The following is a 134,145-nucleotide window of genomic DNA, read 5'->3' as shown; positions in this document are numbered from 1 at the left end:
ATGAGGTCGTAAACTATGCGAAATCAGGCAGGTGACGCGCCGATGGAGGCTTTTTACTTCATAACACATGTTCGAAAAGTGAGTAATTAAATCATTGAACCCGAGTGGCACCTGTTAACTGAACCTGACAACGAAACCATCTGCGCAAAACATTTGAGGACGAACACGCCGGATAAATGGAAGTTGTAAACGTCCATTGAATGAAAGAGATTGTGACAGCCGTGACGCTTCACACAAAGAGCACGACGAACAATGCAGTCGGTGAAAAAGGAAAAAAAAACAACAACAAAAAATCATTGTTTTTTTTTTTTTTCATTTTGACAAAGAAAAGTGGTTGGGACGATCTGTCAAATGTAAATAAAACAAACTGTGTTGATATCCAGTGAGAATCTCCCTGCTTTGGGACGTCGCTTGGTGGTGGGCTTGACTGTGTGGAGTTTGCATGTTTCCCCCCTTGAGGTTGACTTTATTGCAACTTTATTTAAAAAGAATTACTTGCTTGTCCCTTAATTTTCAATCAGCATGCATGTATTTTATATTTCTGACAGCCTGTTTGGCCTCTCGTCAATATATTGATTTAGTTATTATATCGCATTGCTTGAGTTGTACTCAGGCACAAGTAAAAGGACAGTTGTTCAAAGGTACTTAAGTAAAAGTACATTTCTCCAAAACTACTGAAAGTTTCAGTTACTAGTTTAATTGTATTGTCAATAGCAGGGCTTTGATTGACTTTATCCAATACATTTTTATTTAGAAAGAACTTAAAAACACCCACAGAGAGTACCGCAGATAAAATAAATAGCACAGTCAAATCCATAAAGAAGACAAAAGGTAGAGAATCTATTCAAATGAGCAGCTTCCATATAATAATATCAGCATCGTAGGTGTGTTTTTAGATTTATAATTGTATCTGTCTATAGCACGTTCCGCCAAGAAAGCATTATACAATAGAAAACAAACGTGGAAATCAAAAGAATAAAGCTATTGGCTGCAAATGTGTCAATCAAAAGGTTTGAATATGAATTAATTCAATAATGGTTTGTGATTTTTAAAAGTCGAAGTAGTTTCACAGCAGATCATTTAGATTGTAGTTCACTATAGTAAAATCACATGTTTGGGGGAAAAAATATCACAGCAGCAACTTCTTTGTCTCTTAAATTGTAATTTTGCTCAGATTTGTTGGCCAAAAAGTTACAGTTACTCCCTCTTCACAACAAACCACGACGCCGCCTTCCGGGATATCCAGCACGCCGCTGGCTACACTGGTGTTGTCACTCGTCAGTCAGCTGTCACTTAACATCTTGATCTGCTAAATTAAAACACAGAGGAAAGACTGAGGAGATTTTTTTTCCCGTTGAGGGTGAAGCAGCTTTTTTTTTTTAAACATTTTATCAAGATAACAGATATTCAAATGCTTCATATTTCACGGCTCTTGAGGGAAATCCTGGCAGTATGCAGGAACCGAGCACATCAAGGATTGTTGGAGCTCTGCTGCCGGCACGTGCACACACACACACGCACACACACACACACACACACACACACACACACACACACACACACACACACACACACACACACACACACGCACACACACACGCACATTACCTGGGGGGTCTGAGCTCCCCCTCTATAGGCCTTCACCCCACATGCTCATCTCAATTAATCACCCAACAAAACAGATGTCAGGAACAAAGGAACGATCTCCAGGCCTGTGGGGTAAAAGGGGGAGGAGGAGGAGGAGGAGGGGGAGGAGGAGGAGGACGAGGAGGGGACGAAGACAAGTGGAGGGAGGAGGGACGGCGGGAGGAATAGGTAAGCAGGGGGAAAGGAAGTACCAGTGCATCTCGAGCCGGGTGGGTTGTGTTCGACGCAGGTAACGGGAGACTGCAGGGGCAGTTTAGAGTGGGATGTGTTGGCAGTTTATTTGCTGCGAGTTCTGCGATACTGCTACTGTACCATCCAGGATGAAAGTGTAAAAGAGTTAAGGGAGCGAGAGAGAGAGAGAGAGAGAGAGAGAGAGAGAGAGAGAGAGAGAGAGAGAGAGAGAGAGAGAGAGAGAAGAAGAAGAAGAAGTCACGATGTAAGAGGGGGAGAGAGCGAGGGATGGTGAGAGTGAGAAAAACAACAAAGCCCCCAGAGATGAAAGACGGTCTACAAAACAATGGATACCAAATAATGCTCCGCGGTGTGCAGAAATAGAGCAAAGATTGAAAACCTGCCAAGATAAAGACAAACCCCCCGCTTTTGAACTGTCACTTCGCCGCGATACTGTCAGGAAACAAATGGCAATCTTGACAGGTTTCAGCTGCTTTGAAAAGAGACCGAATCATATTTTATTCACAAATGCATATTTTATGGCTTTCATACCAAAGATCGTAACCTGTTGTTAAAGCACTGAATTTTTGAATCTCGTGCTAAATTATTGACATCTACATAATGTACAGGCAGGGGGGGAGGGAGGAGGGAGGGAGGGAGGGGAGGGGTGGGGACACAGGAAATAAGAAGGCAAATGAGAGCTGAAGGAAATAACGAAGCCATCCACATTTTTTTTATTACAAAACAGGACTGGTTGTTTTAACATTTTTTTTTAACATGGATTCAGTCTGGAAGCCTGAACGGCACAAAGGGCGGTCATCAGTCTGCAGGCGTAATCTGTTTTCTTCTCCCTATACCGTCCGGCCGTTCTCCTGCAGCAGCAGTCCTCTGGTTCCTCCCTCTGTGTGCCTGTGGACAGTGAGACTTACAGCTCACATCAATAACGGGCAGATAACAGCGCCGGTCCTCAGTCTTCAAGCGCAGCCTTAAATCACATCGGCCCCGGGGAGGAGTAAATGAAGAGAGAGAGGAGGGTAGAGAGAGAGGGAGAGAGGGGAGAAAGCTTAGCACTTATGAGGTGCACAGCGACGACAACAACAACAACAGTGCAATACACACAAAAATTTACAAGACCACATCAATTTATGCGGCATTAAAAAAAAAAACAAAAAAAACCAAGGCTTTGGTGTTTTAAGTGAGAGTTCCTACACGGAGCAACACGCCGAGGGAGGAGAGGGAAGGAGCCATGAAGACGGCGAGGGAGTGTTTTTATGAGTGTGTTGTATGTATTTGCATATGTGTCACCGCATGTCTTCAGGCCCATTTTTTTTCCCCCCTTGTTTGTTTGTGCAAGGGCAGCACATTAAGGAGCCGCAGCACACAACATGAAACAAGATCTTAATGATACATTTCATCCCACCGACTCACACGGTCCCTGGTGATGACCGCATAGCTGGAGAGCTCAACAGGAACTCAACGTATCTCATGTCTCATTTGACATGTTTGTTTGTTTTGTTTTGTTTTTACTTTCAATAACATTGAATATTCTTTTGGCAATCAAATCAGATCTGCTTCACATTCATACATCATGTTTGTTTTTTTGTTTTTTGTTTGTTAAGTACAAGAGATCTTCAGCCGGGGCCTTGGACGACCATCGTGTTTTCCACCGCACACAAAAAAGTGCAGGGGCGGAACGGAGCCTTAATAAACGAAGGATGGAAGAAACACAAGCGGTTGTGAGTTTGAATCTTCGCCACGGCTTTCTGTTTTGGAAGTTTCTCCAGTTTCCTCTCACGGTCCAAAAACATGCTCGTTGAGCTTGTGTGCCCGACCACGATTATTCTGGTATAGTGGTCGAGCGGCTCCGACTTCATCTCTTTTGCTTCAGTAAACTGATGAATGTGAATATTTGGATCAAGCAGCTCCAGATAAAGTAAACCGTTCAGTGGTGGTATTTACCAGCGCCAGGGGAGATCTGGGGGGGTCGAGCCTCTAACTCGCACAGCTGTTATCACAATATCTTATAATAGGAAAAAGATTAGGTAGACTGGTATTTATCCATAATTTACTACTTGACACGAGGGGGGGATTCAACTGCTGGTTTTGTGAGGGAGACTCATCCTTCCACACTTTGAGAACCCCTGACTTCATATCTATTTCTACTAATACTACTTCTAAACCATCTTGTTTTTCATTGTTTGTCATTTTTGAGTTGACAAGATTGTGTTATTCAACGTGAAAATGCTTATTATTTACTGCAGTGACTTGCGGAGCGGCTCCTCTGTCCGTATTCTCTCAGATTTCGTTTGAAGAGCGTACATGCTGAATTAGAGCGAACTGAAATGAGCAAACATGAGATATTGCCTCTCGCGTGCAGAGTCTGTCACGTCATTTTTTTAAGAAGCTCACTGTCAGGTGCATCAAATGTCCCCACTGAGTGTGTGAGTTACACCTGAATCCCGCCGTGGCCATGATGCAGGTGATGGGCAGTCACAGGAAAAAGAAAAAGATAAGGAAAAAAAAAACCGGGAAAGAAATCCATTTTCCTCAGTGTGTTGGCATCTCGGCGGGATCTATCTTTGTCCGCTCCTCTTTCTTTATTGCTGTTGCTTATTCTTCTCATCTCCTACTCTCTACATAGAACGCTGTGAATTGTTGAGCCCAGAGCAAATGATTCATTTCCACCACTCCAGACAACATATTGTCTCCTTTAGGTTGTGTCTCTTTTACTTTCCTTGCGTCACATCACATTTCTGTTTGAAATGACTTATTTAGGCTCATTGGAGGAAACAGGTTGCCCACACGTAATGAGAAAATGTGCTTGTATATTTGCTTATCCGGCAGATTCTGAGAACTTTATCATTTATTCAGCATTTTGGTATCCGCAGCAACATGACGTGCACCATTGCTGAGAAATCGCTGGACTTACATTCATCCACCCATCTTCTGCACTGCCTCTTAGCTGTTTTGTTGTTGCATCCACTTGTTGTCACAGTGCGTTGTTTATTTCAAAAGTCAGTCACACCAACCGCTGGTTCCAAATCTTTTAGTCTTTGGGGTCCCTCCTCCAGATGAGCTCGGAGAAAGACTTGCCAAAGCGTCACAGTGACCCACACGCTTACCTTGAGACAAAGGGGCCATCGTGTTTTTATTGACATTGTCCACACCTTTTTTATGTTGAATATAGCACCGGTTTCTTTTTACAGCATTTTATAACCAAGGAAATAAAAAAATAAACAACCTGTTTCACAGAAAGCAGTCTCCAGCAGAACCATGCTGCAAGGTGACGTCCATCCGCCTTGGGGGGGGGGGGGGGGGGTCGTACAGTAAACAATCAACACAATGCAGGCCGATGGGACCAGGACCTGCAGTTCAGAGATAGTGGCCAGGAGGCGGCCAAGAGAGGGCAGAGGAGAGGAAAAAGCAGCGGCTCCAGAGAGGCAGGCACCAAGTTAAATTCATGCAGCGGTGGCATACAGTGAGAGGTGCAGAGAGGTGCTGAGTGCAATAAAGAGGACTCCAGAAGCCTAAAACATAAAGCAGCCTAACTAAGAGTCTGAAATAGGATTAAAAAAAAAAAAAAAAACACTGTAAAAATCTATATATTGGGACCCCTTCAGGTTTCAAGCACCAGTGTGAATCTCCCCTGGGTACCTCCCCCCCCCCCATGCAGAGGTAAACGTGACCCACCAGACCACAAGGTGCACCGGATATCCGCGAGAAAGCGTAACGGAACTTTCACTATTCGCCTTTACTTGGCTTTTCTCCTTCACTCGCCCTTCCTCCATCCCTGCTTCACCGATTTATTAATTAATTTCTAGCTCTGCCACTCAGACACTTCAACACCTCCACACTACAACCCACATCTCACTCATTTGTCTCATTTTACTCCTTTCTCTCTCTCTCTCTCTCTCTCTCTCTCTCTCTCTCTCTCTCTCTCTCTCTCTCTCTCCCTCTGTGGTTTTCACTCCTGACATAATGATTCAGCGACACTTGTCTTTTCGCTTCAGTGTCGCGCTGACAGGACGAGCGCTCACCAACATGCGCACGGTCACAGGAGGGAGTTGGAATGATGTGCGGAGTGATGGGAGGTCTACTTCAGTCCGTGCTCCACTATAAACAGAGACTGTGAGCTGAGGCCAGAGGTCAGGCGGTGTTACGGCTCTCTTTGTGCCCCCACCGTGGGGGGGGGGGGGGGGGGTCACACATCCTTCACAGACAGCTGCTGTCTGTCCGTACTGCCTCCGCGCTCTGAAGTATGGATCAGAACAGCTAAAGAGATTTAAAGGGATTACTTTACTCTCTCACTTACACACACTCACTCATAAACACATTTTTTCCTGCTGGTGTGCACACACACACACACGCACACACGCACACACACACACAATTAAGATAGAAAGGCTAATGGTCTGCCATGTTAGTGCATTATGAGAGTGTTTATTTCACTAACGACATTGTATCCTGCTCGGACCTGCTGGCCTGCGCTCAGCACCTGCTGACCCCATGTACAGGAGGGGTCATAGGTCACGGGGCAACACCCAACCACACTCCGAGATGGAGTGATCTTTTTAGGAGCCAGGGCAACACCTGTCAAACATGCACAATAGTAGTGGTAACAGTAATTATAATCGTTTTTGTTTGTTTTGCAAACAACTCATATTGCATTTCTTTTGTTCATTAGGCCATTGAATTATGTATTTGAACCTCAACAAGTTAAGCATTTTAAATTAAAACAAGTGGAATCTTCTTTAATAATAACCCCATGATCCAAAACACAAGGTCTAAAGAATCCAGCAAGTTTTTGTTGCTGTTTTTTTTTATTTGCTTTGATGTTAAAGCAACTTCATAATATGGCAGATAGATTTCACCTCTGCATCACCGATTTATCAATCTCAGGTATCTGTCATGGCTGCAGTCGAGCAAAGCCTGGTCAGTGAATTACAAGCAGCATTTAGGGAAAGATTCCTGTCACTGTCTTCTAACTAATGACAGTGATGTTTTCATCTTTCAATACCTTCTGATGGGCTACTTTTACCCCCCCTTGGCCACATGATTAACACCCCAGCCCTAATAGTGATAGCAGACTCGTCATCGTCTTATCACCTCAAGGTGCAACGATTTGTTTTTGTTGTCAAATTATAGACAAGTCCTCATTAATGTGTGTTCAATTGATTTAAAAGATGAAAGACACACACGGAGGATCACACATGCACTACTAGTGCAGAATGACATCAAACTAACATATTATGTTCCCTAGTCCCCCACCACCACCACCCGAACCCTACCCATTACACCTGAGTGAATCACAAGACCACACGTACACACACACACACACACACACACACACACACACACACACACACACACACACACACACACACACACACACACACACACACACACACTTCTTCTCAGGTTGATGGACTGCACGGCATACATGTCCTGTGAGTGACAATTATACTGACACACACACTACGCTCTGTTTGACATGTCATGTGAGTTCAGTCAGTCAGAGAATGTGGCCCTGTGTGAATGATGAACGGTCACACCTCACTAACTCCCAACACAATGACAGGAGGTCACACAGTAACTGTCTCCGGTCAGCGTCTGAGTAATGTGTGTGTGTGCGTGTGCGTGTGCGTGTGCGTGTGCGTGTGTGTGTGCATGTGCATGTGTGTGTGTGTGTGTCTGTGTGTGAAACAGTGCATATGTTAACCACAATGACAATTTATGACTCAACAGTTTCCATTGTTGTTTGAGCGGCTTTAACGAAGATCGGGCTCGGTAAGATTTCAGTTATAAAAGTTATTGTTTCAAAAGTAGTGACATCACAAACTAGTTTCATTTTTTTCCAGAAAATGACAAAGCTAATTGAAGGCTCAGTTCAATCGCTCCCCCCCTTTCCTGTCAAATATTTGTTGGTTCATTGTTTACTTATTTTTTTGCTTTGATTTTCTTGTTCCATACTAATTTTTCACTGTACACGTCTCCTCCTGGCTGCTTTTGATGACTGCGTCCAAACAGCTTTTGTTGTGACTTTCAACTGCAATGACAACTCCTTATATCCCTGAATATGAGACAAACAAAATGTAGTTTCCCCAATTAATTATGATGCATACGTTTGATTTATTCATTCAAAAATGTTTGAGACCATGGGTCTCTTAAAGCAGCTGTTTTTTTTTGTTGTTTTTTTTTGTGGAGCTTTGTTTGTTTTATTTCAAATGATTAAAAAGCAAAAGTATTGATATGTCATTTATCAAAAATGAGGGGTTTCAGGGTTTAAGGTTAGAGTGGGGCGAGATTTGGATCAGTGTTAAAGTACGATGTGTCTCCATGAAATAAATGTAATATGGCCCTCACACAATTGTGTGTGTGTGTGTGTGTGTGTGTGTGTGTGTGTGTGTGTGTGTGGTGGGCTGTCAGTGAAGATCTGGTGAGAGTGGGCTAATTGGAGTTAATTCACCATCTGTCTGTGTGAGCCAGCAGACAGGGTCATTAGCAGAGACAAGTTCAGCCACAGGGGAGGCCAAGAGGGGGGATCACCATCCCTCACTTTCACTCCTTCTGTCTTTAGTTTTCATTTCCTTCCTGTCCACCAAAACCCTTTCCGTCTCGCCCCATCCTCGAGACCATTTGATCTCATCTTGTTGTTTGAATTGACCAAATTTGTAAATAGCAGAACAAGCTTAATGGCCTTTTTTTCCCCAATTTTAATGATTCATTTGTTTTCGAATGTCTTGGGGTTTTTTTAAAGGTGTTGACAGTGCAAGCCCTCCTTTGGCTTTTCCATCTTTGTCAGACCAGCACTGCCCTCTGCTGATCGGTGGATCTTAAACACTGATAGAGAATCAATAAAGATCATTTTTATTGTTGAAAAAGGTATACTGCCGGGCCGTGTCTGAATTATCACTTTTTTTTCAGACCTGCAGCATTAAATCTTTTGTGAATTTATTATACTGAAAGAGATTATTCATTATATATATATTCTTAATTAATGTGTGCTTGGAAGGTTGGACAAAATGACAAATGTTTGTCAGCGTTTCACTCGCCTGCGCCCTTATAGCTATGAACTGTGTAAAGTAAAAAGTAAAAAAATTTAACTTGAAGATTATGAAGGCCTTGTTGATGTACTCAAAAGCAGCATTGATGCAGAGTATATGATGCTTGTTAGTCCTTGTCCAATGCATTAGACATTGCATTAGACATTGCATTAGTCCAATGCATTAGTCCAATGCCCTTCCTGACAGGAAGGGCATTGTTTAGATCAGTGTTTTTCAACCTTTTTGAGCCAAGGCGTACTTTTTTTCTTTGGAAAAATCTCGAGGCACACCACCACCCAAAAATGTTAAAATGTGAAACTCTGTAGCCTCTATTAACAATATAAAGTCATTCTCATCAAAGTTTTATCAACAGGAATCAAGTAAATACAGAAAAAAAGTATTTCCCAATTTCTTTTTCTTATTTTTACTTTAACCTGGACCTGATGGATGAAGAGCTGAGATCCTGGTTAACATTCTTCCTTTTCAAAAACTACTCCATCACTGTCACTGACACAGTACTTTGATACAAGATGGGAGCAGCTGTAGGAGGTGGTGATTATCGAGACTGACGTCTGTCAATTTCGATTTCACCGACAACGTTCTGTGCTGCCATCTATTGGCGAAGAGTATTTATGCATGATTACTCTGCAACACACTGTCTGCTGTGAGAGTAAATGTTTTTTAGAAAAAAATGTGAAATTGGATAATTTCCCACGGCACACCTGACTGTATCTCGCAGAACACCAGTGTGCCGCGGCACAGTGGTGGAAAAACACTGGTTTAGACCATGAGATTCTATGCAGGGACATGAGGATACATCTTCTGCCTTACAAGAGAGTTGCGGGGCTGAATTAACCCACAGGACTCACTTAAATACAACTCAGTGGAAAGACGATTGTACAGCCTTTTGGATTAGAAGGAGCTTTATAGCACCCTTTGGTTAAAAACCTCAAGTGAGTCCTGGTAGTCCAGCAGGACCACTCTGGATCTATTGGAGCGGTGGCGGCCCCTGCTGGAGCCTGAGCAGAATGCAATCAGCAGTGAGGAGAGGACATGGCACCCGACTGAGGTCACGATGGAGGATCAAATCTAGACTTCAGTCAGTTTTAGTATTTAGTGGCGTCTGGAAAATGTCTTCAGCAGGATCACTGCTGATTCAGGCTCAGCTTGGCATCCGGGTTGGAGTTTGGGGTCAGGGGGGTTATGGAGGAGCAGCTCAGTAGGACCCCATCCTCACTGGCGACCTTCTTTTGGTTCACAGGGGGGGGGGCAGAGAGGCCGGCCTGACCACCATATAAAACCAAATCTCTATTGCTGAAACAAGTTGCACTGCATCATTTGCTTCTACACTGTTATTCCTTTATTTATCTGGACAGATTGTTTTTTGTTGAGATATATGGCCACTGGATGTATTGTGGAATTATAATCTGCATGTATATATATATATTTTAAAAAAACACACATAATGTATTTCTGGGGCACTGGAGCAGAGCCCAGCTGATTACTGGCTGACAGTCTCCTTAGTCCTCAAACAGTCTCTTCATCTGTTATAAATAACCAAAGCACTCTTTGCAAACAAGGTAAAAAGAAGAGGGACATTATCAAAGCAAAGCAGTCGAAGCTGATATTTGTATAGATGCCGGAAATATCTTCTTTTTTTTTTTTATTTTATTTCACAGACATCAAAAATGTGCTTAAAGGCTTTTTATGCTCAGTTATACTCTCCCCAGTCCGGTGACAGGAGACAATAATCACTGTATTCTTCAACCTCATACCAACGACAACCTGGGATTTTATTTGGGGAGAGTGATAAAACATCTAGCAGATAAAACTTCATTGTAATCGGGAAAGTCTCTCATTCCCTAAATGAAGCCTGGGTCACTCTTCTTCGGAGTCTTCATTATTCTTCCATCGCAAATAGACGTCAGCGGTGAAGTTCTCTGTAAAATACAATTTCCCCACACTTGTTAGAAGGAATTAGGCAACCTGAGGTGAAGTTCAGCCGTCTCAAAGCAAATGATTCCCAATTAATGAAAAGGAATAATCCATCTATCTATACGCTGCTGCTTTATCCAGCTCATTGTTGCAGGTTGCTGGAGCCAAACCCATCTGATTTTTTGCAAAAGCAGGGAAGTCACACCCTGGAGGCCAGCAGCCAATCACAGAGCAAACACAGAATGACAGGCCGTCTGTCGCACCGACGGCATGTTTGTTTGTTTGTTTGTTTGTGTTTGTTCGTTTGTGTTCATTTCATTTCGTTTGTGCGTGTGTGTGTGTGTGTGTGTGTGTGTGTGTGTGTGTGTGTGTGTGTGTGTGTGTGTGTGTGTGTGTGTGTGTGTGTGTGTGTTGTGTTCGTTTATTTGTGTTTGTTCATTCGTGTGTGCTTCTTTGTTTGTTTGTTTGTTTGTTCGTTCATTGTTTGTGTGCATTTGTGTGTGTGTGTGTGTGTGTGTGTGTGTGTGTGTGTGTGTGTGTGTGTGTGTGTGTGTGTGTGTGTGTGTGTGTGTGTGTGTGTGTGTGTGTGTGTGTGTGTGTGTGCGTTTGTTAATTTGTTTGTGTGTTTGTTTGTTTTTAACTGTGTGCTACATCTTTACATAAATTTTTGGAAAACAACCAAAAATAAATGTAATATTATATTTGTTTACCACATGTTAAAAAAACTGTTTCTCGTCACATGCAGAAATAACTGATTCTACAAATATAATAGAAAGTTTATTTTGAAATTGCCTTTGACAATTTTGGGTTTATTTTTGATCTGACAAATTTATATCAAGTGATGAATGCATGAATTTTGAGGGTAAATTACATTTTCTCTGTATAAATAAAAAAAAAATTTAATCAATAAATGACAAGTCAGATTCGAGTGTTTAAAAATCCAAAGCATTTTCTGTCTCGTCTGACACCAAAAATGCGTCCCCATCCGCAAATCTGAGTAATCTCTGATGTGCTTCACACTAAATGTCAATTCTGTCTGTAAAATCAGAAAGTTTTGATCTGTTGCTTTTTTTCTGATTTTCCACCACATACAGCTCCTCTTTGTTCCAAACCCAGCAGAACGTCACACATATAGAACAGTTCAGTTACACAGAACACACATGTCGTTTGGCATTTCACCTCCGCTGACATGTCATTTAAACTGGAGTTTAAACACTTTGCTTCAGGGCTCTTTGACAGAACGTCATAACAAAAGTTCATTCGCTTCACTGCCAGAAAGAAAGGAACGAAGTGTGACGTAGTATCATTGCATGTACTTTATCTGGTTTTCATAGATTCTGTTGTTTGCTTATAAAACACAAGTGCCTGAGAAAAGCACAAAATTATTAACTCAAACTTTCTACTGTATATGAAAATGCTGGCTGCTATGACGAATAGATATTAAATGACTGTTTGTGAATTTAATGTTTTAACGATTTACCTGAAGTCCAAGTGGCGTCAGATTTCATTTTGTGATGGGTTAGAGTAGGGTTTGTGATGTATTTTGCATAAAGCAGCAAAGATAATATTGCTTTATAGGTACATAAACCAGAAGAGTACCGTTTATTCCATTTACTCGCAAGCCTTGGACAGTCCATGACTCGGTGCTTGCTTGAGGTTTGGGCAGCGTCTGCTTCTAATTCTCTTTGGAATAAAAAAAACAAAAAAACCTGCAGGGACACATGTGATGTAAGGCGTGCTGTGAAGGCAAAAGGAAGTGGGACCACGAGTGAGTCAGGGGGCAACAGCCAGACAGGAGCCCGAAAATATGCCAGGAATTGAAGATATTTATTGTTTCTGGGCCTCTGGCAAGCTGCTGTCAGGAGGCCCAGAGTTTCAAGCAGTGAAGGTCAAAGGTGAAGCTCAAACCACATTAACTTCTGACTACTGGGACCGGCAGAGAGTCGTGTAGCAAAACCCCCAGTGAAATACACAGTGCAAACAGACGACTGTCTAAAATACGGTTTCTTATTCTTAGGACTGACAAAATAAAAAAAAAAAGTTGTTTCTTGAACTAAAAAACAAAACAAAAAATGTGTTCAATTATTATTATTTCTTGTACTGTGAAAGTACATCTTAGCATGATTGTGCCTTATTATGCAATTGAGTGAAAGTTGAACCGATTACATCAAGGCACATGTTGTGCTTCAATTTGTGGGGGGGAGGGGGGACTGGAAAAATCAAGAAAAAACTATCAATTATTAAGTGATTAGTCACGAGATCACTTGTGATAAAGCCTCCCGGTGTCTCCTGGCGGTGGGACACAGTGAGGTGTCAACCTGGAACATCACTGTCTTCAGTGTAATGGCTCTCTGTCCATGTGTGAACCAGTTTGATGCTGTGTGTGAGCATCCAGGACCCCCCCCCACCACCACCACCACCACCACCACCACCCCAGTGCTCCCACTGTGTGTCCTCGTAGCAGCCGGAGGTGAGCAGGTCAGCGAGCGCCTCGCTGCAGTAACTCCGGGCTGCCTGCCAGTAAATACACCACTGGAGGAGAACGCCGGCGACACACGGGATTCAGACGTCTGCTGCTGGATATTTCATTCCACCACCACTTAATATCAAAACTCCAATATCAGAAACATGCAGGCATATGCAATGGCCATCTGGGTCCCTCAGTGCCTGCAACCGTGATGCACTATTGTGCATGTGGCCTGGTTATTTTTTTTTTTTTTCTTTCTTAATCTCATTTTTCACAGTGTAAATAAATGAAAGGTTTAGCTTAATTTATATCATGTCATCATAGAGTCGTGCACGGCCCTGCTGAAAGAAAAGCTGTCACACAGTCATAGTGGAAATACACACATGTGATAGTAATCGTTAAAGCTTTCAAACATAAGATCATAAGATGATACAACACCTCAAGTAAAGAATAAATATTGCACCAAGGGGATTATTTGGCATGTTGTATGTTCAAGTCAATTCAATTCAATTCAATTCAATTTAATTCATTTTAATTCAGGCCGAAATCATAAAACTATATTAAAACAAAAGGGAAATTGTAAGAAGTGTCTCTTCTATTGTACATCCAGTTTCTTATGTAAATATAATTATGTAAATATAATCTCTGAATAACTGAAATTCCTTCCTATCGGAAGAAATTCACTTACTTTTTTTTACTTTGCGTAAAACCAAGAGTACAGAGCTGCTCCACCAATTAATTTGGTCTTAAATGTGTGTTCAAACAGCGTGAGTTATGAAGTATGCTTTCCTTCGTCTGGTTTCTTTGGATCTTAAAGCTGATTATAGCTTTAGTGACAGAAATTGAAAACACAATCTGACACAATCTGTTTTTAACGTTTAGAAATCCCCCCTCTGCAGTCAGGCTGTCTCGGTTTCATGTTTATTTGCATATTCAGTTTCTCTGCACAAGGAGCCCCCTTTGTGCTGTTTACTCTTTTCGTGATTTCTTGTTTGTTTCCCCTGTGTTTATGTATGAAAGGTTACCCGATATCACACAATAACACATTTGCTCCAAATAATGATTGAATTATTCAGTACTTGTAAAATAACAGAAGTTGACGCTGCAGATTGTTGGTCCATCTTGTATTTGATCCAGGTTTCCCTTTTTCATGTTTTTTTTTTTTTTTCCAGTGACATGCTGGCTTGTGTTTTGTTTTCGGGTTTTTTCAGTATCTTAAATAGGAATAACGTGTTGTTGTTGTTTTTTTTATTCTGCGATTACTTGTATCTTATTTGTTCAGAGAAGCTGCAGTCCCGTGGCATGGCTACTGATCTAAATAAAGCATTAAGATGTAAACTGCTATTGAAGAAACAACAACAACAACAAAAAAGAACGTATAATCTATACGGTTTATAAACCAAAGACGAAAAGCAGCTGCGAAGCTGTCAAAGTGCAGCGACGCCTGTCCCTTCCTGCAGGGGGCGCTGCAGCTGAAATCCCTGAGAGCAAACGCACTTTATGGTTTATTCATTGTACAGATCCGGGATGCTGCTCGAAATGCGACCCACGGTCAAACACCCAGGCGTCTCCGCTCCCACGATCTAAGCAGACATGTCGATGAAGACGTCCGCGGCCGACGAAGTTCCGCAGCGCGTTGGCGATGTGGCGAAGTGACGGAGAATCGCTCCCGGACCTGGATTGTCGTTCCTCGGCGAGGCTCAGAAGTTCAAACCGCCGAGGCTAACGCTAGGCTAACCCACTAAGCTCCCTGGGGGTAAATATTAGCGCTTGCCGGGCTGAAGTTTCTACCGTCGACCTTCCACGCCGTCCGCACGCTCACTGGGGTTGGATGGTCGCGGTTCTGCGTGCTCGGACTCCCGGACGAGATGGGAGGTTTTGCGTCTTGTCTCACGCGGAGCTAACAGGCGGCTAACGCGGCTAGCTCGTTCTTATGTAGCTGACGTTAGCAGCGGAGCGCCGCCGGGCTAAAGACAGCAACTTTCGGCCGCTCGCGAACCGACTCCACCGGGAAGAAGCCGCCCCCACCCCCCACCTGGCCACAGCCGTCATGTCTGAGCTGGAGACACACGTATCGTGCCTTTTCCCGGAAATCCTGGCCATCATATTCAGCTACCTGGACGTCAAAGACAAAGGCAGGGTCGCCCAAGTGTGCGGCTCCTGGAGGGACGCGTCCTACCACAAGTCGGTGTGGAGGGGGGTGGAAGCCAAGCTCCACCTGCGGCGGGCCAACCCGTCCCTGTTCCCCAGCCTGCAGACCCGGGGCATCAAGAAGGTGCAGATCCTCAGCCTGCGGCGCAGCCTCAGCTACGTGATCCAGGGGATGCCGCACATCGAGAGCCTTAACCTGTGCGGATGCTTCAACCTGACGGACAACGGCCTGGGACATGCCTTCGTGCAGGACATCCCGTCCCTGCAGGTGCTCAACCTCAGCCTTTGCAAGCAGATCACCGACTCCAGCCTGGGCAGGATCGCGCAGTACCTCAAGAACCTGGAGGCGCTGGAACTCGGGGGATGCAGCAACATCACGAACACGGGCCTGCTACTGGTCGCCTGGGGCTTGCACAGACTCAAGAGCCTTAACCTGCGCAGCTGCAGACACGTGTCGGACGTGGGCATCGGCCACCTGTCGGGGATGACCCGCAGCGCCGCGGAGGGCTGCCTCTCCCTGGAGAAGCTGACCCTGCAGGACTGCCAGCGGCTGACCGACCTCTCCCTCAAGCACGTCTCCAAAGGTCTCAACAAGCTCAAAGTCCTCAACCTCAGCTTCTGCGGCGGGATCTCGGACGCGGGCATGCTCCACCTGTCGCACATGACCCACCTGCGCAGCCTCAACCTGCGCTCGTGCGACAACATCAGCGACACGGGCATCATGCACCTGGCCATGGGCTCCCTGCAGCTGTCCGGCCTCGACGTCTCCTTCTGCGACAAGATCGGCGACCAGAGCATGGCGTACATCGCGCAGGGCCTCTACCAGCTCAAGTCCCTCTCGCTGTGCTCCTGCCACATCAGCGACGACGGCATCAACCGCATGGTGAGGCAGATGAACGAACTCAAGACGCTCAACATCGGGCAGTGCGTGCGCATCACGGACAAAGGGCTGGAGCTGATCGCCGACCACCTGACCCAGCTGACGGGGATCGACCTGTACGGCTGCACCAAGATCACCAAGCGGGGCCTGGAGAGGATCACGCAGCTCCCATGCCTTAAAGTGTTAAACCTGGGACTGTGGCAGGTGACGGAGGGTGAGAGGATGAGATGAGGGCGCCGCCGCCGTCGTCGTCTTTTCCTCTCTCTTTGTGGGTGTCGCTCAGCATCCTGGGGGCCCGCATCTTAAGATCACCTTCTATACTGTGACTCGACGCCACCGGAGAGGGACTCGGCATCAATCACTGGAATCGTGTTGGCCTCCGCTGCAATCCTCCGCCCCTATTGTGACTCTTCTTTCCAGTCCTGTTCTCTCTCTCTCTCTCTCTCTCGCTCTCTCTCTCTCTCTCGCCCCCCACCCCCCCTTAAATCTCAGCCTGTGTACAGTTCCTACTGTCTAGCTACCTCAGCCATCAAGACACAGGAGTGCCTACCGTCTCTGAATACTTAGAGTAGATATTCTATTTTTATGACTCACATGGTTGAAAGGAGATTTTTGATATTTAAGTGGAATCTCTCAGCAGAATGATAAACTAGCTATTTTAACTCTTAACAGAAAGGCTGGCGTACCTTTGGATTGAAGTTTTTTGATAGAATGTTTTGTTTTGTTTATGGCTGATTTTTTTCTTTTTTACTCGTGTAAACAATTTTTTTTTCGTTTTTCTTTTGTTTTTTAATCGAATGACTTGCTGACAAAATTGTACTTCAAATTGAAGTGGGTGGATCACTCCTGTCCCTTTTTGTTCACTTGATGTATAGTTGGCTACGTTTCATATTCCTGAGGAAGTAAATTAATGTATCTGTTAAAGGTTTTTTTATTAACACGAGGCGTTGTCATGAACAGCTACCGACGTGACGATATGCAATACTTGTACAAGCGGTGTTCCTCCGCCCCCCCCCCCCCCCACCCCTTCCCCCCCCGAGACACACCTCCGCTCCAGTACGGCCAACTTCAATGGCTGGCCCTTCATCATGCTCCGGGCAAACAGTGAGGATGATGATGATGATTTATTCATTGGAGCAGGGGGAGCTGTCAGGATGATTCAGAGCTGTGGATCCGTCAGGTTCAGGTTTTGAGAAATGCTGTTTTAAACTGTTCATCAGTGTTTTTTGTTGTTTTGTTTTTTTTTCCCCACTCTTGAGGAGCTTCCACTGATACTGTCAAGAGTATTTGTTTAAAGGCCGTAATTTAAGATCGTTTTATATTCATACATTAGTGATATTTATGAATAAAGATGGCAACTCGCTTTTGGATTTTGTGCAGATTTTATTTACGCTATCTGGCTTTTGGTACGCATCTTTAATGTCACGAGGTGGAATTTAAACAGGAGGTCATTTTAACACAAGCAGAGTTCATCTGGAACGAACAGTTTTTGGATATTCACTTTATTTTACGCCGACGAGCATCTTTTTTTTTAAAAAGGGCCTGGATTGTATCATTCCCTCTGTCGGAGGAAAACTTAAAGAAACCAAATTGCTGATGATAAATTAAACACAAACTTTAACAATCATTTTCAAATCGGCTTCCCTGTTCAGTTTCCCATCGTCACCAAGTGTTTGTTTTTTTTCATCTTTTAAAAGAAATCACCACTAAAAGAAGCAAGGCTTATAATTTATTTATTTACATACATACAAAATCCAAAGAACTCACAAACATGTCTGTTTTGCTTTCTTTTTACACAAGTTTGATTCATAAACACGAACAGACAAGAAGGCAGTACATTTCTTTTACAAATGCCGAAAAGGAAACCAAAAAAGCACTATGAAGTGGACAGAAGCCCCTCAATCAGCTCTGTGTTCTGCAATAAGGAGTCGAGAAAAAGAGATGACTGGACATTAAGGCAAGGGCAGGGACACAGAGGCCAAAGTAAGGGAAATAAAACACTTACATTTTTTGATTTTTCTTCTTCTCTGAACCCGGCGGTGAACGGTCGGGGTTTTAAAAATGGAAATTAAAATTCACCTCCCATCTGGAGGTCTGACCGACAAGAAGCGGAGGAAAAACAAGCATCCAACCGACACCTTCCAACGCCAGGGTGTGTGTGTGTTTTTTTTTTTTTGTCAAGTCCACCCTTAGCGAGCTCGTCGGAAAAAATCCAAGGCGGAGGTAAATCTGTTAGAAAACACCTATTTTTAGATGGACTGAGATTTTTTTTTTTCTACAACATATTGTCACGTAACATTGTTACATCCTCATGTAACGGCGGGTGGGCCAGGATGGTCGTGAGACGTTATTTTTAATCCCATCAGGCTCAGTCTGCCTGTGACATCAACAAAAAACAAACAAAACCAAAAGAAACAAAACAGACATCGAGAGAAGAAGAGACTAAAGCGGACAACACTTGAATCTCAGGATAATACATTTACAAATATATATATCAAAAAAAAAAAAAAAGACAATTTGAAAATGAATGCAGAAAAGTACTCTCCCATCACACAGTCACGGTTTGAAAACATTTGCAGTTCACACATTATTTTGACACAAGTTTGTTTAGTTGGGTTTTTTTTGTTGTTTTGTTTTGTTTTTTTTCGACACTTCTTTCCTCGTGTTTCTGCCGAGGACACTGAACTCCACGCTCATTTCGTTCAGAGCAGGCTGTGCTCTTCAGATTCTGTGCAAACATTCAATGCATATCGATACAGTAAACATTTGATATATTCATATGTATTATATTCATTTATATATTCATCTCTATAGAACATGACTTTTCCGCGAGTTATGGCAGTACTGTCACAAACACACTTTTTGTCCTCGAAGACAAAATGAGACACAAAAGACAACTGCACTGCTTGTAACTTTTCAGATTTTTTTTTTTTTTTCTCAATGAACGCACAACACCTTCCACTTAATCACCTTTATCCAGTCACTGCACGTGTTAAATAGCACGTTATTTACAAACTGACCTAAAAAGTCAAAAATCTGCCGAAAAGTGACTTTAGTTTTCCTGTAAATGTAGATAGTGATTAAAAACCTCAGCCCTGAAGAGTTCAAAACATACAAGTGTAAGTGATTTGGGGGGGAGAAAAAAAGATATTAAAAAAACAAAAGGTGGAGGGGGGGTGGGGGGGTCATCGCTCGTCTTCCGTGGCGATTCAAGTGGAACTGAAGGTCGGGGGTTGGGCTTTAAGTAACGTCTGGAGGAACTTTGGATGAGTGTGGATGATCGGCGGATCAGATTGGAAATTCTTACATCATGCCTTTTTTAGCACCAGTATTACAGAGGAACATTGATCCCTGCGTCTAGGTCCAGTACTGATCTCTGTGCATGCTCCAAGGCCACTAGAACGTTCTCAGAAAGAAACATTTGCATACCTCATAAACAAGTGGACGTTAAAGTGTGCAAAACCATCGGGAAAAAAAATCAACACGTCACCCAACGATAAAAGCTTTGTTTGTTTTTTTTTAAAGTCCTCTCTCTCATCCATTGAGAACATTAGAACTAAACTCTGATGTTTTGATCATGAGCGCTGATCCCCCTCTAATGCCAGTGATTCCAAGCCACGCCTGACCTGACCTGAGCTCCCTGGACAGCTCAGCTCCACAACATGCTGCATTTTTCTTTCCTTTATTTATTTTTTTGGTTAAAAAGCATTATTTATTTTCTTACGCGCGTCACCGCAGCAGTTACAAAACAAGCATCCCGCGTGGCTCCGTTGAAGCAGCCTCTCTGGACTCTGCTCCTCCTCCTCCTCCACCTCCTGATGTAGCAGCTCCCCACTCCTCCCAAGGTGGAAAAAGTGCTCTCCTGTCCGATGGCGGAGATTAAAAAAAAAGTCTCCCCAGTTTTTAAAATCAGCGCGATGTGCGAGAGAGGACTCTTTTTAAGGGAGGGGGGGAAAAGAGTGAGGAGGTTACCCCGAGAAGAAGGTTGGCAGTGGACTCCCAAGACTTTGTGCAGAGGGTTTTTTTTTGCATTTCTTTTCAGATATCCTGTCTAAACACTAATATTGTTTTTTTTCTTAAAAAAAAAAAAAAGAAAAGGGCAAATACCAAATTTGCTGCGTTCACAAATGCTGACCCCCAAGTGTTCTTCCTCCATGATAAAACCTCAGTTTATCTGACGTTTGCTTTAAAAAGGGGCCACATTTAAACTGCATATTTGTGAACAGCCCAAATGTGATTTTTTTTTTTGCCCAGCCTGATGTAAGAGAAAGCTCCAGGACAGGAAAGCACTCGGGTCCTGAGAGTTTAGTTACGGGGTGGGCGAGGAGGAGAACAAGAGAGAGAGAGAGAGAGAGAGAGAGAGAGAGAGGCGAGATATCGCAGCAGCTTTCTCTCTTTCCGTCCAGGAGTCTGCTCGTCGGGGGTGGAGGTAGAGGCACCCTGGGCCCAGCCGGGTATGTGTCTGAGGTCAGGGTTGTCAGCACGACTCCTCCAGGGCGTTCACGACCTGCTCCAGGATGTCGGGGCAGTAGTCGGCGATCTGCTGGAGGACGGAGTTGGCGTACTCCTGCAGCTCTCCGCTCTCCTTCTCACACACCTCCAGCTCGCGCTCCAGCTGTAAATCAGGACGGCAGGAGTCAAGTTCCTTTTTTTTGCCAGGATTTCACAGAAGCATCAGCTTGAGATGTTCTGGTTTAAAATATAGGTGTAAAAGCGAAAGCTAAATTCTGACTCTGACTTCCTTTTGGGGGAAAAAAGTTGCAAATGACATGCTCAGTGCTCGGCGAGAGATTATTCTTAACATAGGCGACGTCTACACACCTAAAATGATAAAGATCTTGTATCTCACCGTCCGAAGGGTTTTTTTGGTTTGTTTTGGGTTTTTTTAAATCGCAGCCCACAAACCGACAGGTCCAACATAAATCAATGTCCTGGAGCTACAGTGTCTTTAACCACCTTCAAAATTAAGCTTCCGTTTCCTCGTATGAGCTGTTTTAATGTACATTTTACACATTGAACCTTCTTCAGCACAATCAAACTGTCTTTCTTCTGCCGATACCTCATTGATCTTAACGTGTGTCGGTCACCGCCGTGTCAATATCCATGCATGTCACCCTGGAGTTGTTATCCATACAAGGAAATGTTCAATATATTCAGCTTCGAAAACCTTTAGGAGTTAAACATTTAAGAATTACGAAGCCTATTGAAACGTATAACTCATTCCATAAGCGCAATCTAAAAGCATCCCTGTGTTTCATTTCCCCCCCCCCCACTAAAACCTTTTTTATTTTTTTATTTAATAATTTGAGCAGTACACAGTCTGCTCAAAAGGAGTGGGCTGAAGCAAGAAGCTTATGAGCGCCCACCCCCAAACTCAGAGCAACAAAAAGTACATTCCACACTAGAATAGAAAGAACAAAACATTAACAAAAATCAGTACTGAGTATTTCTTTTCTTTATAGGATTTCAAAGCTCAATTCTCAAGCTCCCTCTCTAGAATCGAGCTTTGATTCTGTCATAAATCAGCAACACAGAGAGAAGATGTTGAAAGGAAACGTTTGATTTCAATGCAAGATCGGCAAGGCCCGCTGTCAAGCTCATGATATTATATAACACGCGCACGCACGCACGCACGCACGCACGCACGCACACACACACAGGCCCGAGTGCCCCTTCTACCTGTTCGACGCTCATCTTCTGGAGATCCTTCTCCCAGTCTTCAGGGTCGCTGTGGTGGTAGTGAGAGGGCGGCGTGAGCTGGCTGAGGATGCTGGGGTCCCGGTCGTGACAGAGGTCTGTTAGGTGGGCGATGTAGAGCTTCAGTTTGCTGCGGTTCTGCGACAGGGCGAGAAGAGGGGGGATCATCTGCGAAAAAAGAGAAGTGAAGAATGCAGAGGGAACAGGAAGAGAAAGGAAAAAATAAAGAAGAGGAAATGTTACTTTTAACGGTCAAACTGAATTACAGAACTTCAAAAAAAAAAAACTTCAATTCACAACAAATATATCCTTGAAATCTTCATGCATGCCATGCATATGAATCTTCACCATCTCACACAGTGTACGACACAAATGTATGCTTTTCAAAGTAGAACTCATTCCATCACTGATTAAAATGAAAACTCTGCTTTGTGGCCCAAAATATAAGCAGCTTCTCGTGAGCGTCGCATGCAAAAGCTACAAAGCTTCAGATTGAGATCAATAACTACACTTTTGACATGATAGAAGAAGAAGATGCACACGCAAACCGACACAGAAGAAAAAAAAAAAAAAATCAAGTATGAACCACCACGATGGATGTTGTGACGGCGGCGAGACGAAGACAACGGGACGTGAAAGTGACAAAAGGGGACGTGACGAACGAGCGCGAGACAGAGAGGACGCATGCCAGTGATGCGACAGAGAGAGACGTGACGGCTCCCGAGGTTTTTTTCACAACGAGCTCACCCTTCTGAACAAAATGGCTGAGAGAGAGAGAGTTGTGGGGGGTGGGGGGGGTATAAGGTGGGCTATGCCCAAATACCCTCCTCGTCATCCTGTCAGCCACAACGTTAGCCGATCGCAGCGTTAGGGAGGAACATTTGGTTAGTAGATAGACAAGAAAAAGAAGTGACGAACGACGACCTTCTCAGGTCTTTCCCGCCAGCGGCCGAGGTCGAAGCGAGCGAGAGGTCGGCGACCGGGGAGACTACCTGATCTGGAGAGGGCTTGTGATTTGTGTGGTCAGGCGCGGTCTTCAGGTGGTCATCCTCGTAGTTATCGGCCATCAGCTTCATCCTGTTCTGAGTCTGGAAATCAGAGAGAGAGACAGAGAGGGATCATCTTCAGTACAAAATATATACTGTGCAAGTCGCTTTTAAATAGTTGCTATTTTAATGTTTTGTTAAAAAAACAAAAAAAACGGGTTCTTAGTCGACTTGCCCACACTTTTCCCTCACCTGCTGCTTGAGCTGCTGCACCAGTCTGTCCTTCTCCCTCTTCAGCAGGGACACCTCGTCCTGCGTCTTCTTCTTCTTGGAGGACGACAACTCCAGTAGTGCAATGTTGGCGTCCTTCTCGCTGATTGCGGCCAACAGCGCCTCCTGCCTGTGAGGTTGGGGAAGCGACACAGCAGTAGCCGTTTTTTTTTTTTTAACCCACTGGGGTGAATAACTCGATTGTCATTTATAATTCAGAGCCTAACGTCGGCCTGCCAGCTGGTGGACGCCAGAATTGGATGACATTTTACGAAAGAGCGGTAGCGATCAATAATCCGGCATCAGTGTCACCCTACTCTGTGTGTGTGTGTGTGTGTGTGTGTGTGTGTGTGTGTGTGTGTGTGTGTGTGTGTGTGTGTGTGTGTGTGTGTGTGTGTGTGTGTGTGTGTGTGTGTGTGTGTGTGTGTGTGTGTGTGTGTGTGCCTCTTACTTCATTTCCAGCACCTCCTCCAGGTGTTTCCTGCGTTCAGCTCGCAAGGTAGTGAGGTGCGCTTCTTTCTCACACAGGGACTGCTGGGTGGAGGAAAGCTTGGCCCTCATGGACTCCAGCTCCTGCTTCACCTTCTCCATGGCCCCCAGCAGCTCCTCCATCTGGGAACACACACACACACACACACACACACATAACAAATCATAGCCGATAAGTTACATTCCACCAATGACAGAATAAAAACACTGTGAGTGAACTGTTGGAGGCCGAGAGGCGGCACATAAACTGCAGGATTCGATTTCATTTTCCTGTTATTTACACAAGAGAAGCTCTGTCCTATACAAGTAAACACTTTAATCACAAATTACTGAGCAAGAGCGAATGATTCCTTCACAATCGGATGAGTTTCAGTGACATTTTGATGCATGACCAAACCATCACATGAGCATTATTTTTTTTTTTACAGCAAAAATCAGGTTAAAAAGAAAGAAAAAAAAAAAGGCTGGAAACAAAAGCAACACGTGGCCAATCCCTCCAGGAGCTTGTGGATTAATTGCAGAGAAAAAAAACCCAGTTTGTTTTGCAGCCAATTTCGTATATTAAACTGATTAATTATAGCGCTTTGGCAGGAAAGGTCTGATAACTAGTAAGAGTAAATGCGATAATAACTGCTGTGATTTCTTTTTTCCTCTCTCCTGATAACAAATCGTTGACGACCAATGTTGCAAAACAAAATCTGCAGCGATTTCCTTGTAGCTCTGACTGCAAAAGAACACGTCAGCAACTTTCTCCATCAACACAAAGCAACCGTCGCCACTCGTGTGCAAAACAGTGATGATGTTGCATGCATGACGATTTTTTATTTTTTTATTTTTTTTTTGCATTCAACAGCTGTTTAAAGGAAGAAAAAAAAAAAACTTTGCCAGATGTTTTCATTTACAAATGAAATATTGATTCGAAAGTGACAATTTTCTGGAGGGAGAGCTTCACCATGAAACACACAGTCCAACAACATGAGACTCATATCCACCACAAAACAGCCAAAACTAGATTGTGCATTTGCAGGGTTGTTGTTTTGAGACCGTGGGAACTTAAAAAAAAAAAAGAAAAAGTGTTGCTTTTATCATCGTCCACCCTCTCTGAAGGTGGGGGGGAGTGGGAGGGGGGGAGGGGGAGTTTGCTCACCGATGGGAGGTCACACATACTTGGGCTCGTACCTTGGACCACTTAATGTGGGCGAGGTTGTTGGACTCATGCATTGGTTTGAGTGAGTGCTTCTCGAGAGGCGGTGGTGTGTAGCGGGGAGGAAAAAACAAAGAGAACAAAAAAAGAAAAAAAACGACAAGCAAAGATAAAAGAGCTGAGGACGCAGAGGGAGGTTTGAGAAGAAGAAGAAGAAGAAGAAGAACAACTCAACAATGGAACAGCGAAGAAGGCGACAATAAAATCACACCGGATGAAAGGCGGCGTCTTTTTATCCGTGAGTCGACAAGTTTAGACGTGCCGCGTTACCACGGGGCCGGACTTGTTGCTTTGAATATTACTGCTTTTGTCATGCACGCATTGTGTGTGTGTGTGTGTGTGTGTGTGTGTGTGTGTGTGTGTGTGCAGGCTCCGCTACCTGTTTCTCCTGGTACGACCTAGCAGCTTCCTCCTGCGCCAGCACCATCTCTCGCTCGGCCGTGATCTGGACGCTCTCCCTCAGGGCCTCCTCCAGCTCCTCGATGCGCTCCGTCTTCTGACGCAGAGTGTCCTGCATGATAATAAATAAATAAAAAAGCATTTGCTTGAACTTAGCAAACATGGGGTTTCCCCCCCGCCCCTGCAGATTTTCCAAGCACATTTCTCACCTTCACCTGCTGGGAGTTCTCAGACATGTTGTCCTCCCTCTTCCTGGCCTCGTCCATCAGCCGGGCGTTGCGGCTCTTCTCCACCTGCTCTTTGTGCTTCAGGGTCGCCACTTTTTTCGACTGGTCTTTCGTTTGCCTGCGGGGGGGGGGTTGCAGGGAGACACAGGCTTGATACCGCATTCGGGATATAAAACTGCTCAACTGTATCTTCTCATAGGGGCGCATGGTATCGAGGCAATGCTGTTTGCATGATATAGACCAGAATGTGATGGGGAAAAAAAAGCAATTTTCATGTTTACATACGCGCTTGTGAATGTGAGCTAAAGATATAAATGACTTTATTATTAACTTTAGCTTTACACATCCTAAAAAGCAAAACTATAGATTTGAAGAGTCCAGAAATATCACAGGTATTAAAAAAAACAAAAACAAAACATGAAATGTATTAGTTGATATTTTATCATCATAAAACTAATAGACCAAAAAAAAAAAACCGTCAATGTTATTGTAATATTTAATTCGCTCCTGCATCCTTTCATGTGGTTGAGGACGATTAAAACGCGTCACTTGACTCGGGTAAATTAGGTTTATTCTTTTAAGCTACACACAAATAAAATTGCGTCTGCAGCTCTTTATTAGGTTTTTTTTGTTTGTTTCAGACAAAACCCTAAAAGAGTTGGTCTTTGATTCCCAAAAAGAAAAAAAAAACGAGTCTGAGAAACAAAGAGTTCAATATGTCAGGAGGAGACAGTCGCTCGCAGCTCCGCACACTTTGAAGAGAGGCGCGGGCGAACGGACGGAATGAAATGTGAGAGGGGAACAAAGAGAAGAAGGAAAAAAAAAAAAAGTTGTGATGTGTCAGGGGAAGAGGAAAGTTGAAATACTGACCTGGAGGCCAAACTGGCGGGACGAGAATTTTCCCAGTGTAAAGATAAGAAAGCGATAAAGAGAAGAAAAAAACAACACACTCAGACAAATGCAAAGGAGCGAGAGAAGCGTCATCTCTGCTACAACACGTTGATGCATCACCGCAAAAAAAAAACAACAACTACAAAGTTCTCCACATCAGGCTTTTTTTTTTTTTTACAGCTCGGCTGCCAAGATACCAGATGAAAGGGAGATTAGATTTTAACGGGCCAGGCCACTACGCTCCCACTTACATGGTTTCATTGATAGAAAATCTGCACCGGCAGGAGGAATCAAAGGTCACCAGTCCAACATAGTGGGTGAGTTAACAAGCAGAGGACACACACACACACACACACTGAAAAATCCTCCGGCTTCTAAGCCTTTTCTCATTGGCCGTCTTTACGACAAACACTGGTCAATGACAGGAAACAGCTTCCTTTCTTTCTTTCTTTCTTTACCTCTCCAGCTCGTTGATCTTCTTATCCTTGTCGTTCTTTTCGTTCTCCATTTCCCGGAGGATCTCCAGGAGGCGGTCGACCTCGGCCTGCGCCTTCCCGGAGTCCTCTCGGTGGCGGGCCACTTCCTGCTCCAGGTTTTTAATGCGCTCGGCCAATTCGGTGTTGGCTTGAGCTTCCAGCGCTGCGTTTTGAGCCTGCCAGAGGACGAGAAATCAGTTCAGGGCGACTGCGCGGTGACGCCATTAAAAAAAAAAAAGTGACGGATTAATTGTGGAGATAAGTAAGAGCAAATCTGCATCCAAGACCTATTAAAGGCCGCAAAAAAAAAGCACGAGGCCAAGCAATATTACAACTATGGCTATGAAAAATATCAAGAACCAAATCTTAGAATTGAGCAAATATTTCAAAAAATCCAGTTGGCATGCTCCTAAATTCGTTGTGAAACTACAATAACTGACCAACATGAAAATGTTTGCTTCACACAGCGATTTCCTTTAAAATCCAGGCAAAAAAACCCAGAGAATAATAGAATTGCTTCAGAGAACACACCAATACCTACAAATGTATGTTATTGTTTTTTTGCCGGTTTCACACAATATTGAAGTATATCGCAAATAGTCATTGTGTCTTGAGCTGACACACAACCTACCGTCAGGGAGCAAAGAACAAATTAATAAAGTTTTAAGTTGTAATTTACACACTTGCTGGTCACCGTGGTTTGAACAGGGCAAGTATTTACCAGAAGAGAAAAAAAAAACCCTGATGGAATCAATGTTACATCACATTTTACACCACAATGTCTGAAATTGTCTGAAAAAGCTGATATATCTCACTCTCTTAAGGTGGTTCTCCAGTTTCAGGCACTCCTCTTTCTTCTGCTCCAAGTTGATCTCCATACTCTTCAATTTGGAGTCTTTCTTCAGCCCTGAAGAGGCCAGAGACGACGCATGCTCCTTCAGGTCCAGCAGAGAAGTCTGTGACACACACACACACACAATTTCCATGTTAAACTGACCTAGCATCAGGCCGAAAGAAATACATGAGACCTAACACAGGCATCCATGACTCATTGATGTTAAATAAAAAGGCCCATTTCTGACGAATGATGTTTTCAGCGTATAAATAGAACCGTAGCAGACAACAGCGCTGCCAATAGTTGTGCTTCGGCGTTTCTCACCTCTCTGTCTGACAGGTCTCCCTGCAGGAGGCTCAGCTTCTCCTTCAACTCTTTCAGATCCTTCTTGTTCCGGTCGAGCTCCTCCGTCTTCTCCCGCTCGTCTCGATCCCGCTGCTCCTTCAGACGCTCGATGATGCGCTCCTGCAAGAGGAAACGACGTCAAGATGGCTCTCGCGGATGCAAACCAAACGCACCCTTCTACAAATGCCCGGCAACGCAAGCTGCAACAATTCCCCAAAAACCAGAACGACATCCTTCTTTTTTTCCCTCCATGCGGGCCCTGCCGTTTTCTTTTTACGTATACTTCAGTATGTGTAGTCGGTAAATCCGATTTTTTTGTTTTTGTTGTTGTGACGTGTATTTTCACCTTTTCCGCAAGAGACTCTTCTAGCGTTGTGAGAGCGGTGTCCGTGTTGGACGTGTCGGCCTGCAACGACTTCACCCGCTCCTTCAGGCTGCTCATCTGCTTCTCTTTGTCCCTCAGCTGCTCCTGCAGGTTCTCAATCTGCAAGCACACACAAGCAGGGGTGGGGCAAGATATTGACCTCGGCACTTCAGCAAACGGTGCAGGCGGGTCTTGCAACCCTCTCACAAAACAAAACTCGCCCCTTGAGGAACAAGCAGCCCGTTTTTCACCTTCTTCTGCAGCACGTTGACTTTGCGCTCCTTCACTTCCAGCATGTCCTTGAGGTCGTGAATTTCCCCGTTGAGGGTCCCCTTCTCCTCCGACATTTCCTGTATCTGCTTGCTCTTCTTATTGAGCGTCGCCTCCTTCTCCTCCAGGCGCAGACGCAAAGCGTCCACCTGGCGAGGGCGAGGGGATGGGGGAACGACGTTAAACAACATATGACACGCGTCCACAAAAAAACCAAAAAGACATTTGGTGATCTTTGCTTTCGATTGCAATCAATTGGTTGATTGAAATACCTGTACGCCGAGTCTGAAAGTGAATAAATACGCACCTCTGTCTGGAGGATGGCGGCACGCTGCTCCTTGGCAGTGAGGGACTCCTTGAGGACTTCAATGTGCTGCTTGCTGTCCGAGAACTGGTTGGTCAGAGTCTCCAGTTTGGTCTGCAGACCCAGCATCTCCGTGTCTTTCCTGGAGAGGTCCTGCTTCACCTGTTCCATCTGACAGGACCGGAAACATTAGACAGTGATTACACGCCACAGCCGCAGACGACGGCGAAACGACGAGTCCGGGCAACGCCGCCCGTTGCCACCCTTCACCTTGTTCTTCATGAACTTCGTGTGACTGCGGTAGACCTCCATCTGCTTCATCTCCTCCTGACGCTCCTCGCAGCTGAGAAGGCCGTTCGATTTCATCATCAGGAGCTCCTCCTCCATGTCCCGCAGATTCCGCTCCATTGAGTTGATTTTTGCGTCCTGAGTTTTGGTAAAACGCACGAAGCATGGTGTGACCAAACAGCTCACACACACACACACACACACACACACACACACACACACACACACAACTTCCACACATACCTTCATGTCAATGACGGTCTGCAGAGCCTTCGTTTTGGTGGACTCGGGGGTTCCTTCGTATCGACGGTGCAGCTCCTGCTGGATCGGACGAGAGACACATTTCAGTACGAGACGTTCCATTCCAGACAGAAGCAGGAGGTCAAGTGGCCTGACTCGGTGGGCAATACCTCTCTTAGTGCGGTTATCTCCCGGTCCCTCTGGTCCAGCAAACTCTCAAGGTGATGCCGGTGCATCTCTGCGTCAGCCAGCCTTCTGGTCCGCTCCTGGTCTTCCTCCGATGCCTTGGCGGACGGTCCTGACACGGCAAGCAAACCAACTTTACAAACACGACGAAGCAAGTACAAAAGCATTAAGTTGGGGTTTGTTTTTTTTAAACACTTCCATGTAACCTTCTCCTCTAACACCCATAAAGGTGACAGAGCCACTATAAAATATATTTCTATTCAAACGACTCTCTGCAGGGGGTCTGAATGCACCTTTGCTCTGCAGCATCTCCAGGAGTTTCTTGATGGACTCGTCCCGGGCCCCGAGGGTCTGCTTCTGCGTGTCGATCCTCAGCTCCATCTCCTCCAGGGTCTTCCTCAGCAGGAAGAGCTCTTTGGCCTGCCTCTCGTGCTCGCCGTGGAGCCGGCGGTAGTTCTCCTCCGTGGGCTCCGACGTCAGGGCCAGGTCACGGCCTTGGCTGGAAGGATCTTGCTGGAACAGCTGGTTCAGGTCCCTCTGGATCCTCAGCTCATCCTGAAGAGCCTGAACAGTCATCTGGAGATGCTGGAGACAACGAGGAAATGCATGTTTTTGAAAACCTTTTTTATTTTTGGGGGAGGAAATACAATTAACACAGAGATATATGACCCGAAATGCGTATTGATCCTGTGAACTGATAAACAGACTCCAGCCGGCCCACTTAATAGGGATGGATCCCGGCAGCATATTGTGTTACATCTTGTTAAAAAAATAAAAAAATAAAAAAATCAGCTTCTAATCATGACTAAAAATGTATAAAGGTCTTAGCTGGCAACAGGCTGGGCTTTGTGTACAGTGTTACATTTCATGCCCAGAGAAATGCAAAGTGGTGCAACACAATCAGTCCAGTATAGTATTGCATTGTGTGTGTGTGTGTGTGTGTGTGTGTGTGTGTGTGTGTGTGTGTGTGTGTGTGTGTGTGTGTGTGTGTGTGTGTGTGTGTGTGTGTGTGTGTGTGTGTGTGTGTGTGTGTGTGTGTGGCATCTGACGCCACGGACACTCGGCAGGGCTACGATGAGACAGTAACACTGCGCTCCACTCCGCTCTGCAGCAGCTGTGAGCGTTTTCAGACGACGGGAACAAAGGGAGAAGTCAGTGTCTGCCTTCGTTTCTCTCCGTCCTCCGCCTCCTCCTCCCTCCCCCCCCCTCTCCTCCCCTCCACCAGCTCGCACTATCCTCTCCTCCTCGAACACACTGTTCAGCTACCTTGCCTGCTCTCGCCTCATCTCCTCCTCCCTCTTCTGCTCTCACCTCTCTCCTCTCGCTCGCCGTCCCTTCCCGTCACCCTCTCCACCCCGTGACTAAGGCTGACTCACCGCTTGTGACTGCGCCGATCCAAAACAGAGCGGCACAAACACACACTCTCCTGCCTTTCCTTTGCACCCCCCCCCACCAATGTTCTCACTCTCTCTGCCCGAGGAGAGACAACAGTCAGGTGTCTGAGCCGAGAAAGCACAAGACAAGAGGAGATGTGATGCACCCAAACGACACTGAAAGCAAATGCCGAGTCACCATTTGTGAGGACGACCCGGCTCCACGAATCAGGACTCGTCCTCACCAAAGGTTCAAATGTACAGAAGTTGACAATAGTAACGACGACACCTTGGATCTCTCTACATTAAAAAAAAAAAATGTTTTAGGGCCAGACATCAACATTAGTGGACGTTCCATCGCATCAGTGCATTAATAAATGTGGTGTTTTATCCACGGGCGAGTAAGATGACAGTTACTTCACCCAGGTTGGGCGTTACTACACAGTCATAACAGCAGATAAATCCCCCCCCCCCCCCCCCAGTAGGGAACTCAATGTGCTGCAGCCGAAACCAACTGAAAAGTACATGTACACCCATGAAGCTGGAGCTCCATACATTGAGGGTAACGCAGTTTCTCTGAAGCTATAATCATCCAAATGCCTCAGAGGGTGTGTGTGTGTGTGTGTGTGTGGATGTGCGTGCCCATGCTTTTTTTTGCACTGCACGTGCGCCAGCGTAGGAGGCGGAGGCAGATGTCAGGAAGCAGACATCTTTAAATTAAAGCACCCACTGATTAGCCCTGCTCTCGTCAGGCATTGCTGGGAATTAGTCCAGAGTGTGATTCTGTGACTCAGCAGGGGAGAAAGCAGTAAATTACACAGGTCTGCCCATCCATTAAAGAATTGCGGTGAAACAAAGACAATTTTCTCCTCGTTAATGAAGCCTAATTTTCCCCCAAGTCCTACGACACAGTGCAAGACCTCAGTCCTATTTACCCCGTTGCGTTTGTTAAATACATACACACTTGATTAAAAATGAGAAGGGTAAGACTTGCATTATTGTATGTCGCGCAATATCAAGGGAAGGGCAATTAGCAGAACACTGACATAAAGCCACAGAAATACAATTGAAAACCTTTGTAACTGTAGAATTAGGATGAAGGAACTAATTTGGATAAACAGACGTAAACACACTGAGTAACGAAATGCTTAGTAAATACGTCATACAATTGATTTAACAAAGAGGCGCGAGGTTTCAACACTAAAATGGAAAACGTCACTAGACAGAATAAGAAAACCCAATAAAAATCTTTTTAAATGCTTTTAAAGGCGTCAGCATTAACATGGACTGTGCTTAAGGAAGCCACTTCTTTATTACCTGCGAATAAGTTCTTATCTTTCTTTAAATTTCTCCCGTGGTTGTACGGCTGAATACCTACCGCCATCTAAACGGGCTTCCTCTGCGGTCCTTTTTTCCTTGTTCACCGCATCCAGGACTTTCTCGTAAACATACAGAAATGCTAATACGGCCATTAGACGTACACGCTCTTTCATCTACTCAGCGTGAACGTATAGCTGCACATAAGAGGATTAACTAGATGTTTCAAAAAAAAAAAAAAAAAACCCTGCTCCCAACCGATGCAGAGAGAATAGAACGAGGCAGAGGGAGAAGCGCTCTCAGACGAAAAGCCGACACTTTTCAGTCGGTGGAGTTGTATTTTCCTTCTCAAAAGTACATTCGGCGAAAGGCGGCTTGGAGCATCTACTCAACTGCAGAGGAATTAAGTCGAAATGCTCAGAAACAAACGTGTTGGGGGTTTGCTTGTGGGGGTCTTTAACCCTCTTAAAGACCACACATCAATGGGAATGCTCACCTGCGCTTCATCCTGAATGACGCGGTACTGCTCCTTCCAGACGGTGATCTTGGAAACCTCGTCTTTCCTGAGCGCTCGCTCCTTCTTCAGCTCGGGGCTCCAGAAGGTCTTGATGGAGTTCATGGAAGAGCTGAGTTTGCTCTCCTTGACCTCCACCTCTCGTCGCAACATCTCGTTCTCGCGCAGAACCTGGAGAAACAAGTCGAAACAAGGATCACTTGACAACAAACCGTCATGGAAAGACTCCTTGGAAGAAGTGTGTCAATTTGCCACGTACCTCTTTCAGTTGCGACTGCAGGTCAAGGATGGTGTTGTCCCTGGCCTGCCTTAAAGAGTGGGGCACGGTGGAGGCCATGTGGTGGTCCCCGAAAGCCAGGGCGTCCCCCGCCATCATGCCCGCGGGCAGCATGGCGTTGCCGGGCACCGAGGTGGAGATGTTGGGAGTGCTCGCCGCCACCACGCCACCGCCGCCGCCGCTACCCCTCGAGCCGTACGTCACCCTCTGCCTCCCCATAGTCGTCACCGTCCCGCCGCTCTTGGGAAGGTGGTCTCCCGCCATGGCGACCTCGTTGTCGCTCAGGTACATGGGCCCCGAGGTGGCGTACGCGGCGTTGAGGGACTGGATGTTCTCCATGGAGAGGGTCTTGCCTCCCGCGCCTCCCGGCCCACCTCCACTGCCCCCGGTGCTGTTGGTGCGACGGTGTCCCATGCGGGGCGAGCGGGGAAGGCGGGGGGATCGGCCGGAGCCCTGGCCGCCGGTCCCGCCGACGTCTCTCCCGCCGCTGTGATTGGCATCCCCTCTGCCAACGGAGCGGGCGCTGCCGTACATCGTCTGGCGAGACGGGTGAAAGAAGCCCGGCGGAGAAAGTGGCCTAGCGCCCTACGTATCTCGGGACTCTCACGGAACGCCGTGTGCCGGGAGAGGAGGGGGGGGAGGGGGGTCCTGCTTCAGCTGGGCAGAGTGGGCACAATGTTCATGGTACACAAGAGGTCTGGTTCTCTGCACTTTCAGAGCCAGACGACGCCAAACAAGTGTTCCCTCTCCTGACGGGAGTGATCCAGCGCCGCGAACGCTGACATCAATCTGAAAAGAGAACACAGCCGAGCTTCAAAACCTTCGCAAACAATGGCAACACAAAAGCTGGCGTCGTAAACAAAACAGCCACTGAATGCATGTCAAGTCGGCGGAGCAGTACGAAAGCTACGTTGTTGTTTTTTTCCACAAATAGCAAGCCGAGGGTGTAAAACACTGAATTTATTTCATTAACTGTGATTTGGTCTTTGTGTCTCCTGAGCTTCTCGTCATGAACTGCTTATAGTTCCACAAATTTGATTTCGATTTATCTGCCGTTTGAGTGTAACACCGATTTGTTTTTACTCACTTGCCATCAATAAAATCTAACCAACCCAATTGGGAGGAGGAGGAGGGTGCGTGTGGTCGACTGACTTTACCTCGAATAACCCCCGCAGTTACAGACACTTTGCTCACGGTGTGAATTTTTTTTTTTTAACACGTAATACACCCTTAATACATCCGCACTGCAATACCAGCTTTAATACAAAGGTATGGAACTTTAAGAACTAAGTGGATTTAGGTCTGTCTGCCATAAAATACACGCTTTGATCGCATACATATACAATCCCACTCTGGGATATGTTTTTTTTTTTTGTAGGTCATCGTGAATTGGCTCTTTCGTTTTTTTCTCGCCGTTGTGATGAATGTATGTGTGGAGGAAAAGGGGGAAAAAAAACCTGCAGTTATTCAACTTCAGCCTGCGTGGCCTTGTTAGCAGCTAATGCTGCTAACATTCCTCTGTCCACCGCTACTCTTGCTCCCTATCCCCTTTGTGTTCCGCTATGAACAAAAAAACAACAACAAAAAACTGTGAATCTCTCAATCCTCTCCACATTGTGCTGACTCAAAGGATTAAAACTAAAAGGGGGGGGGGGGGGGGGGGATTGTACATGGTGGACATTGTTGGGAGAGAGGTGGGGAGAGAGAGGGAAAAAATATATATATCCCAGATGTAAGACCAAAAGAAATATATAAATAATAATCAAAAAGAATGGATGGATAGAGGGGAGTTCAGGCTGTGCTGTGTGAGAATCTGTGTCGTTTAACGTGGGGATTAAAGCATTTTTCCCCCCCACAACCAACAACAATCCTTGCCCGAATCCGTACAGCGTCTGCTTTTGGAGACACCCATATCAAACCATATCCATTTTCCTCCCTCCATGCTCAGCCGTTTCTCCTTCCAACCTCCGGGGTTCTTCACGTCCACACACACACACACTATTAACCTGATCAAACACACTCCTGACCTTAAACTCACCGTTACAGACGATCCATCCGATTTACGTGGACGCTGTTTTTTTTTTTTTTTTCCTTCTTCCTCGCTAACACAAAAGCCAGTGGTAATAAAATAAAAACAAAACAAAACAAGAAAATCTCTCTAAACAAACTACCTTTCCCCCGTTGTACCGCCGCAGCTCGGATCGCCACCGGCACCGAATCGTCAACCGGATGGAACGCGAGTCGCCAAAGCGGGCATCTGAGGTTTTAAAAGCAGGATACGCGTGTATCTGATGGTGCCATCTTTTCGCCAGCAGGAGCAAGCGGCTCGCGGAGAAGCCAGGGCGCCTTCAGTGACGTCAAGCCTCCGCTTTGCGCGTGCACGGCCCGCCTTCGTCCGCCACGCTTTAAATTTTAAATGCGCGGTCACGACCCGAAGGTGGAGGACGGTGCAGGAGCGCGACACCTGCATTTTTTAAATATCGGACAAAAAAAAAACAACAAAAAAAGAATTAGCTTCACTGTGAACGTTCAACTGGTGGGGGTTATGCAACATTAAAATCTGCAAGTTTGATTGTGAGTTTGTTGTTTGACCTCATGATTTTACAATATAACATCATTATTGCATTTTTTCCCCTCTCCTGAGGCGAAAATTGCTTTCATGATTCAGTGTTTTGTGTGAAATACTGTGAAAAAGCGTACCTTTGGCATTCATTTTTAGTCAGCAAACATTCCAGTAGGGGGCAGTGTTGACTTGTGAATTACGGATGGATGCAAGACGTGCAGGTTTTCTTTTCCCCAAACTTTAAAATATGGAAGTGTGAATTAATTATAGTGTATGGCCGTGGTATTTTGTTAACTACTCTTTATTGCTAGATAAAACTATGTGTTTATATTTTGGTACGTATTAACTGACACATAGTGACATATTTATCAATGAACCTTCATTGGTCATCAAAGAGGTATCTTTGGTATACTTTTAGACTGATAAAAAAAATGTTTGTATCATACCTGATTTGGTTACCCCCCAGTTATGTTTTCCTGCAAGGAGCTACCTAAAGTCCTATACTACCTATACTGGTAGTACCCTGCCTGTGTCCAATGTTAGCTGGGATCAGTTCCAGCACCCTGAACGGAATAAAATAGTATAAAGGATATAAAGAAAATCATTGTGATCATGTAAACCCAACAGGAAGTCAGCCATTCTGCATTAGGCGTGAAATGCGTGAAAAATATTCCTGCTAAGGAGTAAGTCCCGAGGCCTCAAATCTGGCCCTTCCTAATGAAAACATATCGAAATGTGACTATAATCTCAAAAAGATGTGGCTATGGCGCTACAATGAATATCTGATGAAACAAGAAGGGAAGTGCGAATGTCCATTCATAGCCATGGCGCTACAAATTGTTAGGAAGAAGTTTAAGGAATTATATTTTTACATACCACGGCTTCAAACTTTATGATGTCATCCTTGAGAATGGTGGATATATGTAGCGTGCTGAGTGAGCCACACAAAAATGTCATGACACCCAAACTCTAAACCCAACAGGAAGGCCGCCATTTGGCACTGTGATGTTCCAACAGTTGTTCTCGGTGAAAGGGGTGTCAAAATTCTTCCGCAAAAAGCCAAAGGGCATGGCCATGTCGAGCATCACGAGAATCTTTTGGTTTGCCATGAAACAGGAAGTGAAGTGGAACTCTGCTTTACATGCTGCAATGGGCCTAAAACGTTACATGCTTGATCACAAACCTCTGATCAAATCCACATGCCAATATCCATCGACATAGCGCCACCTGCTGGCAATAGGAAAGATCACGTTTTACAATTGTATGTGTTATCAAACACTACGTGACCTTATTCGCCCTAAATGTGGTGTTGTGAGTGGAAAACATGTCGATGTTGATTCACGGTAAAAATTGTGACTTTTTTGTATCCATGCACAGGTCCTGCAGCAGGCTGCATGCAGCAGACAGGCTGACAGGCGTCCTGCTGAGAAACCTGGCAGGGGGTCATTTGCATACCAACAGTGACTTTAGCTGGGGGGGGGGGGGGTATCTGGTCAAGGGCTGTGTGAGCCACACAATTACTTAACACTTAGCCCACATTTCCAATTGCATTCTGATGTGCACCAAAATTCAACGTGCACCATGTTCCAAGGGCCATGGGTGTGCGGGGGACCCATTCAACACTGCCCCTGCAAGCTTTATCATTTCAGGCTGCATTTCTTGAACGCGTGCATACTTACAAACTTGCATATATGACCACAATTGTTTTTGTATTTGTTGTTTTATCGAAATTATATACTTGAAATGTCTTAAGAATGAAGGTAAAGTTGGGTGTGATTACCTTTGTGTGTGTGTGTACACGGTGTGTCACGGTGGTGAGGTCATCGCTGAGTTGCGCAGGCGCATTAAACAAAAAGCCGTTTCTTCGTCAATCTGAAGCAAACTGCGCCGCTGTCTGATTGAAAGCGACACAGACCGCAGCGTTCGCTAAAACAAGCCGTACTCGCCTGTCACCCTTCGTAGACGTATTCTGCTTTCGTATCTGTGAGGACGGATACACGTTTGGACGTTTTATTTTTTTTTTGTTCCTTTCCGCCGTGGACCGTCGCTTGTGTTGTGGATACGCTGTCGAGGTAGGTTTCTCCCTGCCGGCTAGCCATTAGCCGAACCCGACCGACCACCGGGGAGCACCGGACGTTCGCGTCGTGTTGTAGAACACAGGCGAATTTTAGCCAATTAAAGGTGGTTTACTGAGGCCGTTGGACGTGGAGCAGCGGCTCAAATGTCCCATTATGAACTGCGTAATAACAATACGGCCGCTGCGGAGAGCGTCCAATTGAATGTTGGGACAGCCTGGAGAGGTCGGAACTGAAGTTGGCTTCTGCACGGGAGTCGAGAGGACCCACGCGATAGAAAACTTGTTTAAAATTGTTCCTCTTAAACAGGGAGCGTCGGTCTCTTCGACATAACTGAACCCTGCAATTGTGTCTGGAACGAAGACGATACGGACAAGACCATTAAATCAGATCGAGTCAATAAATCACTTCACAAACCACGAGAGGCCACTTACTGTAAGAGTAGATCTGATAAAGTTCATGGTGGGAGACTTGCCAAGTCTTTTTTTTTTTCTGGGTCCCGGGGAGGGGGGGGGGGGGGGGCAGTTACGGATGTAACTCATAGTTTATTTAAATACATTGCAAGTGTTTATATAGTCTATATAAACCGATTCACCTACACCTTTAGCTCCTCAAAGGTAATTATTATTTATGTCGGTTTCTAACGCGTGTCAATAACAACAAACGCAACAGAAGTTTGCGACAGGGTGAATATACATTACATCTTTGTATTTCTTCTATACCAGAAGTCTGCACCCTGCGGATTAGGTAATGGGGCAAAAACTGATCAAATAGCTTTTTAAAAAACTTTTTAAATGATGGGGGGGGGGGCTGCTTTAAAGAAAGAGCCAAATAGTTGGAACTGATCAAGGGTCAAAATTGTCTTAAAAATATGCATGAAACCTTTAAAATCAGGTACAAACACGGCTAAGAATGTTAAGAAATGTTTGAAATCCTAAACCGTAATTGAAACTGCATATATGCGACATAAAACAGTTCACGCTCATCACGTTTATGCCTCGTTTTAGAAGGTTGAATGTGTTTTTTCGGCTCCAATTAAAACTTAATTGTGCTCTTTTTGGTCGATAAAGGTTGCAGACCCCCCTGTTCTAAACCAAAAGAAAGTTTTGGCCTCTCGTTTTGTATATATTGCCCTTCAGTCTGCCCCTGTGCCTGTGGGACTGGAAGCCTATGAGTCGGAGGCCAACTTCAGGCGTTGGAGGCTGGAGGTGATCCGCCTCTTTGAGGCCATTAGTCCCGCCCGGCTAACCGTTCGCCAAACACGGGCAGCTCGGCTCACTTCACCCCGCGGTTAAACCGGGCCTTGGCTACCCGCTATGATGCTAATCATCCAAAATGAAACGGGCATCGATAAACTCGGAGACTAATTTCCAGGGCGAAAGAGTGGAGGTGCGTTGACAGTATCTCTACTGCAGTGGTGGCTGTCATAAACAGTGAAGCCAGAGACGGGGGCGGAACACTTTTTTTTTTTTTTTTTTTTTTTTTTTTTTTAAAGACGAGATCCGGAAATTAGTCACTGCCGGTGATCGTTTCCCTGTTTGAGGATTAGCCAGCCGCCAAGCTAACTAGCAGTGGGAGCTAGCCCGGTGCTCGTTAGCAGGCTAACAAAGAGCCGCTGCTCCTCCGCGCTTGTTACGCCGAACTCGATGTTTCCGTCCTCAAATAGCACGTAGGGACGTTTATATACCAGCCGAGGAATTGGTATGTAATAATCGTGTGTTTGTACATGCTCACACGGCCAAATCGTGCGGCCGATCGTTTAATGTAGGTCGTTATTGCGGCTAATGTTATCCGGTGTGGTTCTTTCATTATTGTTGCTGATCATGGCTGCAGCCAAAGGCTGGACAACATAGATGAATAATAAGTCACAAGCTTCACGTTGCAGGTTTGCATGATTAAAGCAGCACTTACAGAACTGCAGTAAGACAAAACTATCCCCCATGGCATTCCCATGTGGAACGTCACAGATGTTCTCCAGCTATAATTAATGAAATGTTTGTTTATACAGCTTTAATGGGTTGGGTTCAGGGCGACTATAATAATGCATTAATCTCATTATGTGTAAAACTTAAAATATATATATATATATATTATTTAATCTGTTTGCCAAAAGTGCATTTTGGATTTGTTCCACATCTCTTTTTCAGAATTATTTCATCTGTTTGTTTTATATTGTTTGGCTGGAAAATAAATACTAATTTAAAGGTGGAGATGTACTTTACATGTTATTTTCTTTGACATAATAGAGAAATCAGATTGGAGAGTGGGCTAGAGAACATGAACGTAATATACAAGCTATGTAATCTTTCAATAATTTAGTAATGAAGCACAAGGCAGCTAATTTCATTACCAATTTGTCCGTCCTTCAGATATATAGTGCGTGTAAATGGCCATAGTAATGTTATTAACTGTACTTGGAAAACCCACTGTTTTTTTTTTCTTCATATCTTGTTGACATTTGATATAAACTGTCTGAAACATATCATCATGCTTATGTTGTCTGTTTTCTCTTGCAGTGAACCGGATTGACTCCAAACGGTCCAGCCTGCCTTCTCCTGCACCAGAGTGCTCCTTGCCAGTACCTGTTGTAGGCTCTGCATGTTTGTTCCTCACCAGTGATTCCTTATGCCCGATCGAAGCAGCACCCTGTGTCTTACAGGATGGATGGTGTGGACTTAAAGACACTTGTGTATCAACATCAGCACTCTGCGTTCTGCCGTGGTGTTCAGTCTTCAGCCATTTATGAGAGAACACCTCCCATCCTACTACTTCAGTCCTCAAATTATAAATATAAAGACTGTCTCTGAGCAGCAAAAAAGACCACAACGGATTGAAGTCCTCAGTCTCTCTATCTTTCTGTCTTTTTAAAGCACATAGACCCCTCCCCCAGAAGCCTTTCTGGCCGACATGGAATTATAATTTTTTTTTTAATTTACAGATATTATACCCCCTTACTTGTGTGGGTGGTGGGATGTCGGAAAAGCCAGACGACAAAATGGTGAAGTTCTTGGCCCCCCCCCAGAAAAGTCGGAATGGTCCCAGTTCTGGTTCGGATTCAATGGTGAGCGAGGGTCGGCCGGCAGAAGTCAGCCGCCGCCATCACACCATGGATCGTGATCGATGTAACGCCGAGCATCGTTTTTTACGCCGTAGCGTCATCAGCGATTCCAATGCCACAGCGTTGGCCCTTCCTTTACCCAGCAAGATCCCCATCCCCGTACCGCAACCGGTTCAGCAACGGGAGCCTGTCCCCCAGCGCCAAACGGTTGTCAGTACACACTTACCGAAGCCCGAACCCAGTTTATCCAAGAATGAGAAGTCTGCCAACAGTGGGAGACAGAGAGAAGAGAGGAAAGACATTGAAATAGCCAAGGTGAATGTAGTGCCTTCAGAGCAAGAGCCCGCCGTCGTCCAAGATATCTGTGATGGAGAGGTGGTGGCGGCTCCCCACTTAGTAACGTGCTTAAGAACAGAATTGCCAAGTCAAGCCGGACCCGAAAGAGCCGCCGAAGTCAAGGGGCATCAGGAAGAAGAGGGCGAGGAAGACGATAAGGATTCTGCCAAGGCGCGCGCCGAGGCAGAGCAGCGAGAGGCCGAGAAGCGAGTTCAAGAGGACATCGAGGAGGCAGAGACCAAGGCAGTGGGAACCTCGCCCGATGGTCGCTTCCTGAAGTTTGATATAGAAATTGGCCGTGGCTCCTTCAAGACCGTCTACAAGGGCTTGGATACTGAGACCACTGTGGAGGTGGCATGGTGTGAGCTGCAGGTAATATTTGTTTTATAAACCTTCTCTCTAGTACAAATTCTAGTCCTTCAGACTGACTCAAGGAAGCAATTAGGATCACCGCAGTAGTACATTTTCATTTATATAGTTTTCTATTTTATGGATGAGTCAACGCAAAATGTTGAGATTGTTGTCATTTGTCCTTATTGCGCACCTCTCATCAAAACCTGGATAAAAACTTCACATTTTTCTGTGTGTAGCTTTGACGGTGGCGCCTGGTGTGACTTTTGAGTTCACTGCAAGACGTTGGCAAATTATGAGACATTGTTGGAACTTGTTTAATGGGTGGTTATAACTTTCAGTAGCACTTGAGACACAAGCACTGGCCATAAACAAGATGTGAGGTTAGACATTTAATGGGACTGGATAATGTGCAGAATAGATACTTGCATTAGGTCTTTTCCATCTCCGAGGGTTTTCTGTTGCATCAATGAATCAGTTTGCAAAACCGGGATTGTAGAAGCTAAATTGAGAAACATTTTGTTTTGCAAAAACTCATTGTTTTTTTTTTTTATTTCCCTAAAGTAATTACATCTTGTCTAAATTGTTCTAAAAGCATAAAATATTAGACTTGATTGGCCTGTCGTTTTCAGAGGCAGTAGCTGGAGCAAATTGCTTTGGTTTAGAAAATCTCAGCTTTAACTTGTTTTATTCTTGTTTTGTTAAAACTGCAGTGTAAACCTTGGAATCCCTAAAAAATAATGAGTCCTTCTGTCTGTCCCATTATAGCAGCTATAATGGCCCACGGCGGAGTTTGACCTCATTCGCCACATGAATGTGGTCTTTTACTGTCACGCTTTCACCCGGGTCCCCGAGTGCAATCGGCCTCGCCCGGCAACAGATAGAAGCACGGCTCCTCATGCACACTGGTTTTAGAACAATGTGAAGATTGCAGGCACGTGCCCCCCCCCCCCCCCCCCCCTCTCTCTCACGCAGACGGCAGCATGCGCATGCGTCATGCTTTACTGCTCTCAATGCTTGTGTGAATGCAAAATGGGTCACATTCCTCACAGAGGAATCTCCTGTGTGAAGCACAGCAGGCTGACCTGCCAAGGCCTGCTTCGAAACCATCACTCCGCCTCCCTCCTTCCTCTCTCACTCCCCCACAACCCACCCCCCACCATTGTGCTTCCAATATTTTAGAATTTGAAGTTGAGTTTACGTCACTCACAGTTTTTCCCTTTTGGATTTACTCATTTTTTTACTGAGCTCCTGATCAAGTTACTTTTTTTTTTTTTTTACTGGGTATTATAGTTGCTCCTTGTAACTTTTCAGTCCAGTAAGTTCTTGGTTTGTGAAGCCTACAAGAAGGCATGAGCCTGAAGTAAGGCTGTAACAGAGGAGTGTATCTGACCACTTCTAAAAAAGCATCAACTTGAAAAGAAAAGAAAAAAATATGGCAGTTGTCTGATTGGAAACTATGTCAAAATAGCTTCTGCATTTGAGTGGTTTTTTGTGATTCTTTTTTTTTCTCAGCAAGTCTTAAAAAGGAATTTGAAACTGAGTTGGTGGATTAAAAAAAAAAAAAATCTATAATGCTTGTTACCTACTTAATCGTGGTGATATTGGATTTCTATGGTGTCTAACTCGGTGCAAAAAGGTTGTTGGAATTCGTTTTTTGTTTTTTTCAGATTTAGAAAGGCTGTGCTTTGAGTTCATTGTTAGTTCTGTAATAGGAGCGCGTAACCAGACACCCCCCAGTCCTCCTGGAGCTGAGGCCTCAGAAGTTTCAGTGTTACAGACTAAGAGCTGAAATCCCCGTCACATGGCTCCGGCTGCTAAAGCAGTCGCATGATCCCACTGTTTCATACGTTTTGCACAACTCAAGGATTCATCTTTGGACTCCTGTTTTTTTGTATCTGCTTTCTTTTTTTCCCTTTAGCTTTATGGTTTGTTTTTTTTTTTTTTACATTTGTCATAACGGCTAAGTTCTATCTGGAGCGCTTACCACTAGTAAAATTCTTTGCATTTTCTGCTCCGGCTGCATGAAAAATTGCGATTATTTTCCTGAGAAGCAAATAAATACCGTGTGAATTAATTTCAAGGGTTGCACCGAGGAGGACGAGAGTAGAGGCTCGTCTAATTAATTTGCCTGCTTCCTGTTGATGCCAGAATCAGTGATGCACACATTAATCAGGTTTGCCACTTACTTGTACTCTGGGAATTTAATGTCAGTTTGAAAGCAGCAGCAAATCACGAGGCCGTTTGCCAACGCAACAAATCTGACAGGTTCTACCATGTGATCGTCTTTAACATCTCGTCCACAAGGTTAAAAATGTAGCGTCATGTGTCATGAGGCTCATTTCAGTATTTTTGAAAACCAGGAAGGACAGTTATCGACATGGACAAACATGTGTGAGAATCATGAGTCCACACAAGTTGTGTTGTTCTTCCCTCAACCTCGGGACAGAAAAGTTTCAGACGAGCTGGCCAATCACATGTTCAGTGTTTGGAAGGCCATCTGTCCACAAGTCGTCTTAAGAATCCTAGGCGTTCTCTCTCCCTCCTCACCCACCCATGAACCCACACATTTGTTTCACATCTCGCGTCGCAGGCATGTCTGAGCAGTAAAGTAGGTCAACTCCGCGAAGGGGAAAAAAGAGAAATGCATTTGGAGACCTCCCCCTTCCTTTGCTCACTCATCCTTTTTCAACCATGTCATCTTTCTCTCGCCTCCCTCCCCGCCTTCCTCCTCTCCAATGGCTGACTCGAGGCAGACTTTGAAAGATGAGGAAAAGGCATCCTCCTCGAGCGTTTTTTTGGGGGGGGTGGGGGGTGGGGCTCTTTCCAGCTGCCTCATGGCATTCACTGGGAGTGACGGGCCACACCAAAGTAGTACAGCACAGGGACTTGTTCTTTTTAGGATTGTTAGATTACAGGGATGACTAGTGAAAGTGGTAAATGCACGGTTTTGCCAATATATACGCTTCTACATGACGTTCGTTTCCTGGAAGGCTACGGCAAATGTCTAACCTTCACTCACTGATTTTGATGTCACAAAAAAAAAAAACGACGGTTAATTGTCCTATAACCATTTTGTCATTTTGAGCAATCTGGTTCAGTTCTTTCTTTCTGCTCAAAAAAAAACCCCAACCCCAAACATTTCCAGCAGTGATCTTTGATCTCTTCACATGATCTTTGATCTCTTCACATGTCACACCTCCTTGGGCACGCTCTGGAATTCTGCCAGCACAGAAAGGGCTTTACATGCAGCAGTTAAGTAACTGAGGATCAAAGTGTTTCGCCAGGCCTCCTTGGCTTCTCGCTATTGTTCAAAATCTGGTTGTGTGTGGCACGCAGAGCTCTATCTAGCCCTCAGTGTCAACCTCAGAGTAGGAACCTGACAGAGCCAGCCCTTGGCATGATCCCGGCTTTTTTTTTTTTTCTCTCCCTCAAGTCTAATTTTAGAGTTGTTGGGTTATTTATGATGGCCTTTGCCTAGAAGCAGTATTCTCCTCTCTGCCTAAGTGGCACTGTGGTAAACTGGCATGAGATGTGAATCAAGTGAAGTCGAAAACACCTCGGGTCATAAATGTGTTCAAATAGTAACAGACCTTGGCAACTACAGGTGGGGTTAACGTCATTGTATCTGTGTTTTGTGACTTTCTACATCTTTAAACATGTGGAATGGAGCCAAAGGACATATAAAATAATGAGGCTGGTTTGTATGGCTTTTATCGATGAGAAATAAAATTTAATTACATGTTTGGTAGTTTACTTTTTAAACCCGTTAAGATATTATCAGAATCATGGATTTCTACATATCAATACATACAAATATATTATATACCATGTTTATTGCCACACTTTTTTACTTGGTAGAATAAAAGTTGATTAAGGATGCCTTGTATCTTTCTTTATTAATTTATTTGGAGAGGAAAGAGGTAAATGCCCCAGCATTATAAACAACAATAATTTAAAAACAAACATAATGACAAGAGAGATGGAGTTTGAGTCCAAAACAAGATCCACTAAGTGAAAATAAAAAGCGTTAACTATACAGGTGTTCAGTGACGTTGTCTGTAGAACTATGCGCTTTCAAATATACTACATTTTCTCCATTATTTTCATTCGTGTTCATCAGAATTACTTTGAAGCGGTACCTCCAGTTTCCACCATGCATGGCTTCTCTTACATCTTTCAAAGACTCTTTTAGTCTCGTGTTCCACAGACGAGGGTTATGATGTATACTTTTTGCAGAGGCAGTACTTTCACTCCAGCTTCTCAGTAAAGTGACTCATGCCTACTTTGTCCCGGCACTGATTTAAATGCAGCAGCTGTTGGTGCCCCAGCGCACGCCTGGTTAGTTTGACGTCTCAACTGTCGAGAAATATGTACGCAGTCTGCAAAAGCCTTAGTTTGGGATCTATTACTTCACAGTCTGATGCCAACTTTGAACGGTTGCGATTAGCTTGGTGTGTTTGTTTATTTATGTGTCTGTTTTTGGGTAGGCGGTCTAAATTTTGGGCTGGTCTCAGGTCAGTGATTAACACCGATGGTCCGAAACAGCTGCCAGTCAAGCATGCCTTACTGCAGGCGCTTGTTTTTAGAGACTTTAAAGGGTATTCACCCAATGATACATCAACCCAATGAATGTTTTCACATGACAGTGAGGCTGATAAGTTTGAGGTCTTTGACGATCACACGGTTGTAAATTCTCCCCAGGGCCCGTTACAGGATGTTTGTGATATACGGATGTATATCATGAGGTCAGTTCGGAAGTTTGAGATGATCCTTGCGGCGTCGCATGCTCTCATCTTGAAATCTCAGGGCCTCGGAATGCAGCTGTTGATGTTTTTTTGTATGGCCGCCCTGACATGATACACAGATGGAGAAAGGGAAACCACCACCCAACCCAACAAAAAGATTAATATTCCAGAAAGTAGGTCAGTTGGTCTAACTGCACGGAGGAACTTCGTTTGCTCTCTCATCACTTTTGTGTCGCCTTTCGTTGAGTTGTGGTCGTTTCTCCTGGCTCCTAATAGCTATTCGTAACAAGGTTTACTCCATTTTTGTTTGTCTGCCCCGGGTTTCACCCCCACACACACACACCTCCTAGAAAAAAAACAAATCATAATAATCATCCCACCACCCGACACAATAGCTCAAACTATGACTGGCTAGTCTAACTTAAGGTATCCTTCAAGGCAGCCTCACAAAAGTGTAAAATTGACCCGTGCTCACAAAGGGGCTCTATTTCCTGGACAGCCTGGCTCTTGGCCAGGTCTCTGTGGATTTCACTGGAGGCCTTTGGCTGCGTGTTTTCACTGGGCTTGTCCAACAGCCGTAGTTCTGCTGCTCCGTCGCCACGCTCGTTGTTGAATGTAGGTCACAGGAGGAATCGCTCAAGTAACTTGAGACGGCTGGTTCCAGCGTGTTTAGGATATTTCTCTTAATGCACAGAACTTAACACAGACGTTGATGCCCGTCTTTATTCCTGCAGGAGCAGTCGGCGCTATCGCGTTCACATTCAATTTGGAGTGATTCATTGACAGCCCACCAGCTGCCTGATATATGTTGATATCTGAGCTTTGTTTGGAAGGGGCAGAGCATATTCTTGGACAACAACTGCACAATCTAGTTCTATAGTCATTGTTTTGTGGGATTGTGAATAATTTTGTCTGAACACAAGCACTTCAATACGTGTTTACGGGGACAGCAGTTAACTTTGCTTCAAATGCTAATGGGTGTTCTTTGAAAATCAAACGCTTAAAATGAAATTGTGCAGAAATTTCTTCTGGTGTTCTTGCGTGAATAATTTGTTTTATTAATGTGGATTAAGCCTATTTTACAGGGGAGTCGTATGTTGACTTTTCCTGTTAAAAAGATGATTAACAATAAAAAAAAAAATATATATATATATTTATTAGGCGTTATGTTTTGTGCTATACTCATGATCTAAGCTGGAGGTTCTGCGTTTGCTTGGAATCACAGATAAAGCCAGACGGATTCCTTTTTGTTTAGTCGTCTGCCAGAAAAAACCCATTCCTGTGTGTTTATTGGTGCCAGAATATATATATATATATATATATATATATATATATATATATATATATATATATATATATATATATATATATATATATATATATATATATATACACACATTTTAGGTATGAATAGAGCTGTATAATGCAATACTTTAAAACAAAAACCCAAAGAAACTGATGAATTAAAAAAACAAAAACAAATACCTATCACTTAGTATTTATTACAGATGAGCCTTCATCGTGTCTCAGTTTCTCACTGCTTCTGAATTGTGTGCGATATTCAAGAATCTCCCCCCCCCCGTCTCTCCCGCAGGACCGCAAGCTGTCAAAAACGGAGCGTCAACGTTTCAAGGAGGAAGCCGGGATGTTAAAGGGACTCCAGCATCCCAACATTGTTCGCTTTTATGACTCCTGGGAGGGACCGTCCAAAGGCAGGAAGTGCATTGTGCTGGTCACCGAACTCATGACTTCTGGCACGCTCAAGACGTGAGTCACATATTAGTAAACCTCGCAGTACCCGGCCTCTGCAGTGTTACCAGGAACTGTTGATAGGGAGAAAAACCGGACAATGTATTTTCATTTAATGTTTTTTTTTTTTTAGGTCTTTATCCGATGAAATGATTCACTTGCAAGGAATTTAGAAAATGTTTAATCATATAACGGAAGAGAAAGAATAAGCACTTTATTTGTCAAGTGTTACCTTTGAGGGGGAAAAGTGGTGACAGTTGTTTGTCCTAATTAGTTCCCTGTTTTAATGAGACTGTAAAAAAAAACAAAACAATCTGTTGTTTCAGTTATCTGAAGCGGTTCAAGGTGATGAAAATCAAAGTGCTCCGAAGCTGGTGCAGACAAATCCTGAAGGGACTTCACTTTCTTCACACTCGGGCTCCTCCGATCATCCATCGGGACCTGAAGTGTGACAACATATTCATCACGGGCCCGACGGGATCAGTGAAGATCGGCGACCTGGGCTTGGCCACACTCAAGCGTGCGTCGTTTGCCAAGAGTGTCATAGGTAAGAATCTGAAGTCACTCTTTTTCTCTCTCATTCCTGTCCGACGTGGGACAGCACCTATTTCCACCCCCCTCGAGGGCTCGACGTTATGTTTTTTGTTTGGCAATTCGTGGTGTTTCAGGACAGCCTTTTCGTTTGTCATGCTTTTTCTGGCGACGTGGTTCAAAAAAACAGACCACAGCGTTTCAGCTGCCTCTCAAACCACAGCTCAAATGGAGGCCAATATACAGTGGCGATCTTCACTGAAGAGAACCACGAGGATCTTTCTCTCTTTTTCTTTTGCCCTCGCTCACTCTAGTCTGACCATCATCCTTTAGTATTTCTGTTCTGTTTCTCCCCCCCCAAAAAAAAAAAAAGAGTTGTTTGTTTTCCCAGGCATCTACTGAATGTAAGTAGCGCCTAACATTTCTGCAACTCGCAACTTAGTCGAATCCTTATAATAGCTCTCGTGCCTTCTTGCAGGCGAGCCTGGCCATGGCTAAAGGTATGGCTTCTGGTTCTGCCTCGGACCCGTCTTTGTTCTGTGGTTTGGAAATATGTGGTCTGTTTGCCAGTTTTCTCCAATCATGTTTAACGTATCTTTCTATGGGTTTGCTTCAACAGGTTTTTTATTTCTAGTGTTTGTCTCTTACTGTCTCTTAAAATATTGCAGGGCTGCAGAATCTTTTTGCTCCATCTTTGTGTCCAGGGAGCTCTCTCCAAATTGTCTCTGTCAGCATTTTCTTTTCTTTTTTTTTTTTTTTACCCCCCCTTTTTTTTTTTCCTTTCACATTCTTGGGTATGTTTTTAAAATGTAGGCTCTAGCCTCAGCTGTGCCCAATTCTGCTGTTTGGAATGAATAGGGTACTGCTGGTCATTGAGTAAGTATGATCTTTAATGGGCCTGGTAAGTCTGACAGTGTGTTGTACTATACATCAATTTCAGAAACAATCACATTCAAATAAAGGTTTTTCTGTGTAAGACCTGAGATTAAATGGTAATTTTAAAAAAACAAAACGTGGAAGGCTGATGTGCAGGAACACACTTTTTTTAGGCTCTTTTACTAGCTATGGGATCTGCTTATCTCAGCCTTGACCATAACTTTCCTCCCTGTAGGTGAAGACGAGACAGACGGTAAGTCAAGTTTTTGGGGTGTATTATAAGAGCAAGATCACGGTTGTGCAAAGGTAAGGTCAAGTTATTTCCATAGCTAGTTGCGTTTTCCCCCCTGCCAAGCGGATTGGTGTCCCAAATCACACTATCCTGGCCCAAATTGTCCTTGTCGCCGTACGAACGTCACAAACCACGTAAAACGTTGGCCGAGTGTGTTCTGCACATTGGCTGCCTCCGTCACACGGTTCCATCCCAACATGTGAAGGTCTTACACAGACAAACACGTGCCTTCTTCTCTGCAGTCTAACTGAGCCCAGCTTCTCCCTCCTTTTTTGTTTTCTTTCTCTTTTTTGCTTCCTTCCCCTTTTCTTTTCTCTCTCTCTCTCTCTCTCGCTCTCCCTCTCTCTCTCTCTTCCAACTTTCACCTCACAGGTTCTCCACCGGGATGTGTCAACGGGCTGGTCACTCTTCTCATCCTCCTCTCCCTCAACCCCACATGGGTTAGAGGAGCTGAGGGGCAGTGGGCTGTGAGAAGCCCACTCTGAGTAAGGGAGATCGAGAGTTCTGAATAGTTGTTTTGATTTAAGGTACCCCTGAGTTCATGGCGCCTGAGATGTATGAGGAGAAGTACGACGAGTCAGTGGATGTGTATGCCTTTGGAATGTGCATGCTGGAGATGGCCACCTCAGAGTACCCTTACTCAGAGTGCCAGAATGCTGCACAGATCTACCGCAGAGTTACCAGTGTAAGTGTCCCTTCCAGCCCTCCAAGTCACCCCCCTCTGCCCTGCCTTCACCCTCTCCCCATGTGCCACGACGGCTTAGTGTCCAGTTGTGGAGTCATTTTCACGTTCTCGCTGACACTTGTAGCTTATAGTACATTTCCATCCTCTTGCTACTGTGTGTCCCAGGTCCTTGTTTGCCTCGAGACCTAAATAACTGTTAATCACCATCAACCCCCCCCCCCCCCTCCTTCTGCTTTTCTTCTGCCCTCCTCTGTTTTTCTTCCCCTTTTCATAATTCATGTATTCAGGTTAGATATGTGGACCAGAGGCGTGGATTGATGATTGATAAGTGGTTGAACAAGTGCAATCCTGTTGTATTTTTTTTCATGATGTATAGTTAAGTGATGTTGCCAGACAGGCGAATATTTCTCGGCTTATTCACGCCGCTTGTTTCAGTCAGCTTTTGTACTGCGCAGTCACCTATATGATTCATTTGCAGTTGCAACAACTCCGCAGATAAAGAGGTCGAACCTGTTTCTTGGGCTGTTATCTCCAAAAGTACCTTTAACTCCAAGCCAATAGCTTTAGTTTATCATTAACTATGGAAGACAAATACTGAAGTGTTTGACACGTGATTCAACTGAGGATGTTTTTGCCTACTATAAACATTACCTCGCTCTATTTATGGGCCACCAATGGCTTACAATGGAAATATATTTGCGTCCCTTTATGTACAGAGGGTCCAATTGTTGTTATTTGGGAGAAGGGTTGTTGTTTCTCTTCGGTCACATAGTTCAGCTGTTAAGTTGTCGGCCGGCTCTTTATTTCTAGAACACCAGGGACTTTTGTTTTGCCCTTAGTCCAATTCATCACCTCTCATCAGCCCGCTTCACTCTCTTATGTGCTCCTTATCCACCACTTCACCTTCTGCATCATTTAAAACCCCCACAAGAAGGGTTTTGGTTGTAACGACGTCTAACGAGATGTTTAACCTTCACACGAAAAAAAATTACAAAAAGTATTCCACTCTAATCAGGAATCTGATCCCAAATGTGATTCTGATCGCAGAATTTATTAAAATACAACTTGCTATTGACGTTAGCCCAGTAAGATTTTGTCTTATTCTATATCCAGTACTTTCAAACATTCAAACTTGTAATTTCAAACTTGCCAAACATTTTGAATAATAGAAACATCCTTGTAAAATAAACTGACATGCTCGTCAGTCCTCCTGGACTCGCAGCCATTAATGCAGTGCATTTGAGCTCCAAAACGTAGGATACAAGACCCCACGGAGCGAGACCGCTCAGCCTCGGAGACGTGTCCTCATTCTAACATCTGTGTTTCCTTTAGGGGGTGAAGCCAGGCAGCTTTGACAAGGTGGCCATTCCTGAAGTCAAGGAGATCATCGAGGGATGCATTCGCCAGAACAAAGATGAAAGGTTTACAAACTGAAGAACAAATTTGCACTAAGTTTATATTTCTGTTTTCACTCCTGTGTTCTGTCTCTAAAAAACCCACCACTTGATCTCGTTTGGTTCAGGTACTCGATCAAGGACCTTCTGAACCACGCCTTCTTCCAGGAGGACACAGGCGTGCGCGTGGAGTTGGCCGAAGAGGACGACGGCGAGATGGAGGCCATAAAGCTGTGGCTGAGAATTGAGGACATTAAAAAGCTGAAAGGGAAATACAAAGACAATGAAGCAATTGAGTTTTCCTTTGACCTCAACAAAGATGTCCCAGAGGACGTGGCTCAGGAGATGGTCAGTCGGACCTTTAACGTGTCAACGGTGTCCGTGCTCGTCTTTTGAAATCTCTTGTTGCTGAGTTATATTTGATGTCTTTGTTCTGTAGGTCGAGTCTGGTTATGTGTGTGACGGCGATCACAAAACCATTGCGAAGGCCATAAAGGACAGGGTGTCTCTGATCAGTAGGAAGAGGGCTCAGCGACAGCAGGTGTGTCCATCCTCCTCATCGTTCCACAGTTTTGCTCGACACTTTTCTTAGACCCAGTTGTCTCTTCAGTGGTCTTTTGAGTGACATTAACGCACTTGCTGACTGCGCTTAAGGTCAGAGAAGATCAAGAGAAGAGAAGGCTGGAAGAGGAACTGCAGACGCCGTCGTTCTCGGCGCAGCAGCCGGGGCAGCAGTCGTGTGTGGAGGTGCCTCTGTCGCAGCCAGCGCCCCAGGCCACCTCCTACGCCCCTCCACAGCCAACGCAACACAGCACACAGATGCCTACCCAGCCAGCTTCTCAGCAGAGCCTTCAGAACTACAGCAGCCCCCAGTCCAACCAAATGGCCGTGGGGACACAGGCGGGCCAGTACGTCCCCCAGTCGAGTGGGCAAGCTCCAGTTCCAGTTCCAGCCCCAGTCCCCGGTCAGAGTGTCTCTTCTGCTCAGCCGGAGTCCGAGGAGCTCGAGACCGACCAAAAGCTACAGCACACCGGAGGTAATGTATTGAGATATACCAACAGCTGCAGGGGCATGACAGTGCTTTGCTTTTCTAGTGAATAGATGTCAACGTTTTTGTTTTTTTTTTGTTCTCCTGCGCAGCATGGGAGGTTGGCGACAGACCACACGGCTCTTCAGTCTTTCCTGAAGCTCAGCCTCTTCAGCCTGTTGTGTCCTACACGTCTCCTCCGGGTCAGCACCTCCAGCCCCAGGCACAGACCGATCAAATGCAACAGCAGTGTTTGTCACTGGTGAGAAAACACTTTTTAATCTCATGTATTAACTGTTTGTATTTCAAGCAAACGGTTGCATTTACAACCTGCATTTCTATTCGCCAGCGGTCTTTGCCACTGCTAAATGTCGTCTTGGCCGTTGGGGCAGCGTTGCAGATGGCCTCCTGGCATTAGTATGTTTAAATCGGCAATTTGCATTCTACCAAAAAAGAAAAAAACAAACAGACCTGACTGGTTTTGTGAGCAACTGCATGCAGTTACTGTCTTGGTAGATAAGAGCTCGACCTCTGGCCAGCCCAGGAAGACCTCTGTTCAAAGAATTGTCATTTTAATTGTGCCGATACTGTTTTTTTTGTGTTTTTTTTTGTTTTTGCTGTCATGCATTAGGTTCAACCTCAATTGCCAGGAGTCCAGGATGTTGTTCCGGTTGCGCCCTCCAGCCAGTCTGTTCCAGCGGCACCTCCACAGGTATTACTTGTACTGCACGTCTTGGTGTCTTTGAACAGTGACTCCACGCCTGCCGAAAAGCATTGTTTACTGACCTGAACCAGATAATTTCAGGTTATAGCGAACACGCCCTCTTGTATCACCGCAGCCGAAGTGAACTTCGCCCGATCAAAATCAGCAAAAAAACGTGATTTCCAGACGGTGATAGGTTAACCCTTTTTAAAAGCCTGTTTACTGGTTCAGAGAGCCGCGTTAAAAGCGGCGTACGGAAGCCCACATTTTCCACTCTGTTCCTCCTTTAAGTAGGTTGTTTTCCTTTCTTTTTCCCTCTCCAAGGTCCCTTCTCTCACCCTGTGTTATGTTTTGTTTCTTATAGTACGGAGTTTACTACCAACCATCGCTCCCCCCTCAGGTAGATAAAATGTCCCATTTTCCTGCTACAACTTTAAATACACCCACGGCCTTTCAGAAAACTACTGCTCTGGGTGCAAAAACTCTGGGTGGGTAGGGGGGGGGAGGGGGGCGGGGTTGCTGTCCAGAGGAAAAATCCAAAGTGCAGTATGGATTCACATGCAATTTGTATGTCTGGCAAAAAAAAAAGGCAGACATCAGGAGTTTTCCCATGAATACGAAGACACCCCCCGTAATGTCATTTTAAAACTGTCTGATTTATGTCGTTTAGTTTGTCTCAGGTAAGTCGAAGTGGCGTTGGAAAGGAGCCAAAGCAAATTTCTGACATTAGTTGAAAGAGAAACCAGCTTTTCTGGAAGTATCCTCAGCGCCCATGTGAATGTAATGCGTCAGGTTTTCACGTCCTCTTATCTTCTGCCCTAATCTGTGCTCCTCCACTTTTCTTTTCTTTTTTTTCCCCCCCTTGCCGTTTTTTATGTAGATGCCCACTCAGCAAGTGTTGGTACCCCCGCCCGCCCAGCCGTCTCTCCCCCAGCAGCAGCAGCAGCAGCAGCCAGAGAGCAGCAGTGCTCTTCAGAGTTCCGCTTTGCCGCAGGCTCAGACAGGAACTCCGCAGTTACAGGTGACGCGAGCCCCTCCTCACCCGCGCACACTTAACATGCAAATGATCTCCTCCAGCGTTCAGACACATACTGACATGTGTGCGTGAAACTCACTAATTCTCCGTTGAGCTTGAATATACTAACTTCATACTGGTATCAGTGTCCAGCTGTCCATTTTAATGCTCGTTTGTCATTCCTTTATTTGTATGTTTTTTTCTTTTTTCAATGTTTACTCACAAATGTCATTGCTGTCACTGTTGCCTTTATTTCTTCCACTTTCCCCCTCTGCATGCTGCTCATTCCTGCATCACTCTTAGTCTTGGGCCAGTGATCCAAGTACTCCCATCATGTCTCCTCCACTCAACGCAGAGCACCTATACTTCCTCTATCAGGCCTCGTGCCTCTCTGTCCTGCAGGTACTCGAACAGCACATTATACTTTTGTGTGGCTCTGCTAATGTGTTTCTTTCTCCTCGTCTCGTTCCTGCTTCTCAAAAATAGTTTATAGCTATTGTAAAGCTTTTGAGGTCTACATGTTACCCACCGTTGTTGAAGCAGTTAAATTACTGTAATGGTGATGGTCTTAACAGGGCCTGTGCTCAAATTATTTTTCCTCACATTGGCACCAACAACAAGTGAAACTATTGTTAAAATGTAAATCCATATGCAATGACGGCCTTTTTGATGAAATCAATTGAAGATATTCTAGTACAGCTATGGGGGGGGAAAAGGAATTCCTACTACCTTCAGGCCTGACCTAGAGCTGGCAGTGATACAACAGTGGTGATTTATATAAACAAAATAATCTCCCTGTAAGCCGAGTCTAGGCAAAGGGCCCGTTTCTGGGGGAAATGAAAACTCCACTGCACAGCAGTGTTTATCCTCCGTCTCAGCACTGAATAATGGTGTCTTGTGCTGCTGCCAGTTACCTGTTTCACTACATTCAACAGCCCCATCTGGTGGTCATTCAGGGGAATGCAATGATCCCATTTTGATGCGATACCTTTATATTTTTACACGTTGAGCAGTATCAAAGACCAAGTTAATGGCCATTTGTAATTTGATTCTAATAGAACATCTGCTTTGATGCTATGAAGTGATTTTCAAAGTGTATTTTTTCTTTCAGGCTCCAGTAAGTGTTCCTCAGTCAACATCAGGAGAACAGCCAGTAGGACCCTCTGCCCTCGTGCCACCTTCTGGAGACAGGTATGGAATATGTTGTGTTTATTTTCACATAATATTTCAAAAAAAAGAAAATGTTAAATGTAGTTCTTGTTTGACTTGCATTGAGCAATTTAATTGTGAAGCCTCGTCTGTAATGGAACCGTGTCTCTTTCAGCTGCCTCTCAGATACAGCTTCAGGTCTTAGTGACGGCAATGATGGCAGTTCTACGTCAGGAGGTCGCCACGAGGGACGGTCGCTGAAGCGGCACCAAAGGCGATCCGTACGCAGCCGCTCTCGCCATGAAAAGTCGACCAAAGCCAAGCTGAATGTTCTCAACGTACGTATTAAAACGGTTTTGTTTCGATCCATTCTACCAACCTCTTACTGCTAATTGGTGACCGAAGAATTGTCACATCTCTTTGGGCAGATCTCTAACGTGGGAGACAGAGTGGCAGAGTGCCAGCTGGAAACGCACAATAGGAAGATGGTGACCTTCAAATTTGACCTGGACGGTGATAACCCAGAGGAGATTGCCCAAATCATGGTAGGTTCCATTAACATGAACAATGACAAACGTGTCATTCGCCCGATGGTTGTGTGTTCTCTACAGGATCTTATCACATGGGAAACACCCATCAACGACTTTAATTCTGCATTTTAGGTTGAGAGTGAGTTCATCCTGGAAAACGAGCGAGAGTCCTTCATAGAGCAGGTCCGTGAAGTCATAGAAAGGGCGGACGAAAAGGGAAATGGCATGAAGGAGAACTTCCCTCAGGTATTTTGGTTCTCCACATCCCCCGTTTAGCCAAATAGTTCCTCTAATGATTTTGACCCACGAAGCCTGAAAATCTCATGATCAACATTTCATTCTCTTTATAGAAGAGTGACCAACAACAGGCTGAGCTGTCTGTCCCCATGATGCCAGGTGAACGAGCTTTATGCATTGAAGACACTTCTTCACTTCCTGTCATTGATGTTGAATACTCATGTCAAAGGCTTTTTCTTTGTGCAGGTATTTCCCCCAGCACTGCAGCTCAGGTGGTGCATTCAGCCGGACGCAGGTTCATTGTCAGCCCGGTGCCAGAGTCTCGACTTAAAGAACAGTTCTTTGGACCTCCTTCCGCCAACACTTCTATAAGCGACGAGACTGCCCCGGGTGAGGGCACATTCTAGTTTTGACACTGCGTTTCCGAACCAACAGCTCTGAAGATAACAAACTTATTCCATCTGTTTGTTTCTTACAGATCCCTCCCTGACTTTGGGCCTTTCCCTCTCTGCTCCGTCTGGGACTCTTCAGCAGGCGTTCAGTAAAATGAGGCAGGATCGTCTCGAAAGGGGCAAAACGGTTGATCTCCCCACCGCCGAGCCAATACCAGGCGCCGTCCTGTCCACCGAAGCTGGGTTGCCCTCCAGCAACCTCTTATCTCCTCCCGAAGCCGTGTCCTCCACTACAAACACTACTTTACCAACTGCTTCTGTCGCGCAGTCGACCGCAGCCTCCACACAAACCCTGTCAACAGGACGGGTTTCTCCTACACCGTCGTCCGTTCAGCCCCACCCCGTCAACAATGAGCTCGGTTCACCACCAAAGCCCTCGCATGAAACGGCCCCATCCCAACTTCCAGCAGCTGCTAGCATCCCTGCCTCAGCTCCCACGGGTTCTTCTCCCAAGACGCAGTCCTCCGTCCCTGCTGCAGCCGCTGCCCCCACTGCACCCGGGCCCCAGCTGAGCAGTAGCTCCGTCTCCGCAACGCCCGCAGCTTCATCCAGTGGTACCGGAAGTGTCCCCGCTTCAGAACCTTTTAATAGTGCCGCTACGTCTACTCCTATCAATTCATCCAGCCATGCACCACAGCACACGACATCCCAGGGTCAGCCTGCTCCCGTTTCCGCCCCAGCCCCAGCTACCTCCTCGCTGCCCAGTGTAAACCAAGGCCAGCCGCCGCCAGCGGCGGCAGAGTCCGAGGGAGCCGAGCTCCAGACCAAAACCAACGGCAGAGACGACATTCAAGCTCTGGATAAGAAGCTCCGGTCCCTCTTCAAAGACCAGAGTTCTGCCTCCTCATCATCGGTGGATCCCGGTCAGAGCACAGGGACGTCGTCTCCTCCCACCGGAACCTCCTCCCCTCCTCCAGGCCTTGCCCTCGTCCCCCCATCCAACCTTCCACTTCCCTCCGGTGCCCAAGGTGTTCTGTGTCCCTCGACCACTCCGGGGCAGGGTGTCACCCCGGCAGGACATGCCCAGACTCCTCCATCCAAGCCCCGTGCACAAGTTAGTAAAGAGCTCTGTACATTTTAAACCTCCTGTTTTTCTTCCCGATATTATTTCAACGGTGATAATTGTTTACTGTATTTTTAGACTTTACCAACTGGTTTCGACCAAGCTGCCACACCTCCCTCTGACCTCGTGCCTCCAATTCCCGGCCCCAATCAGGTGAGCCCATACACTTGTTCTTGCAGCACTACCCATCTCTTTAAGCGTGACCCCGCACTACAAAGTATTACCTGTCTTTATACTGTATTTGTGTGACTCAACAGTCCCAGCAAGCCCTGGGTAATCCTGATACCCAGTTTAGGAGTGCTATAAGTCCCGAGACGGTTCAGGAGGGTGCAAATTCCCAAGCCCCGGCAGCAGGTTTCACTCTTGGACGTTTCCAGGTCAGTTTTAGCTGCAAATGATTGCAAACTCCGGGATCAAAATGTGAGTGCTTGTAAACCTCCCCAAAAAAAGGCTGATGCCATTAAAATGACCCGTCCTCTCTTTCCTCAGGTCTCTGTGGCTTCTGACAGTGCGTCAAGCAGTGTTCCAGGTCCCTCCAGCATCGTCTCTTCCTCTTCCTTTGCGTCGTCCTCTACATCCTCGTCATCCTCAAGTCCAGAAAACACCCTCCATCGGTCGTCCGGTCTGCCTAAAGGAATGTGTGAAACCGACGCTATGAATGGACCCTCTTCCCTCTCAGCTGGTCCGACCGGTCAGTCCACCACGACCGGGCGCTTCCACGTGTCCCCAAGCAGCAACGCTTCCTCCGAGCCCAACGCCGGCGCCAAAGTGGGCCGATTTTCAGTCACAGGTGCGTCGCATGTCCACAACAAATGGCAAGAAGCTCGCTTAAACAGCACAGTGTCAAAGACGGTCGTTTTGCGGCTTGATGAGGCGCCATTTGAATTGAATAGTTGCTTAAACACCCGTTGCTGTGAAACCAGTAAATCCACTGCAGGGGTAATAACGGGATAATGCACTCCGAGGTGTCTTTGCGGAAAGCCCGAGGCTCAGTGGAAACATTTTCACTTCAATCTCTCTCATTGATTATTAATACGTCGCGTCACAATAGCTGCAGTGGGATTTATTAACGAGATCTTTGGGAGTTATCGGCTACGGCGCATAAAAATTCATTATTTGAATCACATAGGGGGGATTTGATCGCCGAATGCACGCAAATTAAAAGTCGTCTTCCTCCAGTCAACAGTGCTGCGGTCCAGCTTTTAAATCTGTCAACTTAAGCGAGTCTATTGCGATCGTGTGTTTGATTTTTTTTTTTTTTTTCCCCCGCAGTCACCCCTGCTCCGGCGGCCAGCTCCAGTCCGTCCCACAGCGGCGGTCTGCAGAACGGACCCTCGTCCTCGACCTCCGACCCACATAACGCGCACCCTCATTACAGCAGCGACAACGACGAGGACTCGGGGACGGAGGACGAAGCCCTGCAGAAAGAAATCAGCCGCCTGAGAGAGAAGTATGTCACTTATTAATAGTTTAATTTCACACCACTCCGCTCATGTTGCTTCACGGCCCCATCGAGACGCGCCTGGACGTTCTCGTGTGTGTGTATTTCCAGGCATATGACGGAGATCCAGGCCTTGCAGAGCCGCCAGAAAGAGGAGATCGAAGCCCTGTTCACAAAGACGGGGAAGCAGCCCCCTCCTTCGGTTTTCTCCCCTGCCGTCGCCATGGCCGGAGGTCGACGGAGGCTGAAAAGCAAAAGCCACAAATCCGCACGAAGCAGCGGCCAGCCAAGCCCTGTACACTCCGGTACGCAACGGCACTTTGAATCGTAACGACTTTTTCATCAAAGACAGTAAGAGTTTTAAGCCTAATGTGTTTGAATCTCCAGCCACCGTCCAGAGTTCCGACTCGCCTCCGAAACAGAGTTCCCTCTCCGCGACAGAAGCCTCGGAAGCCACAAAAGAGGCGTCTGGAGGAGGCGGCAGGTCGTCCACGCACCAGCTGGTTTCCTCCCCGTCCATGCCCAGCCTCAGCAGCTACGCCACAGGTGTGTGGAAGCTCCTCCGTCCACACTGAGCTGCGTCAGTGACTTTTTCTTCTTCAAGGACTCTCCCGTCATCTGCTTTTTTTTCCCCAGGACCAGCCGGCAGCAGCTCCACCAATGGTTCCGGCTTGTGCCCGAACCACTCTGGCCCCCCGACGCAGCCCACCGGACCCTCCCCCCCCGCTTCTCAAACCCAGAAGGGCAAAGGCACCTTCACAGACGACCTGCACCAACTGGTGGACAACTGGGCGAGGGACGCCATCAGTCTCTCCCAGTGCAAGAGGGGTCCTAAAGCTGGGTCGCAGGCAACTCTGGGACACGATGTAAGCAAACACTGAGGCCCTATTGTGTAAAACCAGTACATTCATATTTGATTCCTATTTAAAAAGTTGTCCCCCCCCTCCTTTCTACAGATTATTCCTCCAGCCAACATGGGTCGTAAGTTTTCCGCCCCCGGCTACCTCTGTCCAACGCTTCCCACGCCCTCCAGCAACACCTCCACCACGAACACTCACCTCCCCAGCCAGGCCAACCCCCCGGCCCCCCTCGGCCCCCGCAAAGGCTCCCTGGGCCCCGTCGCCCCCGGGTTCAGCTACGCCTCGGCGCCGTACAGCGCTCCCCAGTGGGCAGGACCCACCAGTACGTGCCAGGTCGGGCTGCTGAACCCGGCTCAGCCGCTCGCCCCGTACCAGCCGCCCGCCACGTCCTCGGTGCCCCTGCACCAAAGCTACCACATGGGAACTGCACCAGCAACCCAGAAATTTTCCGGCCCGGGCGCGTCCACCCCGAGGCCGGCGGAGTCCACGCCGAGCCCCGGTCCCGGTTGAACTGCGCTTGGCCTCGCGGGGCAAGAGAGGTCAGACAATTGATCAAACCCCCCCCCCCCATCCCCCACCCCCCAACCTCTCCTGCCGGCGAGCTGGCTCAGTATTGTGCTTTTTATTTCCACTTTTATTCTGTTGTTCGGGTAATCCAATTGATCTGTGTGGTTCTCGTCGTCTCTCGGGCAGAACGAAGTCTGTCCGGCCATACGAGGTAGAGTGCAATACACATCCACAGCACAAAGTCTCACACTTTAGCCTGCCATTTAGCTGTAAACGCGCCGGGGGACGACTCGGGCCGGGTTTGTGTCCGGTCACGAAATCAACACCGGAGGCACAAAACCCCAACAGCAGCCAAAGATGTCTTTTTTTTTTCGAGAGCAGATGTTGCAATATCGTCATTCCTTTTGAGCAGAAGGCGTGGAGGGATTGTGGCTCATGTCCTTACTGATCTGGTCGTTTTTAGGTGGAGCTGGGACTGGAGACACGCCGGGCTCAACCGTAACCCGGTAGTACAGACGGTTTTTTGGGAGGAGGAGGTCGAGGGGGAGAAGGAGTGTAGAGAGAGAGCGGAGGAGGGAGGGAGCTTGTAGTCTCGGGAGAAGAAAGACTTGGTAAGTTGGGTAGCATAGGGGAAAAGGGTCGCGGTAAGAGCTCCTCCCAGTGTCTTATTAAAATGCAATAACGAGAGAGAAAAAAAACAACTAACGAAAATATCCCCGGAAACTGTGGCCTTAATCTCCAAACGCATGAAAAAACATTGGCTTTGTACATAGAGATGTCTTCACTGGGTTCTGATTCCATGTTCTCCACGTTTTATGTCCGAGAGTCCCGGCGTCTGTGACTGGAGTCGTCTCATGCAGATTTCTTCTCCTCCCCAATTATTCTTTCAGTCTTGACGTTGTAAAAAGCCACATATGAGACGTGTTCCTGGTGTTGACCACCGACCAGAGTTAAGAACTGAAGAGGTGATGCTGCTGTAGATTACAATCTGAGTAGAGGGTGTTTGCAGGGTGTTTTTTGTTTTTGTTTTGTTTTTTCATTTTGTTTTGTTTTATTCCCAAATTGACATGTGAAACCACACAGGAGCGGTCCGACTTCGCTTTTCATATTAAAGTGAAACCAGTTTGTGGCGGTATTACCGGAGGAGGGTTTAAGGACTCTGAGGGAAGCGTCAATGCTTCTCCCAGTTGTTTACACAAATAGATTGGACGAGAGAGGTCACACAACATATTTCTGCCCATTACATTTACACTCAGACCCTTCCTGAATCTCTTGGTGTGTTTTTTTAAAAAATACTAATACTGTTGATTTGGCCCCATGATTCAATTAATTAAACACATTTTGACGGTTTTTACCCCAAAAAGAACCTTAATGCTGTAAAACTACTCTGAAAAAAGGTGAACGTTCACTCTTAACTCCTTTTTTTTTTTTTTTTTACAAACTAAAAGCCAGTTCCTTTGACTATATTCAATCCTTTTGTTTTGTTTCCGATAGAAAATCCGTCCCAGGAAGCCGATAACCTCTGAAACGAAGTGATATTCCATTAAGTCTTCACCGTCTTAACTCTTGACAATCGTGTGACAAATGGATTAAGTTGTTTAATTGACTTGAAATTAATGTACGATACTTAAGGTGCCCAGATTAGCAACATTTAATTTAGTTTAAAAGTCTGAAACGCCGGACTGCGGGATTAATACATAATTAGAAAATAGTTTTGGAAATGCATGCACTGAAGTGTCTGAATAATCTTTTTTTTTTTTCAGAATATGCAGTATTTCTATTAAAAAATAAAACCCAAGAAATTCAGGAGGCGTCTGACGACCTGTGACCTCTCAAATCACAAGTGTCTGGGGTTCTCTTTCTGTGGTCTTGTTTTTGTATGCGTATGTTTAATAAAATAAAAAAAAAAACAAATGTTCTTTATGGACCTGTATTCAGCCATCAGATTTTGATGTTGTTTCACTGTAATTATTATTAAAGGTTGTTAAACAACATGTAGTTAAAGGAATATATTAAAAAAAAAGAAGAAAGAAAAAAAAAGGAAGTGCAATTGCAGGGTTGTTGTTATTGGTATCCCTCTCAGTTTATTAAGCTCGTCTATCTATAACTGCCCTGCCCCCCCCTGTTTTTTTGTTTATTTTTATTTGTTTTGTTTTTTTTCTATTTACTTGTACATATGTTAATGTGAGACGAACGCTTTCACACACCGCTCGGTCACTAGAGTCTGCTTGTGGTTGCCCCCCCCCCCATACCCCTCCCCCACCACTCTCTAATGCACATGCACTCTATCCTGCAGACACGAGGAACACTTTAGTGCCTTGCATCCACACTAATGACAAAAGTTCCAGATTAATTTCGTCCCGTGGCTGAGACTGGGGACTTCAGAGAACAAACGCAGGACCAAATAGCACAGCGAGTGTCGTGGAACCAGCTTGGTTTTTGTTTTTCTCCTCTCTTCAGTTATTGTGAAATCAGCTGTGTGCTTCGATATGGCTCACGCCAACACGGGATTCGGCCCGACCTTTTGATTTTTTTTCCCCCCTGGACTTATCATTAAACCGGGGGGGGTTCAGAGAAGCCGTACAAAGGTCTGCAGAGCTGAACGCACACTCTCTCTCTACACCACCTCGCAGTGCCATGCTGTCGTCGTGACTCTTCTCACCCGCTTGTAGATCGAATGACTAGTTTTAACTTCTCTAGAGAAAAAAATAAAGTTACTGCAATGCAGAATATGCAACGTTTTATAGGGACCGAGGGGGTAAACACTTGCATGCTGTTGAAGGGTTGTTACCGATTTCAATGTTTTTTGATATTGGGAATATTAGAGATTTTTTTGTTTTGTTTTTTTATTATTATTTGCCTTTCTGAGAATATCACAGGTGTCCAATGCCATTCATCAATATAACAGGCACAACTTTCAGTATCACAACCATCGTATAGGTTTCTGCATGCCGGCTTCACTGGTGTTTAATCTTAAATGCTGACAAAAAAAAAAACCTCACCACTTGCCCCCCCCCTCCCCCTGTACAGCACCTCATCACAACCAGGCTTCTGCTCTGTGTGCTACTACTGTGCTAATATCAGTTCCTGTCCCAGAACCTCCACACAGTACAGTCTGAGGCCGTTGTACTTTATTTTCTGCTCCCCCTCCTTAACTGACTTCCAGTGATTTCAGTGTCTTGTTTCTGTGTCCGTTTTTCACATTGTACAAAATGTAAAAACAAATAAAAAAAAAAAAGATATCGATTAAAGTATCCGTTTGGTCTCTGGGTTGTTTATCTGGACTTTTTCCTGCCCCCCCCCTCAGGTATTTAAAAAAATCATTGTAGCTTTGAAACTAATGAGCCACAATGAAGGAGGAAGAGATGCAGCTTCATGAAGACATTTCAAAGACGAGTTTTTCCTTAACGTATTAAAGCTTCTTCCTTTTCCACATTAAAAAGTCCATCACACGTCTGCACCAATTATGTCTTAGAACATAGATTAGAATTAGAAATCCTTTTTTTTTAATAGGCTCTAAAAAAAAAAAAAAACTCAATTATTTGGTTATGTCTTTATTTTTTTTTTACAAAATCAGAAAACGGCAACAAACCAACAGAACATGAACCTTGACTCACACTGAAATAAATAAAAGCCAAAGTAACCCCCCCTTCCTGAGTACTGCGGTCAGGTGTCCAGTCTGCGTTTCTTCATGTGCTGTCCTTGTCTGTATGGGCTCAACCTTTCTGCAGGAGGGAGAGAAAATTTTTTTTTTACTACAATATGTCGGGGACCCGGCCTGAACGCCCCCCCCACCCCCCATCACTGGCTCCGCCCACCTGGTCGGCCAAGACCCTGGTTCTGGTGTTGAGGTCTGCACTGAGGCTGCTGGGGTGCTCCGTGGGAGGGCGGGGCTTCCCCCGGCCTGCCGGGGCCCCTCTGTGGGGTCTTGCTGCGCGTCTGCATCTGGTGGTTCCTGGGCGGACTGGGCCTGGGCCCTCTGAGCGGAGCGCCGCCCGGGGGGGGCGTCTACGTCCTCCAGCCCGTCCAGGGTGAAGTCCCACAGCTCGGGGTCGTCTACACAGGGAGGACGCGGGGCACCGAGGTGGGGGCCGGGGGTCTCTGCTGGATCCTTGCCGCTGGGATTCTTCCCGCCGCCGAGCAGAGACACGGCGTCCTGACCTGAGGGGACGACGACTCACATCATCTCCAAACTCTAGTAGCCAAACACTAGTAGCTAAACTAGTAGCCAAACTCTAGTAGCTAAACTAGTAGCCAAACTAGTAGCTAAACTAGTAGCCAAGCTCTAGTAGCCAAACTCTAGTAGCCAAGCTCTAGTAGCCAAGCTCTAGTAGCCAAGCTCTAGTAGCCAAGCTCTAGTAGCCAAACTCGAGTAGCCAAACTCGAGTAGCCAAACTCTAGTAGCCAAACTCGAGTAGCCAAACTCGAGTAGCCAAACTCGAGTAGCCAAACTCGAGTAGCCAAACTCTAGTAGCCAAACTAGTAGCTAAACTCTAGTAGCCAAACTCTAGTAGCCAAGCTCTAGTAGCCAAGCTCTAGTAGCCAAACTCGAGTAGCCAAACTCGAGTAGCCAAACTCGAGTAGCCAAACTCGAGTAGCCAAACTCTAGTAGCCAAACTCTAGTAGCCAAACTCGAGTAGCCAAACTCGAGTAGCCAAACTCGAGTAGCCAAACTAGTAGCTAAACTCTAGTAGCCAAACTCTAGTAGCCAAGCTCTAGTAGCCAAGCTCTAGTAGCCAAGCTCTAGTAGCCAAACTATTAGCTAAACTCTAGTAGCCAAACTCTAGTAGCTAAAAAGCTGATACGTTCAAAGTAATATTTTAAAGCTGAAGCTTTACAGACCCTGTGGAGAATTTTTTTTTTTTTAAACTCAAATATCCAGTGTTGTAAACATAGAAAATAAATAAGCTCTGAGTCATCTTTAAATAGAACATCTCTGAAACGTGTGGAACTTTTACGCCTGTTGGATTGCGGTCCTGTGGCGGCCTCCTCTTCCTCCTCCTCCTCCTCTTCCTCAGACTTCCAGGGCTTCGGTTGCTGCTGCAGCTTCTTGGCCTCCATCTCTCTCCGGAACTTTTGCTGGAGCTGCTGCTGTCGGAGTTTCCTCAGCTGTTTGGGGTCAGTGTGGGCTTCATCTGCAATGGATCTTGAGAGGGGGGGGCAAAAAAAAAAGAAGGGAGGGAGTAATGGTTCAGTACCATCACATGACCACAAGGGGACCTGGGATCACTTCCAGGTCTCCCGGAGGCCAGTTCGCGTGTTCTTCCCTGTGCCTGGACGGGTTTTTTACTCCAAAGGTTCCATTTCACATTACAGGCCCTCTCCTACTTGTAATTTGACACCTGCCTCGTTGCAACACGCACTGATCAACTTCAAACGTCTTTTTTTGGGGGGGGGGGCCACGCTGAACCTGACTATTCGAGGCGGGTTGTTTTTTTTTGTTGTTTTTTGTTTTTACCCGGAGCCGACGGGTGGGGGAGGGGCGGCGTGAGGAGTGTGAACTTCGGGGCCGTCCCGGTGCTGCTTGGCGACGAGGGGCTCCAGTGGCCTCCTGGCGGGACCCGCTGTCGCCGCGGCGACGGCGACTCCTCGCCCGTCCTGGACGAGGCTGCAGAAGCGAGCCTTCTCCACCGACGGCTCGCCCTCGCGGCGCTTCGTCTGGGCCGGGTCCAGCGGGGGAGGAGGCTTTTTGTGGGGGAGGGGGGAACAAGGAGCGAGATTAGACTCATCGCATGGCGCCGATACAAAGAGAAAGTTCACAGCTCTTTCGGACCTGTTTGGGGATCTTGTTAATGGCCTGCAGGTATTCCTTATCCAAGATGCAGTTTCCAAGAGCATTACCGAAACATCTGGAGAGACCCACAACATTTCAACTTCCAAATTTGGGGGGGGGTTCCCAGAATTAATAAGAATAAACAAATGAAAGGCAGTTACTTGAGAGCTCTCTTCATGCCGTCAGTGACGGCTTCTTTCCTGGCCTTCTCCAGGGACAGGGCTTTCGACTTCAGGCCCTCGCTGACCCCGTAGCCGACGTCTTCGTGAAACGCCCCGTCCTGCAGGACGACCAACGAAAGAGTCGCATTGCTTTTTCCCCACACAGTGGAAGTTAAACGTTGCGATTCAACCACTGAACTGGGAGGAGCAGAGGAATGAATGCAACACGGATAAAAGTGACATCGTGTCATGACACCGTTCGTCAATCTGACCTTCAGCTGAACTTTGATGAAGGCACTGACTCCCACGTAAAACCTCCCGTTGACGAGGTCGACAAAGTCTGGAAACGCAAAACGCCGAACTCATTAGTTTGAATGTGACGTTACACACACGCACGCACGCACGTTGACGCTGCAGAGTGAAGGGAGTCGTACCGACGTTCTGCTGGGAAATGGAGTGAGACCATCCGTTGTATCCAAACATCTCATTGGCCAGGCCGATGACGCGATGCCCCTCAACGTAACACACCTGATGCAACCAGAGGGAACAACAACGGCCGACAGTGGAGTCGCAGCTCAGTGATAAACAAATGTAAACGTGACTTATGACGCCACAACAACATCTTTACACCCGGCGATCGGGGTCTTATAGGTTACAAGTCAAGATGCTGCTATAAATGTTTCTTTAAGCCCATTCTGCACAGAGACGCTGTGAGATAAGGACAAACAAACAAGCTCAGTTTTTTTTGGTGTTTGATATCTGCATTGTGAAAAACAAAGACTTGCCTTTTGTCCTCCTCCGGCGACCCTGGTACTGATGAACTCTGGGCCCAGCCTCTGCCGCAGAGCGTTGTGGACCGCCTGGTACTCCTCCGCTGTGTAGGTGCACTGTCAACACACATCTTCAGCCGCTCAACACTCATCTTTACACTCTTCTACCCATTCTGCCAACGACCATGGGACAGTACCGCTTTATGAACCGGAGGTCATTTGGCTTGTGGCTGCATTTAGTTTGGAAAGGAGAAAATGCCAGGAAGGAAAGGAGGAACAAGGTTTTGTCCAAGCTGCAGGAAAGAGTTGGTCGAGGAGTCGCCAAACTTTTCCATGTTTTGAAATTCGTGCTCCAGGCAGAATAACTTCCGGTTCAAAGGCTGAACTGCACCGTCGTCCAATCAGAGAGATCCTGAGCCTGCTGCTCTTCCATTAAAGTTACTGTCCTTGTGTTTTTCAATTTGTGTTGTGTTTTTTCATTTGTGTTGTTTTTCAATTTGTTGTTGAGTTTTTTCATTTGTGTTGTGTTTTTCAATTTGCTGTTGTGTTTTTTCATTTGTGTTGTGTTTTTCAATTTGCTGTTGTTTTTCAATTTGCTGTTGAGTTTTTCAATTTGCTGTTGTTTTTCAATTTGCTGTTGTGTTTTTCAATTTGTTGTTGTGTTTAATGATTTGCTGTTGTGTTTTTCCAATTTGTTGTTGTGTTTAATGATTTGCTGTTGTGTTTTTCAATTTTCTGTTGTTTTTCAATTTGTTGTTGTTTTTCAATTTGCTGTTTTTCAATTTGCTGTTGTTTTTCAATTTGCTGTTATGTTTTTCCAATTTGTTGTTGTGTTTTTCCAATTTGTTGTTGTGTTTAATGATTTGCAGTTGTGTTTTTTCAATTTTCAGCTGTGTTTTTCAATTTGTTGTTGTGTTTTTCAATTTGCAGTTGTGTTTTTTCAATTTGTTGTTGTGTTTTTCAATTTGTTGTGTTTTTCAATTTGCAGCTGTGTTCTTTCAATTTGTTGTTGTGTTTTTCAATTTGTTGTTGTGTTTTTTAATTTGCAGTTGTGTTTTTCAATTTGTTGCTGTGTTTAGTGATTTGTTGTTGTGGTTTGCGCTTCAGGGCCACCGTGATATTTGTGACTTTTATGCTACTGGTTAGGTTTCAAGACAACATTTCATGCATTCTGTTGTGGATTTCCCACTTAGATGACCTTTTTGTTTCTGGGGATCGGGGTGTATTCCAGTGAAATGGATCAGCGTGTGGTCTGGACCGTACCTGTCCGAAGCTCCTGGACTCAGAGCTGCTCTGTTCACCGGACATGGCTGCACTGAAGTCACTGACGTAAACAAACCAAAAAAAAAGGCGATGGGAGTCAATACTCCTTAAAAAGAATGACTTGCCCGTCTAAGCCTCCGGTAAGTCCGGTATTTGAGGCTGAATCAAAGGCAAGACGTGAGTCATGATGAATGGTGAAGGTGGAGCAGCAGGACCGACCGGCCGCTCGCCGCCGTCACACCGAACCCGGCCTGGACGTCGACACATAAAACAGCCAAACAACGGGAGAAACACTCACCGACTTACAATGTCCAGAAATTACGTTCGCGTTTGCTAAAAACGTGAATATTTGCTACATTTACGTAATAATGACAGAAGCTGGTATCTGAACTTCCCGCTTCGACAACCGGAAGGAGGAGCTTGTGCTGCATTCGGGGTCATCGGGAAAAATTAAGTCAATCTCATGCGTTGAAAACCACACCTTAGTTGACACGGACGATTTTAGAATAATTCGGTATGTTTCTATAACTTTACTTCGTACTTTCTTTTTTATTGAATCTGGATTTTTGTAAAACACACAAAAAATAATTAATTAACGTCGTCGCAGAAGTTCGGACGTTGTAATTCTCGAGGCGGTCCTGAAGTAAACATCACGTGACGATTGCACTACGCAAATGGATACTCATCTGCACATGACCTATGTGCAAATCACTATCTATTATGACGTCCGCCAATGACGTAATAAAATCATCGGTGTATTTTTTTGTCTGTCTGTCTGTCTGCTAGCAAGATTACTTCTAAACTACTCTTAGTCTTTATTGAACGTTTCACCACAGATAAATAACGAGGTCATGGAAAATTCCATTAAATTTTGGAGTTTATCCAGAAACTTTTTTTTTTTTTCTGCGTCCCAGTCAACCTTTGGCTGATGTCAGAAATCTGATTGCTCTTGTTTGCGCAGTGCAATCGGAGATCACGCAAATTTCCCAAAGGTCTTTACAAAAAAAGACTCAAAATAGTATGTTATATTCTTCGCTGATAATGTATAAAGATATAAAGCTTTACATTTGTTGAGGTTGTGAAACAATTATGTTGCAAAATCCTGAAGATTTTCTTTTGGGATTTGTAGCAAAATAAATAGATACAAATAGTAAAAATATATGAATAGTTCAGAGTCCATGGTCCGTATTTCAACTGTATTACAACTTTCTATTATAAAATATATTAGTTGTTAAATAATTTGGCGGGCCTTGGGGAGCAAATGTCAGGGCATGCCTGGTTGTTTATCTCAGTATTTGCACTCGTTTGATAAAAAAAAAACAACAACAAAAACAACAACAACAAAAAAATACAATAATTACTATATTATAGCCTTCAAGGCATGTAAATAACAGCACATATCCTCGAGCTCAATATCATGATTTTAACATTTTATGATAAAAAATCAAGCCCCATATGGAAATTGATTTATTGTTTAAAATGTAGATTTCTCAGTTCTTTGTTCGCGTTAAATACATTGTGCGATTAGCTTTGCACTCACCACCACTGCAAATAGACATTTCCCAGTCTGAATCTGGAGTGAAATAAACTCTCTGAGCTTAACACTGTGTTAAAGTGGGACTCTTTGATCCAGTAAGAGCCTTTTACTGCATGAACAGATTAACTGTCACAACATGCGTGCCATGATTTGGTATTCATTTGTGCACCAGGGAAAAATAAATAAATAAAATAACACACACACACACACACACACACACACTCACACACACACACACACACACACACACACACACACACACCAATTTGGGAGTAAATGACATTTACTGCACAGCTGTAAATATTCAAATTAAACTGTTGATTTCAACTCTTTGCAGAGGTAACGTTTCCCAACTACGCTTATTTATTTACATCAACATGAAATAGGGGATTATCTGCACACACCCACACACTCACACACACGCACGCACACAAAAACAACCTTGCACGCAACTGACAGATGGTGAAACACCCAGTGTGTTAGACTGCATAGATTGGGGTCAGATCTGGATGCTGTGTTTACTACCGCCTCTGTTTATATACACCCTCTGGAGTTTAACGTGACACACACACACACACACGCACGCACACACACACACACACACACACACACACACACACACACACACACACACACACACACACACACACACACACACACACACACACCTGTATTGCACTGCAGCATTACACTGAAGCGAGTTTACTACACTAATAACAACAGTCTTGCACTTATATGTATTTATGTATTTATTCCAGAATCCCACAGACCCCCCCACCCCCCTCATCCCCACCTCCCTATTTTTTTTTTTTGCATACAGCCATAACCACAATGCGCGCCCACGCGACGCTCGTGGCCGCGCCGGTTCGCTTTTTTGCATCTCGTCAAAACAAAGCGGGGGCGAGCAAGCGGGAGCGAGCGGAGCGGAGCAGAGCGGCGGTTCATGCCTCATGAATGAGTCTCGTACCCCCCCCTCCTCCCCCCCGCCCTCCTCCTCCCTTCCCTTCCACCCTCCTTCCTCTCTGTTTTCTCCGCACCGCAGGTCGGACCCTCCATCCGCCTGCATCCCGATGGCCGTGAGGGAGCGCACACCGGCGGCGGAGGAGCAGTAGAGGCGGCAGCCGCCCATGAGCCCGGCCCCGGACAGTAAACACTCGGTGACAGATTCATCCCGACAGGGAGCGACACGACAGGAGCAGGAACGGTGAGCTACGGTGGGCGGGTGGGGGGGGGAGAGGGGGGGACGCATGACATACGGTAACTTTGTGGCCATTATGGTACAGTTTTCCATCCATAGGTGGACCGAAATGTGGCGTCTCTGCCGATCGGCGCGTGTTTACGAGGCGGAGTGTTTGTTTTTTTTGTTTTTTTCTGCGCTGCACTTTGCCTCCTCCTGTCGTCCACACAGGTATAAATAAATAGAAAAGCTCCACGTCCGCACGGCTGACTGTACATTCCTCCCTGTAGGGATCAACGTGGACTGTTGATGGCCCATTTCAATGTTTTATTGTCGAGTGAGAATAAAAAGACACAGGGGCCGGAAAAAAAGAAAATAAATAAATAACCAGCGGTTGCTAATAAATTAAAAGTGCCATCGATCTGCCTGTAGTCGCCCTGCTAAAGACGAGGAGGAGGAGGGGTGAACAAAAGCAGAAATGCCCAGACTGGCGTGGCATGGCATTTCGTGGAGACGAAGTGTTGTAGTCTGAGTCTGACTGGGGCGAGATCTCGTGAAACCGCAAGCAAATTCTCCCCCACCCCAAAAGAAAAAATTTAAACAAAATTTTAAAAAAGAGATACACGACCCAGCCGCTTTTTCATCACTTGTATGTAGGATGGCAGTGAAGAAGGTTTGTGTGGTTGAGTCTTTGTCTGAAGAGTGACACGCCAGACTGTTGTTCCCCCCTCCGACCAGGGGATGGTGCTTTACTATGTACAGTAGGTTTCTAAAGGGTGGAGACACCCAAATGCACTGGAACAGTAACTACCAGTAAACACACACTCCTCTCACCCGTGCATGTACACACATGCATTTCTGCTTTTCTATTATTCCCCTCCCCTTGTGACGTCACGTGTGGGGGAGCTGTGATTGCACAAGCGCCTTCCATAATGTTGAAATAACAGTCAGAATGGAGAAACTGAAAGTATTTTAATCTCACCGGTTCCCCCTCTGACTGCCAATTCCCTTTTTTTTTATTTGTTATATCTGTTCGTTTGATTGCTTTAATGTTGTTGTTGTTTTTATTTTCTTCATGCAGTCGTTGTCTCAGATTAAATGCTGGAGGAGGATCATCCATGTGTCAGCACCAGACATTTCTCATCGATGTCTCACACCTGATTCACTTCTAATCACTCCCACAGGCTCTGTTCGTCTTCCCTCTCCCTGCTCCAACCTTTTACTCCAACCTCACTCTCCTCATCTTTCCCTCCCTCCTCTCAGATGCTTGATGGACTCCGGCGGAGGCACGCCTCCCGGCCCTCCCCCCGACCCCTGTCCCTCAACTTCAGCACCTTCTCGGCCCCCCCGCCGAGCCCCGACATGGACGGCGGCAGCAGTGAGCATCCAATCAGGAGGTGAGCTCCACTTCCTGGGATTAACGTTTTACATACATACAGCATCCTGGGGAAAAGACCATGAAATATTCATTAGCATTCACACAACAACAAAAAAGGAAAAGGGAGACCATGTCTGGTCCCAGAAGATTTCATTAACTCGCTGAGCTCTGCCTGCAGCTCACGCTGGCCTGCTGCTGCTGCTGCTGCTGATGATGATGATGATGATGATGATAATGGGAACTTTGATTGGCTCATTTCCTCCTGTGTGCACGTCTCATCTACTCTTGCTCTCCATGTTTTTCTGTGTTTGTCTGCGTGCACGTGGGAGTTGGGGGGGGGGGGGGGGGGTGGTCTGGTGTTTACTTGCCGTTCTGTCAGCGTTGAGTTTCAGGACAGCGTGGGTGTGAAGTCATCCTCTCATATCCAGAGAGCCAGTCCCCCCCCCCTCCAAAATTTCAAAACAACAACATCAAATATTATTATCGGATTGTGGAACAACCTATCTAAAACAGCAAATATGTGGTGAAACATTTGCACCTGAAATAAATCAGAACTCAAGACAATCTATTTTGGTAATGGCCCTTTTAGAGGGGGAAACATAAAAGACAGATTTCTGATGAGTTAGCAAATAAGAGGTTTTAGTACCAAGCAATAGTAAGTGGCTTCAGAGAGGAAACAATCATGTGTCATTGTCACCGTATAGGATAATCATAAATAAGAGCTCATATTTGCTGTTTAAAGTAATCACTTTATCAGTTTACCATTATCCATTCAAGTAAACGCTCAATAGTTTTTTTTTCTAAACGTAAACAAATGTTGAATAATACCATATATAAAAACAGGGTTCATGTCGCAGCCTGAAGTCTGGCTCGCTGTTTCCATGGAAACCATGTACTTTATGTTTTATGCAAAAGTTTACATCTGTTCACACGGGAGAAGACTTTTTTAGATCTCTCGACATATCAGTCGCCATCGAAGTCAATATTTAAGATTGTCCTAATCTTTTTTTTTCTTCTTCTTATAGTTACTTGGATTTCATTCATCAGATTTTGTCGTCATTTTAACAAGCAGATTTATTTCACCTGTTGGGACGGAGCAATGTGGGCTGTTTTGCTCTAATCAGAGGTGAACTGTCTCACTGCACAAAAAAACAACAAACAAATCGGCCCATTTTAGCATAAAGATGCGGTTTTGGTGAAATTGTTGTGTCACACACAATTGTCCTTTTTGGGGTTTTTTTTAAACACACTGGTCATGGCCAGCTGTAGGAGAGCAGGAAAACCTTCCTCATTTTTCTGGACTGTGTCTCTGCTTCCTATCAGTGTTTCTGTTGTTGTTAATAAGCTGGACGACTTCCTCCTCCACTTCCTCCACCTCCTCGTCGTCGTACAGTCACAAGCTCAACAAAGTGCTGCTTTACCATGCAGCTCTTCTGGCATCTGTGCTCCCGCATGAATATTTGTTTGCATCAATAGTTGTATTGTGGCTACGGGGGCCGAGGAGGAGGAGGAGGAATGCCCCCCCCCCCCAATCGGTGCGTCGCCTATTGTTTTCTGCCTTTCTGAGACCTCAAGGCGGCGCAGCGACACTTGGAGCCCACCTCTTGGCCCGGCTCCACCCATCCTGCTCTTAATGTGCCGGCTCCGTCTCACCATGCATCACTCTGTCCTACTTCTCTCCTCCTCTGTCACCAGCCGCTCTTTGTATTGTCATTGTGCTTTTCTTTTCTCTCTCTCTCTCTCTCTCTCTCTGTCCTCTGCATACTCGCTCTCTCCCAGACTCACGTTCTCCTCTCCCCTCCAGCTATACACGCTTCCTATTCCCCCCCTCCTCCTGTACGGGCCAAGCTCATCGCCTGACCTTCTTTCGCTGCCGTCCATTACTTAGTGCGTCTCTCTCTCTCTTTCTCTCTCTCTCTCTCTCTCTCTCAATATCCACCTCATGAGGACTCTGCACCGGCTGAAGTTGATGAGCTCTCCGAGCCTCAGCGAGCTGGGAAAGAGCGAGAAAGGTTCACCGGAGGACAGAGGGGAGAAGCAGAAGAGGGCGGGGGCCAACGCCACCTGGAACAGGTACGCCCCCCCCAAAAAAAAAATAAAAAATTGCAGAGACGTGCAGTATTTATCTGTAACTGGGGACGTGGCGTGTTTGTTTTTAACGCCTCAGCATCCACAACGCCGTCATAGCAGTCTTCCAGAAGAAGGGCCTGGCTGACAACGAACTGTACGTCCTGAATGAAGGTGTACGGTGAGTTCAAAACGGCCGCACGCGCAAAACAAAACTTATTTGAGCCCCGTCGACGTCATTTTTGGGTTTATAAGCGGTATCATTACCCGCCCGGCCCTGTGTACGCTGCATGTTTATCCCCGTGAATGACTTTGTTTGTGTGCGTAGTGTTCTGACTCCAGGCACCGGGGGAGTCATGTGGTCATGCCAGATATCTCATTATCTTCCTAAACCAGGCCCCTTTACTTCTATCTGCCTCTGTGAGAGCTCGGTAAACATATTGTCGCGTACAAGTGAAGACACACACTTCCTCAATGATACCAGAAAAAAAAGAAGGTTGATTTGGCTCCAATGAGTGAGGAATGCAAGTGGATAAGTTAAGCCGAGTAAACAGCGGCCGCGGCTCACGTCTGGTGGGATTCGCTGCTTGTTTCTCCTTCGTCGTACACCTCGTGAAACTGTGGCGCTTTTTTAAAAAACTGCGTCCCGTGTGTCGTCTGACACAGAAACCTTTATATCTCACTCTGATTTCATTAAAGAGGCCGTCCACCTTTGTGTGAAATATACCAGTGAGATACAAATTTAAAAAACACGTGCATTTACATTCAATCCAGTCATTAACTCCAGTTTGTAAACGTTACACGTCCTTCATTACAGTTCATTTTGAATTAATAATACACACTTGTTTTCTTAGGCACCTGTTAAAGACCGAGCTGGGTTCCTTTTTCACCGAATACCTTCAGGTGAGTCACACTCGACTCTTCTCTATATTAATTTGAATACGCGAAGCTCTCTGCCGGTGTTGAGGCAGGATATTTACTGCGGATCAGCTCCGCGGGGGAGAAGCAGCGACTCTGATCTTCGTGTTTATTGACTTCTATTCACAGAACCAGCTGCTGACAAAAGGGATGGTCATCCTCCGGGACAAAATCAGATTCTATGAAGGTGCGACCCGAAATAATATGTGGTGTCGAAATTTGTTTTGACAAAAGGTCGATGGATTTCACTTACAACAAGACTGTAAAGTAACATGCAACAGTATGTGCAATAACCCCTGCATCTATGACACTTTATCCGTGCCACTTTATCCAAGTCACTTTATCTACGTCACTTAATTGACCACTTGTTAGGACTGAACCTGCACTGCCAACACTGGTATTATTTTTTACTATAGTATGTTTATTGTACTTTATTCATCATACATTTATACATCATAGTTTATTTTCCTTGTATTTCATCATACTGTATATTTTGCTCCCCTTAGAACTTATTATACTTTATTATAGTTTGTGATTTTTATCTTATTTTTTAGTCCTATTTTTTTAATCTACTTATTATTACTCTTACTGTAAATATTTTTGGTCCTTAGGGTTCTTGATAGTCATTGTATATAAGATACCTCTATTCTTACCTAACTGTTTGCACATTTCTTGTCTTTCCTACTCATGAGTGTCCTTAAAAGCAGAATGCAACAAGTACATTTCTCCATTGTGAGATCAATAAAGGCTTATCTTATCTCATCTTATCTTATCTTCCACTACTTCACACAATAATGATCGTAGCTGCCATGCAAGGCGCTCAACCTCGTATTGGGAGCAATATAAGGCTCAACGTTTTACTGACGGACAGTTTGAGTTATAGGCCGGGCAAGAGAGAGAGGTCAAAACACTAACCGCTCCTCCAAGTGTCACTAAATAAAATTGAAATCAAGTTGTTTTTCTTTTTTTCATTTCTGCGTGACGCGTGCAGGCCAGAAGCTGCTCGACTCTCTGGCAGAAACCTGGGACTTCTTTTTCTGTGACGTCCTCTCCATGCTGCAGGCCATCTTCCACCCGGTTCAGGTAGTTTGCTTTGCTGTCCGATGTGTGTGTGTGTGTGTGGGGGGGGGGGGGGTCAACGACCTCAACCGCCGTTTGCCCCCTGTGACCCTCCGTGTGCTGCAGGGTAAGGAGCCGTCGGTCCGGCAGCTGGCCCTGCTGCACTTCAGGAACACCATCGTCCTGAGCGTGAAGCTGGAGGACGCCCTGTCTCGACCGCGAGCCCGCGTGCCTCCCTCCGTCACACAGATGCTGCTCATCCTGCAGGTACGCCTGCAGATCGGCGTTTTTTTTTTTTTTTTTTTTAGTGCTATTTGCACGTGATAGGTTCAGTCTGCTTCCCAGGTGTGTAAAGATAAAGCGCCTGGTGTTGTGCACATAATGTCCAGTTTGTTACTGGTGCTTTGTTGTGTTCACTAAGGAGGAAACCAATCAAACCATGCTTGGATCAATTCCGCTTATAATTCATATCCACAGCACTGTTTTCTTTTTTTAAGAGCGATTCCAGTTTGTGATTAATGTTGACTTGTGTCACATTAAAGGGTAAATTATTTTCTCTCAGCGTCTCAAATAGCTTGGTAACAGTGGGTCATTATGAACGAGTGAAATTCTTAAACCCTAATAGAAATATATTATCGCTCACATTATTGACAATAAAACAGGGAATCAAGAACGTCAAACCAATGAAGTGAGTTTAATTAACAGAGGGTCTGTATCGATTCACCATTCTGACTTTATTTTGTGCCTGTTTCATTTTTTTTAACTTCTAACCAGTGCACACATTTCAAATTCAAAGCTGCGACAGATATTTTATTGATGTGTTCCTTTTTTTATTATTATTATTGGTCCATGAATCCATATTGTAGATCTGTTTTAGATGTACAGCTGTTTGTACAGGGCAAACACGGAGAGAAGCACAAGTATTGTTAAATTTTACTGCTTTTTTTTTTTTTTTGCATTCATCAAATATTTGACTTAAATTATTGATTCTTGATTATCAAATCCCGTCAGTTATTTTTTGGACTGGATTCGAGTTTAACGCGAAGTGGAAGTCGTGTGGACTCATCCATCCATGGCATCGAATGGACGCCGCTCACGTCTTGTCCTGTTCTCCAGGGGGTCCACGAGTCCCGGGGGGTGAACGAGGAATACCTGAGGTTGGAGTCGCTGGTCCAGAAGGTGGTCTCGCCTTACCTCGGAACCCATGGACTCTGCTCCGGGGACGACGACGAGGCCCACTGCTGCGTTCTCGGTGAGGCGGGAACACGAAAACAGTGCTTGTTTGTTTTATTTTTATTAGGAGTGACGTGAACTGACCGAGCCGTCGCTCTCGTCTTCCAGAGAAGCGTCTCCCGTGGGGCTGGCCCAAGTCCGGGGAGCAGCAGTCCAAAAACCCCGTGGTACGCTCCAAAAGCTACAACATCCCTCTGCTGCTGACCCCGGTGGCCGAGTACGACCCGGACGCCGGCTCGGTGGGCAGCGGAGGGATACGGCGCCACTCGGCCTGCGAGATCATCTCGTGCCTGGAGGAGCCAGGACTAGCTTTCGGCGACCTGGCCTCAGGACCCCAGCTGTCCGCCTCCTCCTCCAACAGGCTCTGCGTGGGCTCGCAGTTCAACGGTACGCCACCGGAACACACTCTTACGTTAGTTCCTAGCAGGTGCTGTTGTTTATTGTGGTTTTTTAAATGTGCACTTTTTTTTTTTACTCACCTTCTTTTGGATATTTAGCCTTAACAGATGATATCGCATAATACTGCTTATTATTATACGCATAATACATGATTTTACTGAATGCTTATGAAGTTTCAGCCATCGTATTCCCACGTAGGTCCTCACGTGGGATCTTTAGCGATCGGGGTAAACTGGTAGTTTATTGCTCTTATTTTTAAGAAGTAAAAAACATGACATAAATTAACATGTGTCCTTACTTGCAGCAGAATAAGCCTTTTTTTAAAGTTTTATTTCATGTATTTTATGTATTGTATTGGGTTTTTTTTTTGTTATTGAGACACTTTGATATAGATGTATGCATGAAACATGATTCCATATGAAATACAACAGCAAATATGTTAACGTACAACGCAAAGTAAAAAAAAAAAAAAAAAAAAAAAGCAGTGTAATTCTATTCAATTAAAAAAATGATATTTTATTTGAATTTAACATTGTCGCCGCTTTTATTTTCTCCCGTAGGTATTGTCCAGGGAGGAGCAGGAGCTCTGGACTTGCCTCTGTCGTCTCCTTCCATCCTCCCGCTCCGCTCCTCGGGAGCTCTCCACGGCACCGAGGCCACGACAACCATGGTGGATCTCAGCAAGGGCACGTCGTCCACGCCGCCCAGCGAGTCGTCCAGCCCGGAGACCATCATTGGACAAGTGCTGGAATCGGCCGACTCGGACTCGGACGGGATCTTTATTGATTTCCCGCCTCACTCGTCGGAGGCAATGGGGCTGAGCCGCGAGAGCCGGCAGAGCACTGTGTAAGACTTTAGAGACGCACCTGCCGTGTGTCCCGTAACGCTTTAGGTGAAAACAGGACAAACACTTATATTTTACATTTCATTACATATGGGTACCATCATCTTTATCTTTTTTTTTTTTTTTTTTTTTACTATGGTACAGTGAGTTTCCATAGCAAAGTGCTTTCACTAGTGAGTGGAACTTTTTCATTCTTACTGTAAAAAAAATCTGGGAGAGAACGTCGAGTGGTAATTTAAAAGGCTGCAGCTGTGTCAAACGTACAAACGTCCATCTGCTCGTATCCTACTTTTGTATCATGGTCAACAAATCGGATGAATTTTTACGACAAACAAACGTCACCTCCAAAGCCTCTTGTTATAATATAATCACTTCTGACTCTCTGAGTTTCATTATATCCAAAGAATAATAAATATTCTCATCCACTGAGACTTAGAGATACATAAATGTGTATCATTCCACAGCTGGAAACAACGGCATTGTAAGTGTGGATACATGCGATGCTTGTGTCGTTTGTCTAATTAACAGTATTAATTATTAAAACAGTGCAAAGAAACGTCAGAAAATGAACATTTTGATATGACGAGCCAATCCAGAGGACGTATATCTTCAGCAGGATTGTATGTGTTTAGGGCTGAGAGACTCAGAAGTTCAGACAAACAGAGACGCCGTTGGTTTGGCTCTTTTTATGTGATTTAAAGACGGTAAAATAACTTACAAAGTATAAGAATATAGTCACTTAAAAGCCACTCAGGAGCGTACATCCATCAACTGTGGTTCAAAAGGAAATTATAAGGATTTCACACAGCAAACCAAATTCTTACACCATTTACATGAAAAAAACAACTAATTGTTTGGGATGCATTGTGTTTTTAGGCTGCATTTGTTTTGTGTCTGTATGATTCTATTTTCTGCCTCCGCTCTGCCGTGAGCTGCTTGGGATTTGCGCGGTCTCTCACTCGTCGAGTCTTAATGCAAAATTTCCTCCTTGTGGCAAAACATCAGTGTGACAGCATCGGCTTTTCTGCATTAACTCTGGACTTTGAGGAATACGACAATGTTTATTGTTTACATTTGACAAAGACATGAGAATTTCGACTGAATGTTGTCTCACACACTGTATTTTTGCACTACCACTACCTTGTAGATTTCAGTGCATCATTGTTTTGTTTTGTTTTTTTTTTAGGACAGCTAGATAGTGTAAAGTGAGTATTTACCTTTGAAACGAATTTAAATTTTAATAAGGGCTTTTTAAAATGAATCTTTTTCAATGATGTTTTACCTCAAGCGTTTTGTACTTTACTTTTTTGACAATCTATGATGTCTATGGAGTTGTACTTTGTATTAATTTGTTATACTAGCCCAATAAAAAGATTAAAAAAATAAATACATTTGAGTAAAATTAAAAAAAAGACACTAATTTATATGATTTACATGTATTTCTATAATATATTTTTTGTTTGGTCACCATGTGATCGTTTCTCGGATTGTTGTAGGTTAAAATGACCAGCCGGGCCTTTCTGTGTGGAGTTTGCATGTTCTCCCCCGTGTGTGCGTGAGCTTCCTCCCGCAGTCCAAAAGACGTTCATGTAAGGTTAACTGGTGACAATAAATTGCCCCTAGGTGTGAATGTGAGTATGCGTGGTTGTCTTGTCTCTCTGTCATGGGACTGGCAAAAATGTCCAGGGTGTATCCAGGCCTTGCCCATAGTGAGCGGGTATTGGCTCCAGTGGCTCACAGCCCTGCACGTGTTTATTTTGAGGGACCCATTTATGATTATCTTGAAGATCACCATCTGTAATCAGAGCTCAGAGCTGATTTACTATAATAATTTTTTTCTTCAGAGCACTTTGTTACACCAAATGTTATAAAGATATCTCGTTGGTGAACTCGCTCCTGCTTAGACAATACCTGATGATAGATATAGAAGTGGATTACTCCTATTCCCTATACTTTAGACATATGAATAATGAAGTTTGAGTAAACAATTATCTCGTTATAACAGAAGAAACACAACACGTTTTTAGTAATTAAAAAAATAATTGTGCTTAAAAATGGTTTCTTTCCTTTTTTTGAAATTCAAGCTTTTATTGACTTTTTTGCTTGGTACATGAACATCATTGAGCGCTTTATTTAAATTAATAATCAGGGCTTTTATACATCAACGAAAAGTATCAGTAATATTACATTACAAGGTGTACACGTTCTGGGACAAACAGGGAAACAAATAATGGTTTCCTTTCTGAAAAGACTGCATCACTTTTTATTATATTACAACGTCAGTGACCGGAAGTGAACTTCTTAACGGAAGTTCTATACTTTGGGCTTTTATTTGGAAAGGCTGGACCGGATGTCCTGTTCCGTCCCGTTGATGCTAGAGGAAAACAGCTAACTCCTGTTCGTGTCTCCGCAGTGGTCGAAGCTACTCTGTTATTCAAACTTTATTTCTTTTTTGCGCTGACATTCGTCTTCACTCGACTCGCCTGTCAAACTCCCGCTGCCGGGAAAAAAAAACCGCTGCCAGACCCGGTAAGACGACGTTTGAACGACGCCGCCGTGTTGTTGTAAAGTTAGCAGCTCGATGCTAAAGGAACAACAACCGGAGGTGAACGCGGCGGCTTGCGCGTGTTTGTTTTTGCTCGTTGCTGCGCGTGATGACGAGTCCAGTTGTGGAGAGGCTCGTCCCTGACAGACGCTCTCGTGTCTTTTTTTTTTTTTTTTTCAGGTCACTCCCGTCACCTTGGCCGTGGTCCTTCCTCCTCCTCCTCCTCCCCGGGGTCACACTGGCTCCCTCCTCCCTAGATGAAGATGTCCCTGGCCCAGCGAGTGCTCCTCTCCTGGATCTTCGCCCTGATCTTCCTCATCATGCTGGTCCTCAAGCTGGACTCCAAGATCACCTGGAGCTGGTTCCTCATCTTCCTCCCCGTCTGGACCTTTGACACCATCCTCATCCTCATGCTGATCGTGAAGATGGCGGGCCGCTGCAAGCCGGACTTCGACCCGCGGGACGGGGAGCAGAGCCTGAAGAGGAGGCTGTGGTACCTGGCCGCCCTGCTGCTGAAGCTGGCCTTCTGTCTGACCCTGTGCTCGCGGCTGGAGAGGCTGACCGACGTGTGGCTCAGCGTGGTGTGTGTCCCCCTGTGGGCGCTGCTGGGGGGGGCGCTGGTGGAGCTGGGACACAGTGTCTTCCACTACAGGAGGGACTGAGCCACGGGGACGCCTCTTGAGTATCGAGGAATCTTTTGGACGGAGACGACGCACCGGGGCAAACGACCCTCTCTGAAAGTCCACACTGCTCCGTATCGTCACGATAACTCCAGCTTCTGTTTAGTTTGTTTGGTTTTTGTGTGCGTGTGTGTGTGTGTGTTTGTTGTTTTGGCTGGTTTGTTCGGTCAAACGGTGGTCCTCACCGTCTCCTCACAGGAAGGTTTCTGATTTGGGCCGGCAGAGAGAGAGAGAGAGGGGGCACTGCATGTTTCACCCAACTTGGGGTCTCTCCCACGGTCCAAAGACACCCAGCCGAGTCGGCGTTTCCTCCACGATGTCCCCGAGACCCAGTTGAACCCTGCTCTTCACCCAGTCCCAGCTGGGAACGACCTCGACATGGGACAAAAGGCGTACAGATGACAAGATGTTCGGTTTCCGGCAGTTATACAAATGTCATTATACCAAGACTTGCCAACTGGCTCCTCTACGGGAACATTTTGTTTTGTTTTTCTACTTCGGTTATTTTCATTTTAACATCAATAAACTGCCCAAAAGCTGCAGGTCTTGGATTTGCAGACAAAAAATATCATGTTTCCTTTATGTAGCTCAGGTATGGATCGAGGCTTTTGCCAAAACATTCATTAATCGTTGCGTTTGAACAGTTTTGATGCTGGAAAAATGACCCTTTGAAGCAAAGTATGTTCATGATAAGAGTATTTTAGCCATTTAATGGAAACGAGCACCTCGCAGTAACAGTTCAGAATACTGACACTTGTTTTTTTTTATTTCAAAAGCCTCCAGATGTGAGAAACTTTGGGGGGGGGGGGGTTGTTGTTTGGTTAATCGGTAGCGGCCCTGAGACGAGGTGCCTCTAACCCGAGCTTCACCGTGAATCGGATGGATGACACAGATCAAAGAGTCCCACTGACAAGATGAAAGCTCACTTTGTCTCCCCGGAGTAACTCTCTCCATCGGTCACACATGAATGTAAATCCTGAACGTTAAAAACTTTGCACTTTAAAACCGTAGCCGGCGTCGGCGTGAACGCCGAGCGCACCTGACGAGATACCAAAACTGTTCTTTTACCTGCGTGACGTGGTGCCGCGTGTCGGATGCTTGAGCTTGAATGCTGTAAAAAAAAAAAGTAATCTTCGTCACCCCCCGTGGGGTTAATCACGTCACTGTTTGGGGGGGGGGGGGGGGGGGGGGGGGGGGGCACTTATCAATAAAGCTCCTATAATGAAAGCACAAGTGTGAATGATGGTTATTTTATTTAGATGATCTGAATAGTGCTGCTTTGGCAAGTTGCATTGGTCCATTCTTTAAAATGACATTGAATGTAATAAGAGCTTATTTAAAAAATAAAAAAAATACAAATATCTTAATTTAAAAACATATCTGAAAGAAATCAAGCCAGTACTAACTGATAAGTACCATGAGGAAGGCTATTAATATTGTACCCTGAATTAAATAAACCTTATTGTAGGAATGGAAGAAAGTCAGCATTTATTTTTTAATGTATACAGTCAAAAATATGTATCAGGCATTATTAAAAAAAAAAAAAAAAGTTTATGAATATTCCTGATGGTGGATTTTTTTCTTTTAACTGACAAATCTACAGTAAAAAAAAGTAATGAATCCTTCATATGTTGGCTCCTCTGATGGAAGCACTCTTACTGAAAAAACAAAACAACTCGATGTGAATATTTTCAGTTTCAGTGAGACGGCGTGGTTCAAACCGAACGCACAAAACGCAGAGGAGACTTTTAAACACCCGTTAAGTCAACATCTTGAACCATTTATTGAGAGGTTCTGATCAGAGTATAAATCACACTACCAAGTCTTATCTTAGGAAATAAAATGTATTTACAACAGGATTTCTTTTCACATACATCAGTTGTTTTTTTTCTTCCCCCCAAATAAAAACAGACAGTTAAATGATATAAATAAGTTCTATGGAAAATAAAACTTGTCTTACAAAAAATATATGCAATTTCTGTATACATTTTCTCACATTGGTGCTAATAACATCTATACTGTACAGTTTTGGTACATACAGTATCATTTACAGCCCTGGGTGAGTCCAAAACGGTCCCGTCTGAAAACGACGACTCGTCCCCCCCCCCCTCCCTCCGTCGTGGAACGTCACAGACGATGAGCCTCCCGACAGGAAGTGAGGACTTGGGGTGAGCGGCGGGGTCTTTTCCTATGGCAGGAGTGTGACGGCGGTTGTTTTCAGACCGGCTAAAGTCCAAGTACCTAAAAGTAGGTGTTTTTTTTTAAGAGCGAAGCTAAGTAGTGCACAGGCACCGACGCACGGGGGGAGGGGAGGGGGGGGGTTGGGCGTCACAGAACATTTTAAGAAGAAAGCCTACATTACATCCGCTAACAAACGTGAAGTGAGCTACTTAAGCTTACATTCTCGGGCGCCGTTGAGAAATCCTGCCAGAGCGGCATCCTTCGTCTCAGGTGGAGCGGTGTGCGGCCGTGTCGGGGGAGGGGGGGGGGGGGGGGGGGGTGGAGGAATGCTTTTCTGTTGGGAGATGAGAAACACCAGCAGATACGTGGAGGACGGCGGCGCTCTGGAACATTTTAAACAAAAGCCTCGGCGAAAGTTGTACAGTAAAAAAAAAAAAAAAAAAAAAAAAAAAAAAAAAAAAAAAAATAGAAAGAAAAAGAAAGAAAGACTAGACATGTAGACATTCATATTAAGAAGTCTTTGTGTGTTTGGGGCGTGTGTGTTTTCATGGGCTGTTTCAGCGCCGTGTCCGGTAGCGACGCGGCCGCCCGGCCCGCCGCCGCCGCCCCCGACTCCTTCGCCTTCGGTCCCTTCGAGGGGACGAGCGTCCGAATGTTGGCCGAGGAGCCCCGGGGGTCGGTGGCGTGGTGGTGGTGGTGGTGATGGTGGTGGTGGTGGTGGTGCGCCTTGGGCCTGCTGTCCGTGAAGGCGAGCGACAGAGTCTGGTGAGCCTCCATCGGCTTGAAGAGGTCAAAGGTGACAAGTGTCCGCGGCGCCCTGTGCTCCGCCGGAGCGGGCGGCACCGCCGGCTTCTTCTTCTCCTCCTTGCCGCTCAACTCCCTCTCCTTCTTCCCTTCTTTCCTCGGCGGAGCGTGCGCCGGCCTCGGCGCCTTGCCGTCTTCTCTGGCCGCCGGCTTGGCCGGCGTGTTGGGCGCGCCGCCCTCCCGGTGGCCGCTCTTCTCCTTCTTCCCGTGCGACGACTTGTGTTTGTGCGAGCAGGAGTCCCGGGCCTCCTCTCGGTCCGGCCGGATGTGTGACGCTGGCGGCGGCACCGCCGCCCGCTCTTTGTCGTGCTCCTTCTCCTTCTTGACGTGGGGTTGCGTCTTTGCGTCCCACTCCCTGGCCCACTTCTCGTCCCGGGCGGCGGGCGGCGTCTTGCCGCCCTCGTTCGTTCGCTCCTCGTCCTCCTTCTTCCTCGCCGGCGGCGCCGGGGGGCCCACCTCCCTCGCCTTCTCCTGCTCGCGCACCTTCTCCCTCTCCCTCTCCCGCTCTTTCCCCCGGTCTTTCTTATCCCTCTCCTTCTCTTTACTCCTGTCCTTCTTCTCCTTCACCCTATCCTTTTCATCCCTCTCTCGCTTCGCCCGGTCCTTCTCTCGTTTGACCGGCGGCGCGTTGGAGGCGCCGTCTCGGCTCCTCTCTTTCAGAGCCTGGCCCGACGCCGGTGTCTTCTGCGGCCGCTCCTCCTCCAGCTCGCCCTCCTTCCTGCTTGGCGGCGGCGCCTCCCTCTCCTGCAGCGGCTCGCACGCGCCGGCGCCTCCTCCGCCCTCCTCCTTCGTCTCTCCCTCGCCGGTCACGTCCACCGGCGCGGGAGTGACGGCTTCTTCGTCTGCCTCTCTCTTGAGTGCGAGTGGCGGCGGCGGCGTTGATGTCGGCTCCTTCACCTCCGCTCTGCCGTCTCGCTCTTCCTCCTTCAGAGTCTGTGTCGGAGTTTGTGAAGGGGGCCCCTCCCTCTCCTCATCTTCCTCCTCCTCATCCTCCTCCTCATCTTCCTCCTCCTCCTCCTCCTCCTCCTCCAGTTTCACCGCTGACTGTCCCGCGACGCTACGCTCATTCTTCACGCCCTCGTCGTCCCGCTCCTCTTCTTTGATACGAAGTGTTATTTGACTGGCCGAACATTTCTCCTCTTCCTCCTCCTCCTCCTCATCCTCCTCCTCCTCCTCGTCGTCCTTCTCTTCTTGGTGGTACTGTTTGAGCCGGATGTGCCAGGCCAGGCTGCAGACGGCCGACACGGTCTTGAACTGGTGGACGACTCCTCTGGGGATGAAGTAGATGTCGTCGTGGTAGAGTTGGATGCGGGCGTATCGGATGCCCTCCCTCCTCAGCTGGTTCAGCTTGGCGTCGTCGATCCACTGCACGCACTGGAGAAGAGGAAGAGCAGGAGCACCTCGTCATCATCATCCTCCTCAACCCTCCCTCACAAGGTTGATTCCTCTACTCACGGATGTAAACATTTATTAGACATAAACCAAATACCTCAAAAATTGCTCTTAGTGCTTCATACGTTTGGTTTATGTGCTTTTACTCTGACAGTCTGCTCTGTAAACTAGTTTCCCCCACGGTAAGCGCCCACAAACCACCCACGCTGCTCGCTTCTTTTAGTCTCCAGGCTCAAGACGACATTACATTATGTTTTATTGAGACCATGGCAGACCCAAGTCAGTTATTTTGATGGTGAGATCAGGTCCTGCACAAACACTGAAAATCAATTCCCGCTGTTATTGTTTCAGGTATAAACTGAATCGTTTTACTCACAATTTAGAATAGAATTTATTCTCATTGACGATAAACTAGTTTAGTAGAAGCAGGGTGTTTGTTTTTTTTTGAACCAATCTCTTCCACCAAAAACACAACACAGATATACATGCCACGGTTTTTGTTTTCAGAGAAACGTGAGCTTGTTTGAGGTGTTGTGTTTCTCTCCGCCTGCCAAATTGAGGCCCAATAATCCATCTGGGTTTTAGACTGTTTGAGCCTCCGGAACACGACCAGGCTTCTTTAACTGTGAAATGCTTTGATACTCTCAAGTGTTTGTTTACATTTTAAGACCAGAAACTGATGCGGAAAAATCAATATTAAGAGGAAAAAATGTCATGTCAGAACGGGTGAAAAGCTCAAAGCGGACAGAAACTATGGATTTATGAATTCTTATAGTCGTCATCACTTGTAAATATCTTGTTCTCATCACACACAGTCATTTGATTTGTAGTTACTTTAATAATCTCAGCTGGATGAGACCTCATGTATTTCTCGTACAGACTGTGGACTCACCTGCGACAGCGGCGGCTCGTGGAGGTCCAGCTGCAGCCTCATGACCACATCTGGAAAGTCTCCCGCGTGGAAACACACGACGTCTTTGGTGATCCGGGCTGGAGCGTCGCTGCTGCGAGGAAACACACACACACACACAGTCCCTGTTTACTCACCTGAGGGGTTGGAAGACCAAAAAACAAAACAAAACAACAACAAAAAACAGCATTTATGGTTTTAATAACCCAACTGGACTCTGCATTGGTCAAGTTCCAGCAGTGAGGACAGATAAACACACACCTAGACGCACCAACTGTGCTCACAACAACAAAAAAACTGAATAACGACATTAAAACAAGTTGTATGAACTTGTTCTATATTCCACAGGTGAGCTGGTCAGGTCCAACACGAGCCACCAAGTCAAATCCTTTGCGTGTGAACGGAGGGGGGGGGGGTCACTCACTCCTCTCCGCAGCGCACCGCCTTCAGCACGCCCACGGCGGCCGTCGTTTGTCTCTCGAAGCCCTGGCCGATGTGGTCGGCGTGCGCTCTCGTCCGGTCCTCGAACAGCATCTCTCTGGGCTCGCTGGCTCGGGGTAAATACTGCAGGTTCTTGATCTCGTTGGTCGACCTGAAATCCATTTGGGGGGAGGAGGGGGGGGGGGGGTTACAAAGATTTGCCCGCTTGTCGAAGGCGTGAGGTTGCGTTCACAAGGCTCGTTCCACGTACCTTTTTCTTTTAAAAGGCGACTTGGGCATGTCGGCCATGGGGATCATCTGCTCCCCGGGTCGGACCCACATGATGGGGCCGTCGTCGCTCTCGGTGGGACTCTGCAGCCGCAGGCTGGAGAAGCTCCCCCAGGGAAGAGTCCGCTGCACGGACACAGGGGCGAGGAACGTCAGCTCGTATGACCACGCACAGAAAGCAGCTCAACACAATTGATGCCCCGCTGACTGAAAAGAACCCGGGTAAATAAATGCCGGCGGTTTGGTTTTATCGCATTTATTACCCAATTCTTGCCCAATAGTTCAAATTTATTGATTCAAATAACGATATTACATTATTTTTTACTTATTCTCTCTTCCTGTCAAACATCATTAAACGTCTTTGCGCCTCATTTTACACTGAGTTTTGTAATTCGGCACCTAAGAGAAACGTAGAAAATGAAACTGAACAGAAGAGAGAATTAAAAAACCATTTCTGATTTATAGCCTTTGCTTAGAGATTCCGCTTAATATTCTTCCAGCCCGTCTGGAGTCGCACATCGCGGATCAGAGGAAACGGTCAAAGGCACGATTGCATTTTTATGCACTGCTGATGTTTGTGCAGTTTGTAATCGACTCCTCAGTCCCCAGGACTTTTTTTTTTTTTAAACATGGAGGCTTTCAGAATAGCCTTAAAAATAATTGTGCCTCAGAACTTTCTTTCAGTTTTTTTGCAGGTTCCCTCAGACACAATCTTTTCCTTTAGTACTTCGTAAACTTTACTGATGTACTGACGTGCTTTACACCTTATTTTGTTATTGTTTACTGTGAGGAAGACTAGAAGGGTTTACACTAGAAGTACTAGTCGAGTGCGTGTACTCTTTTCTCTTAATATAATTTAGTTGGATCTATTTAATACTTTCACAGAAACATTCAGCGACACGGTAACATTATTGAGCATTTTTTCTGTAGATCACCGCAGCTTGTCTAGTTTCTGTTGTCACAAAGTTCTTCCAGGAATAAATAATAAAAGATCAAATGAGTTACAGTACATATACATTATATAAACTTATGCTTTCCTTGTGAATGAAAGGTAATGCAGTGATAATATTCATACTCAAAAAGAGCCGGCTCTGTTGGGACGCCTCCGTGACGCTTTTCTGACATAAAACACTGATGAATGATGAGAACAGGACATGGGCTTTATCACATTTAAAGATTACTACGGCGCATTGTTTGTCGCAGGATGTAACAAGGAAATGCGCTTTGCTAAAAATCAAGTTAAAAAAAAAGAAATTACGTTTATGCTTTTTATAAGAAAAACTATGAACTTAATAATTAGCAAAAGAATTTCTTCTACAGTCTCGTATGTCCCAAGACGTTGCACGGCGAGTCGAGAATAAAAGACAAAGAAGTGAAGCTTATTAATGCGTCGCTGCACTCACCTCCAGAAAAGGAGAATCCTCCAACATGTGGATGAACTCGGGGAAATAATCCCCCACCTCTTCGTCCACTGCTCCGACCAGGCTGACCTGCCGCATGGCCCCGGCGCGGTACGTTCCCTGGGAGTACGTCCGCTTCACCTGGAGGGAGCAGAGGAAACGGATCAGGGCCAACGATAAATGGACGTGACCTTCCCAGTGCACCTGTCTTTTATGAAGAGGCTCATTTAGAGGAACTGCTCCGCGCTCAGAAGACGCAAATGTCAACAGACGACGGGCAGAAAGTGAGCGTTTGTCAGGTTGTGTGGAGGAGAAAATAAAAATAAAACGCCAGTTGAAATACTGAAACATTTTGAAGTTCAATGAAAGCACAGATGATGACCCCAGAACAGATCGTAAACTTTTATGTGTCAGAGTCTGTTTGTGTCGTTCCTGTCGTGTAAAACACGGAGAGAGAAAAAAACAAAAACCCAAGAGCGTTCACGCCACGTCAACAGGCAGAGATTACTTCGTCCAAATTCAATGAATGAAGGGCGCTTGTATCATTTAATGGCGTTAACGACACGCGATATCAGAGGGAGTGTTAAACTTGACGACGGGGCAATAAAAGCACATCTAGATCCACTTGGATGATAATTTTACAGTTCGCTGAGGTGCAATGCAGCAACAGCAGACGGACACCTCCAGGAAATACATGACCACCGGACTGGTGCCACATTTAAACACTGTTTTAACTGTAAAATACTATGAAAACACTGTAGGAGATTTACCACAATATACATTAAATACGTCACTAAATATGGAATGTGGTTTTAAAAAACATGCTGACGAGGCATTATGTCAGGCAGGACAGCCTCCAGCCTCCAGACTGATGGATGTCAGTTATCAAGTTTCACATTATATTAGGATCCTGGTTGATTTTTCGTTTTTGGAGCCTGAACCTTTTCGAAACTTCTCATTATAAAGGTAAAAGAACTTTGTGTTTTTGCTTGTTCACGTCTACAGCGAAGAAAAGCCGTTTGGCATCGGCGGAGAAGACCTGGCGAATATCCAATGGGTATTGGGGTCAAATACATTTTTCTGGAAAATCGTTGAGCGAAGACACGTCTATACCTTTCTGTGCACGATATGCGGAATGAGCGAACGTGTTGGCGTGATAAATAAATCATCCTCGCCGGGGTCGTCCCTCGGCTCTCTGCACGCTTCAACGCTCAAGACTTTCATTTGCCTCAAGTTGGATGGAGATTGTACCTCCCGGCAGGCCCGCTCTCAACAGCTTATTATTTCAGCCTTTAATCTATCGGCGCTTTAAACAAAATCTAATTTGCTCCGTCGGTGACAGGTGAGCAGTTTCTGTCTGCTTCCTCGCTCTGTGGTGTTTTTTTTTTTTTTGGGGGGGGGGGGGGGGGGGGGGGGTGGCTTCAACATCTTAAGATGTCTTGCATTAAGTGATGCTTTTAGACTGTAGAGTAAAACGGCCCCTAAAGAGCAATACATTTATTCTGTACTACTGATGCACAGACTAGGAAATGGCGAAATAGCCTGAAACAAATCTCCCGAAACCGAAGCACATGTGACTTACAGTGGGTATACGACATAATGAATTACAATCGGAGGCTCAGTTGTTAAAATGACAACCAGCATTTGTATTAATGTTGAGAAAAGAGACGCAACAATAATCATGTAACACGATATAAAAGCTACATCTCTGTTTTAAACAAACAAGTACCTCACTTTTAACACCAAGTAGATATATTGGATTGTTTGTTCAATAGATATTAAAACTTCACACACACACACAATTATTTTAATATCCAATATTAAAACTGCAATAAAAGACGCAGCAGGCTGCAGGTTGGAGAAGTGATGATTAATGTGGGGGAAGGTATTTAGTGACTCAAGCCTCAAAAGGTTTATTGAATTGCTGCTGATGTTGCCGTGTAAATAAAAAAGTCGATTTAAACCACCAAAAAGAGTAACTGAGGCAAAGTTCCGCGACACCACCGTGGGAAGTTTCACTGCAACATGTTGCTCTGCAGTAAATGATAATAACAACTTATTGTATTTCTCCAGTTTTTATCAATATAGATGTATTCGATCATTTTACTACGAAGACCAACTAATGCGTGGAAAGGAAGCGTATTTGTGCCTCGAGAGTAAAACCTATTGAGACACTCGCTTTCAAAAAGGTGCATCGTTTATTATTTTCTTTCAGGAGAGCGGTTCAAGGGCCACAGAGCACGGGGAACGCTGCAGCCCGAGTCTGCTGCACATCAACGTTCACCTTCAGGAAATAAACAAAACCAAATTATTGATTCCGACCGTTGTCCCGAGTCGCATTCATATGCAGGAAAACAGCAGGAGAATGCGGAGCATTTTTTATTTTTTGCTTCCTCGGGAATCTGCAAACTGTTGTTTGATTGCAGCGCTTGTGTCGCTCTGATCGTCACGGCCCGTCGGCTCCATTTGGATAGGTTGTTAGTAGCTGTTGCGTGGCGGCGGCGATCGCACGTGCTCGTGTTGTAGTGAGGCAGCTGTGAAATTTCTGACACCGTCATCAGATTATCTGTCTGTGGTTGGACGGCCACAGCAGCGGCTGCCCGTGAATGCCTCTCGCTGTGAAAAAACCCCCCCAAAAAACACGGGAGCAACAGGCTGTAAACGACAATCGAACGGCGTCGCCGTCTCCCATCTGGGATGGCCGGAGTCGCGGGTGAAAGAACCAAGAACGCGCTAAAGATCGTCACCGGAAGATCCTCATTGTGTGCGTGACTAGAGAAGTCGCTGCTGCCTCTTAGGGACTCCCGTTTTATATTTGATGAGCAATCGCGAGCTCTCAGCTGGTAGAAACACCATTGCAATCCCGCTAATTTACCAAACAGGCACGTGGGAAGAAGCAAGAGAACCTGAAAAAAAACCAAACACTTGAAAGGCCATGGATTTCTTTTAAATTAATTTTATATAGGTTCTGGTGTTAGTGGCTTCAGCACCACTGTGACATCAGCCTGGCGCTTAATTTTTCCAAAACACAGGACTTATTTTCCAGCACAGAAATCACCGCAATGAGACACCAAACCGAACCGCGGCTCAAAAGGCCAAACACACGACATTCCCTTCGCCTGACCTCCACTTTAAAAGAGCCCCGTGGTGAGGGTCGACAGCTTCTGACTGGAAGGTTGTCGGTTCAGATCCCATGGCAGAGCTCCCACTGTGGCTCCATAAGCAAGGCTCTTAATACCCGACATGTGTCCAGTCAAGGATGGATTAAAAGCAGAGAAATAATTTCCCCAAAGTGACCGATAAGCATTTTAAATCGAAAATCACAAAGCATTCTTCCGTTACACCTTTTGCTCGTGGGTCTTTAAGTAGCGGTGAATGGACTCTTGCTTTAGAGATCATAATGGAAAGGAAAAAAAGAAAAAAAAACTGCTCCCTCTCTGCCTTGTTCCTCGACTGCCATGTGGAAGTGTCAGGAGAAGTTGTTGAAAAGAACGGCCTGAACGTGCCGCAGTGCCACGAGGCTCCAAAGTGCAGCTTGTCAAATTGAAAGCCGAGGGACCCCCCGGGGGGAGGGGGGGTATCTGTGAAACTCACCCCCCCTCTCTCAAATCCTGTTTTACCGTAAAAACGCACACAAAAACAGAATCCTTCACACCCACATGGAGGCTTCACTGTCAGTCTAAAGTCTGATTCTGACACGTCGATCGCACCCATCTGACAGCAAACGCAGCCATAAAAAAAACAACAACACATCAGTCACTTAAACTCAAGATGCTCTGAACGCCGCAGCTTCTTCCCTCCAGTGACTGTTATGGAAATATAATATTCACATCAAATCACAAGGAGCTTATATCAAGAAAATACGCCGACGGTTGAACCGAGTTTGTTTTTCAAAAAACAAAAACAATAAAAAAAAAAGTGGCCTCATGTTGGCTGTGGAGGAAGTCCTGACGCCGGATGAGCTGAAGCAATATCTGATTACAAAGCACTGCGAGTGCGGCCGAGAGGAAAGACCCTGGAATTATTTTCATCCCACTGAGAGGCCCTGTGTGAGAATAATCTTAATATTTCTTGACCTAAATTGATTCTCTCACTCTACAGACATGTTTAAAAGATGAAGCGGCGGCGAATGGGGGGGTGCGGCGGGACCATTTCTGACTTCTTCATCTCAAACAGGAATTCAAATAAATGCCGAGTCTCATTCTCTTTCAGCGGGCATAGCAAAAGTTTTGACAAATGATTTATTCAAAGGGAGGTTTTGTCTGTGTTTCAGTCAGAGCTGGTATGTTTCTAATAACTGTGACTGACTGTAAACACGGCATCAAATCTGAACTGGAACGCATTGGTTGATTAATCTTATGTTATTGTGAAGTTTTATCAATGAACAAAGACGAATGCTTTGGGTAAAAGAAGGCACGTCTCACAATTCCTTTAAACTATGAATGGAGAAATTCTATTTTACAGCTCATGAAACCAACTCATCATCGGGTCTATAGATTTAGATATTAAGATGCAACTATTCAAACTGTATTGAGTATGAAACTAATTTCGCTGAAGCGACACAGACGACGTGTGGAAGACTGGGGGAGAAGAGGACTAAAGACCACATTGAAAATTCTGTTGATTTTAATTCACAAATAACCGAGCCTACGATCCAGCGGTTGTTCCAAACGCGCCTGGAGGCTTCACCTTTTCCTCGGAAGCATCCTGCATGAGCGTACCGCGCTACCCCAAGGCGCCAGCATCACCACACAAGAGACATTTATGAAGCTGCACACCGCCACCGTGCCACAACGCGGCCTGAGACACCCTGAGACACCCTGAGCACGCCCAGTGAAGACATCAAAGCGATTACTCAAAAGCGCAAAGCCGTCTCACCTGAGAGTGGAAGTTGGCCATGGTCGTGGTCTCGATGTCCTTCTTCCCGAGCACCTCCATCTTCACGGGCGCGTTGGGGAACTTGTACGAGAAGTAGTCCAGGAAGTCCGGGAGGTAGGAGGCCGCCCCGTGTATGATCCCCATCACGAAGCCGGCGGCCTGGGCCTCGTCCTCGCTGAACGACAGGGTCACGAACTCCTGGGCGAACCGCTGCATCTCGGCCGGGGACAGGCCGCACAGCTGCTCGCTGTAGGCGTGCGCCACCGACGCCCCGCCGTTGGCCTGCTGCTCCACGTGGATCAGGCGGCCGAACTCCAGGCCCGACAGGGCCGGCGCCGGGGCGCAGTGGAGCGGGGAGCTGTAGCCGAGCCTCTCCCTGACCATGGAGGAGATGGAGGCGGAGGTGGCGGCAGCGGAGAGAGCGGGGTCCTGATGGTGCGGCTGCGGGGGGGCCGCGGGAGCGGCATGGAGGAGGCTGCCGCTGTTGTTTCCGTTTATCCGGCCGAGGAGCTCGGGGAGACCCAGGGACACCCCGGAGCACACAGTCTGACACGAGCGGTGATACATTTTGGGCCGGCCGTGTCTCTCCTTCACCCGCTCGCCATCTTTGTGCTTCTTTTTCTTTTTCTTCTTGAGCTTCTTCAGTAGGAGGTCTTCTTCTGAGCCGGCTTTGGGCTTCTCCTTGGAGTCTGTGACGAGGGGGGGGGGGGGACAAACAACATTTATAAATATGAAGTGTTGCGCAACTATTGAAACCGAAGATCTGCAGATAAGAGAGAGAAGTTTGCACACCGGCCCCCCAAACAACAGCTTGTTTGGGGGCCCATTCAGATCCAGCTGTAAACATACCGGGTCCGTTGTTGGGCCCATGGCAGCTTTTTAATTATAGGCTCCACATTTACACAAATTGACTGTGATAAATCAGTAGTCACAGCGGACTTAATTTTATTAAGATAAACAAAACGGTGGTCGTTAACCTCTGGGCCCCTGGCGGCTCACAGGGTATTTTACAGAAAATAGTAGTCGGCACAAATGACCTGATTTGAAAAGAGGAGTTTAGACTTCTTCAAAAAAACAAAAACAAACGTCAAAGTGATGATTTGTACAAAGTAGAAACAAGCATGAATTCATACATTCTGCTCTCATTCTAAAACTACCAAGAAAGATTATGAAACAATGTTGTCTCCCCAGCATGGTAAAGCACCCCCTTACACACATTTGAATATGCATTATCCATTAGATTAATTAACTTTAGTACAGTTTGGGAATATTAACTACACTTGAAATGGCTCTTGGGTTGAAAAAGGTGAGACAACATTATCATTACTGACATACTTGACGTTTATAGATTCGACAGTTCTATCACAATCATCAAGTTTTGGCAATTTGCATGAAAGTGAGATTCAATCGAGATCAACTTTAAACATCAGCACAGTCCAACCAGATGTTTATACATCCTGACAGCTGTGCTTCCACGCGTCTTTTTTGTTCCCCACTATTGGACAAGTGATTTGAGGAAACGTTCATTCCTGCAGAAAAAACAAAAAACAAAAACAATACGCGAACTCGTTGTTTACATCTCGACGGCGCGAGCGTTCTGCTCTGCGGTCGCACCTTTCTGGGGAGGGAGAACTTCCCCGTTCTCCCGGGCGATGTCGTGCACGGGGGGCATCTGGTGGTTCCTCCACTCTTTGCTCTTCTCCTTCTTCTTCGGTCGCTCCTTGTCCGTCGCTCGGTGGTCTGACAAGGGGGACGGGAGGGGGAAGAGAGGAGAGACAACAAGTTTGAGCCCGCAAAAAAAACACATCCACGGCCGAAGACGACAAACACAAGCGAGGTCGCAAAACATTTCCACGTGTCTGGACGAACCAGCGACCGTGGGGCCTAATAAATACCGGGGCCTGCGTTCCAGCGGATTATGTAATGCCCCGATAAACGCGGCTCGCCGCGGATGTCGCTTTCGCATGTGGCCCGAAATGTTGAGCGCGAGCCGCCGGGGAGGAGGGGGTCCGTGCGCCGCGCCGCTCGTCTCACCTCTCTGGAGCGTCTTCACGTCGCCGTTCTCCGTCTTTGTATGGCAGCTAGCGGGGCTCACTCTCTCCACGGCGGCGGAGCTCCGCTGCGCCTCGCCGCTCCTCTCCTTCTCCTCCCTGTGGCGCCTCTCCTTCGCCTTCTTCACTTTGTGCGGCGACGCCAGGAAGTTGCTGATCTTGAAGATCTTCCGCGCCGGGGCGGCTGGCACCGCGGCGGCGGCGGAGTGGCTCGCCTTGGCCGGCCCGAAACTCCATTTCGCTGGGCTCCCACAACTCTGCTTCCCGTTGTGTTTTTCCCCTGCGCACACCTCTCCGTTCAGCCTGCGGTGCTTCAGGCCCTTCTCCTCCACGCGGACCTTCTTGGGGGGCGGCGGGAAAATGTCGCTGGAAGACTGCGGGCGGCTCTCGGGCGGCCGCTTGGCTAGCAGGGGTTTGGGGGAATTTGTTTTGCTGTTTGCTGCGAAATGCATGGAGTCCACGGACTCGGCCATCTTGGAAGTTTCTATTTTTTACGGTTAGACGTAACTGGTGCGTGAGAGCCAGGCCGGGGGCGGGGCCTGGGGTGTGACGTGGGACGCAGGGGGGAGGGGCGCAAGGCAGACTGTTGACAGCCTGCGGGAGCGGAAAGACTGCAGCACGCAGGCGGCACGCAGCAGGAGCACGCAGGGCAGGCGGGGAGCAGCCGCAGCGGCGCAGCCAGGGAGCTGCACCCAGCGCGGTGGCTCGTGCGCGTTTTGCCAGATGCGCGTTATACGCAGCTTTCATGATGAAAGGTGTGCACACTGCGTTCCAGAAGTGATACACGTTACATTGTTACGAAAGTAAATGTTACAATCCAAATCCATTTGATCTATTTGAATTCCTAACTGAAATGTTATTTTTTTTTAAAAATTAAATTTCAACCAGTTTTTAATACTACAGTAGTAATATTTGGGGAGCTCATGTTATTCACACCAGCAAGATCTTGAAAAGGGTCATGGATCTTTTCTGCAACAGTAGAGGGAGCCTCTGATTTAACAGGGGCTTGGAGGACGCGTTTACTTAAAAAAGACATTGAATAGAATTTGACTTGATTTTGCTTAAGCACCCTCCAGCTAACATTTTTTTTTTAATTGTACTGATTTCAACTAGATTTATTTAAAGCACCTCTGCGGCGATTGTATGTTTCCTTGTTCTTGTTTAGTGTTACTCATCTCAAATCCTCACAAAACAAGATAATAGCAATTGCCTGCAATGGTTTTTCTTTGGTCTGTGATCCAGTCTACATGACTGAAATTTAACAACACGTTTCTTTTCACATTTTAATAATTGGGATTCAATAAATCAGCTTATGGATCATCGATGTTTAGAAGTAATACATAAAGAATCAGGAATGCAATTAATCCATCACATAAATCTTTGTAAAGCTATTGAAACAAGTGTTTGTGATGATACTTTTTAATCAAAGTTTTGTCAGAAAACTGTCTTTATACTAAATAGAATAAAACTGCAATATTTTAGAAATCCCAGGGAAATTCTAAAGCTTACGGTTGTAACTTAAAATAATTCCCCCCAGAAATATTTAAAACACTGATTCAGATTCTAAATTAGAGCTATTATGAGGTATTTCTCGCAAAAGTCACTAGGTGGCATCAAAGTGACGTAAATCCACTGAGGTATATTTTGCTGTGAAACTCATCACGTTCACTGACCCTTGCAGCAGTCGTTAAAGCTCAAATGTTGGGTGGCGTCAGTGAAAATGTGCTCAAAACTGTTGGGAAACAACAACTGGTGACTCACTCCTTTTTATATCACGCATGAGCTCACCGCCATTACTCATTTTATTTAAAACATTGTGTTATTGTAATTTCTGGATAAGGGCTGAGTACCGTCTTTGTTGACGTACTCACACTGGATGAGAGTTATTTTGTTATGACATAAAAAGGAAAACAAATACAGAAGAAATGTGCACAAATGACTTCTCTGTTAAACGGGACTCTTGCTCATCCTCCCCTTTTCGTCTCTATCTGACTTCCCAACATGCCTGAGAGAGACTGGAACGTTAGGATATACAGTGTTCATCCACACTGACAGTAGTTTACTCTGAAATGAGATTTGTTTATGTCTTTCGACACAAATTACTCAACGTGTGAATACAGCATGTGGGCTGACACTTAACCAGTTGCCATAGAGAAAAAGACACAGTTTGCTGAATAATAAAGTCAAAGTTATTTCTAGTTTCCATAACAAAAGGCAGTTCGGAGGCAATCAGTCTTTATAACACCTTCAGCAGCCGAAAGTACATTTACTGACGCACAAATTGGAGTTAATACCATGTATTATTCGTTTGTTTTCATTTGAATACAATATTTTGAATACAAAACACATGTTTAACATGACACATTAAACTAATAGTTCGCAGGCAATTTTGGGAGGATGGCATGCCACTTGTTGACCTGCCATCTGGCCTTCCACCCTCCTGCTGCAGGCGAGTGCAGGGGTATGTGGACTGTTTATGGGAGCAAGTAAGTCTGACTCATTGATCTTGTGCCTCACGAAGGTTTGCACCTATTAAAAGTTATAGCTCCTGCTAGGACTTCACATTATGGAGTCAAAGGATTTATCAAGTGGGGGTATTTGATTTTCTACATGAAGATTAGAAAGGCTGCCGAGAGACGCGCTGTTTGAAAAACCCACTTCGGCTCTGCCTTGCTATATTTTGGAGTAAACACATGTAGCAGGCGCTTTGTTTCAGTGAAGTTCATGTGTTTCTCTAGCTGATTTTTCTGACGATAGCAAGGCAAATTGTAACACATAAACAAAGTGATCCCTCCTGCGAACTGAGCACACGGCTATTTATCTTCCACTTCGGGCGAATACGCACCAAATGGTGTATTGAAATTGGCCACATAATAATACAATTTCTGTAGTTGTATGCATCTTATATGCTTATTTTGGTTTGAGTCATAAATTCCCATTGACGTCATTTGGACATTCAAACCTTCGCCAGACCTGGCAGTCTTATGGCTCGGCCTAAATGGGTTGTTTATTGAATTAAATACCCCCTTTGGGCAAAATATCCTATTCAAATAAAGCAACCAACATGCAGTAAATAAAACAGAAAATGGTTTAAATTAACAGTGTATCGACCATTTTCACCACTAAAGACTCACACTGTCATACTTTATATGTGATAATGCAATTTATCATTTGTTTGTGTGATATTGCTCTTCTTTATTACTCAAAAGGATCAGTTATGTGTTTTCAGTATTTGGAAGCCTGTGGTCGTGTGAATGTCCTCCCTGTGTCTGTACTGGTTTTCTTCATGTGCTCCAGTTTGACCAACATGTGTGTGTTTGTGTTGTATTTTAGGTTTACTGTTTCCCACAGTCCAAGTGATGATAAGGCCCACATTGAAGAAGGATGTGTATTTGTTTTTACACTATGTATTGTGATAATAAAAAAATAAATAAACAGAACACATCTTGTATGCTGTACCGAATGAAAGACGGAGCTTCAAGAAAAGTCGGTACAACACAAAAGGATGATTCCCTTTTAAACAGCGAATCACAATAAAACTTTATTAGTAGAGACCAAGGATATAAATAAACTGAAAAAGAGCATCAAAGGATTCCTTTAAGTACCTCCACCCACCACCGGACTTTTTACTATCCTGAATTTTAAAAAGATGGTGGTCCTTCTAATGTTGACACATTTAATACCTCCAAAATATGACTTTAGAACGGTTTCATTGATGAGAAAAGGTTGCCAGGTGTTTTTTTTTAGTCTACTTTTCTATGCATTTTGTATCTACTTCATCCTCTGTGTACGAGGCCTGGGTTCAATTTTAATCACAGCTGGGAAATATACAGAAGGCAACACAAATCTATTCAGCATGAACATCAGGATCCGATATGATGGGAGACTAAATGTTTCTGTAGGGCTTTTTAAACAAAACAGACTTCAAAACACTGCAGATAACCTCTTCTGTGGTGGAAAGATTACTTCTGGTATTTTTCTCCTGCATGTCAGCGTCTACAAAAAAAAAAAAAAAAAGTGTCCATATTCACCTCGGAGTCCGCTCCTGCTGTGCAGACGGTGACAGCAGGGGAGAATCTGTTCCCATGTTACGCCCTCTTTCCACATCCCTCATCAGGACATGCGCTCTTACATATGAATTTCAAGCTGCTTTTAATTAAGTCCAGGCTTTTAGATTTGTGGCAAATTGACCTGATGTTATCTGCTGTTGGCTGGCTGTAGGAAATCCAGCCCAGATGTTAAAGACACTTGTGATTGTTTCACTTTTTAGGAATTGCCATCAGTCAATTGGAATGGGTGAAAAAACATTCTCACACGTGTTGAAAGGAAAGGAATGTATCAGTTACTGTCCGGAGTAAAGGAGCTGGCTGCAGACACCTCGTGTGAAGGCGAGAATCTGCATGTGTTCAAATATCGGGGAGGAAAGAAAGCGTGAAAAAGACAATTTAAGGGAAAGTCTCATAATAACTGATGCACACTGAGCCACGGGATTCGAGCAGGTGTTATATCACGTAACGGCTTTGATAATTGATTTTATTTGAATTTGGCTTGAAAACGATGAGTCAGTGAAATAATAAAGACCAAGGTAGGTCTCTACCTTGAGGCATGCATATTGAGTGTGCTATTAGAAGGGGCTGGCGCTGCGCTGTAACTGTTATTGGGGTGAGGCCAGTTTGTCTGGAAACGGGACACTTATGCACTTAACAGACACGACCAGCGACACGGGCTCCTCTGCCCAAAGTGGATGGAGATGAAGTGGCCTGCCGGGAAGCCCCAGCAGCAAAGCTGGTCGGATGGTCATTTGTTTGTTCTGGTTGGGATGGTGAAAAAAAACAAAAAACTCAATGTTTACACAATCCAGGACAGACAGTGAGCCAAGCAAGCACACCGGGAGAATTCAAAACACTAATTCCCCAGAGGGCACCCTGAGGAGAAAAAAATTAATAAATTCTGCCATCCATAAATGGGTAAAGCCAGGAGAGAGGGTATTGTCTGGAATGATAGCGTTTCTGCGTGAACTCTGAAATTCAGGTTTGCTACAATGAAATGGAGAGAGCTGATTAGCCTTGTTCATACACACTGCAACATCTAATCCTGCTGATATTTCCAGCAAAGTGTGCATCAGGTTGGTTTGTTGGCAAAGGTGACTGTCTGAGATTCATGCTTGGCTGAGCCGTTAAAGATGTTGCTCTGATAATAAATCAATTGCAGCCTCGAACTGAGTTAAGTCTCTCAAGACTGTAAACATTTCTCTCACACCATTTCCCAAAGTAAGTGCTAAAACCCTGGAGTGACTGCGAAAGGTTAAAGGGCACTTATTTCGGGCTTGTATCCTGCCAACAGTTAGCAAATGTCAGATGAGCTCATAGCTACATTAGTAAAGACGCTGGATCAAGAATAAAGCGGGGAAGTTGGTGTCAGAGTGAAGACAGCTCCTACTTGGATATAAGCGTGGATTGCAAAAAGGGCCGTACCATCCAGAAGCCTTTAGAGTTTGCTTGGAAGAATTAAAAACATATTTTGTAACCGTGAATCACAAAATTTTACAACTGAAACAACTGCTGCATTTAAAATATTTACGAGGTGCCGCCTCTGCAAAGGGTAAAATAAACTTTCAGGCTAGTAAAGTGCTTCATTCAATTTTCCTTATTTCCACTGCAATGCTTTCTTACAGTCTTCTCACTAAACAAATAGTCTCCTCTGTCATGATTAAAGAACAGCTGCGATACCTCTCAGTCAGTGAAAGAGACAGAACAACACTGCTCAGGAGTCACGTTTTGGAGTTTAAAAAAAAAGAAGCACCATTTAAGTGGTCGGACAAATATTAAGAAAGAATAGAATTTTGAAACATCAAACACGGGCATTGCATGCTATCACTCACATCTCATATCCTGTAGAGGCACTGACATTTCACTCCCTGGGGTCTGATAAACTAAAGCCTCATTATCTACACTCCCTGCCAAGCAGATGCCTCATTTAGTTCATGTGACTGTGTTTTCTCTTTCTTTTTTTTTTTTACTCACTTTATGTAGACAAAGCGAATTAGCCAATTCTTAGATGAACAGACAGTCCGTACGCAGTGCGTTCAGCTTCTCCACCCAGATATTGCCTCACAGATTTCCAACACTTGTTTGGGATTAGTAACATCAATAAGTCAATAGTAAATGAAATATTTCTTTCATCTGGCCCTCCCGTTAAATCAAGTGGCCTTCTTGGATAAATACGACATTCCTGACTTTCATTGCTCGGAAGCTCAACTAAACCACGCAGCTTATGGTTAAATGAAATATACCATTACAAATCAGAGTAAGAATCTCTTGGCTCCGCTCCAGGGGGTCAATATTGTGCCTTTAACTGCATAGTTTGACCCTGTCACATCTGTCATTCACATGTTTGAGGACCCATGGACGGGAGGACTGGGAAGCTCCTGCCAATGCAACCGTGATACAAATACATATTCAAAGCCTGTGATACGTTAATCATGACAGCATAGACCGAGAATGCATTACAAGCAGTCTTCATTGAATGATGCCACTATAAGAGGGGAAATTGGAATGTAATAATGGGATTACAATATCACGCATTCTTCTAAAAAGCTATCGTGCTTTACGACATTGATTTCTAGATAGGTAGAAACATTTCAAAATGTCCACATGCATCATGCTTTTTGTTCACTATCTTCTAGAAAATGTTATTTTTGAAATGGATCGGCAGAGCACTCCCCCCCCCCCCTCCTTTTTGTTTCTCTCTCTAAACCGTCTCACTGATTCACTTCCACAAGCTCCATCAGGTCCCCCTCCCACATCCCCTCCCTCCTACTTCACCTCCTCCTCTCACTGTCACTGCACTTCACAAACTGAGGTGGGGTGTTTTTACGCTCTCTCCCTCCTCTCCGTCCACTCTTCGCTCCGAGGACGCAATGAGGTTAACAGCACTGTGCGTATGCGGGACCCTGCTGGCTTTTACGAGTCCCTCTTGGATCATGGGAGACGACGGAGTCCTGTTGGATTTGGATAAAGGATTTGGGCCCTGCACTGCAACCCTGAGACCCGAGGAACCGTGCAGACAGGGTCCGCACGAAGGCACGTGTCCTTACATATTCAGCCTGCCGCCGCTCACTGTTCAACTTCCACAGCAACTCAGGGAGCTGGAGAGGATCGTGCAGGACCTGGAGAAGCTGAAGGACAGCGTGGATGAACTGAGGGAGATGTGTGCAGACTGTACAGTAAGCAAAAGTGAGAGAGAGTGTGCAAGTCAAAGAGAGCATGATAAACAGAAGGAGGGTGAGGATGAGAGGAGCTGGATGAATGAGAGACTTCAAGAGAGCGACAGAGATTACCGACAAGAGGGTGGTGTATACGGAGGTACAGAAAATACAGACGGAGATGGAGACTTTCGGAAAAGTTTCTCTCTGGAAGAGAAAGATGTGAAAAAGCAGGAAGCAGAGAGAGAACATGATAGAGAAGTCATCAAAGAGCTTGATAATATAAAACTTGATACTAAATTGACAGAAAAATATGGAAAAACTCTTAAAGTGGGGGTAAATGAAAAGGACAGACTTGGGCAAACAAAGACGCCAAATTCTGGTGGGGATGAGAGTTCAGAATATCCAGATACAGAAACGGGAGCCGACAAAAATAACCGAAAGAAAACAACAGACAGAAATATACCACACACAAGAAAAGAGAGTTTCAAGGAATATCAAGAGGATAAGGTGGAGAAACAAAAAGAAAGGAGGATAACCCCTAATGTGAAAAATAAAGAGAAACCCAAAGAAAGTGAACATGATGAGGGGCAATATGAAGCAAAGGAAACGGAAAGGAAGACCCAGACTGAAGCCAGTGATAGAGTAAAGATGTTTGAAGACCATGGTACGCATACAAATAGGGAGGAAGGGGAGCGTGTGGAGAAGAGAAGGGAAAAGGAAAAGGGAACAAATGTTGAGCGAGACAATGAGAAACCAAAACAGACCGAAGGCATTGGGCACACAGAAACAGAGACGACTATAAAAGCGGAGGAGTTGGAGGAGGAGGGCAGGGAGGCGGGAGAGGAGATCAAAACAGAAGGTGAAAAAACAGAGCGACCACAGGGAAAGAGTGATGGAGTATTATCATCCAGCAAACCAATTGAAAGGACAGACTTTATATCATTCGGACCAACTCCTGACTCTACAATCAGCAGAGCGTCAAGTCCTGACTCCTCAGACTCTAACAAAGCTATAATCTTTACGTCATCTCTTCCATGGCCTTCTCTGCCCAGTTCCACTTCAGCTTTTATCACCGACGTCAGTCATGAGACTATAGCTGCCTATGAACCAACAGAAAGCACAAAACCTAGAGCATCTGGTAATTCTGAGACACAATCTCCCGATGCTGAGCCTGAGATGGCAACAGCCTCAATGAGCACGCCGGGTGGGTCTGGACAACAAATAACCAGCCCCACTGATACCCTCAAGCCTTCATCAGAAGTAAAACCTAGAGCAGGTTTCAATGGACAAGTTAGCTCAACTCTGGCTGCCTCAGTGATACATGATTATGTAGATGTCACTGCAGCTCCCCAAACTAGAGGTAATAGCCACTGGACAACTGATAGGAATAGCAGCACAAACACTAGGAGTGGCATCAAACCTCTACCAGGTCGAGGACCAAAACCTGGCGCAAAGCATAAACATGAAACTAAATCTGAAGCAGAGCAAGAGCTGAAAAATACTCGAAACGACCATAAACCAGAACGAGCTTTTCCTGACAAAAAAATTAAAAATATCCAAAAGCAGAAGCCTTCCCTCCCCAGATCCACAACCAACCAATCAAAATCTGCCAACAACCCAAGACGTGTCCAGATTATAAAACATGACCAGCGAAGACAACCTGATGTTTTCTCAACTGATCAAAATCTGAAAAACACTTCAAGACCTAAACACAACAGAGAGCACTCACCTGGTCAAAACAAGATGCCAGTTAAAATACCCAAAACAAATCCAAAGTCTGTCACTCCGACCCAGAGACATCATCAAAAACATCCAGCTGTTGTCACAACCCATTTAGACAGATATCCTTCAATCAGCCAAATGGAAGAGCCTGAAGAGACTTCGGGTGAAAACTCAAAACCTGGCAGAAAACTGTTCTATCCTGTTAAAACTACTAAATCTGAAGTAATTAAAAAAACAGACATGAGACAAGAAAGTGAAGACACAACACCAGAGCGATCATTTGATCCAAACCAAGATCAATCACTTGTTCATGAACCTGAATTAAGAAGAAGTGAAATGACTATTTTAACTCCAAACCCTAACCAGAATGTTACAAGAGAGTCTATAGAAAATGCAAAAGGGGATTCTTCACTGGAGCGTACCACTGAAGACTCATCCATACACAAAAAGTCTCCTGATCAATGGTTTCACCCCAATGAGAAAATCACAACACTTAACCAAAAGCCTATAACTGAATCCATGAAAGAGACTGATGACAATCCCATTTTTGAGTCCACATCACCCCAACAGAAAATTACACCTGAAAAAGCTAGTCCATTGCCAGATCAAAAGCAAACACCCCATCAGAATATAGTATTATTCAACCAAGAGCCTGTAATTGAGTCTGACAGAAATCCCATCTTCAAACCGACGTCTAATGAAGAGTCAACACAGAGAGGAAAAATCACACCTGATAAAGGTAATACAAGATTGGATCAAACATTTGAACCCAGTCAGAGAATTCCAGTAATCAACCCAAAATCAGTAACTGAGTCAATAGAAAAGTCTAAAGAAAATGTTTCATATGAATCTGTCTCAAATCCAAATGTGACACCTAAACGGAACTATAAACCTGATCGTACCATTAGACTGCCAGACCAAAAGTCTGTATCCACACAGAAAATACCAACAATAAATCAAAAAGGAACCACTAATATAACTGAGTTCATAGAAAAGCATGACAAAAATTCTTCACATTACCAGACAGTAAAGGAAGACTCAACACCTGACTTCAAAATTACACCTGACTTGGGTAATACTGGTACATGGCCATATCAAAAGTTTAAACCTAATGAACAAATACCACCAAACATTCAAAATCCCAACCCAGAATCAATAGAAGAGTCTGACAAAACTCCCACAATCAAGCCTACAAATAATCCAGAGTCAATACGAGGACAACGCATATCATCAGATCCAGTTAATACAAAACCAGATCAAAAGCTTACATCCCATCAAAACACACCAAGAGGTCGCCAAGAGTTTGGAAGTGAGTCAGTTACAAAGGATGAAGGAAATCCTACATTTCAGCCAATGTCAAATAAAGACTCAACGCCTGATGAGAAAAGTACACCTTATCTGGTTGATACTCATCCAAATCAAAAGTTGAACGCCAGCAGAAAAATCCCTAAACTTTACCAAGAGTCTGTAACTGAAAAGGAAAAGTCTGGTGAAAATCCCTCACTTGACTTGAAAACAAACAAAGACCCAACACCTGAACTAAAAACTACACCTGAACAAGGTGGTGCAAGGCCTAATCAAAGGCTCCAACCCAATGGAGAAATACCAAGAATTTATCAAAATCCAGTGAATGATTCTGTGGAAAAGTCGAACCAAAATCCCACATTCAACCCTACGTTTAACGAAGAACCAACACCTGGTCAGAAAATCAAAACTGATGCAGGAAATACATGGTCAGATCCAAGAAATGAGTTCGTAGAAAGGGTTGAAGAAAATTCTTCTTTTGGGTCTTTATCCAATCCAGAGTTGGCACCAGACCAGAAATCTGATCAAGCTCGGACATTGCCAGATAAAAAGCTTTCAACTCGTCAAGAGATACCAACATATGACCAACACTCTGTAACCGAGTCCATGGAAAGGTCTGACAGACATTCCTCATTTGACTCTTCAACTAACAAGGAATCAACACTTGGGCAAAAAATAACACCAGAACAAATGAATACATGGCAGGACCAAACATTCAAACCCAGCAGAAAAATCCCCAAAGTCAACGAAAAGACAGCGACTGACTCCATGAGGAAATCAGATGAAAATCCTTCAGTTGATCTCTCTTCTAGTGAGAACTCATCACCTGGGAAGCCAGTTACACTTGACCAAGTTATTACACCACCTGATGAAAGGTTTGAGCCCAGTCAGAAAACCCCAACAATTAACCAAAAGTCCATGGCAATGTCTGAACATCTTTTTGAGACTGTATCTACTCCAGATTTGTCACATGGGCAGAAATTCACTGATCAAGTTGGTACATTACCAGATCAAAAGCTTACAACTAATCATAACATACCAAAGTTCAACCACGAATCTGTAACTGAGTCCATGAAAAGGTCTGATGGTAATCCTTTACGTGAGACTACATCTAAAGAACACTCAACACTGGGTCAGGAAATGACACCTGATCAGGTTAATACAGGGCAGGATCAAAAGTTCAAACTCAACCAGGAAGTCGTTACAATCCACAGAAAGATAGAAAATGAGACAATGGAAAACAATGAAAAAGATCCCACATTCAAACCTATATCTAACCGAGACTCAACACCAGGAAGAAAAATCACACCTGAACGAGTTAATACCCGGCCGGATCAACGGTTTAAACCCAACATGAAAACCCCTAAAATTAACCAAAGACCTAAGCCTGGCCAAGGGCTGAAGCCAAACCACAAGCTCTCAAAGTCTGTGACAGACTTAAAGACTAAACCAAATGTAAGCCGTAAAACTGACCAAGCACCCCGAACCAATCAGCAACTTAAAACACCCAGGCCTAATACAAATTTCAAACCTCAGCCTGATGAAGTCTCCAGGGCCGCAGCTAACAAAACATCCAAACATCCTCCAGCAAACAGATTCCCAGTTAGACCGAGAGTCAAGCCAGAAGCAACATCTGTTCAAAGGCCAAAACCAGTACAACTACGGCCAAATGAAAAGACAGAGTCAAACCTAGAGCTTCCCGCAGTCAGCTGGACTACTTCAGACGGTATCCAAAACTCCCAGACTGGCATGCCACCTGCATCTGGCCCTGGAAAAGACATTGCTGCAGTGAGTCATTCCCTGCAGGGCAAAGAGCTCAACCCCAGCATGAGGAAAACGGTCACTCTGGCCCCAAAGACTGCCACGAGCCTGGAAACCGGACCCTTTCTTAACCTTCACACTCTCTCTGAAGACGTCACGGTGAGCACGAACAGCAGGACTATGTCAAATCTGAAGCCGCAAACAATCAGTCAACCACCATCAACCCCAACCACGACCAGATCAATGAAAAGCGTGCACAAGATGCTCCCAAGCGGCGTCTCGAGCGCTGATCAAGGATCCACAGAGCCTTATCCAATTCTCAAATCGGCCTCCGGCTCACAAGCTAACGAACTACAGAACGTGGAGGAGACAGCGTCTGCGCTCCCTTCCCCCACTTTCCAAATGACCCCCCCCAAAAGCCCCGACTACAGGTCAACAACCTCCACAACCTCTGGCCCGGAGCCCTCAGGTGGCGAGTCGTCCACTCCCAGTACGCGTGAACTGCGGGTGAAAATCAACCAGGTGGCTGCTTTCTTCAATAATAGCCTGGGTTCAAATGGGAGACAAGTAGTCAGACATCCAAAGCAGCACCCTGGGGACACTCGGGGAGGCAGTAGGCCCGACAGAACAGAAACGCCATCGCTGATCCCATCTAAAGGTAAGTGATGCGATTTCAGCGTTGCACAATTGTGTTTTATGTGAGAGCTTCACACCAACAGCATGAGGCAAGCCTGTGCAACTGGGCATCATTTTCATTATTTCTGTGTCCTGTTGCAGAAGAATTTAAACCTAAAAAAAAGTAAAAATTAGCAAAAACAATTTCAAGTTGGAGGCATCTGAGAAAACGTGAAAAGGAAAACAAAAAATAATTAACTATTTTTCCAGTGAGAATAAAAAAGATGCAATAAAGCTGATTAAAAACTGCTGCACATTTGATTTTTGGGAAGATTATTTGAAATAGAAAATGGATGAGGAGCCTGAGATAAAAGTACTTCAAGACAATTCACCCTGGGATTATTTTGTAAGTATCACATAAAATAAAAATGTTCTAATTGTGTGGTCTGATTGTATCTGTATCTTACGTCATCTATTATTTAAAAGAAAAAGAAATATAATGTGCAGCTTTATTTGAACTTCATGAGGATAAAACCACAACTATGTACCGGCTGCAGCTCTAAAACATCCTCATTGGAGTGTTTTTTGTTCACAATGTGAACACAATGACGAATCAATTGATTCACTTCAACAATAGAGATTAAATAGTGCAACTACATTGACCCCCAGGGTCGACATACATTGTGTTGCATAAACATGTCTCATTTACCCTAACAAACAGTGAAAATGAATTTTCAAGCTTCAAATGCAGTTTTGTGTGTTTCTACTGTGGTGGTCCTGATGTCAGCAGCACTAACTCATTTTACGGTGGAAACCGTTTGCGCTGACGCGTTGCACTCGTGACCTCCGCCAACCTATTTCACGACTGCAATACCAGCTGCTAAGATGATAATGTCACCTGCAAGGTAAAATGAAACAATATGTGGACTTTGGCGACATCCTGTCTTAAATGAAAGAGGGATTTTCTTTCAGCTTTGGGGAGATTTAAGGGAAATAAGAAAGAGGGGGGTTTCTAAAAACCTTTGTAATTTACTTTCATCCTTTCAATAGTTCCCAGTGTGATGAGAGACTGCTCGGACCACCTGCTCAGAGGACACACCGAGAGCGGCGTGTACCTGGTGACCCCTGACCTCCGCGGCAGGAGCTTCCCGGTGTTCTGCGACATGGAGCTGGACGGCGGCGGGTGGACCGTCCTGCAGCGCCGCCTGGACGGCAGCGTGAGCTTCAACCGCTCCTGGGCGGAGTACCAGTCCGGGTTCGGGGACGTGCACGCGGGCGAGTTCTGGCTGGGCAACAGCATGATCCACCTGCTGACCCGGGAGAGGGACATGACGCTGCGCGTGGAGCTGCAGGACTTCGACGGGGTGGAGGAGCACGCGCAGTACGCGCTGTTCCGGGTGGCGAGCGAGCGGCTGCGCTACCGGCTGACTGTGGGCGGCTACTCGGGCACGGCGGGCGACGCTCTGCGCTTCAACAAGCAGTACGACCACAACAACCGGGCGTTCACCACGCCGGACCGGGACCACGACCGGTACCCGTCGGGGAACTGCGGGGCCTACTACAGCTCCGGCTGGTGGTTTGACGCCTGCATGGCGGCGAACCTCAACGGGAGGTACTACGAGGGAAGCTACAAGGGGGTCCGGGACGGCATCTTCTGGGGGACGTGGCACAACATCTCCACAGAGTATTACCCCACTAATGACAGGCAGTCATTCAAAAGTGTCAGGATGATGATAAGACCGAAGGGATTTGCACCATGAGCTTTTACTCCGTTGCAGAAAAAATGAGCACCAGGGTTTTGAAAACGTCCTTTCCACTATGAGCTATGATGCTCATTGCAAGTGTAATAAACTCTCATCGTATCATGCACGCCGTTATTATGCGCTGTTGTCACAATGCTGCCACCTTGTGGCATTTCTGTCGCGTAAATATTGTTTCTTTACAGGTTGAGGAGACAATAACAGGATGTACATACTGGAAGCAGAAATCATATTCCTGACTCTTTGTGTCGTTTAAAAGTATTTTCTCAAGAGAGGAGTTTGTGGAAGAGGTGTTTTTCTATTAGTGAAGAGACAGTGACTCTGCAGTGGCAGGGATGTTTCTAACGCAGTACTGGAAGACCAGTTGATAGTTCATTCAAACTATCTGGGAGGCTGTTTTATGATTTGGCTGTGCATGTGGATAATAATAAAGACAGTTACATGAAGGCTTGTTTTTTTTTGTTTTTTTAGTCCGAAATCTCTCTTCAAAAATCAGAGGACATAAGTGAAGTTGAAGCCACCTCCAGGCATGTTTGTAAACTCTTTTGACAAGTTTATATATTTGGTAACTTGTGCATCTCGTGTTTTCTTCTCAACTAACGATGGTAAATGGAACATTATTTGGAGGATATATGAACAAAGACTTGCCTATTTATTGACAGGTGTCCGTTTTATTTAGATTTTCAACCCCACCCACCCCCATATTCTACGACATAAGATCTCATGTCCTTCTCATGTCCTTGTGTGCTCCTGCTTTAACACAAGGAAATCTAATCACTATGGCATCACCCCATCTGATCAGATAGTCCAATCATGTGGAGGATAAGGGGTGTCCAGAACAAGGGTGGGAGTTTAAAGGAGTGCTTTGGGAAAAGTTAACGCCTGGTAGTCAGGAGAAACTCAATTACCCAGCAGCCTTTGCAAGACAGACGTCAGTTAAAAACATCCTCACATGAGCCTACCGATTGGTCAAAACTAAAAGATAGGCGGGTCTAAGTTTACACAAGCATACACATCCGGTTTGTCAATTCTACCACAATAACAGAGACAGCAACTTTCAACATAACAGTTCAAAAACAAAATGCTGGTTTGTTGAAATCGGTCCGTTGCAGTGGTTTTGTTATTGTTTTGGGGTTGTGGATTGTTTCAAACCGATCTTCTTGGAACAGTGGTTTCAGTTATAATTTTCAGTAAAGTAGAGTCTGTCATCATGAAGAAACAGAATTGTTTATGTGCTGCAATAAGAACAAGTCGTGTTGTCGTTTATTTTTTGTAATGATAGTTAAACAATTACGTACGGAGCCCCCAAAGGGACATGGAAAAAAAATTAAAAGGAAAAAAAAAACTTTCTCGGGATCTTGCAAAACTGTCTCGGGATCTCGCAATAACTTTAGCGAGATCTCGCAAAACTGTACCGTTATATATGCGCATTGTGTATGTGATCGGCTAAGTTTGTCCTTTTAGAGACACTGTACCCCGCGCGACTAAGTTTATCCTTTCAGAGACACCGTACACCGCACTGTTATTGAGAGAAGCTAAAGCTAATGGAGGACACCCACCCGTACGAGAGTCGTATTTTGAAATCGGCCTAAAAAGCAGTGCTTAGCGAAAGGACATGCTTCTGCGAGATCTCGCAAAAGTTGTTGCGAGATCCCGAGAAAGTTTTTTTTTTCTCCATGACCCTTCGGGTACTCCGTAGTTTCCTACAGAGCCCCCGAAGGGACAGAACATTTTTTTTATCTCGAGATCTCACAATAACCTTTGCGAGATCTCGTAAAAGCATGTCCTTTCGCTAAGCACTGGTTGAATGTCTTTATATTTTAGGCCGATTTCAAAATAAAACTCTGGTACGGGTGGGTGTCCTCCATTAGTTTTAGCTTCTCTCAACAACAGTGGGCTGTACAGTGTCTCTGAAAGGATAAACTTAGTCGCGGGGGGTACGGTGTCTCTGAAAGGACAAACTTAGTCGATCACATACACGATGCGCATATATAACAATATAGTTTTGCAAGATCTCGCAAAAGTTATTGCGAGATCCCGAGATAGTTTCTTTTTTCTTCTTCTTTTTTTTCTCCATGTCCCTTCGGGGGCTCCGTAGTTTCCTTTGAAAATTGGTGACAATACAAAATGACAACCCTTGCAAGTCCAGTAAAAACGAGCTTCGCAGTTTTGAAATCAATGCCTTTACTCTGGAGGCTCGTACCGGAAGTGCAGTGTGTCGTTCATTGTCGCGGTGAAGAACATGTGGACGGTTCGTGTCGGCTGAATGACACCGTGTCTGTTGTTGTGGTGGCTGTAGCGGAGCTGATGAGCCGCTTTACCTCCAGGTGACCGACATGTTCAGCAGGGCCGCAGTTCAGCGGGGGTCAGCCGGACTCCGCTGCTGGTCTCTGGCGCTCGGTGGCTCCTCACGGTCCTCTTCCTACTCCTCTTCCTCCTCCTCGCACGCCGGGGAGAAGAAGCCTCCCGTCAGGCGGTGGTCTCTGGCGGTGAGCCCCTTCACCACGGTGCGAGCACATTTGTCCTGCAGCATCTCCATCCAGCCGCTGGACCCACACGCCTTCCCCGAGGCTGACCGAGCCTTCGTGGCCGTGTCCGGGCCGGACACTCAGCTGGGGGTCGATCCGGACCTCCTGCGTGTCGTCTACGACGAGGAGACCAGGGAGCTGCTCATCTCCGCCCCGGAGGCGCACGGCGACCTGTCCGTCCAGATGACCGCTCCGATTAAAAGTAGTGAGTAGCATCGTCAGGATCAGACGATCTCCACCTCTCCTCATTGTCCGAGACTAAAACGCAGCACGTGCTTTTTTCTTCTTTTTTTGTGTCAGATCTCTTCATCACTGCTCGAGGAGAGGGCAGCGTGCAGGTGAAGCAAATGGAGTGTGACGTCTGCAACGTGCAAACCGAAAGAGGCAACTGTTCACTGCACTCTGTGAAGGTTTGTGCTCAAAGCTTTAAAAATAATGTGTGAAGGGAGCTGATGGGCAGGAGCACGAAGCACTCGCAATAGATTTGTTTTAAGGGTGTTTAGTTTATTACCATCTGCTTAATATGGCATAATTCTGAGTGCAAAATAAAAGCGAAGAAAATACAGAATATCCAACATTATGAAATAACTTATGAAGGAAACGGATTAAGTCATAATATTGACACAAGCTGTTTTATAACAAGGGTGTAAAACAACACGTTTGGCTCCACACCATCATGAGCCAGCTTTACAAAATAGAGTTTTCGGTAAACAAAACAACAACACCACAAAAAAAAAACAGGTCCCGGTTGACTAAAGGGTACAAGACAGGTGGACAGTCCACCACAGGACAATGACACACTGACAATCACACCTATAAGCAATTTAAGCTTACATGCATTTGGTTTGACTATGAGAGGAAAGTGGAGCCCCCAGATTGAACCCTCACACATTGAGCACACGCACACTCAGCCTGTTATTAAAAGTTAAAGTTGATGTACTCCCAAGCGGAGTTACTTCAAAAGCGGAAGCTAAATATTACTACTGTGTAAAAAAATATATATATATATATGTATATAATACACATGCATTGTTGGGCACTCTCTCCACAATGAGAACATCCCTGATTTGAGTTCAATCCTTTAGGGGGTCTACACAGCAAATTTATGACACATTTGAAATTTTATTTAGCATTTTTTTCGTATCCCAGAGTCATCAGGTTGAAGTGCAGTCTTGTGGAGGACATATTTCAGGGCTGGGCACCATCCATGGCAACGTGACCATCAGAGCTCAAGGAGACAGTGTAAGTAAGCAATGTTATCTGTGGTTTTTTATACTCGGCGGCCTCTAGGGGGCAGCAGCAGCAGCCTCCTGGTGCATGTTGGGCTCTATGTAACCGGTTCTAAATCCCAAGATTGAGCTGGAAACGGTTGAAATCATACAGTAACCTGTCTGCTGCAATCGCAGACGGTAGACGTGAAGAAGCTCCAGGGCACCAGCATGAGCGTGTCCACGGAGCGGGGCCCTCTGAAAGTCAAAGCCATCTATGCCGAGTCCAGCTGCGTGTCCTCTCGCTCGGGGAGGGTGGAGCTGGGCCATGTGCATGGTGAGCCGCATCCATACATCCTTTTACACATAAATGAAATGTCGCATTTTGTCAGTCTTATTAAAACTAAGCTAAGGTAGATGGAGTATAAAGAAAAAAAAGGATGAAGCCCTTCTGATATCTTTAAAGAGAAGGAAAGTAAAAAAAAATTTGTTTTTTAATTAACCTGTTGATAACACTCCAAGTACTGAAAATGAAATTAGAATTCTGGCAGCCTCCTGGTTCATGAGGGCAGATTTTCAACCCCCCCCCCCCCCACCCTCCTTCTCCTCCAACTACTCTAGATGTGACGCATGTTTTTGTCTGAAGCTCCATAGCAAGTCTGAAAAACGAGCCAGTTTTTATAAGACTGTTTCGGCAAAGAGACAAAAAAAACTCTGGCCTTCCGAGACCAAAATTAGAAACCTCTGCACCATGTTAAAACGCCGCTTATAGGTTCAAGCAAAGATCCTCCAATAGGACACCACAAGAGGTTACTTTCACGAGGAGACTTGTTTTAATGCCGACACAGCTGCATTTTATTAAAATGTTTAGTAATGCTGAACTTTGGAATGTCAGGAATGCCAGGCCCAGAATCAAACGGAGCCGATTTAGCTGTGTTGTGATTTCTTAACAAATGTATGAACTTGTTTTTTTTCCCCCTCTTTGGAATGAAAATAGAACAAGTTAACTGTGGGGGTGGGAAAAAAAAAAAAACAATCTATAAATTGAGGCAAAGATAGGAAGTGAGGAAAATGTGTCATTGGTCGTTTAATGTCTTCCCGGTAGAAACAAAACTTTTACTCTCCGTACCATGGAAGTAATTATCTTGATTACTTCACTGATGCAAGTTTATGAGAAACTGTTTTTTTTTTGCGCTGCCGGGATTTTCACGGCCTTACTATAAATGATAAATATAGTTATTTATCATGCCGACTCTCAACCGGTGAATGCTGGCGCTAATCCTAACCTTTGTGTTTGCAATGATTTAAAGGAAACGCCACCGTGAAGAACCAGTCCGGAGATACAGTCATCGGTAAGCGGGCGAACCGACTATAACCTAACCCATGTGTGGTACGTGTCCGTGCCTGATGGAGTCATAACCCCCCCCGAGGCTTCGCTTCGCCTCTTTGCAGATGGTTCAAATAGTTTCCTGAAGGTTTCCTCTGTCAGCGGAAGGATCGACGTCTACGTGGGAGACGGCGGCAGCGCCGAACTTCACAGTCAGGAAGGTAAACACACACAGTGTGAGGAGACAACGTTTCTTTGCATTCTTTGATCTGTATTCTTTCATCTGTATTCTTTGATCTGTATTCTTCTGCTGGGTCACATGAAGGAACGGTGAGCGTGCGCGTTCCGTCCTCATTACGAGCCGGAGTGGAGGCCCGCGGGGCGTCGGTGGACATCAGCCCGGAGGTTGTTCTGCACGGATTAGTAAACAACTCCACCGAGGGCCACACCACAGTTACCGGTATGGTTCTTTTTATTGGATTGCCCCCACTTTGATATATTTTAATAATGTTAAAAACCTCCAACACTTAAATGAACCACGGAACATTCTGTCTTTTTTCATGTCCTTATTCTGGCTCTGTCTTTTTTCTTTTTTTTTTTTTTGTTTATTTTAGGATGCCTGAACGGAGAGCCTCCAGTGGACAGCTGGGTTAAAGCTCAGACAGACAGAGGCTCGGTCACACTGAGGACACAGAGCTGGTTTGAGGCCCTGAGGCTTGGAGGCTGAGTGGTTTTGCATTTGCACTGATCGTAATGCCGCATCACTGCACCCGAGCTTTCGTTTCAAAGAAAGAGACAAGATTTCACTGCAGCTCCTCGAAAGAGAATGTAACCATGCCCCACGCTTAATTATTTAAAAGTATCGCTCAGGTGTTTCCAAAGAAACAATACATTTTATGTGTATTAAATGTTCTTCATGTGTGTAGTAAACCATTGGGAAATGATACTGTGCTTCTGTAATAGTGTTTATGTCGAACTGTCACAATGTACTGATGCTTATTCATAATATGAATAAAAAAATAAAGTATGTTTATATTTTAAGAATGTTATTTGTACTTTGTTTGAATCACATTGCTTATTGGTATCATTCTGAAAGTAATGATTATAAATGATCTAAGAAGAATATAAAGATGCAAACAATAACTTTATAACTCTAAAAAACATTTTCAATAAATGTAATTAAATTGCAAGTGTTGAAATTCGAGTTCTTAAAAAAAGAAGATTGGGTTTGGGGGCAGTTTGTAAGAATGTTACAGATAGAAAGTGATTTTCGGTGCAAAAGCAAACTGGAGCAGCACCGGACATTCCTCTGATAAATGGATGAGCTGTGAAATGCGAGCGACGTGGCTGAAAATGTGCAGTCTGGAGCTCTGCCCTGATCAAATTAGGATTTATAAAACTTGATCTCATTCTGTATTTTGGTTCTTCAAAACCAGGCAATAGGTTCCAGATGGATCAGCACAGGCACAGGCACACACACGCGGTGTATTTTTGCGGCGGGGTTGATTTTCACAAAAGCGTTTAGTATTTGAAGACCCTGATATTTAATTTTAATTGACAATTTTCCATTAAAAAGTAGTTTGGTTGATTCTAGATTTCACTGATATTTTCTGAAGCTAATTGTGGAACGACACAGTCCTGCCAGTTCAAGCTGAATTTGAGTTGTAGAGGAGTCGTCACATATTGAGCGCAAGTTCACAACAAGGGGAACGGGATGAAATTTGACCCAATCTGACTTTTCTTGACCATCATTAGACTCATCAGAATGTTAACGGCAAGAAACACTTAAAAGAATGTACTTTTTTTCCCATTTCATGGGGTCTTTAATTTTCTCTTTACGTCCATTGTGTGTACTTGCTGTGTGAGTCAGGACTTTTGGGCCACTCCACCATTTCCCCAAAACAGCATTCGTCTTCAAACGTTACGTGACCAAATGCTCTATGTTGAGTCCAAACAAGTATGGAGGGTCGTCATCGCTGTGCTCCCAGTAAGTCACGTGTGGCTCCAGCTTCCGGGCAGCCGCTCTGAGAAAACACATGGTCATCATTGTTTCTAGACATCTAGAGCAAGTCGTGGGCGTGAGTGCACGTCTTACCTGGAGATGCCGCGGCAGCAGGCCATTGTGACGGCCTTGAGCGGAGGACACAGGCGCTTCAAGTGTCCTATTGTGCGATCAGTAAGAAGAACACACCCGCTCACGTCAAGCTCCCGCAGGTACAGAGATCCGCATGTCAGATACTGCACTGACACATCGGTCATCTGAAGCCAGGCCGTAGACAAAATAGAAAATATGGCTTGAAATTACAAGCTGAAAGACATACGAAGCATATTTAAAGCCTGCAGAAGTGTCCGTGTGTGTTTATACCTTTGGACAACCTGATATCCGCAGCATGACCAGACCTGTGCAGTGAAATGAGAAGGACCTGACGGCTGCGTCAGACAGAGCTGCACAGTGAGCGACATCAACATGCTCCAGGTCGCTCAGACTCTTGCAGAGCTTCTGCCCAACATAAGAGATTTGTGTGATAAAGTGTTACTGTGCAAAATGGATGAGAAGCAATAATGGACAGAGATAGGCGATCAAATGAAACGATGCTTGAAGTGGGATAACACTGTATCGGTTATTTAGACGTGCTTTTCGAGGAAGCAGTTTGGGCTCATTCCCTTTCGACTGCTGATGTTTACGAACGTGAAAGGATCTGTACCTCAATGCCAACGTCGGTGACATGAACGCACTCGGCAAGAATCAACTTCTTCAAGCGAATCCCCCTGAGATTAGTTAGTCCCTAAAAACAACAAATATACATTTACGGACCGCTCCCTACAATAGCCAGATGTACATTCTTCGTGGAACAAGTGGAGGCAAGAGCAAACGTGTACGCCCTACCTCATCCCAGATGTTGCAACCGCTGATGTCAAGAGAGCAGATAGAGCTGCCACTCAGCTGCTCCATGGCCACATCAGTCAGTCTCTCACAGTAACTTAGATTGAGGTGGTACAGTTTACTCAACCTTGATTAAAAAAAATGGTGCACACACACGATGCAAAAGGGTGATGTACATAAATAGGACATTAATGCAATGCGCTCTGAAGTAGAAAGTATGACACCTGAATATGTGGTGCCCGAACAAACCTTTGCGCGATCATCACGACTGACATGTCAGTAATGGAACTGCACCGACTGACATTCAGCTCTCGCAGTGTCTTGGCCGGGGCACCTTTGGTCAAATACTGGATGCCGTCGTCGCCCACCCTGAACACAAAGAGCACGTCAAGCGGCGTGACGAGACAGCGATCCGAGACCAAAAAGCTGTCGAGCTCAAGCACACCTGCTACAAAGTGAGACGTCGAGATACTGCAGGTGTTTCAGGGCGGCCATAGATTTGAGGCTGGCGTCTGTCATCCTGGGGCATCGCGCAACGTGGAGTCTGCGGAGGTCTTGTGAGCTGCTGCACAGAGCCTCCCAGCTGATGTCTGTGAGCTGGTTGTTACCTAAAGCACACAGCAAGGTATAGGAGAGAGAGAATAACTGCACCAGAGATACATTTTTTTTTTTTTAATGCGTATGGAAATGAAATAAAGTTCACTGGACACGGAGTGATCTCACTCTCTGTGCTGAAAGAGTTCAGTTTGGCTGCTTCAGCGACGGCTTGGAGAGTGGCGTCGGAAAGATGAGGCGCATCCAACAGAGAAATGGTCAACAAGCAGCGACATCTGGTCAATAAAGCCTGTTGGAGAAGAGTGAGACGCAAACTTCTCCAACGCGGCTGAACGGTAAAGGGTGGAGGGAGGGAAGACGGGCTTGAGGTGGCAAAACAAATACTTCTTTAATTTGCACCTTACACTTTTTTTTGTGGGGGGGGGGGGCGCTGGATTGAACATTCCTAATCAGTGACGGTGGCTTCAGCAATGAGAACACTTACCAAAACACAGCTATCCGACAGGGTGGGCATGTCATCAATAACAATCTCTTTGAGTGATGAGCAGCCAGCGGAAATATGTCTGAAGCCATTTACTGTCATCTTGGAGGAGGAGGGGGGGGGGGAGAAAGAGAGAGAGAGAGAGAGAGAGAGAGAGAGGAAAATGTGAGCTGGAATCTGAATCATTCTCCTGGATGCAGTTTCCCTTGGCCTTCAAGTTCTCAGTGGCCCGTAAAAGTCAAACCATGCATCTGGAACCAAAACGAATGCACATTCCCAAGGGAAAGTGAGTTTTCATGTTGCAGAGCATGTGCTGTGTTTTGGAATATACACATGCCGAGTGGGTGGACCAGAGTTCATTGTATAAACCCAACCCTCGTCCTCCTCCTCCGCCTCCTCCTCCTCCTCCTCCTCCTGCCTCTACGCCGCCTGCCTTTCAGATCCCAAACCATTTGCTCGGCGCTCTCACCCAGACGCAAATGTGGACCAGCGTGAAACAAGAGCAGGCACGTGGAAACCAGCAGGAGTGACTGGATTTATCCAAGGCTGACTCAGGAGGCAAAGAAGTGTGAAATTCAGAGGCAAGCCCCACCATACCCGAGAAGAGTATACCGACTAACCTGTGTACATCCAGACAAGTTGAGGTGGAAGAGATTGGAGCAGCCCTTCCCTGTCCTCAGGTAGATAAAACCGTCATCTGTCAACCTGTAGCAGTAGGCCAGACTCAGGTATTGAAGGTAGAGACAGTTCCTGTTCAAAATTAAAAGTTGCGTGTCAGAAAATAGAGACAAATACTTTTTTTTGGTCATTTTTCCAAGACGATTGTGGTTATTTTGCATTTTTGTTTGATGGAATATTTCAGAAGAAAAACATCACAGTCAAACTACAACACATACTAGAAAAATACTACTAACAAGAGAGAGAGAGAGAGACAACAACACCAATTATATAGTCAAGAAGTTATAAATACCACATTTGTTCCTCTAAATAATCCCGTTCACAATGACCATACCGATTACACAATAATATACAAGGTGGCTACAACTCAACAAAAACACATGTGGACATTCTGGAGGACAAACAAGCATAAGGCAAGGAGATTTGTAATCACAGCTGAGTTGAAGTGAGGGTACTAAATGAAAATAGAGGCAAAGTCTTGGAACCTCTGATGTTTACCTGGAAAGTTGCTTCAGAGTTTCATCTGTTACGAGGGTGCAAGAAAGATTTAGGTAGAGCAGAGAAGGACAGTTCTCCACAATCCTCTGAATCACCAAATCCTGTTGTGGAGCAGAGCCAGATGTTATGCAAAGTTGTCTCAGGTATGTCTTTAGTACAAGATTGAGAAATCAGTTACCAATAATTCATCATTTATCCATGTTCCAATAAAAGCAAGAAAAAAACCAAGAAGACTAACAGAAAAATGCACATGTGATATTTGCAGATAAAATATTTGTATTCATATTTGGGACACACCATGGGGGCAAACTTCACAATCTTTACTCACAGTTACATTTAGGCATTCTGACACATTGAGCTCCTGGAGATTTCTGCACTCACCTGGGAACACAAGACATACAATTAGAGAAGAGCAGCGTCATGGAGCTTTGGGCTATGGTCACCGTTTCTGAAAAATCAATTGTTCTATTAGGCTACATAGTATTGGACATTTTTTTTTTTTTTTAATATCTCATCTAAGAATCAAGAAGTTTCACAAAAAAGTATCATTCATTGTCTCCTACGTAATAATCCTGCGTTCCACAAGGCAAACAGCAGCAACAGCAGCAATAACTCTGACGCCCTTGAACCTTTTTTTGCATCTCTTTTCAAGTCTTGAGACCTTTCATCGCAAGCTCCTGCTTTGACCCCCCCAAACTCCTCCTTCTGGAACGACTGTCGCAGGGCTCAGGATGCGTGTGATCACCTCTCTGCTCCTCGCCTCCCTGCTCCTGCTCCTCCTCCCATCCAGTGAGATGAAAAGGCCAGGGAAGGGCCGAGGCCTCAAAGGAGCCAGGCATAAACTTGCACGTGACAGGTAATGGTTTGATTTATACAATACACCCTTCACGCCGTCGCAACCTTGAATGACCTCGCACGGACTTCGAACAGCTGGAAAGAGACCGTGTTTGTGTTTTGTAAAATCGTCAGGGTGAGAGGCGTCGGGCGTCACGGCCGATCGCGCGCCTCGAGGCTCGTGCCGCCCAGCTGTTCGGAGTCTACAGAAGGCGGAGAGGTGTTCGTGGATTGTCAGGGCCGTCGTCTCAACGCCGTTCCTGCCTCGAAAACATGGTCGCAAGAGCCCAGGCACCTCCTCCTCGCTCGCAATCGGATCAAAGTCCTCCGTGACGGGGCCTTCTCGGGATATGAGGGTCTAACCAGTCTGGACCTGCAGCAGAACCAGATCTCTTTGGTGGAGGAAGGCGCTTTTGAGGGCCTGACACAACTCACCACCCTCCTGCTGCAGCACAACCAGCTGGGTACGCTCAGCGAGGAGGCACTGATTCCCATCCCGAACCTCCGGTACCTGCGTTTATACGACAATCCCTGGGTCTGCGTCTGTGGAATGGAGAGTCTCATACGAACTCTTCAGGTCCCAAGCAACCGTCATATTGGTAAACATGCACGGTGAGTGAATTCAACCGTCTCACAGTGGGGCTCTTAATGATTAATTCCACAAGTCGCTTTTTTTTCTGAAGCACAGAATAAAAAACAAATTCTGTGTGTCTTCTCTGCCAGGTGTGCAGAGCCTACGAGGCTGAAAAACATCAAACTGAAGCAGATTGATCCTGAGTTACTGTGTAAGGAGCCAGACGCAACCAGCAACCAAACGGACCCTGCGAAACCTGCGGAGCCCAGTCCAATTCGAGGCAAATTTGACGCCACCATGCTGTGCCACACCTACCTTTTCCCGGAAGTGCGGCTGGACTGCAGTAACCGAGGTGAGCTCATGATCACTGGAGATTTTCCCGAATCAGATCGATTCGCTCCAACTTACCTCAACGCACAATCTCATCACACACGTTTATTATATAACTTGCAGGCTTTGGAAAGTACCTGTGGCTTGTCAGAGAGCACGTATGTTCATGATGAAATACCACCGAGGGCATGGCTGGAATGACTAAACTTTCATTTCTCAAACATATTTTATGGCGGCGTGGTGTAGGAGGAGCGAAACATACACACATCTGGTTGCCCATGTGTTTTCATTCAGTGCTCTGTCCTTCATTTCCTTGACCTCTGATTAATGTCACATTACAGTTACTTGTCACACTATAAAATTGAAGGAAGCAACGCAGCTGGCTGCAAACATTATTATGTTGTTGTTTTTTTACTGAGAGTAAATCAAGTGATTTGTTAAATAATGTGTCAAATACTGGGCCAGACTTTTAGATTCGAATTCAAGTGAAGAACAGTTTATCCTTGAGTCGTTTATTTTGCAAAAAATTCATTGTTCAAGAGGAAATATCTTTCCCTTTCAAAGCAGAGCACATGGAGCACGATGCAAACATATCTTGGCAGATGTAAATGATTTGATATATTTTGGTAACCACCTGCATGAATGTTTTCCTTTTCATCTCCAGGTTTAACCGAGGTGCCCACGGGCATTCCGGAGGACGCCGTGCATATCGATCTTTCTCATAATGAAATCAGACATCTCAAAGCCAAAGCGTTTCACGGAGCGAGAGGTCTCAGGTCGCTTAACCTCAGTAATAACCGCATGGAACATCTTGACACAGGTAAATTGATAAAGTCAAATTTGATGAGCGCAACATTGTTTTAATTTCTCAACAGTACTTGGAATTTTGAGAATGGCAAAGTACATGTATGCGGTATGTTATTGTTATTGAGATGGAGCATGTGGTGAGTGATAAGGTCAAGAACGGTTATACAACCGCTGCCGACTTCTGTTTGCCCATTTGTCTTTTTCAGAGACGTTCTGTCATGTTTGTGTATACTATATTAGCGTTATTCATGGCGGAGATAGCCGGGATATAGTGGGATGCATTACATAATGACTTTGCAGGAAGTGTTTCAGAAACCTCTGAAAAACATCTGTCAGAGTTCTATTGTATCGCTTGCTTTTTTCTTGCTTTATCTGGCTAATTTTAATTGTATATTTAGTTTCATTATTGTATAATGTATATAGATCTTTCCTTTCCGTTACCCAGGTTCCCTGTCTGGCCTCTTGCATCTTCACGAGCTGGACCTGTCTGAAAACGGTCTGCATTTTGTTCAACACGGGGTTCTTGAGGACCTCTACTTCTTATCAAAGCTCAAACTAAGTGGAAACCCATGGATGTGTGATTACAAGTGGGTTCTTCTGCTTTAAAATAAATTTTTACCACCTTTTCATGCAAATATATGACAAAAAAACCAACTGATTCTGCCTTTTTTTTTTGTTCAGCATCCATTACATGGTGTACTGGATCCGCCTGCATCCTGGGGTGAGGCACTCGGGCCTGCAGTGTCACTCTCCCCTTGAACATGCTGGGGACAGTGTGGAGGAGTATGTACGCTCGTACTTCAGAGGGTGTCCAAAGGACCGACAGCACAACCAAGTGAATCAGGACCAAACGGACCCTGAGCTTTGGAACACGGCGCTGGAACTACAGGGGGAGCTGGAGGAGGAGCTGGAGCCGAGCCACTTAAGAAAGCCAAAGAAATACGAGATCATCAGGCTTTCCTGATTTAAATAAACATATAATCTATGATTTGTTTTTTCTCATCCAAAATCAATGTTTACAACATTTCTCTAATTTAACGTATTTTTGCATTGATCAACAGAACACATGAGAGAAAAGTGGCTTTTTCTTTTTTTTTTTGCAATAAAAAGTTTAAAAAGAAAAAAAATCATCAAAACTCACTGATACAGCTCAGGCTGCGCCACTCTAGAGACTTGCAGCCTCGAAGGTTGAGATGGGTGACGAAAATGTGGTAATTGTGCAGAATGTCCTTCATTGCACTGTCTGCTATCCAGTCTTTCCCCACAGAAAAGTTTATCTGAAAAGGACAGAAATTGGTGCACATATTTTTCTGTGGTGTTAAAGTGCAACGTCTAGAATGCAATAAACACGGGGCACAGTTACTCAGTACTCACTTGACTCCACAGTGTGTTTGACTGGATGATCGTTTTCCATGAGCAACAAACCTCTGCACAGTTCAGCAAGTCTTGTAATTCTAAATACTGGAAGATCTGGGGGAAAATAAATAAATCAAAAGGGTGAGGATTTTTTTTTTTGGGTGAGGGGTGTGTTGCCATGACACTCTTCAGATCTAAAGTTTATCTGGAAACAGAGTATATGGTCACAAATATTGATTCTAATTGTATTCAGACAATGTAGGAACCTGTGATATCGGGGGGGGGGGGGGGGGGGGGTTAGGTGGTGTTTATAGAAAAGTAAATGCATTATTTGAAATTCTCAATAAATTCTTTGTAAAGTCAAATGCACAACAAGTGCGCAAAGAGAAAGTGAAGTCATTTCAAGAGTGAACGTTTGACTGATATAACTTCTCACTAAAGTTCCAGGTGTATAAAATGTTTTTTTTTTGCTGATGTTGCTTCTGTCCCTCAGACTGAGTTCAGTTCCAAACTTAACACTTTGCGAGGCGACATAACGTGAACAACCCGCTCCTGTTTTTCTCCAAACATAGTTCCTATTTACGAGGAGAGGTGTCAGGCTTAAACACCAGCGCAAATATTGCCAAAACTGCACTAACTTTGAGGGGAAAATGTGAATCGAAAAAAAAATAAATAATAATACACAACTTGGAGAATGTAAGATTGTTGCAAGTAGTCCTAGTTGTGTACTCGAGGCCTGGTTCACACAGAAACAAAAATAAGCAAAGAATACCATAGAATATATTCCAGAGTAATGTAAAAAAAAAAAAAAAAGACAGAAAAGTAATACAAATAGGCACAATAGAAACGGTACATACAGTGTTTACAATAGTAAACAAATAAATAAGCGAATAAATAGGCCTGATGTTAGTGCAAGTTGTGAGGGCTGCAGAGCTATGGAGGATGTATACTGAAGCAAAATGAGCTGCAACTGACTGTATTCAGCGACCTTAAAAGAAACGGAACATATGTTTACAGTGGACTCCGCTTTCAGTGTTATGTAACAGATGTGATCTCACCACTGAGTACTTGCAGAACGGGGGAGCTGCAGTTTCAAAACCAAAGTAAACAACTTCCTCCGTGGAGACTGATCACGTTCTTGTACTATTTGTTATTAAAAGAAAAAAGAAAGAAAGAAAGAAAGAAAGAGAAAAAATGAAATGTGATTGGTCTGTCCTGTGAGGGAACCCACCTTCAGTGAGAGGCTGTTTGGAAGCAGTGAAACCCCGTCACATCTTTCTCCATCCCAGTGTGTGTTGCTGTTTTCATTAAAACTCATTTGCAAACCCCTGCAGGAATCACATAAACACACAAACAGAAGCGGAGGGCTGATCCCTGTTGTGTTCTTATCCTTGTTTGAATTCCAGGAAAAGTGTTTGTTTTTTTGTGGTTTTGTTTACATTCAGAGTAACAACAGTGCATTCACACGAGGAGGTTGTGCAAACCGGAAAGTATCCAATAAATTTCACGGACCTCAGGAACATCTGTCATGGAGTTTCTCTGAGGATGTTTATCTGCTTGGAAAGATAGTGTGATATTGGCATATTTTTTTTGTTGATATTTTCAATAAAACTACAAATAAATTCTCACCTTGAAGTACTCTTTGAGTTTTTTTTTAAGATTACACCATCCATCAATAAAGTGTTTAAGACGAGCCGCATTTATTAAGGGCTCAAGGAATTTAATTTGTTTTTCATTTTGTAAGTATTTGTAAGTATGAAGTTCTCCAACTTCTTTTTTTGGGGGGGAGAAAATATTTTAGTCAGGTTCCAATAACACCACACAATTGGGCTGCTTCCCAGAGCAGAGTTTAGTGCCTGAGTTAAAGGTGCACAGGGATAAAATGAGTCACATGAGTGGGTGTATACAGCCGGGAATACGTGGTTGTAATAAGACTCAGTTTGGACACGTTTTATAACCCCGGTGAATGTTTGCTCTGTTCATATACATGAAAGAGCGACAGCTTGCAAAAAAAAACTACACGTCCAAAATAATGAAGCAAACGGTTCCTGCTATCGTATTTTTCACTCAAAAGCATTTAAATGGTCACCTACCAGCCTTTGCCCTCTTGCGTAATTTTACCCAGTCCTGCCATTTGGTGAATGCCACCAGCTGGTATTTCCTCTGAAAGCGTTTCATGTCCATCTCCAACGCCGGCCTGGTGGCATGGCTCTCGCTCTGAACGATGAACGTTTTCCATTTCCTGTCTCTTGAACGGCAAACACAAGCTCATCATTAATTCAGTGAGCACAGGTCGGCTCTTAGGTGCTATCATTTACTCATCATGACAGGAACAAAATATTGACGGATTAATTTGAGTTAATATAATGATGCTCTAAGATGAAGATGCTTGAAAAAAAAAAAGACAAGAGAATGACAGATGGGTGAAATATCATCTGGGGAGATAACAGATGGGTACACTGGACAGGTGAAAGGTGATATATGAAAGAGAATATCCTCGCCCACTTGTTAACAACCATCCAGAGAAAGTGCTGAGGCGTGTTTAGGATTACAGCCGAGTCACTCTGCGTGGCTTTATGTGTGTTTGTGTTTTCCGAAGCTGTGCATGGAAAAGCTTACACGACTGGGTTTAGCATAATGCTACAAACAAGCCAGGAGTTTCTGTAACCACATGAGAACTCTGAATGAACGAGTGCTCCACCCCCCGCTTGTCTCGTTGGTCTGATTCTCCAAAGACACAGGCTGCCTTCAATCAACTAATTACAAACACAGTGAACTGATTCTGGGGCTTCAGTGGGCTTGTATTTTCTCCCGGTTGTCACATTGTGTAAATAAAGAAAGGACGTAGTATGAGCGATCACTGTCTGGGCTGGTGGTTCTAATAAGCCGTCTGCTGCTGTCCCTGATTCCAGCGGATTCTGTGGTTGAACCTCACTGTCATGGCGTCTCCATTTGGGTAAATACAAGTCCAGCTCTTTGTTTCTTTCTAAATGGTTAAATCTAAACTGTTTTCTTCCCAACTTTGTTCAGAGGTAGAGAAGAACATGGTGAAGTTTTGAATTGTGACGTTTGCATGTATAAATGTTTGAAAGGCCTTGACCCCCACTTATGTCTGACTTGTTGCTGTCCTCCACTACCGCTTGTTTAAGTTGTTGAACCAATGTGTATGTGACGCTCAGATTTAGACACTTGCTTTTCTAGAAGCGAACTGGACACAGGCTAGCTTCCAAGTTCAGATCCTATACATGCCTTAAATGCTTGAATATAAACCTAATGTAACCCTTAATCTTATCAATTGCTTTAAGTTATTTAGTCCTTGTTTCTACATTTGTTTTGTAACCTGCTCTTATAAATTGAAGTTGTCTTAAGTGTGCTTCAAAAAATAACTGACAGGACTTTTTTTTTTTCCTTCAATATTCCAGGGTCTCTTGGTTTTGTGCTCTGTTCTACAGCTGCATTTGTTTTCTTCCTCAAAATGGTGAGTAGTTCAGTGTTCTAAAATGATGCAAGCAAAATATGATATTAATGTCATGTTTAAATCCTGATAGGTTACAATACTGCACATGCCATTGACCTCTATGAGGGCCCAGGAACTTCTCACCAGCATCATTCTGAATTACCTTGGAACACAAACTATGCCAACAAACGCCAAGCAAGGAGACGGCAAAAGTTTGTCCCCCTTCAGAGAGAACCCATCCATTATAGAAACCAAGATGAAGAGGACGCCTTCAGTAATGCAGGAGAAGATGTGGTGCAAAGGCAGGCAGACCCCAGACAGTTTTCAGAGGGCCCATCCTCTCCTGAACAGAAGCATGAACATTCAAATGGGCACTACCATCCCTTTGGCCAGTTGTTGAAACAACACACACCAGATCTTTGGAAAGGTGTCAGTTTCCCAACAATGAATCATTTTAAGCGATTTATTGGATCTTTGAAGGTCTCCTTCTTAACACCGGGAAGTGATGTTGGCAGACATTTTCAAACTGCACGGGAAACTATGAGAAATGTTGATGAAGAGTCTATGGGCTACAGGTCTAATTTTGCACGAGAAAGTACTCCCCATGATGGCGACAGTCCAGCGGAAGTTGGGAACTACAACATGCCAAAGGAAGAGCTTTCTGTCCCAAATCCTGCTGGCTCCACTGCAAGTCTCACTTCTCTGCGTGGATATGACAACCCAGCATCTATTCCGGGCTCTGCTCCCTACCCACACCATTCTGCAGCCACAGGATATTTTGATGGTGGCCATCAAAGGGAAAAGGATGACCTTTTCCAACGAGCTTCTGAAAACCCCTTTGGTCGGTCAACGGGTAACGGGCAGCTGAGAGAAACACACTTTCCCTCTCGCTCATCCTCTGGAAAGGACTCTTTCCAAAGAGGCCACGTGGCTGCATCCTCCAACAACCCTTCACACAGCCAGTCTCAGGATTTCAACTACTACTTGAGTAATGTACCCAAAAGAAATCCTTCAGATGCAAAATATACCCCAATAGATTCGACATTAGATGATCAAATGATGCCAGTTGGCTATAATCTCAGGGAAAACTTCCACAGAGGGACTCAAAGTAATGATGGCCCACAACAAAGGCCACCACCTTTGAATAATCTGGTTAAAAGTTTATATGCACCAAGTAATCGGCTCTACACTCCCAAAGAATTGCATAAACAAAGGAGACCACCACCCATGGCAGGTAGGTCGTATCAACCCACAATAGGCACAGAATTAAAGGATTCAAGTTCTACTCCCACCATCTACCAGCCTCTAAATGATGAACGTGGACCTCAACAGCAGCCCAGCAGATCTAACTTTCTCAGGAGGCCCCCCAGCTCTTTTCGTGGCTCAAGCAGACCGAATAGCTATTCTAGATATCAGAAAGTCAATCCCAGTCACACTGTCTTGGCTGCTCAGGATAAAATTGAGACCTCAGACCCTTTCATTCAGAATTGGGCCTCTGTTATGGAGACACAAAATGACAACACAATTACCAGACCTAAAGGGATGCCCTCGTATGGCACGAGAAAACCAAAACACCAATTTTCTGTGCCACAGAGACGGAGTGTTGTCCAAAATGATGGATATAAGAGGGCAAAAAGATTTGGCCTTCAGCAGCAGACTTTCATCGAACCACCCAAGGTAAAGACAATTCCAATCAGTTTGAAAAGACAAACCAGAAATCCAGTCCACTGGCCTTCTGAGCTGCAGTCTGCGCTTGACGGCTGTGTCTATTGGGCAAATGAAGACAAAAGAAATGGCCGTGGTCCTAAAACATCAATATCATCCATGAACGCATTGGTGAAGTCAAGAAACCGCTCGGGAAGAGCCACGACACGGCGATCAAAAGTCTGCTATACACCTCATCAGCAGGCTCAGAAGCAAGGTTCTATAGACCAGTTGAATCTTGCTCTGCGACGACAACCTTTTAATAAAGAAGCCTACTGAAATACAAAGACCACAAGAATCAGCCTTTCAACTAAGATCAAAAGGTAAAGGATTACTTTCCATTGTTTTCCTTCTGAACGTTAGTTTTCTTCTCATTTGATAGTGTAAGTGATTCTGATTTATATCAGTCGGTTATTAAAAAAAAAAAAAAATCCTTATTACTTGTAAATGTTGAAGTCATAACCCTTGTCTTGTTTCCTTTTTACTTGTAGGTTACTGGGCCAACAGTGAATCCGTGGAAATGAGAGTAAGTATATTTTCATTGCTTTATTCAAACACTAAAAACCATGGAAAATTTACCCCCCCCCCCCTTTTTTTTTTTTTTTTTTAGGGAAACCTTCCAGCACCAGATTAACTGTGTGGTCCAGTCACCTGCTATCAAAAGTAAAGGACTGAAATAATTCCAGGATTTCACTTGTTTTGATTTGTCACGAGATCATGAAATCAACAGTATTTCTATCTTTATGAACATTCTTGTTCACTAAACATAAAAAACACTCAAAAACCATCGTTTGGCATGGGATAGAAACAAAGTCGTGTCCGAGATTGAATTTGAATCGTGTTGAGCTTGATCACAATACCTACCTGGAGCTACATCTTGTTAAAGTTGTTGACCACCTCAAAAAGACTACATTTTCTCAAATCCTGTGTCTCGGAGGTTTTTGCTGCATGTGAGATTAGATGTAGGACAAAGTTAAAAACTACATGCCATTCAGTAGTCCACATGATCTTCAATGAGCTGAGGTTTTACTAGAAAGAAAAGTGAGCCACCATGTGTTCACCTCCAGAAAAGCCACAAGTGTAAAGACTGATTGTAAGATCAAGCGGTTTTCAGATCCGTCTTTCCGTCATTGGGACATGACGGACAGCCAACTGTGTAGATACCATTTCAAGTTCTTGTTCATTTTAACTGACTGTGCATTAACGGGACGTCACCTGTAACTTCACAAACATACAATGGAACAACTTGCCATGCATGTTTATGGCAGACAGTAAAACGTGTCGCACTTTTTTTTTTTAATTTTTTTAGAACAAGCTATGTTGGCAAAATCCATATTTTGTTTCTGACACGTCTAAAAACAGAATGGATATTCCCACAGTGAGTAGATAATCCCTCATTGGCTCCTCATTTGGAAATGTATTGTTGCTAGGTAACATGTCGAATTTGGCCTACGTTAAATGTTGGCCAACCAATATCGCTGTGATCTTTAAGCATAGCCTACAGAATCTTTTATGTAGTTTTGTACACCAAGAAAAGGTTTTATATTCATGCAAGTGCTCTTCCTGTAACTTTTATTGGAAAAAAGTACAATGATATTGGATCAGATTTCTGGTCACGAGAAGCCCATATACTCGCACTCTGGGAAAGTTTTTATTGGCCATCGCAAAACTGGCCCGAGAAAAAAGGCAGGGAAGTGTTGACAACTGTGGCTTATCATCAAACTTCTCCAGTTTTTAAACTGTTGCAATGTGCTCGGAAGGGCTTTGCTTGTAGTCTGTACGGGTTTTAAATGGTTCTGGCTCGCTAATGAACCCGGCTGGTGAGCTCGCGCGTCTTTGCTTCGAGTGTTTCGGGGGAAGCTTAAACGCTTAGCTTAGCTTAGCTGCAGCCAGCATGGAGGATGGCAGCAGACTCGGTAACATGAAGACTTTGCTCGGCATCGTCGCCGGAGCCGGAGCCTCCTACGGTATATACAAACTGATCAGCGGGGGGACTCTCAAGAGAAACAAGAAGAGCGTGACGAGCGAAAGCCCGGCGAGTGGGAAGAGCGGTCAGCAGGGCGAGGCGAGGCTCCAGCCCGGCAGCCTGCTGGCTCGAGTGTCCGGACTGGACGTGGTGTGTCCCCGGCCGGTGGACGTTACATCAGGTAAGACGCACACTGAGGTAAACTAGATGTTCTCAACCTATATAAATAAAAACAAAACGGTTGGGGACAACAAAGATAATTGAATATATGCCCGTTTCTGCTTTATGTATGAGGACTCGAGTGTTTTGATTTTCCGTTGCACAGTAAATGGATGCTTGTCATTGTTTAAAAGCTTATTGAACAGACAAGAGCCCCATGTGTTATTTATAATGGAGCCACGACGATCTATCCATTAGTGAAGCAACCTCCGGTTTGAACAGTCATCCGTTCTGCTCTGCCGGCCTAATATGTCCTCTCCATCATTATGAACACTTTGTTTGGACCTACTTCAATATCATGGATTGTTAGTGTAGGAATTTGAGGTCAGACACTAACGTCCGAGGAGGCCTGGCTTGCATTGGCCCTTCCACTTCATACCACAGGTGTTGAGGTCAGGGCCTTGTGTGGGCAAGTCTGGCACCGCCACACCAAACCCATAAAACCAAACATTTATGGCCCATAACTTTGTCTCTTATGCATGTTGCCACAACGTTGGGGTGCATACCACTGTCTTAAATGTTCTGTATGTGCTGGATTTTGGATGTCTGATTGAAATGCACAAATCCACTACGTACCTTATGTCACCAAATGTGTTTTGTCCATTTATTGTTGTTTAAGTACTTAAGTCGGGATGGTTATCTCCTAACCGTTAGTCTTTTTAGTTGCAACAGCAGTCAATTAACCTGTAATTGTTGATCGTTGTTGATCATTCCTGGTGCTGTGGATCAGATATTTCTATGTGCTCCATCAGGTGACATCATGCATCAATCGCCCAACAATCTGGAGCCACAGCACCTGAAAATGCTGCTCTCGTGTCTGCAGAACAACAATAATCCGAGTGACAGGTGTCGGATTCTCCTCACGATTGGAAATGCTGCTGCTTTCACTGTGAACCAGGTACAGTAACGGACACCGCTAACCCTAAAGCCGTTCAGCCAAGAATTGGAAGGCTTTTTAACGCAAAGATTACATCGGTGAAAGTGAGCCGCAGTCTTCAGTGGTGTGGAAGTTCACTGTAAGATGTGTCGGCTTATCTTTCTTTGTATTTCCTGCTTCATTCATTTCACAGAATCTAATACGGGAATTTGAGGGGATTCATATCGTAGCGGGTTTCCTCTCCGACCCAGCCGCGGAGGTCAGGGTGCACACTTTGAACGCTTTAAACAATCTGTCTATGAACATCCCCAATCAGGAACAAGTTAAGGTATATTCCTTATTCTACACACTTTTTCCCCCCTTAATTTTCTATCTGTATTTTTAGAAAAGATGTCGCTGAACGTATCTTTCCTTTCACAGGTTTATGTGCCACAAGTGCTGGAACTGATTGAAATGTCACTAGTGAATTCTGAACT

At 45.1% G+C, this 134,145-nt stretch overlaps 12 protein-coding genes across 17 annotated transcripts in view; 8 read left to right on the top strand and 4 right to left on the bottom strand.

Moving 5' to 3' along the window:
- Positions 1–14,814: 14,814 nt before the first annotated feature.
- On the top strand, positions 14,815–16,525 carry LOC308136925 (F-box/LRR-repeat protein 14-like; the record flags this gene model as incomplete). Its single annotated transcript, XM_080505474.1, has 1 exon — positions 14,815–16,525. The coding sequence occupies exon 1, from the start codon at positions 15,314–15,316 to the stop codon at positions 16,523–16,525; it is 1,212 nt and encodes a 403-aa protein (XP_080361600.1). The 5' UTR covers positions 14,815–15,313.
- A 1,485-nt stretch (positions 16,526–18,010) lies between these two features.
- LOC308136044 (ELKS/Rab6-interacting/CAST family member 1-like) lies at positions 18,011–35,539 on the bottom strand. Of its 2 annotated transcripts, none has more exons than XM_080504241.1 (20): positions 35,285–35,539; positions 33,229–34,035; positions 32,952–33,140; positions 30,059–30,350; positions 29,750–29,877; positions 29,583–29,660; positions 29,322–29,477; positions 29,055–29,222; positions 28,729–28,896; positions 28,460–28,597; positions 28,093–28,233; positions 27,749–27,889; positions 26,916–27,109; positions 25,549–25,684; positions 25,320–25,451; positions 23,699–23,859; positions 23,230–23,377; positions 22,984–23,079; positions 21,974–22,159; positions 18,011–20,909 (listed from the first exon to the last, which is right to left on the bottom strand). In XM_080504241.1, exons 2-20 carry the CDS (start codon positions 33,778–33,780, stop codon positions 20,772–20,774), a joined length of 3,342 nt encoding a protein of 1,113 aa, XP_080360367.1. In that variant the 5' UTR covers positions 33,781–34,035; positions 35,285–35,539; the 3' UTR covers positions 18,011–20,771. The 2 variants fall into 2 exon arrangements, with proteins under 2 accessions (XP_080360367.1, XP_080360368.1); XM_080504242.1 differs by having other exon boundaries at positions 29,583–29,657.
- A 2,156-nt stretch (positions 35,540–37,695) lies between these two features.
- Positions 37,696–64,155, top strand: LOC308136370 (serine/threonine-protein kinase WNK1-like). 5 transcript variants are annotated; one of them, XM_080504701.1, is made up of 30 exons: positions 37,696–37,881; positions 40,401–41,650; positions 47,972–48,144; positions 48,453–48,673; positions 50,353–50,510; positions 51,843–51,931; positions 52,033–52,252; positions 52,344–52,445; positions 52,559–52,940; positions 53,045–53,193; positions 53,563–53,643; positions 53,999–54,034; positions 54,515–54,655; positions 54,953–55,051; positions 55,761–55,840; positions 55,974–56,136; positions 56,227–56,343; positions 56,461–56,574; positions 56,679–56,724; positions 56,812–56,955; positions 57,044–58,071; positions 58,159–58,233; positions 58,338–58,457; positions 58,570–58,870; positions 59,353–59,530; positions 59,633–59,826; positions 59,909–60,067; positions 60,158–60,387; positions 60,478–60,920; positions 61,352–64,155. In XM_080504701.1, the coding sequence occupies exons 2-29, from the start codon at positions 40,856–40,858 to the stop codon at positions 60,889–60,891; spliced, it is 6,009 nt and encodes a 2,002-aa protein (XP_080360827.1). In that variant the 5' UTR covers positions 37,696–37,881; positions 40,401–40,855; the 3' UTR covers positions 60,892–60,920; positions 61,352–64,155. The 5 variants fall into 5 exon arrangements, with proteins under 5 accessions (XP_080360827.1, XP_080360825.1, XP_080360828.1 ...); XM_080504699.1 differs by having other exon boundaries at positions 60,478–64,155; XM_080504700.1 differs by lacking the exon at positions 37,696–37,881 and adding an exon at positions 39,468–39,585 and having other exon boundaries at positions 60,478–64,155.
- A 377-nt stretch (positions 64,156–64,532) lies between these two features.
- Positions 64,533–67,320, bottom strand: rad52 (RAD52 homolog, DNA repair protein). Its single transcript, XM_080505571.1, is given in 9 exon segments — positions 64,533–64,613; positions 64,707–64,869; positions 64,871–65,049; positions 65,847–66,034; positions 66,347–66,573; positions 66,662–66,737; positions 66,823–66,941; positions 67,095–67,162; positions 67,257–67,320. Coding segments are annotated over 9 exon segments (1,128 nt in total). The 5' UTR covers positions 67,306–67,320; the 3' UTR covers positions 64,533–64,554.
- A 4,100-nt stretch (positions 67,321–71,420) lies between these two features.
- Positions 71,421–81,418, top strand: prr5a (proline rich 5a (renal)). The gene is made up of 11 exons (XM_080505449.1): positions 71,421–71,596; positions 72,833–72,966; positions 74,895–75,020; positions 75,115–75,195; positions 75,869–75,917; positions 76,062–76,119; positions 76,924–77,015; positions 77,118–77,258; positions 78,108–78,243; positions 78,333–78,611; positions 79,184–81,418. The coding sequence occupies exons 2-11, from the start codon at positions 72,833–72,835 to the stop codon at positions 79,471–79,473; spliced, it is 1,386 nt and encodes a 461-aa protein (XP_080361575.1). The 5' UTR covers positions 71,421–71,596; the 3' UTR covers positions 79,474–81,418.
- A 421-nt stretch (positions 81,419–81,839) lies between these two features.
- On the top strand, positions 81,840–83,845 carry tmem60 (transmembrane protein 60). Its single transcript, XM_080505606.1, has 2 exons — positions 81,840–81,996; positions 82,193–83,845. Exon 2 carries the CDS (start codon positions 82,270–82,272, stop codon positions 82,672–82,674), a length of 405 nt encoding a protein of 134 aa, XP_080361732.1. The 5' UTR covers positions 81,840–81,996; positions 82,193–82,269; the 3' UTR covers positions 82,675–83,845.
- Positions 83,846–85,377: 1,532 nt separating this feature from the next.
- On the bottom strand, positions 85,378–97,489 carry LOC308137013 (lysine-specific demethylase RSBN1L-like; the record flags this gene model as incomplete). Its single annotated transcript, XM_080505569.1, has 9 exons — positions 85,378–86,649; positions 86,716–87,051; positions 87,962–88,073; positions 88,404–88,571; positions 88,671–88,813; positions 90,091–90,228; positions 94,966–95,654; positions 96,580–96,705; positions 97,000–97,489. 9 exons carry the CDS (start codon positions 97,487–97,489, stop codon positions 85,378–85,380), a joined length of 3,474 nt encoding a protein of 1,157 aa, XP_080361695.1.
- Positions 97,490–103,890: 6,401 nt separating this feature from the next.
- Positions 103,891–111,826, top strand: LOC308136546 (uncharacterized protein). The gene is made up of 2 exons (XM_080504899.1): positions 103,891–109,669; positions 110,677–111,826. The coding sequence occupies exons 1-2, from the start codon at positions 103,936–103,938 to the stop codon at positions 111,384–111,386; spliced, it is 6,444 nt and encodes a 2,147-aa protein (XP_080361025.1). The 5' UTR covers positions 103,891–103,935; the 3' UTR covers positions 111,387–111,826.
- A 1,803-nt stretch (positions 111,827–113,629) lies between these two features.
- On the top strand, positions 113,630–117,439 carry fam185a (family with sequence similarity 185 member A). Its single transcript, XM_080504960.1, has 8 exons — positions 113,630–114,119; positions 114,215–114,324; positions 115,064–115,156; positions 115,321–115,459; positions 116,433–116,474; positions 116,575–116,670; positions 116,775–116,909; positions 117,064–117,439. Exons 1-8 carry the CDS (start codon positions 113,723–113,725, stop codon positions 117,174–117,176), a joined length of 1,125 nt encoding a protein of 374 aa, XP_080361086.1. The 5' UTR covers positions 113,630–113,722; the 3' UTR covers positions 117,177–117,439.
- A 931-nt stretch (positions 117,440–118,370) lies between these two features.
- Positions 118,371–126,950, bottom strand: fbxl13 (F-box and leucine-rich repeat protein 13; the record flags this gene model as incomplete). Its single annotated transcript, XM_080505568.1, has 15 exons — positions 126,678–126,950; positions 125,465–125,560; positions 125,232–125,367; positions 121,874–121,926; positions 121,546–121,646; positions 120,990–121,119; positions 120,373–120,471; positions 120,057–120,177; positions 119,779–119,941; positions 119,583–119,702; positions 119,337–119,460; positions 119,155–119,235; positions 118,815–118,949; positions 118,545–118,708; positions 118,371–118,473 (listed from the first exon to the last, which is right to left on the bottom strand). The coding sequence occupies exons 1-15, from the start codon at positions 126,762–126,764 to the stop codon at positions 118,371–118,373; spliced, it is 1,713 nt and encodes a 570-aa protein (XP_080361694.1). The 5' UTR covers positions 126,765–126,950.
- Positions 120,830–125,225, top strand: LOC308136129 (leucine-rich repeat-containing protein 17-like). Its single transcript, XM_080504358.1, has 7 exons — positions 120,830–121,049; positions 122,198–122,401; positions 122,515–122,991; positions 123,103–123,305; positions 123,948–124,103; positions 124,536–124,677; positions 124,772–125,225. Exons 2-7 carry the CDS (start codon positions 122,277–122,279, stop codon positions 125,052–125,054), a joined length of 1,386 nt encoding a protein of 461 aa, XP_080360484.1. The 5' UTR covers positions 120,830–121,049; positions 122,198–122,276; the 3' UTR covers positions 125,055–125,225.
- A 5,359-nt stretch (positions 126,951–132,309) lies between the features above and the next one.
- The window catches only part of armc10 (armadillo repeat containing 10), a 3,839-nt gene continuing 2,003 nt past the window's right edge, over positions 132,310–134,145 (top strand). The window contains exons 1-4 of the mRNA XM_080505605.1: positions 132,310–132,754; positions 133,545–133,690; positions 133,863–133,997; positions 134,090–134,145. The exon at positions 134,090–134,145 is cut by the window's right edge and continues 121 nt beyond it. Of these exons, the coding sequence (XP_080361731.1) occupies positions 132,502–132,754; positions 133,545–133,690; positions 133,863–133,997; positions 134,090–134,145 (590 nt within the window). The 5' untranslated portion in view covers positions 132,310–132,501. The remainder of the gene's footprint in view (positions 132,755–133,544; positions 133,691–133,862; positions 133,998–134,089) is intronic.

This window comes from Blennius ocellaris (genome assembly GCF_963422515.1).
Source record: "Blennius ocellaris genome assembly, chromosome: 11".
In the NCBI taxonomy this organism is placed as follows: domain Eukaryota; kingdom Metazoa; phylum Chordata; class Actinopteri; order Blenniiformes; family Blenniidae; genus Blennius; species Blennius ocellaris.
Note: the sequence above shows the minus strand (reverse complement) of the source record. Positions and strands in the feature narration are given on the sequence as shown.

What these genes read in the sequence shown, in the direction of transcription:
- LOC308136546 (XM_080504899.1), top strand. Translation starts at nt 103,936, where the DNA reads ATGAGGTTAACAGCACTGTGCGTATGCGGGACCCTGCTGGCTTTTACG. An exon ending in ATCGCTGATCCCATCTAAAG is followed by an intron (nt 109,670 to 110,676) that starts GTAAGTGATGCG and finishes TCCTTTCAATAG; the next exon opens with TTCCCAGTGTGATGAGAGAC.
- fam185a (XM_080504960.1), top strand. Translation starts at nt 113,723, where the DNA reads ATGTTCAGCAGGGCCGCAGTTCAGCGGGGGTCAGCCGGACTCCGCTGC. An exon ending in GACCGCTCCGATTAAAAGTA is followed by an intron (nt 114,120 to 114,214) that starts GTGAGTAGCATC and finishes TTTTTGTGTCAG; the next exon opens with ATCTCTTCATCACTGCTCGA. An exon ending in GTTCACTGCACTCTGTGAAG is followed by an intron (nt 114,325 to 115,063) that starts GTTTGTGCTCAA and finishes TTCGTATCCCAG; the next exon opens with AGTCATCAGGTTGAAGTGCA.
- prr5a (XM_080505449.1), top strand. Translation starts at nt 72,833, where the DNA reads ATGCTTGATGGACTCCGGCGGAGGCACGCCTCCCGGCCCTCCCCCCGA. An exon ending in GTCCTGAATGAAGGTGTACG is followed by an intron (nt 75,196 to 75,868) that starts GTGAGTTCAAAA and finishes TTGTTTTCTTAG; the next exon opens with GCACCTGTTAAAGACCGAGC. An exon ending in CGTGGGCTCGCAGTTCAACG is followed by an intron (nt 78,612 to 79,183) that starts GTACGCCACCGG and finishes TTTCTCCCGTAG; the next exon opens with GTATTGTCCAGGGAGGAGCA.
- LOC308136044 (XM_080504241.1), bottom strand. Translation starts at nt 33,780, where the DNA reads ATGTACGGCAGCGCCCGCTCCGTTGGCAGAGGGGATGCCAATCACAGC. An exon ending in TGCAGTCGCAACTGAAAGAG is followed by an intron (nt 33,141 to 33,228) that starts GTACGTGGCAAA and finishes TTGTTTCTCCAG; the next exon opens with GTTCTGCGCGAGAACGAGAT. An exon ending in AAGATCAACGAGCTGGAGAG is followed by an intron (nt 25,685 to 26,915) that starts GTAAAGAAAGAA and finishes CCCCCCCCGCAG; the next exon opens with GCAAACGAAAGACCAGTCGA.
- tmem60 (XM_080505606.1), top strand. Translation starts at nt 82,270, where the DNA reads ATGAAGATGTCCCTGGCCCAGCGAGTGCTCCTCTCCTGGATCTTCGCC.
- LOC308136129 (XM_080504358.1), top strand. Translation starts at nt 122,277, where the DNA reads ATGCGTGTGATCACCTCTCTGCTCCTCGCCTCCCTGCTCCTGCTCCTC. An exon ending in CATATTGGTAAACATGCACG is followed by an intron (nt 122,992 to 123,102) that starts GTGAGTGAATTC and finishes CTTCTCTGCCAG; the next exon opens with GTGTGCAGAGCCTACGAGGC. An exon ending in CATGGAACATCTTGACACAG is followed by an intron (nt 124,104 to 124,535) that starts GTAAATTGATAA and finishes TCCGTTACCCAG; the next exon opens with GTTCCCTGTCTGGCCTCTTG.
- LOC308136370 (XM_080504701.1), top strand. Translation starts at nt 40,856, where the DNA reads ATGTCGGAAAAGCCAGACGACAAAATGGTGAAGTTCTTGGCCCCCCCC. An exon ending in TGGCATGGTGTGAGCTGCAG is followed by an intron (nt 41,651 to 47,971) that starts GTAATATTTGTT and finishes TCTCTCCCGCAG; the next exon opens with GACCGCAAGCTGTCAAAAAC. An exon ending in TCACTCTTGGACGTTTCCAG is followed by an intron (nt 58,458 to 58,569) that starts GTCAGTTTTAGC and finishes CTCTTTCCTCAG; the next exon opens with GTCTCTGTGGCTTCTGACAG.